Source organism: Salvelinus alpinus, chromosome 12, assembly GCF_045679555.1.
Source record: "Salvelinus alpinus chromosome 12, SLU_Salpinus.1, whole genome shotgun sequence".
In the NCBI taxonomy this organism is placed as follows: domain Eukaryota; kingdom Metazoa; phylum Chordata; class Actinopteri; order Salmoniformes; family Salmonidae; genus Salvelinus; species Salvelinus alpinus.
The window spans coordinates 12877156-13021334 of NC_092097.1; the positions used below are offsets into that span (position 1 = coordinate 12877156).

General features: G+C 41.9%; 1 protein-coding gene across 1 annotated transcript; it reads left to right on the top strand.

Moving 5' to 3' along the window:
* The first annotated feature begins 13709 nt into the window (after window positions 1-13709).
* LOC139535557 (contactin-3-like) lies at window positions 13710-80960 on the top strand. The gene is made up of 23 exons (XM_071335072.1): window positions 13710-14469; window positions 29552-29686; window positions 38714-38849; window positions 44060-44235; window positions 47910-48008; window positions 50121-50324; window positions 50807-50909; window positions 60493-60677; window positions 60998-61134; window positions 61638-61767; window positions 62382-62532; window positions 63042-63169; window positions 64266-64441; window positions 66685-66802; window positions 70758-70916; window positions 71005-71154; window positions 71636-71706; window positions 72087-72321; window positions 72732-72841; window positions 75571-75757; window positions 75915-76027; window positions 76488-76653; window positions 77201-80960. The coding sequence occupies exons 2-23, from the start codon at window positions 29602-29604 to the stop codon at window positions 77305-77307; spliced, it is 3126 nt and encodes a 1041-aa protein (XP_071191173.1). The 5' UTR covers window positions 13710-14469; window positions 29552-29601; the 3' UTR covers window positions 77308-80960.
* Window positions 80961-144179: the final 63219 nt, after the last annotated feature.

Sequence of the window (144179 nt, forward strand, 5' to 3'; positions counted from 1 at the left end):
TAAGCTGCAACATGGGGAAAAAATCTGAATTTAAACATTTTCTTGTGGTGTTATGGAGCATGCAGAATGTCTTTATCACCCGGCAGATGCTTTAGAGTGGTACAGGTGGATGTAAACAGTTCAGTAGGCACTAGCAAGCTTTCAGAATCAACTAGGTGTAAAACTACAGTAGGTTAAGGTTTTTCAGCAATGAAGTGAATCTGATGACTTCATGTTATCTTGTTTTCTACATTTTCTTCGTTTTTTGTTCGACATTATTCTGAAGCTCTGAGCTTTTCACACAAGTCTCCACCTCTCTTTGTGGAGTTTAATTTTGGATGTGTGATGACATCTGACTGCGTTGTACTGTATCACATAATTTCTTCATTAAAGATGCACTCCTGGATCTTAAGCAGCACAAATTGTATTTGTAACATACGCATACGCATATGACGTAGTACACAATTGAATGACTTAGTACACAAAAAAACAGGGATCCGTTTTGGCTCGTGAGCACAACTATCAAAATTACTGACTGAAGTTATACAAACGTTTAGAGGGCTTAAGGGCTGCAATCCATTTTACAAGCTGTTAGCTAGAAATATGATAAATTATTTGATTTGTTGAGGGAATTCAGAGAGGAAGAGGGTGAAACAAGAGGCTTGAATCTGCCCCAAACTATGTCTGTGCGAAAATACAATGAGAAGCAAATGAAGTGGGGATTTTTGTGTTTGGAGGTCAATGAGAAATTGATGAATTCGGTCAACATAAAATTTAATAGCTAATTTGATATGTGAGGCTTATTTGATCAAATAGAAGTTTTGTAATGTTTAGGTTCTTACGAATGTACTGAGAGGTGGCATTCCGGAAACTTTGAGAAAAATTATTTTATATCAGAGTTGTCTCTGTTGTTCACACACATACTGCTCTCTCATTTGGCTAGAATGTTCCCGCCTGATCCCACCTCCCCCTGCCTGCCTTCGGCCTATGTGGGCATTTATTCCCAATGTTAGTGCTGCCAGTCCCATTACTCGTCAGTGTATAGATCATCTTTGGCGAAGTCGATGCAACATGGCATATGTTGTCATTCACTGCATCAGGATCGTTACGATAAAACAAGGAGACATGGCGATCCGAAATTAAACCCATTGCATCTTGTGGAATTGTTAGTGTAATTATTATTAAATGAATGTACCAGTATGAGCAAAAGTTCCAAGTACTAATTTAAAACAATCTGTGTTGTCCTTGCAAGCATCAGTATTTATTGAGATGCCCATGGAGGTTATGGGGGATATCTAGTGGGCCATCTTCCACACCTCTCTAAACAAACATCTAAGCTAATTTCCTGACTTCAGGGGGAGTTTTGTCTGTGCTTTCCATCCATGCAATTTCCTCCTTCTATCTCTGATGGCTACCTGCAGTGAATTTATTTGTTAGACACTGCTGGAGGTGTCTAATGGCTAATATTTCCAAGGCAGTCTAATTTGTTTGTATTTTATCTGTAACTCGTGTCTTTATCCCTCTCTAACCTCATATGCTTTCTGGATTTCTTTCTCTGCATCTTTGGGGGATGTACCTAGAGTAGCTTCTGTAATTACTGAACGTCTAAGGGAATATGGAAAAACTGAGTTCACAAATAGTTCAATGTGGGTATTAAAAGTCACATTTCTTTCAGATTGTGCTGCATCTACATACGCACCTAATACGTACATAAAACACTATTTTCTTGCTGTTGAAAGTTGTCTTTAGACGATATGATTATGCAATTGTGCATTTTATTGGAACATTGACAGTGGACCACAATGAAAGGCTTTACCTTACAATAGCTTTTACCACAGATAAGTAATGAGCAACAACACCTGTGACGTATAATACAAGTCCAAGTGTGAATTTACTACCCCAACACTGTTGACGCCTCTGGCTGAATCCTGTACCTGTTGTTATCAGAGGGCTGAGTCTAAAATTCCTAGAGGCTGTGTTTCCTCTCGAAGTGGCTGTTAAAATTGCATGAATACATTTCCACAGTAATGTTCTATCAATAATGTCTGAATGAAGAGCCGTTAATGATGCTTGAGAAGAACTGAGGAAGAAGTGTCAGGCTACTTCACTGGGTTTTCTAGGCAATGCCATCTGTCATTTTCAAAAGCTTGGCTCTGAAGACAATTAACAGAGTTTAGAAAAGGCAAAATTGTCAATTGTGTCTTTACAATGTTCAAAAATCAGCAACTCAGCACTTGACAATCAGTAAAGGGAGTGAAGGACCTTATATTCATGCTCAGCTCAGATTTGCTAATCTGTTTGGAGAATCGTTATTTACGATACATACTGTGAATCAAATACAAATTAGGAATTATACACACAAAGAATCGAGTGACACAGATACGCTATGGCAAATTAGAATATGGCATTACCATTCATTTCAGAAAGGTCTCCTGAAGCAGCAGATAAACCATATGGATCTTCCACACCTGCTGCCTTTGATGTGAGAAATCCCAACAGGAAATTCCCCCAAATGAGGGATCAAATTCTGTTTGATGATGTCTACCACTGCATCGCAACATAAAACAATGCACTGACATGTTTTTGTGATGGGCCACTGACTAGCACATAACCAAGCTTGAAGTATTCCTCTCCGCACATGCACCTGCTTATGACCTGCAGTTGCAACTATGACACCACATTCAGGTTCAGATCATGTCATCAAGCCATCTGTTTTAATGGGTCACACATTTGAAATTGAGTGCTCACAATCCATGAGGCTGGTTTAAATGTGAACTGGTAACACTGTAAAAACAACATTGTAATAACATGTTAATAACAATTATTACTGAATCATTATTTTATTTTTATTTTTTTAATTTATCTGTTATTTTACCAGGTAAGTTGACTGAGAACACGTTCTCATTTACAGCAATGACATGGGGAATAGTTACAGGGGAGAGAAGGGGGACAGTAGGCTACATATGAATCCTAATCATTCATACTATTGTCTTCAGTGTGTTAGCATCTGGTTGGTATGTCAGTAATTCTGTTAGAATGTTTATAGATTTAATAATATCATATATGAAAGCAGCAACCATGTACGCAGTGGAAATTGCATTGCAGTGCTCACAGACGTATTGTTTACCTGGAAAGCAACATCTTTGCTGGATTACAAGACAGCACCCCAGGACATACAGATACTGTTGAGTGCACATGGTGCAAGGGCCATGGTATTGACCTCCCTGTTTTTATTAACCCACTGCCCCCTTTCACAAACATGCCGCATCTCTTATCTAGCCTGCTCTCTTGCTCTGACATGAGATTAGAGGATAGCCTACCCTCGGGCCTTTTAAAGCTCATTGAAGCTTCCAACTAAATGGAATTGTATGCTCAAACCACAATGCTGCCCTAAGTTCATCAGTACACTCTTAACTGTAGCATACGTGTGAACTTTATACAGTGCTCTTACATTTTCATTTTATTTTTAGGAAAACAGCTAACATCCTGTATTTCTACACATTCTGCCACGGGGCAGAGGATTTATTTTTTGTTTTATAGACGATCTCATGCCATTTACACATTTTTACATGAGGCTGATAGAAAATGTTGCTGTTTTAAAGCCAATTTCCTGCAATTCTAATCATTTTGCAATGGGGCAGAGAGAAAAATGTGCCATTGTATAGCTAATTTCCTGATATTCACATTTTGCCATCAGGCTAAGAGAAAATGTTGCAGTTTTCATATGATGACTCAGGATGAGACCCAGATGCAAACACAGGAGGCAGATGGTTTGAGTCCTTGTTATTTATTAAAATGCAAGGGGCAGGCAATAAGCAGGTCTAGGACAGGCAGTTCATTAACCATGTCAGAGTCTGAAAGGTACAGGGGGGCAGGCAGGCTCAAGGTCAGGGCAGGCTGAATGGTCAGGCAGGCGGGCTCAGCGTCAGGGCAGGCAGAACAGGTCGGAACCGGGAGGGATAGAAAACAGAGACTAGGAAAAACAGGAACACAGAAAAACACGCTAGTAGACAAGATAAGACGAACTGGCAACAGACAGGGAACACAGGTATAAGTACACTGGGGATAATGGAGAAGATGGGGAACACCTGGAGGGGGGTGGAGACATGCACAAAGACAGGTGAAACAGACCAGGGTGTGATATGTAAAGCTAATTTAATGTAATTATAAACATTTTGCCATGGCTTATGACGTGTTCTGTGTACATTTGCTGTGTACTTTTTCAGAGTTTAACCTTTTACTGCAGTTGGCTACATCAGGGCCACACAGTGATTCTTGGTAGTCTTTTACAAATCTACTTTGAAACAAAAGTATACACCTCACACACATGGTTATGGGCTTAAAAAAAGAAGACACCTGTACCATGTCAGATATGTATTACATTTTGAGTTTGCATCCCAATATTACACGCTATTTACAGTACATCACAGAAGACTGAAATATAAAACTGTTTGACATAGGAACACCGGATTTGTGTCGTAAAAATAAAATGTAATAAAGTATTAACATTCCACCCATGAGGCCAAAGGCCTTTTGGTCATTGAGGCCTTTTGGTCATTGACTGCAGGAAAGGGCTACAGCTAGAATTCTTAATTGAAACAATAACAAACCGGACACCCGGCCTCTGTTTTGGTATAAAGCTGAGGGATGGGCCCTGGAGAAATGTAACCCATCTCAAATTCATAGACAGAGCAATGGATGCAAGGACCATCCATGATATATGTTTAAAAAATCAAGTTTTAACCATGTTTTGAGACTATAGAGTTTGTTTACAAACATTGGAGTAAAACAAGCTTTTATTTTGGGTTCTCATAGGGTATGACAGTTGAACCAAGCTCATGGAGCATTTACAAGTTATAGTCTTCAAGAATCAATATATCATTCATTTAGATGTGGCAACTAAGGATTCTAGCTTGAAATAATGAATGTAGGCCTACTGAATATGACAATATTGGTTGTCTGTGAGTACACACTACAAACTGTTCTCTAATAGAGTTTTTGTACCTGGGTACTGTACCATAACGGTTAACTTTCTGTGTTCAGTTTCGGCATGCTTTGGTTTTCCATGTAATATTTGTGATGTGCTCAATCATTTGTCACGCTAGCTCATTAGCATAAAGTATTGGCTTGATGTGTTTTTTGATCAAAATTAGAATTCGTGTTTTCTAGCCAATCCAATTCGTTTGAATGTAGAAATCATAGTGTAAGTACACATTAAAAGCCTCAGATGTTAATCAAGATCCACCTTTCAAAATGAGTCATTCATTAACAGTCAACTAAAAAGCTAGCTAACTAGCTGTTTAGCTTGCTAGCACACCCACTGTAATGAATACTCAGGGGGGAAAAGATGTAGATTCACACGCAGAGCGCGGCAGATGTTAATTAAGCCTTTGCAGAAGGCAGGAATCGTGGTCACAGGCAGGCAATGGTCAACCACAGGTAGGCAGTCAAAAACTAACAATAACTCACAACCATACAAACAGAAAGAACTGAACTAAATAGGGAGCTGATGAGACCAGGTGAGAAATGAACACAGGTGAAATCAATGAACAAAAATGAAAGACAGGGCTACGTTCCAGAACACAAAGAAACAGGGCCACGTTCAAGAACACAAAGAAAAAGGTTGACTAAGAAAAGAAAAGCAGACCCTTACAGTACACTACCCTCCTCCCCCATGAGAGGCTCCTGAAGACCAAACGGCACCGGAGGGTGGAGCGGGGGAGCAGAGGGGGACCTCGGGGGCGAGGTCCGGGAGGCTGGTTCGACAAGGTCATGGACTGACCCGAGGTAGGCGTCCGCCTCTGCTCTCCCGCTCTCCGTTGCCGTTGGGCCGTCAGGAGCCTCCCATGGGGGGGGGGGGGTACTTTAAGGGTCTGTTTTCTGTTTTGTACTTTAAGGAAAGGCGGCCAAAGGAGTTGTTGGCTCTGGGGATGACCAGTGAAATATACCTGCTGGAGCACGTGCTACAGGTGGGTGTTGCTATGGTGACCAGTGAGCGGAGATAAGGCGGAGCTATACCTAGCAAAGACATAGATGACCTGGAGGCAGTGGGTTTGGCGATGAATATGTAGCAAGGACCAGCCAACGAGAGCATACAGGTCGCAGTGGTGGGTAGTATATGGGGCTTTGGTGACAAAACGGGTGGCACTGTGATAGACTACATCCGGTTTGCTGAGTAGACTGTTGGAGGCTATTTTGTAAATGACATCGCCAAAGTCAAGGATTGGTAGGATAGTCAACCTCTTGGCCCCTCTGATATATTCCAGATTACGATGATCTGTTAGGACGAGAAAGGGATGTTGTGCGCCCTCCAACCAGTGGTGCCACTCCTCGAGGGCCAGCTTGATGGTGAGGAGTTCTGTTCCCCACATTGTAATTCCTCTCAGCGGGGGATCATTTCCTGGAGAAGGCACAGGGATGTGATTTGGGAGGTGTTCCCACCCGCTGAGAGAGTATGGCTCCTACTTCGGAGGCATCCACCTCCAGAGTGAAAGGAAGGGTCGGATCAAGTTGGCAAAGGACAAGAGCTGAGATGAAGCGGCGTTTCAAGTTGTTGAACGCAGTCAGGGGGGGTATCAGTCCATTGAAGGGTCCGGGTCTTTTGGCTGGTAAGGGCAGCGGCCATATAACTGAAGTTCCGAATGAACAGGCAATAGAAGTTAGAGAACCCAATGAAACGTTGGAGTTTTTTAACAGCTGATCAGGGATACCTCTGTTGTAACTAACTCCGCTGCGCTCAACTTTGAGAGTTGATACACACGTTATCATCTTCAGGGTTGGTGGTACCCCTGCGGGATGGTTGAGCTAACGTAGGCTAATGTGATTAGCATGAGGTTGTAAGTAACAAGAACATTTCTCAGGACATAGACGTGTCTGATATTGGCAGAAAGCTTCAATTCTTGCTAATCTAACTGCACTGTCCAATTTACAGTAGGTATTACAGTGAAAGAGTACCATGCTATTGTTTGAGGAAAGTGCACAGTTTTGAACATGAAATGTTTGGGCAATCTTGATACAACATTTTTAACAGAAATGCATTGGATCAGTCTAAAACTTTGCACATTCACTGCTGCCATCTAGTGGCCAAAATCTAAATTGCACCTGGGCTGGAATAATACATTATAGCCTTTCTCTTGCATTTCAAAGATGATGGTACAAAAAAATACAAAAAACGTTGTTTTTTTTCTTTGTATTATCTTTTACAAGATCTAATGTGTTCTCCTACATTTCCACAAACTTTAAAGTGTTTCCTTTCAAATGGTACCAAGAATATGCATGTCCTTGCTTCAGGGCCTGAGCTACAGGCAGTTAGATTTGGGTATGTCATTTTAGGCGAAAATTGAAAAAAAGGGTCCGATCCTTAAATTAAACAAAATTTTGAAGCTAAGAATCTCCTCTTTTCAACAATATAAACAGCTGAAAATGTATGCCGGGGTCAATGCGACTGATAATGATGGAGCAAGTCACATGTATTGCTTTTATTATACAATGGGTGGGTCTATTCCTGGATGCTGATTGGTTTAAACTGCGTTCCAGCTGTTCTATCAGAGAAATCACTGTGCATCCACTGTCCCATCAGCCCAGCCAGGCATAAACTTGATCTACATTGTAAAAAGGCCTTTAGAAAATATGTCCCCTTGCTTTTAACCTAGCATTTGGTTTGCAACAGCAGGGACTTGTATAAACCTCGCGGTCTGATCTGTCTTTCTGACCTCTGCGACGTTGTTTTAATTTTGAAACGCGATCTCCAACATCATCTAGAGAGTGAACGTGTCTGGACAATATAGACATATTTTTTGAGCGAGGCGAAATCAAGATCAGCATTTATTTTTATGGACAAATGCAAAACAAAAGTCAATAGAAAACAGGTAAAAGGAAACAAAATGCAGCTAGCATGCTGTCTTTCCATCTTCAGTTTGAAGTGATTTCTGTGTAGTTGGCTAGATAACAAGGGAGAAGAGCCTGCATAGCAACCATTTTCATTTGTCATAGTAACTGCAAGTAGGTTGTTATCAATAAACGTCACAATAAGGTGCAGAACGTTCGATTTGCCTGCTGGGGGCAAGGGACCGCCAGCTCAGCTAAAACCATTGTTAATGATTGCCAAATAAATGTTAATATTATTTGGTTGTAATGTGATCACCTCTCGAAGAGCAATTATTCCATGAAAAACAATTGAGCACATTTAGCTCAATATCATAGTTACACAGCAAGTAACTTCATTCTTTCCATGATCAGTAAACATCATTTCAGATAGGCTGGTTGAGGGGATCCTATCCATTCGGCATGTAGCTAGTCAAAAAAATTGTTTTATTCAGCTTTCTTCATCAGAAAGATTAACATCGGCAAGTAGCCTATATGTTGAGTCAACACTCAGCCTGGTAAAGTTGTCTGTCTGACTAACGTTACTGTCATCAGTACTATAAGCAAATATAAACACTATTTAGAGATAACTAGATAGGCTATCCTACGAGACTAAGCCAATTTACCCAAGCGAAAATCAATGGCGTCTATATATTTTTTAGCAAGCTAGCTTCATACTTTTTTCTGACATGCCGAACATGCAGCCTTGTTGATTTAATTTGACACTTCACGGCCACCAGAGTTAGACATGTGACGACAGTTTGCATTGAATTGTGGGTCATATCAACCCCACAAGTGACCAAAGTTCTTCAAGGGCTGAGGGTGCAACGTTTGTGAATTGTACCTCCACTTAAGATGGCAATCAAACTGCATCTGGTTTCGACAGGGATTCCCAGAGGGAAAGTGGCTAGTGCAAAGGCTGAGGGGGTAGGCAGCCCTATAGTACATTTTAGGTAGGGGAAATGGAGCACAGTCTGTACATGATCATCACATGGGGATTTACTTCAGATGCTGGCTTTACGCCTGAATTAAAGGGTTTTTCCACCTGGGTGCTGAACCTTACCCGAGCTGGTACTGGTGGGTCCATTTTTCTATTACTTTTGGGTGAAGTACGGTTCAATTCAAGTACAGTTGAAGTCGGAAGTTTACATACACCTTAGCCAAATACATTTAAACTCAGTTTTTCACAATTCCTGACATTTAATCCAAGTGAAAATTACCTGTCTTAGGTCAGTTAGGATCACCACATTATTTTAAAAATGTAAAATATCAGAATAATAGTAGAGAGAATGATTTATTTCAGCTTTTAATTCCTTCACCACATTCCAACTGGGTCAGAAGTTTAGTTAAACTCAAATAGTATTTGTTAGCATTGACTTTAAATTGTTTAACTTGGGTCAAATGTTTTGGGTAGACTTCCACAAGCTTCCCACAATAAGTTGGGTGAATTTTGCCCATTCCTCCTGACAGCTGGTGTAACTGAGTCAGTTTGTAGGCCTCCTTGCTCGCACACGCTTTTTCAGTTCTGCCCACACATTTTCTATGGGATTGAGGTCAGGGCTTTGTGATAGCCACTCCAATACCTTGACTTTGACCTTGTTGTCCTTAAGCCATTTTGCCACATCTTTGGAAATATGCTTGGTGTCATTGTCCATTTGGAAGACCCATTTGCGACCAAGCTTTAACTTCCTGACTGATGTCTTGAGATGTTGCTTCAATATATCTACATAATGTTCCTTCCTCATGAAGCAATCTATTTTGTGAAGTGCACCAGTCCCTCCTGCAGCAAAGCACCCCCACAACATGATGCTGCCACTCCCGTGCTTCACGGTTGGGATGTGTTCTTCGGCTTGCAAGCGTCCTCCTTTGTCCTCCAAACATCACTATGGTCATCATGGCCAAAAAGTTATATTTTTCTTTCATCAGACCAGAGGACATTTCTCTAAAAAGTACGATCTTTGTCCCAATGTGCAGTTGCAAACCGTAGTCTGGCTTTTTTATGGTGGTTTTGGAGCAGTGGCTTCTTCCTTGCTGAGCGGCCTTTCAGGTTATGTCGATATAGGACTTGTTTTACTGTGGATACCAGATACCTTTGTACCTGTTTCCTCCAGCATCTTCACAAGGTCCTTTGCTGTTGTTCTGGGATTGATTTGCACTTTTTGCACCAAAGTACGTTCATCTCTAGGAGACAGAACGCATCTCCTTCCTGAGCGGTATGACGGCTGCGTGGTCCCATGGTGTTTATACTTGCGTACTATTGTTTGTACAGATGAACATGGTACCTTCAGGCGTTTGGAAATTGCTTCCGAGGATGAACCAGACTTGTGGAGGTCTACAATTTTTTTCTGACGTCTTGGCTGATTTCTTTTGATTTTCAAATGATGTTAAGCAAAGAGGCACTGAGTTTGAAGGTAGGTCTTGAAATAAATCCACAGGCACACCTCCAATTGATTCAAATTATGTCAATTAGCCTATCAGAAGCTTCTAAAACCATGACATAATTTTCTGGAATTTTCCAAGCTGTTTAAAGGCACAGTCAACTTAGTATATGTACACTTCTGACCCACTGGAATTGTGATACAGTGAATTATAAGTGAAATAATCTGTCTGTAAACAATTGTAGGAAAAATTACTTGTGTCATGCACAAAGTAGAAGTCGTAACCGACTTTCCAAAACTATAGTTCGAAACTCTTTGGGGTAGGTGGGACGCTACCGTCCCACCTGGCCAACATCCAGTGAAATTGCAGAGCGCGAAATTCAAATTACAAAAATCGGAATATTAAACATTCATGAAAATACAAGTGTCATACATCATTTAAAAGCTTAACTTCTTGTTAATCCAGACGCTTTGTCAGATTTCAAAAAAGCTTTACAGCGAAAGCACACCATGCGATTATCTGAGGATAGCGCCCCGCACACAAAAGCATTACATTAACTTCTTTGCGCTACGGATCCCTTTCGCGGGATCATTTTCCTAAACAACCGCTGAATTGCAGGGCGCCAAATATTACAAAAAATATTTATAATCATGCAATCACAAGTGAAATATACCAAAACACAGCTTAGCTTGTTGTTAATCCACCTATCGTGTCAGATTTTGAAAATATGCTTTACAGCGAAAGCAATCCAAGCTTTTGTGAGTGTATCAATCAATGCTAGAACAGCTAGCCCCAAATTAGCATGGTCACGAAAGTCAGAAAAGCAATAAAATTAATTGCTTACCTTTGATAATCTTCGGATGTTTGCACTCACGAGACTCCCAGTTACACAATAAATGTTATATTTGTTCGATAAATATTACTTTTATAACAAAAAAACGCCATTTGGGTTGCGCGTTATGTTCAGAAAACCACAGCCTCGTTCCGTTCGAGGAAAATTCCAAAAAGTATCCGTAATGTTCGTAGAAACATGTCAAATGTTTTTTATAATCAATCTTCAGGTTGTTTTTAACATACATAATCGATAATATTTCAACCGGACCGTAACCTATTCAATAAAAGAGAGAAAGAAAATGGAGAGCTACCCCTCTCGCGCGCAGGAACTAATCAAAGGACACCTGACTAGTTTTGAAAAATCTCGCTCATTTTTCAAAATAAAAGCCTGAAACTATGTCTAAAGCCTGGTCACAGCCTGAGGAAGCCATTGGAAAAGGAATCTGGTTGATACCCCTTTAAATGGAAGAAAGACGGGCAGTGAAACACAGATTATTATTATTTTTTTAAACACTTCCGGGTTAGATTTCCTCAGGTTTTCGCCTGCAAAATCAGTCTTGTTATACTCACAGACAATATTGTGACAGTTTTGGAAACTTTGGAGTGTTTTCTATCCTAATCTGTAAATTATATGCATATTCTACGATCTGGACCTGAGAAATAGTCCGTTTACCTTGGGAACGTTATTTTAAAAAAATCTGACCCCTAGCGTCAAGAAGTTAATTTTCCAACCAAGCAGAGGCGTCACGAAAGTCAGAAATAGTGATAAATAAATCCCTTACCTTTGAAGATCTTCATCTCGTTGCAATCACAAGGGTCCCAGCTACATAACAAATGGTCCTTTTGTTCGATAAAGTCCTTCTTTATATCCCCAAAAAGTCAGTTTAGTTGGCCCGCTTGACTCAGTAATCCACCAGTTTCCCTCGTTCAAAATGCATACAAATGAATCCTGTAAGTTACCAATAAACTTCTTCCAAACAAGTCAAACAATGTTTCTAATCAATCCTCAAGTACCCTAATATGTAAATAAACGATACAATTTAAGACGGAGAATAGCATGTTCATTACCGGAGATAAATAACGAAGAGTACACCCTCACCGGAATGCGCTACAAACACTACAGCCAAAATGGGAGCCACTTACAAAAACTACAAATTCTAGCTCATTTTAAAAAAACAAGCCTGAAACTCTTTCTAAAGACTGTTGACATCTATTGGAAGCCATAGGAACTGCAATCTGGAATTGCAATCCCATTGACAGTCATTCTAATCAGTGGTGAGCTGAAAAAAATTAATTCTGGATGGATTGTCCTCGGGTTTTTGCCTGCCATATCAGTTCTGTTATACTCACAGACAGTACAAGTCCAGTAACTGCAGTCGACTGTGCTATTTTGGACTCAGTAATTTCAGTGTACTGTGGTGTAAAGTAAAAATAAGTACTACTCAATTCGTTTTTTTTTAGGTTTCTGTACTTTACTTTACTATTTATATTTTTTACTACTTTTACTTCACTACATTCCTTAAGAAAATATTGTACTTTTTACTCCATACATTTTCCTTGACACCTAAAAATACTCGTTACATTTTGAATGCTTAGCAGGATAGGAAAATAGTCTAATTCATGCACTTATCAACAGAACATCCCTGGTCATCCCTACTACCTCTGATCTGGCAGACTCACTAAACACAAATGCTTTGTTTGTAAATGATGTCTGAGTGTTGGAGTGTGACCCTGGCTTTCCATAAATAAATAAAAAACAAGAAAATGGTACCATCTGGTTTGCTTAATATAAAGAATTTGAAATTATCTATACTTTTACTTTTGCTACTTAAGTATATAATACTTTTAGACTTTTACACAAGTAGAATTTTACTGGGTGACTTTTACTTTTACTTGAGTCATTTTCTATTAAGGTATCTTTAATATAAATTTGACTCAAGTATGGCAGTTGGGTACTTTTTCCACCACTGCAGTTATACTGCACTCTGACTGCAATCTTTTTTCGTAAGGGAACAAACACTGAAGTGGACCAGTTAGTACTTAACAATTTCACCAGAGTGCAGGTGATAACAGAGAGTACTGGTACAGCACACCATATACAATCGCCCTCTGGGCCACCATAATCACACCATATTTCAACTGGTCGATCAGTACAGTACCGTTTCCGTTTAATTAAACGTTGAACACAGTTCTGTCGTACTGAACGCACCCCAGGCAAATGCAATCGAGCAAAGCGCCGTGACATTGATCAACCAATGGGTGTGTAAGATACCACCCACATACGTTTGCTTGACACCCCCTCATGATAATACTGGAGGAACAAAGATAGATCCAACGGTAGGGAGTGCTGTTTTGTCACAGGTAGCTTGTGCACTTACTAGACAGGACTGTATTTGTTGAATGTAGCCTAGATAAGTACAGTTATGTAAACCGTTGAGAGATCAACACAATTTGTGATACATTTTAGTAGACTATTGCATATAGACCTACTTGTAAATAGATCTAGTCTAATAGCCCTACTGTGGAATACATTTGAATTGGGCCTATTGACTTGAGCACTGGTCTTAATTGCATAATCATATCAGTGACAATGTGATGCTCATTTCATTCCCTATGCAATTACCACGAGGTATTCAAATTACCCTGACAGTCGTGAAAGGAAACTACTGCTGTAACTCCCTCTATCTGGATGGCTGTGACTAATTCCAATTGGGCAACGTATAGCCTATAAATGACCGTGTGCCATATAAAAAAGATACTTCAGATCATCTTTTTGGCTTTGAATACGTGGAAATTAGAGCATCCTGGGTGAGTATTGAGCTCCCGACCAGTGGCGCATTTCATTTGTGCGCGTGTTTTCACGTGTCAACAGTGGGCGCTTCACTGCCTCCGTACAACGAGTCTGGAGCAAGGGGATGCGCAGAATGTAAATCTCAGCTCAGAGGTCTCTCTGTCTCACTCTCCGTCCAGACTGGCAGCATTTCCTGGAGTGTCTTAGTTGTTGAAAGACTAGACCAAGCACCTGTGATTGAGTACAGTTGGCATCCCGACGTCGGAGCTGGAGCCCTGTGACTCCTGAGCTAATTGCGTGGGTGCTTCGGGGATTACAACGAGGAGCATCTCCTCCAAGCCAAGAGGAGAGACGGACTTGCGGGGCTCTTTACGAGAAGTGCGGTGCTGCGATTCCGTGGACCAGCGTTTACCCGCAAACTCTCGTTGGGATCTTGAATAAGAGAGCCACGGCTCTTATGAAAATGTTTATTCTTTAGGAAAAGACATAGAGACAATCACTGATTTAAATACCACTGATTTATGTCATTTGGACAGTGGAATCAATGAAATAGGCTAGCCTACTATTTTCTCTGTTCATCCAATTCCATGAAGAGGAAAAACAGCATTCTGTTTAATAACTCGGTAAGTGTTTATTAGTTTACGTTGATTTGATAAGCTTCCACATAAGGTAAAACGCTATTTTAATGTTTCATAATAGTGGTTACGTTGCATGCGAGTCTGAGTGTCTATTAATTCCACAATATTTCATAGCCTATAGCCTACTAGTATTTTATCGACATGCTGAGAAGTTTTTCTTTATTTTTCAATAATCGAAAAGGCAGTGGGAAATATAACAATTATTTGATAACTGAGCATGTTATGGCAACTACAATGCAATTCACACGGTGCCTATAGTACAGCCTATTAGGCCAGGGTTATAGTTGGATTTTCTTGCTTGTTCCCATTTCCAAATATGGGAAGTGGCGAGGGTGACACATTTAAACAACACCCTGATTCAAGCACTTATTCAACTTTCTATCTTTTGAATTGCAGAGAAAGCTATTTCCTCAACCACAGCAAGACAAGATGTGTGTAGCAGACATGTATCGAGATAATGGTTGTGCATGATCATCTCATGCATACTGCTGATATAGTACTCCACCAGGAGCCCTGAATGGCTTTTCCAGGCTACTGAGATTTATCTTGCTGCTCAGGCTCATTTTCTTCATCTAGGGCACAAGTCCACATGGGGGCTGCTTTGTTCCATGCAGTCAGGGAAGGTATAGCCTTCATAGCTCTGACTGCAGAGAGGCTAATGCTGGTTGCAATAGAGCCCCTTCCTCTACATAAAATTCAGTCAGGAGCACCTTATGGATCTTTTGCTCTCTAGCTTTTTCATTTTAAACTGTAATTAGTCATCCAACATAATTCAATTATGCTTTTAATTATGTTGCTGGCGCTATTGTATTTCTCATTGACTCCTCTGACTGTGTAAAATGATTGTCTGCTTCCCAGGTGGCTGGCCTCTGGGGGACCTTTGTGACCAAAACGGTCTCTCCTTTGTTCTATTTCCTTTAGATAAATACATATATTAATGTCTCAAAACTCTTCTGGTTGCACCATATTTTGAACCCCTTAAAAAAGACAGAACACCAGCTGCAGCAGAATTGCAGATGCTCAGCCAATATATATCTTCAAAGTATGTGCTATTCATTGGGGAATTTGATCCCTCTCTCCTCTATTCATGTTTATTTATAGATTTCTCTAGCATGCTTTGCTCATCTCGTTTTGTGGCTAACAAGCACAGCCAAATGAGAGGTGAAAACATCATAAGCAGCTAGGTGCTGAATTATTCCTGAACACTGCAATATGCCGCTGACATTGCTACAGAGGAAAGGACTGTGGCCCTTTTATTTTAGCTCAATTGGTTTTGAAATCCCTTCTGAAGAACATCAGAGTGGCAATCTTGGTACAAAAAGTGCATTTCTGTTTGAAAAAATCTAGGACGTTCAAATATACTGTAGTGCTGTGAATGGATGCACAGATCCAGAGGTCTAGCTTTAGTCTAGAAAGCATCTGTCCCTCTCTTCATCCCACACCTCCAACCCAGTGATGTATCTGTGGCTATTGGGATGGGGGTCTGGGGATATGTCACCACGATGATAGGGTTGTGGAACGGATCACTGCTCCCTGTCTCACTCTCTGTTAAGTGCACTTACTTTCCTGGCCCCATGGTTTGCAGTAGCTGTGGGGTTCACCGATGCATTGGCCCCTTGGTTAACATCTGAGGGAATCACTGGAGCTTCCTGTTGTCTTTAGAACAGTGAGGCCTTCCAGGAATTCTCCTGTTTTCTCAGTTACTAGATCCTTCCCTCTTTGGGTGAAATGTTTTCGACCCGATAATTATCAATCCTTTCACCCTTTGTGCACAGCTGCTATTCGGGTGTTACACAAACTCTCTCACTCACTGTGTGAAAGCAGTTCATATCTCCTCATGAAAGTATCTTGCTTCATGACATTTAGTTTAATAGATAACAGTTGTGACATTGATTGTGTCTTCAAATGCAAATCATTTTCAGTTTTTAGGTTTGGCCTTACTTTTTTGTTTTCAATTCATCGTGTACAGTATTTGCTATACTATAATGTACTGTATAATGCATAAAACAATTGTGACTCAATGTCACTATGATGTTTCTCTGAGTGACAAAAGTGAGAAACGTAATAACATCTCCCTTGTCTTAGAGCTCAGTCTGTTAGTCACCGTTGCGTGCTGTGTATTTTTGGTCTTAGTCACAGCCAGTTTGTCAGTCCTAATCACATTTATCTTATGCACGCATGTATGTAACAACATGCCAATCAGACACCTCCATGGAGTGACTCAGTGCTCTGTGTTATGTGATGTGCTTCCATGGCAGCCGCACTTGAAACAGCAGACAGAGACATCTCAGGAGAGGTATTCATATGATTATGTAAAACCATTCTTTAATTGGATGAAAATGGTACAAAGCTGTACGGAGAGGAAAGGGGGCAGTATAGTAAGAGATTACAAAAAATATTCCAAGTCAGTACACTTAATTGGTCTTGGACAAATATCATTTAGTTTCTCAGCACAGAGCATTTAGACCTTAATTGTGAAACAATCTCAAAGACTTCTTTCAATGCCCTTGTTCGAAGTCTTTAATACCTAACTTTGATATACTAACATTTATGCGTCCTCGTTGGCCCATGTGAAATTAAGTTTACTCAGCAGCTGGATCGCTGGATAAACTAAATAGTGAGGCACAGATGAGATGGGCTCATTATCTTTCTTGGGTAAATCACAGCTCATGTTGGAAGTTAGAACTTAAATCATTCCGCTTGTTCATACTGGCCTTAGAGATTTTCTAGTGGAGGGCAATAATAGTGATTACAGTAATTATATGTATCCTTTCTTGAATTAGAGATAATCTTCAATGTGAATGAGGTTTTAGATGCTGCTGTCTTGTGATATGGTGAATAGCCTAGCCAGTGTTTCCCCTAGGATTTATTTCAGAAGCATGGGGTCTTCCTGCGGGGGGGGGGGCGGTCGATGGGCTCTTCCTGGGGCAGACTTCTATACCTCTAACAGTGCAGTGGCAGCCATAATTTGGCAGCAACGCACCAAAGCATATAGGGGAAACGCTGGCCTACCTATTATCTGTTTTTCTAACTAACTGAGTAACAGTGTCTCCTTTTGAGATGTACACTACAGTCCTTGCTGGCCCAGCTTTGTTTGCGATAGGTCTTGTTGCATCTGAAAACAGCTCACCCTCCCTCTCATGTTGTGATAGAACCTCTCTCCTTTACTCCCACCCTTATTAGATTCTTTGCTATTATGCGTCCCTTCAGGGGGAAACGGATGCCTTTAACCACCTCTTCTATCAATTATGCACCAAACAACAGCCCCTTTAACCAAGAAGTCATGTCATTTACTCAGGGATACGTTTAGCCAACGACTTTCATTAGGCTTAGCTATTGTGGAGGTGAAACTGTGATGCATCATTACATTTGGCAGAGAAATCTCGTGTTCATAATTTCACTTCACCTCCGCCAGTGCATAGTGATATCCAGCCACCCTTACCTCTACAGTACACGGCCAAATAGAAGACAGACTTTAATGATAATGCATTCCTATTTCCAGTATGAGCTCTTCATTTTTGATCAACTCAGTGGAGCCATCTTGCTTGACATGTTGACTGCCCAACTTGAATTCTCTCACAAGCTGGGGATCCAACATATCATGCAATGTCAAAATAAAGAGCTCATCTTGAAAATACTGGAGGTATGCATTATAAATACAGTCTGTCCTCTATGGGTCTCGGCATTAGACTGGGATGGATAGGATGGGATGACTGGGATGGAGCAGAGCAAACCAGACACACTGGGGAATGTTGCACACATTTCTACCCGGGTATGATCTCAAAGCATGTAATCCAATGTGACACGATTTACAGTGGCAAAATGCCCCCTAAAACTTGAAAGACACCAGGAAATCCACTCTGAGAGACACTGTGTCCCACAATTACAGCAGATGAGGAACCATTACTGGCACCAGGAGCATGGTGCTAAGCCAGCACTGGCCGGAAGATTATGTAATCTATAACCAAATGAGATCACCCCCCCTGAAGAGTGTGTACTGGGCGACAGTAGGTAGCTGCAGGAGGCTGGTGCTTTGGGCTCCTCACAGAATGTGACTCATAACAATGGTTATGGAATAACAGCTATATTCCTCCCCTTCAAACTAAACATACACAATTCTGTAGCTCTTGAAATGACTGCATGTTTTGTTTTGTAAACATTTGTAAGACGATGAAACAATAGTTTTATATGCAATTGTACTACTATATTAAGAATACCAAAGTTAGTAGCCTACTGGGTTAATCCACAAAAAAATGTAAAGTTTTAAGAAACTGGAGAAGGGTTAGGAATCTTAATCCTGAGAGGAATATCAGTTACCAGTGGTAACAGTGATGTAGGTCAAAGCATTAGGAAAGAAAGCTTTTACCATTGAAATAATGATAGATTTGGAATTATATAACGATAGGCACCACTTCCAGATCCAATTTTTTTAAAGGCCCATTACATTACTTGTCAGACAATATTATGTATCAGGCATTGTGAATTCAGTTCACAGACTTTGCAAGCATGACACAGGCTCAATGGAAAAACGTCACTCAATCTACTGGCTGTGGAACCAGGCATTCAAAGCATTGACTATTGAAAACCTTAGAGACATATCAAATCAAATCAAATGTTATTTGTCACATGCGCCGAACACAAGTGTAGACCTTACAGTGAAATGCTTACTTAAAAGCCCTTAACCAACAATGCAGTTTTAAGAAAAATACCAAAAGAAAAATAAGAAATAAAAGTAACAAATAATTAAAGAGCAGCAGTAAAATATCAATATCGAGGCTATATACAGTGGGTACCGGTACAGAGTCAATGGGAGGGGGCACTGGTTAGTCGAGGTAATTGAGGTAATATATACATGTAGGTAGAGTTATTAAAGTGACTATGCATAGATAATAACAGAGAGTAGCAGCAGTGTAAAAAGGGGGGGGGGGGCAATGCAAATAGTCTGGGTAGTCATTTGATTAGATTTTCATACCACACATATCTAAGCAAGTCATTCGTGTTATGTATAATTTCAATGGATCTGGAAGTCAAATGGTTACTGAAATGAAAATGTATTGATCTTGACACTCAATACCCCATAATGTCAAAGTGGAATTATGTTTCAGAATGTTTACAAATGAATTTTAAATAAAAAGCTGAAATGTCTTAAGTCAATAAGTATTCAACCCCTTTGTTTTGGCAAGCCTTAATAAGTTCAGGAGTAAAAATGTACGTAACAAGTCATAATAAGTTGCATGGACTGACTCTGTTTGCAAGGATAGTGTTTAACATGATTTTTGAATGGCTACCTCATCTCTGTACCTAGGGCTGGGCGATATACCGTATTTTACAATATACCAGTATTGATGCACGGACTGGTTTGGGTTTTTACTGTACATTCTATAATGGTATTTGAATGTTTAGTTTGTGTGTAACGTCCATTTTTATAGTTTATTCCACTGCTTGAGTCATCTCTCTCAGCTCTCTCTCTCCATGCCACTTTCCACACAGACCTAGTCACACCCCCTGTCACTCAAGGAGCACATTTGATGTTCCTCAACCACGAGACACTTGCGTTCAGTCTGCATGGTCAATGCAGCACATGCAACAATGTTGATGAAAACGATGCTATTTTCACTTTACTTCTTAATATAAATCCACTAACGTTCTATATTTACACTACTAGTTTGTGTTTCTTCAATCAGCAAATGGCTAGTTTGTCTTTTCTTAGCAAGTTGGGCCAAAATCCTGTTAAAAAAAATGAACATCTAATTTACGGAAAAAAAGCAAGTATTGGAACTAAAAATATCTGAACACTATGAAGTGGGTATAAACACACACGTACTCAATTACATGCTCGCTTACACATACGGACTTATACATAAAGAACACAGCTGATCTCGCGCTCTTCTCTCACTCTCTCTCTTCTCTTCTCTCCCTCTCTCACCTCTCTCTCTATTGTCGAACTGTTTGTGTATAATTTAATATGATTCTTGTTTGTCTCTTTTTTATGGATCTGTCTACATGTTTATAAACTCAGCAAAAAACAAACGTCCTCTCACTGTCAACTGCATTTGTTTTCAGCAAACATGTGTAAATATTTGTATGAACATAACAAGATTCAACAACCTAGACATAAACTGAACACGTTCCACAGACATGTGACTAACAGAAATGGAATAAGGTGTCCCTGAACAAAGGGGGGGGTCAAAATCAAAAGTAACAGTCAGTATCTGGTGTGGCCACCAGCTGCATTAAGTACTGCAGTGCATCTCCTCCTCATGGACTGCACCAGTGCCGGTTCTTATTGTGAGATGTTACCCCACTCTTCCACCAAGGCACCTGCAAGTTCCCGGACATTTCTGGGGGGAATGGCCCTAGCCCTCACCCTCCAATCCAACAGTTCCCAGACGTGCTCAATGGGATTGAGAACCGGGCTCTTCGCTGGCCATGGCAGAACACTGACATTCCTGTCTTGCAGGAAATCATACACAGAACGAGCAGTATGGCTGGATGAGCATGCAGGAAGGGTACCACATGAGGGAGGAGGATGTCTTCCCTGTAACGCACAGCGTTGAGATTGCCTGCAATGACACTAAGCTCTGTCAGATGATGCTGTGACACACCGCCCCAGACCATGACGGACCCTCCACCTCCAAATCGATCCCACTCCAGAGTACAGGCCTCGGTGTAATGCTCATTCCTTCGACGATAAACGCGAATCTGACTTATCAACCCTGGTGAGACAAAACCGAGACTCGTCAGTGAAGATCACTTTTTGCCAGTCCTGTCTGGTCCAGCGATGGTGGGTTTGTGCCCATAGGCAACGTCTGGTGAGGACCTGCCTTACAACAGGCCTACAAGCCCTCAGTCCAGCCTCTCACAGCCTATTACGGACAGTCTGAGCACTGATGGAGGGATTGTGCGTTCCTGGTGTAACTCGAGCAGTTGTTGTTGCTGAATTATATTTTGAAAGAGGAAGCTAAATATTTTAGGCAGATGTTCTCTTTTACGTCTCATCCTCTCCCACTGAATGAAGATTACGGCAAGAAATTATTTCCAATTGGAAAAAAGGAAAATTAACAAAAGTACAGAAAGATCAGTGCGAATGCCAAATTACAGAGGAAGAACTTTGAGGCTATTCAATTCTTTAACTCTGGAAAAATCCCAGGGCTTGATAGCATACCGGTAGAGGTATATCAAGCCTTTTTGATATACTAAAAGCTCCATTGTTAGATTGTTTTAACTACTCCTATAGAAATGGTAGTCTGTCGGGTACTCAGCAGGAAGGTCTGATTGCACTATTATTAAACAAGACCCAGATGGCAAATATAAAGATCCAGTCTATCTAAAAAACTGGAGGCCCCTTACACTTCAATGTTGTGATGCAAAAAAAACTGCAAAATGCATAACACTCAGAATTAAAAGGGTTTTTACCAGGTATTGTTCATCCTGATCAGACAGATTTTTTACATGGACGATTCATTAGAGATAATATACGACAACTATTAGAAATAATTGAACATCATGAAACATCTAAGAAGCCAGGCCTGGTATTTATAGCGGATTTTGAAAAGGGATTTGATAAAGTAAGACTGGATTTTATTTATAAATGGCTTCATTTTTTTCAATTTCGGTGATTCTCTTATAAAATGGGTAAAGATAATGTATAGCAACCTCAGGTGTAAAATAGTAAATAACGGTTACTTCTCAGAAAGTTTCCAATTGTCAAGAGGAGTTAAACAAGGGTGTCTGCTGTCACCGTATCTATTTGTTATGGCCATTGAAATGCAAGCTATTAAAATCAGATCTAATAACAACATGAGAGGATTAGAAATCCAAGGCTAAAAAACAAAGGTGTCCATGTATGCCGATGACTCAAGTTTTATATTAGGTCCGCAAGCTAGATCCCTGCAATGTCTCATTGAAGATCTAGATAACTTTTCTGTACTTTCTCGACTAAAACATAATTATGATAAGTGTACAATATTACATATTGGATCTTTAAAAAAATACAACTTTTACATTACCCTGCGGTTTACCTATAAAATGGGCTGATGGTGAAGTAGACATACTTGGTATTCATATCACTAATATATAAATAAGCTCTCCACAATTTATTTCAATAGAAAACGTGTAAAAAAAGATCCTGCAACCATGGAGAGGTAAATAACTGTCTATTTATGTAAAAATTGCCCTTATTAACCCCTTAGTCATATCTCAGTTTACTCACTTACTTATGGTGCTTACTCACTTACTTATGGGCTCAAAATATTTTGCTTTATCTGGAATGCTAAACCAGACAAAATAAAGCGTGCCTATCTAAACTCAGCAAAATTAGAAAAGTCCCTTTTTCAGGACCCTGTCTTTCAAAGATAATTCGTAAAAATCCAAATAACTTCACAGATCTTCATTTTAATGGTTTAAACACTGTTTCCCATGCTCGTTCAAGGAATCATAAACAATTAATGAACATGCACTTGTGGAATGGTCGTTAAGACACTAACAGCTTACAGACGTTAGGCAATTAAGGTCACAGTTATGAAAACTTAGGGCACTAAAGAGACCTTTCTACTGACTCTGAAAAACACCAAAATGAAGATGCCCAGGGTCCCTGCTCATCTGCCTGAACGTGCCTTAGGCATGCTGCAAGGAGGCATGAGGACTGCAGATGTGGCCAGGGCAATAAATTGCAATGTCGGTACTGTGAGACGCCTAAGACAGCGCTACAGGGAGACAGGACAGACAGCTGATCGTCCTCGCAGTGGCAGACCATGTGTAACAACATCTGCACAGGATCGGTACATCCGAACATCACATATGCGGGACAGGTACAGGATGGCAACAACAATTGCCCGAGTTACACCAGGAACGCACAATCCCTCCATTAGTGCTCAGATTGTCCGCTATAGGCTGGGAGAGGCTGGACTGAGGGCTTGTAGGCCTGTTGTAAGGCAGGTCCTCACCAGACGTTGCCTATGGGCACAAACCCACCATCGCTGGACCAGACAGGACTGGCAAAAAGTGATCTTCACTGACGAGTCGCAGTTTTGTCTCACCGGGGGTGATGGTCAGATTCGCGTTTATCGTCGAAGGAATGAGCATTACACCGAGGCCTGTACTCTGGAGCGGGATCGATTTGGAGGTGGAGGGTACGTAATGGTCTGGGGCGGTGTGTCACAGCATCATCCGACAGAGCTTAGTGTCATTGCAGGCAATCTCAACGCTGTGCGTTACAGGGAAGACATCCTCCTCCCTCATGTGGTACCCTTCCTGCATGCTCATCCAGCCATACTGCTCGTTCTGTGTATGATTTCCTGCAAGACAGGAATGTCAGTGTTCTGCCATGGCCAGCGAAGAGCCCAGTTCTCAATCCCATTGAGCATGTCTGGGACCTGTTGGATTGGAGGGTGAGGGCTAGGGCCATTCCCCCCAGAAATGTCCGGGAACTTGCAGGTGCCTTGGTGGAAGAGTGGGGTAACATCTCACAGCAAGAACCGGCACTGGTGCAGTCCATGAGGAGGAGATGCACTGCAGTACTTAATGCAGCTGGTGGCCACACCAGATACTGACTGTTACTTTTGATTTTGACCCCCCCTTTGTTCAGGGACACCTTATTCCATTTCTGTTAGTCACATGTCTGTGGAACGTGTTCAGTTTATGTCTCAGTTGTTGAATCTTGTTATGTTCATACAAATATTTACACATGTTAAGTTTGCTGAAAACAAATGCAGTTGACAGTGAGAGGACGTTTCTTTTTTTGCTGAGTTCATATAATGAATATGACTTGGGTGGGTTGAGATTATTAAATATAAAAGCACTAAACCTCTCTCTAATAGGTTCATTTATTCAAAAGTTTACTTGAACCCTAAATGGTTCTCAAGTAGATTGCTAAGAAAAGCTCATCCATTGTTTAAAAATTGCCTTTTTGCCTTTGTGTAGATTGCCGTGTTTCATTTTCGATTAATGGAGAATGATACTTTATTCAAAGTATCTTTCATTTTCAAACAAGCATTGCAGAGCTGGCTACAATTTCAAATTCATCCCCCTGAAAAGATAGAACAAATATTATGGATGAACTCAAATATGCTGGTTGATAAAATACCTTTATTTATGGGAAATATGTTTGAAAAGGTTTTTTTGTTCTTAAATTATATTGTAAATTGGAATGGTAGAGTTATGTCCTTCATGGAGTTATCAGAATTGTACAGGAAGGTCTGCTCAATCCAAGAGTACAACCAATTGATTACAGCATTACCCCAAAAATGGAGGAGGCAGGTGGTGGCAGCGGGAGGAGGTAGGAAACTGGTCTGTCTGCCCAATATAAAGGATCAAAACTGGCGGAGGAATTAAGGTAGCATAAATAGGAAAGTATACCAGTTTCATTTGAGAACCAAGATGTTGACAACTGTGCCATACAGATTGCAAAATAGTTGGGAAGAGATTTTTGATGTACCGATTCCATGGTATGAGGTTGTATGAGTTGATGCTGTATATAAAACAACCCAAGATTCAAGACTTCGTGCATTTCAGCTAAAAAAATGTAGAATATAGAGTTCTTGCCACCAACAAAATGTTGAATATTTGTGGCATAAAATCATCGAAGCTCTGCAGATTTTGTTGTGAGGGTACAGAATCAATAGACCATTTAATTTGGTATTGCCCTCAGGTAGCCTGTTTCTGGTCTCAGGTTCAGGAATGGCTGAAAATGCATAGCTTTGATCTAAAATTGACCCTAGAAATAGTACTGTTAGGAGATCTGGAGAGACCGGGTCAGTCAATTACTAATATACTAATACTCTTAGTAAAAGTATTTATCTTCTACTCGCAATCTGTGGATTCTATTCGATTAGATAGATTGAAATTGTACGTTAACATCACAGCATAGTTGAACGATATATGTTGCATAAAAATCTGAAGAGGGTGGCCAGCAGAGATAGGTGGGATGGGCTGAGGGAAGCTGAGGGTTGGGATGTGGAATTTAAGACAAGTGGGAGTGGAGTTTCTGTGCGGGAGATAGAGTGATGGTCAAAGATAGAAGTAAAAAATAAAGTCAAAATTAAACAGTAGAAAGTACGTTTGAATGACATTGAGGGGAAGTGTTTTTAAAGCCAATGCCGGTTTGCTTGAGGCTGATTTCGTGCAGGTGTTTGTACACATGCATATATACACACACTCTCATTCAAATACATGCATACATGGACACACACACATGGAATAGTGCCAGACATGCACTCAAACATATAGTTAGCATTGCTGTTATGATTTTAGTTGTCCTTGATGTCCTTTGTGTTTTTGTTGTTTTTGTTAGTTTTTTTTGCGTTGTTTGCTATTTTTCGTTTGTCTTTAAATGTTTTCTCTTTAGTTCAATTTCTTGGTTGTTTTATAGAGTCACCTAGGAATCACTTATAAACACTTTGGTTCTTACCCTGTCACAATAACTCCTCCCTGGCATTTGCATTCTTTGTCATGTCAAACAACACTGTATTCAATGTGCCCACTATTATATTCTAACTGAATAATTAGAATTATCATTATATTTGCATGATTCCAACAGTTCAGCAAAGTGTTTTTCTCTAAATCGCAAGTCAAATCAGAATTATAACATTTGATAAAAATAAGGCCTAAATTGTTTGCTCATGTCATGTAGCCCTACGTGGCAGTGTGGAAATTATCTCGAATCAGTGCAGGACATGCAGAAATTGATGAAAACACATATTATAATATTTTGTTAAATTTGAATTGAATGGTATTAAACAATCAGAGTGGAGAAAGACCCATTGAAATCACTTAGAATGTATGTGTTGCCCCCCTAGGGTCACACACTACTCATGAAGCAAATGTATTACTTGTATTATTAAAAAACATAAAATACCGTAATATACTGTCACAGCGTCCATTTAAAATAAAAATACAGTGATATGATACTTGGTCCATATCGCCCAGCGCTATATGTACCCCACAAATACAATCTGTAAGGTCCCTTAGTTGAGGCAGGAATCTCAAACACAGATTCAAGCTCAAAGACCAGGGAAGTTTTCCAATGCCTCACAAAAAATGGCAGCTATTGGTACAATATATTTTTTTAAAGCAGACATTGAATATCCCTTTGAGCAGGGTGAAGTTATTAATTACACTTTGGATGGTGTTTCAATACACCCAGTCATTACAACGATACAGGCGTCCTTCCTAACTTAGTTGCCGGAGATGAAGGAAATCGCTCATTGAGTTCACCATGAGGCCAATGGTGACTTTAAAAAAGTTAGAGCTTGATTGGAGAAACCTGAGGATGGATCAACAACATTGGAGTTACTCCGCAATACTAACCTAATTGTGTAACGGCATTCTACGTCGTCCTCCTCCGACGAGGAGAGGAGAGAGGGATCGGAAGACCAATTTGCAGCGAGGTATGATGACATGATTATCTTTATTAACAAGACGAAACTAAACACACGAAGAACACTTGATAATTTTACAAAACAACAAAACGACGTAGACAGACCTGAACGAGAGAACTTACATAAAACATGAAGAACGCACGAACAGGAACAGACTACATATACTAACGACAACGAAACAGTCCCGTGTGGTGCGAACATACACTGACACGGAAGACAACCACCCACGACAAACAATGTGAAACAACCTCCCTATGTATGTCTCTCAATCAGAGGAAAACGAAAACACCTGCCTCTGATTGAGAGCCATACAAGGTCAATTAAACCTGACACTTAACATAGAACAAACAACAGACTGCCCACCCAGCTCACGTCCTGACCCACTAAACACAACAATACAAAAGGAAAACAAGGTCAGGAACGTGACAAATTGGCAGAGGGAAAAGAAGGAAGCCTGTACAGAATATAAATTCTCCAAATCATGCATCCTAAATCTACATGAAAATCTACAGCAAGACCTGAAAATGGTTGTCTAGCAATGATCAACAACCAATTTGACAGAGGTTGAAGAATTTTGAAAAGAATAATGGGCAAATATTGCACCATCCAGGTCTGGGAAGCTCTTAGAGACTTACCCAGAAAGACTCACAGCTGTAATCACTTCCAAAGGTGATTCTACAAATTATTGACTCAGGGGTGTGAATATATATTTATGTATTTCATTTTCAATACATTTGCAAACATTTCTAAAATATTTTTTTCACTTTGTCATTCTGGGATATTGTGTGAATTGAATTCAGGCTGTAACACAACAAAATGTACAATAAGTCAAGGGGTATGAATACTTTCTGAAGGCACTGTAAGCTTTTCTCATTGTATGGGCGTTGTGCTGCACAGTAGGCTATATATTAGTATACTGCTAAATGTATTTAGGTTGTCTGCCAGTTCCTATTAATAGGCTGAGGAAAGTAGCTTTTGAGGTCAATTATTTCCAAACCCCTCTTTCCTCCGATGTAGCAGATGTGTGCTTGTTGCTCAGGTTGACAGGAAATGCACTATGATGGTTTGGTAATGAAAAAACAAGCTCACTTAGCAATTCTTTGTGTCACTATTCCATAACATTGTCCAAGATGTAGTTCCATAGAATAGGTACTGTTGGGAACCTGTGATTCATTGCAGCTGAATCATATTCAATCTTCTTCCATGTTTGATATGTAGTATCTTCCTAAGAGTTTGTCTGGACCAGGTTTTATGGTGAACATTTGACATTGTCACAGATGATGGAATAGGGATCACTGGCTTTCCATCTATACCTGGTATTGAAATGTGTACAACTGAGCAAGAGGACAAGTACATTAGAGTGTCTAGTTTGAGAAACAGACGCTCACAAGTCCTCAACTGGCAGCTTCATTAAATAGTACCCGCAAAACACCAGTCTCAACGTCAACAGTGATGAGGCTATTCCGGGATGCTGGCCTTCTAGGCAGAGTTGCAAAGAAAAAGACATATTTCAGACTGGCCAATAAAAAGAAAAGATTAAGATGAGCAAAAGAACACAGACACTGGACAGAGGAACTCTGCCTAGAAGGCCAGCATCCCGGAGTCGCCTCTTCACTGTTGACGTTGAGACTGGTGTTTTGCGGGTACTATTTAATGAACCTGCCAGTTGAGGACTTGTGAGGCACCTGTTTCTCAAACTAGACAAACTAATGTACTTGTCCTCTTGCTCAGTTGTGCACCGGGGCCTCCCACTCCTCTTTCTATTCTGGTTAGAGCCAGTTTGAGCTGTTCTGTGAAGAGAGTAGTACACAGCGTTGTATGAGATCTTCAGTTTCTTGGCAATTTCTCTCATGGAATAGCCTTCATTTCTCAGAACAAGAATAGACTGACGAGTTTCAGAAGAAAGTTTTTTGTTTCTGGCCTTTTGAGCCTGTAATCGAACCCACAAATGCTGATGCTACAGATAATGAATCTAAAGAAGGACAGTTTTATTGCTTCTTTAATCAGGACAACAGTTTTCAGCTGTGCTAACATAATTGCAAAAGGGTTTTCTAATGATCAATTAGCCTTTTAAAATGATCAACTTGGATTAGCTAACTTAACGTGCCATTGGAGTGATGGTTGCTGTTAATGGGCCTCTGTACGTTTATGTAGATATTCCATTAAAAATCAGCCGGTTCCAGCTACAATAGTCATTTACAATATTGACAATGTCTACAATGTCTTTCTGATCAATTTGATGTTATTTTAATGGACCAAAAATGTGCTTTTCTTTCAAAAACAAGGACATTTCTAAGTGACCCCAAACTTTTAAACAGTTAGTGTTTTTTTATTTTTTATATGCACTCTATATGTCCTTACTTACCCCCAATGTGTCAACAGCTGTATTTTCCATTACATTTAGGCATCATACAGTCATCAAAAGGCACACAGTATAATTAATAAAATAATGAATCAACCGTTGCCTAATGGCTGAAATCATATGCATATGTTGTCTCGTGAGTGGATTTCATTTACATTGCTTTCACAGTTTTTTATTTTATTTTTTACTTCAAGTCTTCTAAAAATTGTGAAAGAACATGAATAGTGCAACTTTTGTAATACTGTAATCATGTATTGATGTTGAATGCTTGTAATATTTGGCTAAAAATGTCTTATTTTACTTATTTGTTTAATTACTTTCCCCTCAGATCAAAGATTCTCGTATTCAGGGGAGAACATTCCATTCACAAGCAATTGGATGAGTCTTATTTGCCCTTGGCAACGGAAGATGATGTTACTATGGAAACACCTTGTGCTGCTATCAATCATTGGTTGCCTTGCAGGTAAGATGTTTTACTACACATTTTATTCAGGAAGAGGTATTTACTATTATAAATCTACAAGCTCCAATATGATTTTTCATTTGAAGGATGATTTATGTTTACATTAACATTGTGCAAGTAACAATGTTACTAGGCCTAATTGCTCTCTTTGTTACAAACGAGAAACTGCTCAGCAAACCAAAATTGGTTCTGTGAAAGTTCCCAGAACATTTGTTAGGTCGGAGCAAAAGTTCTCACAACACAACAACTGTCCAGTTGTGGTGATGATTGTAGAATGTTTGTATAAAAATCAAATCAAATTGCATTTGTCACACGCCGAATACAACAGGTATTCATTCGGTAGACAGGTAGACCTTACCGTGAAATGCTTGCTCACAAGACCTTAACCAACAATGCAGTTCAAGAAATAGAGTTAAGAAAGTATTTGGTAAATAAACTAAAGTAAAAAATAGTAACACAATAAAATAACAAGAACAAGGCTATATACAGGGGGTACTAGTACCAAGTGCTGTCTGTCTCTCCGACATTTGCAACATTGTTTCAATATTCAAATTCAATCTCCTGCTGTCCCATAGTTAGATGTAGAACAAAAAGACTGGCAACCGAACCGAAAGAACAAATGACCAGCCAGCTTGGGTTGCAACCCTAGATTTGTGTCGGGACTATATCTTGTGGAAGTATGAAATAGTATGAATAAATATGTTAGTAACCCATTGTATAAAAGTGATAATATTTTAGGGTGCAAAACATTCACCTGATAATACAAAAACGTTCCCAGAACACATTTCGTATGTTCTTTAACTGCTCCCAGAATGTTTCATTAGGTTGTGGTAACATTGTGGGGAGATAACAACAGATTTGTTTCCAAAACACTAAAACTGTCTGGTTGTGCTGACATTCAGATAATGTTTGTATCAGGGTGCAGAAAACATTCCTTTGATGTTGCAAGAATGTTGACAGTACAGCCTTCCTGAGTTCTTTAAAGGTTCCCAGAACATGTAATTAGGTTGTGGGGAAAGTGTGGGTACATTACAAGAGAGAGGTTTCCAAAACACAAAATATGCTCAGTTGTGATGACACTCATACAATGTTTACGTTAGGTTGTACAGGAAAATGTTGTAAGAATTCAATAAGACCGTTTTTATGATGTTCATAACATGATTGTTTTAGGTTTAGCTTAATATTCCGGGGCCTCCCGAGTGGCACAGCGGTCTAAGGCACTGCTACGCAGTGCTAGCTACGTCACTGCTTATCCTGGTTTGATCCCAGGCTGTGTCGCAGCCAGCTACGACTGGTAGACCCTTGAGGCTGCGCACAATTGGCCCAGCATCTTCCGGGTTAAGGGAGGGTTTGGCCAGCCGGGTTGTCCATGTCCCTTCGCGCTCTAGCGTCTCCTGTGGCAGGCCGTGCGCAATGCACGCTGACACGGTCGCCAGGTGTACGTTGTTTTTTCCTACACATTGGTGCGGTTGGCTTCCGGGTTAAGAGAGCATTGTGTCAAGAAGTACTGCAGCTTGGCGGGGTTGTGTTTCGGAGGACGCATGGCTTTCGACCTTCACCTCTTCCAAGTCCGTACGGGAGATGCAGCTATCGGACGAGACTGTAACTACCAATTGGATATCACGAAATTAGCGAGGGGACGTAATATTCCATTGATATTCACGCAATATACACAGAATATTACAAGAACACTTAGAAAATGTTATGTTTAAGTTTGACCTAATATTACCACAACATTCTCAGTATGCAAATTAAAGCATAAGAAAGCAGATTGGAATACATCCCCATTATGTTTCTCTACAGTTTTAATGGTAATTTGCATTTGAAGACTATATTGTAGAGACACATGGCATTTTAATTTCATTCATAGGACATTTGAACAGCATTTAATCATCCAAACACAACCATATTTTTTACACTTTATATGTTGACAATATATAGCCATGGCAGTATGGTCACACAGGAGTTCCATGCTTCCTTTTCAGCTTCTTAGGCATAACTAACCCAGTGGAATACTGGTAACTGGGTTATTAACCATCATACTCTTTATATGCTGCGTACCCCTAGGCCCACTTATAGACTATGAGTACTGATCTAGGATCACTTTTGCTTTTCAGATCATGAAAACTAAGAAAGGAGGACCATATCAAGAACTTCAAAATAGGAATTATATCGGGTGCGTTTTTAAAAAGTTGAACAGTCCAAACACACAATGTTTTGTTTTTTACAGTTAGTCTAAATTCTGCATGTCTTTCTAGATTTATAAATCTGGAGGAAATAAAGACATCCTCTCTTTTATTAGAGTATACCTGAGCCTTAATTTCACATTTTCTTTTAAAATGAACATGGTTAAAGAGTATTTGGGATTGAACCTGCAACGTTCAGATCTGCAGCCAAATCATTAACCCACTGCACCACCAGGTGATAACTGCAGCCTTTAGGTTTTTTTCTGTCAAATATGGTCAATCAGGACACAGAACACAATTTGAGTTAGTAAAATGTTTTTGTAACATATGTATATATATTTTTACCTTTATTTAACATCAGGTGAATATTTTTTGCACCATAAAAGAAACATTGTGGAATCATGGACAGTTTTTAGTTTTATGGGAGCATATATTTTGTGATGTCCCCACAACGATCTCACCAAACTGCACCCACAAACTAATGAAGCATTCTGGGAACCTTTAAAGAACAGATTAAATGTGTTTTAGGAACGTTCTTGCAACATCAGACAAATGTTTTATATATGTTATGAGAACATTTGCTGTGGGCTAACGAATGTTCCGGGAACTTTCACAGAACCATTTTTGGTTTGCTGGGAAAACATTACTGGTACATTGTGTTTTTACATTACCTGGAAACCTAATGAGAACTTTGGTGTAATGCTCTGTGGTTGTTGTTACAGATGTTCTGCACAACAGTTTAATGAATGCTACGAGAACATTCCAAGGATATTTAATTAAAAAATATATATATTAATTCAAATATTTGGTTATGAAAAACATGAATGTTTTTGGGATGTTGTCATCCTAGTGTTAGATACAACCCTAACTATAACTTAATGAGAGTCTTAGCTAATGTTCTGGGAATGTCCCCAGTTTGCTGGGTGGTATACCTTTTAAGCAACAGTACTGCCATACCTCTCAATAGAGCCCTAGTTTGAAGTGGACAGTATTACACAGTTGTCTCTTTTGTCTCATATGGAAATGTAGGAAATCTAATGCTTACAGTGTTCCCTACATCATTTTGAAGTGCTTTGGATATTCTCTAGATTCTGCTTGACGTTATGAACTGAAAGGAACCATACTGTGCACTGACTACACAATTCTACAGAATCTGTATTGCATTACATTGCATTAGCCTAGATCTAATCTTCTCTTTTGCTGTTGATAAGAAACTGATAGACACCCACACAGTATTTGCAAGCAACCATATTATATTTCATAGTGACAAGGTTAAATTGATTAAAATGCAGTTTTTCATATACGGTAGGCCTACTGTTGCCCTTCAGCCATCCCTTGAGCAGCCTACTGCATTTGCACCTCCAGGGACATCTGCGATTCCATTCCTATTCCTGTGTATGACATGTCAGAGATCATTATCAGGATCCTTGGGATGGAACTGCGCCTGCATTTTAGAACAAACCTCTTGCTACACTGGCTCGTTATGCCCTTGTGGTCACCTGGGATTGGGACAGAAATCTTCTCTCTCTCTCTCTCTCTCTCTCTCTCTCTCTCTCTCTCTCTCTCTCTCTCTCTCTCTCTCTCTCTCTCTCCTCTCTCTCTCTCCCTCTCTCTCTCTCTCTCTCTCTCTCTCTCTCTCTCTCTCTCTCTCTCTCTCTCTCTCTCTCTCTCTCTCTCTCTCTCTCTCTCTCTCTCTCGACAGTTTTGAACAGTCCATGGAGGTTTATTTTATGTGTTAGTGCTATCTTACTGTTGAAGAATTTGTTTCCTCTATTGCTGACATATACTGTAAAATTGGAATGTTTTTACCTTTTATTTTCACTACGAACTTGATTTCAGAAATCATGTCAAATTATTGCCTGACAGATTGTGGTGAGATGTATGCACATCGATGTGCATACAGTATGTACAAAGACATAAAGCCATAGTTTGAATCTAAGTTTAAGGACTTTGAATCATAGTTTGTGGAATCCACAGCCTACAGGGATGGAAGATGGCAGATCGCAGGTTAACATTTACTTGATGACCTTTCTTTATTAAAAAAATCTAAAACCATGTTTGAACAATACCCTAATAAAATATCATGATTTAAGAGGATTGAAATTTGTTTCAAAGTTTGGCAACTTTGTATAATACTATACATAATATTAGCGGAATGTTGCAGCAAAGTTTTAAGAACTACTTCCATTATTGTTAAAGTATGTTTTTAGAACATTATTGGAACATCATGTCATAACATTACAATATAACTTTATAAGAGTCTCACAGAAATGTTTGTTGTTTGTTGCTATACACTATATATACAAAAGTATGTGCACACCCCTTCAAGTTAGTGGATTTAGCTTTTCCAGCCACACCTGTTGCTGACAGGTGCATAAAATCGAGCACACAGCCATGCAATCTCCAAAGACAAACATTGGCAGTAGAATGGCCTTACTGAAGAGCTCAGTCACTTTCAACGTGGCACCGTCATAGGATGCCACCTTTCCAATAAGTAAGTTGGTCAAATTTCTGCCTTGCTAGACCTGCCCTAGTCAACTGTAAGTACTGTTACTGTGAGGTGGAAACATCTAGGAGCAACAACGGCTCAGTCGCGAAGTGGTAGACCACACAAGCTCACAGAACAGGCCCGCCGAGTGCTGTAGCGCGTAAAAATCATCTGTCGGTTGCAACACTCACTACCGAGTTCCAAACTCCCTCTGGAAGCAGCGTCAGCACAGTAACTGTTTGTCGGGAGCTTCATGAAATGGGTTTCCATGGCCGAGCAGCCGCACAAAAGCTTAAGATCACCATGCGCAATGCCAAGCGTCGGCTGGAGGGGTGTAAAGCTCGCCACAGTTGGAAAAGCGTTCTCTGGAGTGATGAAACACCCTTCACCATCTGGCAGTCCAACTGACAAATTTGGGTTTGGCGGATGCCAAGAGAACGCTACCTGCTCGAATGCATAGTGCCACTGTAAAGTTTGGTGGAGGAGGAATAATGGTCTGGGGCTGTTTTGCATGGTTTGTGCTAGGCCCCTTAGTTTCAGTGAAGGGAAATCTTAATGCTACAGCAATGACATTCTAGATGATTCTGTGCTTCCAACTTTGTGGCAACAGTTTGGGGAAGGCTCTTTCTTGTTTCAGCATGACAATGCCCACGTGTACAAAGCGAGGTCCATACAGAAATGGTTTGTTGAGATTGTTGGGGAAGAACTTGACTGGCCTGCACAGAGCCCTGACCTCAACCCCGTTGAACACATTTGGTATGAATTGGAACACCGACAGAGCCAAGCCTAATCGCTCAGCATCAGCACCCGACACCATTAATTCTCTTGTGGCTGAATGGAAGCATGTCACCGCAGCAATGTTCCAAAATCTTGTGGAAAGCCTTTCCAGAAGAGTGGCCAGAAGAGTGGAGGCTGTTATAGTAGCAAAGGGGGGACCAACTCATGCCCATGATTTTGGAACAAGATGTTCGACAAGCAGGTGTTCACATACGTTGGTCATGTAGTGTAGGTATTAGTGCATTGATATCAACATAAGCTGAATTTTATTTATTTGTACTATTTTCTACATTGTAGAATAATAGTGAAGACATAAACTATGAAACAACACATATGGAATCATGTAGTAACCAAATAACTGTTAAACAAATCAAAATATATTTTATATTTGAGATTCTTCAAATAGCCCCCCTTTGCCTTGATGACAGCTTTGCACACTCTTGGCATTCACTCAACCAGCTTCACCTGGAATGCTTTTCCAACAGTCTTGAAGGAGTTCCCACATATGCTGAGCACTTGTTGGCTGATTTTCCTTCACTCTGCGGTCCAACTCATCCTAAACCATCTCAATTTGGTTGAGGTCAGGGGATTGTGGAGGCCAGGTCATGTAATGCAGCACTCCATCACTCTCCTTCTTGGTATATTATTCATTGTCCTGTTGAAAAACAAATGATAGTCCCACTAAGCCCAAATCAGATGGGATGGCGTATCACTGCAGAATGCTGTGGTAGCCATGCTGGTTTAGTGTGTCTTGAATTCCAAATAAATCACAGACAGTGTCACCAGCAAAGCACCCCCATACCATAACACCTCCTCCTCCATGCTTTACGGTGGGAATTACACATGCGGAGATCATCCGTTCACCCACACCGCATCTCACAAAGACACGGAGGTTGGAACCAAAAATCTCCAATTTGGACTCCAGACCCAAAGACACATTTCCATCAGTCTAATGTCCATTGCTCGTGTTTCTTGGCCCAAGCAAGTCTCTTCTTATTATTGGTGTACTTTACTAGTGGTTTCTTTGCAACAATTCGACCATGAAGGTCTGCTTCACACAGTCTCCTCTGAACAGTTGATGTTGAGATGTGTCTGTTACTTGAACTATGTGAAGCACTTATTTTGGGCTGCAATTTCTGAGGCTGGTAACTCTAATGAACTTATCCTCTGCAGCATTCCTGTGGGGGTCCTCATGAGAGCCAGTTTCATCATAGCACTTGATGGTTTTTGCGACTGCGCTTGAAGAAACGTAAAAAGTTATTACATTTTTCCAGATTGACTGACCTTCATGTCTTAAAGTAATGATGGACTGTCGTTTCTCTTTGCATATTTGAGCTGTTCTTGCCATAATATGGACTTGGTATTTTACCAAAAAGGGATATCTTCTGTATACCTCCCCTACCTTGTCACAACACAACTGATTGGCTCAAATGCATTGAGAAGGAAAGAAATTCCACAAATTAACTTTTAACAAGGCACACCTGCTAATTGAAATGCATTCCAGGTGACTACCTCATAAAGCTAGTTGAGAGAATGCTAAGAGTGTGCAAAGCTGTCATCAAGGCAAAGGGTGGCAATTTAAAGAATCTGAAATATAAAATAACACTTTTTTTGGTTACTACATGATTCCATATCTGTTATTTAATAGTTGTGTTATCTTCACTATTATTCTACAATGTAGAAAATAGTAAAAATATAGAAGAACTTGAATGAATAGGTGTTCTAAAACGTTTGACCGGTAGTGCATATGAGAGTTATGCGGAAATGTTCCCTGCATGTTGTTTTGAATGTTTTGGATGATGTCTCCATGAACATTAAAAGAACGCTCCTGTAATGTTTTTTCAGAATCAATTTAATTGAATCCAGTTGTAATTGCTGAAGTATGTTGAGGGAATATTTTTGGAACATCGTTATGTCATAATGTCACACTGGAACTTTGTTAGACCATTGTAGGAATATTCCCTGCTTGTTTTTATGAGTGTTTTGAATAACATTTCCATCAACATTAGCAGAACGTTCCTGTAATGTTTCCTCGTAGCCACTTCAATTGACCCGTCGCTAAGTCCCACCCATAATTTTGGGCAACCAATCGCAGTGCTCCAATGGATAGCAACTGTCGTCGATTCCGACACCTCTGACAAGCTCATGTTTAAATCTCATGAAGGCTATGGCAAAAACTTAAGAGTTTTCTTTAAAGAAATACATGGTTAAATGGCTGAATAATTGAACAATGCACCAGGAGTAATTATTACTGTGATTCCTGAGATGCACAGCCTGTTGATTGAGTATTTTGATTCCGAAATTATACTTTTGTTACATTGTTTCCAGCTCAGCTGGTTAGCTATCTCTCAGTCTCTGACCACCAAATGTTGCTCACGCTAGCTAGCTAGCCACTTATTATAGCTTGTTTTCTCAAAATGTATGTTAGCTAGCTAATTTAGGAATGTTATTAATACAACTCCCATCTGCTGTCGACATCAGGATACGGTTGTTGTGCAATAGTTCCAAAAGTGGTTATAGTTTTGACTGCATGCTAACAATGAATTCAGAGACATTCAATGGCTAGCTACACTACAAACATAATTTGACCAGGTTCCCATGAAGCAATTGTAATGACAGTCCACCACAACATACCCAAGAGTTTCCTGATTTAGCAAAGGTTGATTGATCTGTGTTCAATTTAATTTTCTATTAGAAACAGCTTCATTGGTCTCAAAAAAACAAAACACAGTTTGAGGTTATTGTGAGGGGATTTCGCCAATGGTTGAATGGGGAATTGGTCTTCCTGGAAAAATGTTGTCCACGTTTGCAACAGTAACCAAGGGGGGCTGGGCATAGCAAAGGGTCAATTGCTCCCAGATTTTGTTGCGGCAGTATGTTCTAAGAACATTACCAGAACATTGTGTTATTACATTAACCTTAAGAGAATGTTCAGTGGTAGTTTTTACAGATGTTGTGAACAATATTTTTGTGAATGTTAGCAGAACATTCCAATGATATTTTCATTTCCAAAATGTTTGGAAAATGTTTTTTTGGGTGATCAAAATTGTTAGCTCAAACCCTAACAAGAACTTAATAGGCATATGTTAGCTAATGTCCTGTGAGTGTTCCTGGTTTGCTGGATTCACACAGGTGCAATCATGTGACTAACGTTTCAACGTCACCATGATTTTTGCAGTGCTCAGATTTGTACCAACATTGAATAGTTAGGCCAACATTGAAGTTTTTCATGGATAAGCTATTATAATTATTTGGGTTAGTAGCACACTATTTAATCAAATAATGTTTTCCTTATGTCTATTCCAAATCAAATATTTGAATGGCCCTGTCTCAATCGTACTGTGTATTACCATGTTGCAATTATAGACATGATTTAAAAAAAATCTAAACTGTCACCAGTTTTTGTCACCTCTGTTGGCGATTGCTGACGTGTCAGGATTCACAAGTTTTCACTGTCTACCTGTTTGTTCAGACTAATTTGTTAATTCCGTGTTAGATGACTGAAATGTCACACATTGACGGATGTCAATTGTTAAATGCCTGAGTATTACAGCCTGTGTTGCTTTTGTTCTCCAGCTCATGCACAAGATGTCCTGTTCCAAGGGCCAAGATGGAGGACAGAGCCCAGTGACCTCATTCTCCCCATCAACTTCCCTGACCAGGAAGCTACCATTAGATGTGAGGCAGAGGGGAACCCCTCCCCACAGTACAGGTAAAGGATTCCACCGATCTACACTATAATTCCACAATTCAGTGTGGAACTGCCATTAGCTACCATTTAACATGGATGTTTAACCAAATATTCAGTCTCTCTCTCAAGGCAATCAAACAGGATACTGAGAGCGTTGATTGGTATTGATTTGGTGGAGAGCGATACACATTGGGCTTACCATAGTAGCAGTAGAGATACTGTAACATCCAAGAAACAAGATTCACCTTTTACTGCAGTTGGCTAAATCAAGGTTACATATAGTGTTTGTTGGTAGTCTTAAACAAATCTACTTTGAAACAAAAGTACACACCTCACAGGGTATGGGCCTAAAAAAAGAAGACACCTGTACCATGTCAGATATGGAGTTGAAATGTATTCCATTTTGAGTTTGCATCCCAATATTACACTTTATATACATTACAGAATACTGAAATATAACAAACCATTTGACATAGAAACACCAGATTTTCTGCGTAAAAAAATAATATGTTTATTAATTATTCAATTATGACATACTAATAACATTCCACCCATGAGGATACTGGGTCATTTGACTGCAGGAAAGGGGTACGCAGACATTTAACCAGACAGAGAAACTGATTCATTTGGTATGCTCATTCCAAAAAACCTAAAAGCTGTAAACTAATGCAGGCTTTGAGCTATGATTTAGATTTAGATGGGAAGTCAGACAACCATTAGCTTATAAATACTTCAGAGATGTGAGTCTAGTTATCTTTATTACAGATTTGATTTAGGTTGCTCTAGGATTGAAGCTAATGTTTTATAATGTGCTGCACTGCTTAGGAAATCATTAGGAATGTAGGGAGATTTCAGTTACTAATTCTACTCTAGATTCTCTGATATCCCCCCGGTTATTCCCCAGTGGTAAGTCTGCCTGAAAATGGCAGCCCGCGTTAGTTTTGTGGTAGATTGTGTTTCGTAGCTTGGTCAGCATCATGTAAATGCACAGCAGGCAGTCGAGAGAGGTAATAACCTTGTGAGTGACATTCCGTTAAATGCTTACATTTTCTCTAATGCATATTTGCTGAAAACATGGGTCTTAGAGCAGCAGCAGGGGGTATCATTATACTTGTTGTGCAAGCTGAGCAATCCAAGGATGAGCTGAACCATTACAACTTGCACTAACTCGAAAAAAGAAGTCGAGTGGACGTGTTCTCACCATCAAACTGAACAATTAGGATTGTTCTTTTTTTTAAACTTAAGTGCACAGGGAAAGCATAGATCGTGGGTTATGATTATGTGTGATAAAATGTGGTCTAGTCATCTGTGCCATAAATTGGAATAACCCTCGAATGCTGTAAGTAGACGCCTCTTTAGATTTTTAAGTGCTGCGCAAAAGTTTCCTACATTAGTAAAGTAACAGTGATATGTTTTCTCTGGGTTAATATTAGATGTATTGGAACGGATAACACATTAGTCATCATAAACAATTCCAAATATTATGATTGTTTTCATGCAGGCTACTAACACTCCAGTTAAGTGTGTCTAATGAGCTATTTCACACGATTAATGTTATTTGTAAAGTCCAATCCAAGACAAATTAAAGACAATCCAAGCTTTCGTTGTGAAATGGATAGAACCAAGTCGATCAAATTGAAAAGTAGGACTTCAAGCACCCATTTTACGTAAGATAAGTGTATTAAAACCAAATGAATACAGAGCACAGATCTGAGTAGAATTGAAGTGAATCACTTTATTGAAACAAACTCCCATGGCAGGGGATTGACGTTTATGGGAATACTTTTAAAGACACTGCATCGTTTAGTCCTTGGACTCACTGCAAGTAAAGGGATCATTTGTGGCTTTATTTGGGTTGCACCAGAGTGTATGTTTGACAATGACTGTTCTTGACTTGTGTCCCCTCTGGCAAGGAGAGGACTTTTGTCTTGATGATTAAAAGTGAAACAGAAATGTTTAGCAATACATTTCCCAAACGCAAAAAAACTCAGGACCTCAAATGCCCCCAATGAGTTGCCCGAGCTGTCCCTCAGAGCTGCAAAGGGACAAGCTTTGATCTCCCATAGGAAGGCATCAACTAACATCAGTCAGTTTCTAGTGAAATTATACTGGAATCACAAGACTTTAGCATTTTTTCAAGAGCTTCACATTTTCCAATTCATGCCAAAGTAACCATCTCATATCACTGAAACAATGCTCTTTAGTACTGACTCTTTTCTTTATCTTTCATAACCAGTCCCACACAACTCCACGCTTGACTAAAGACACCACAGCGCATGTTAAAGATATTAGTACTTGATCTGTTACAGTAGGGGTAGTTTTTCTCAATATGGTTGTCACATTTGATTTTGTTCCTTGTCAGTGACCCATAATGAACACTACATTGGGCAGTGTGTTCTGAACTTATTGTAAGGTACTGTAGAACCAAGGGCATAGTGGCCAATGGACATCAATCATTTATTTGTGATGTTCCCTGCCCTCTAATGTGAAATCTGGGAGATGTTGTCATGTCTCTTAATTTATGTAATAGCGCTCCGAGGACACGTTAGGCAATTTGAGTTTCTCATTTAGTCTGGAAGCTATCACAGCATGGAGCCTGAGGAGAGAACTTTGCATCTCCTGCCCTGACAAAGTCTCAGACTACTGAAATATTAATTATTCCATTTCAAATACAACCATGTTCATTGATGATATTCAGTAATATCTGATGAGCTGTTAGTCTTATTCTCTGCCAACCTTCCGGGTTGAGACCAAGGGCCCTCTTTCTCCTGGTCAGCAATGTTTTTTTTAAGGGCCAATATTAGCTGTGTGTGTGTTTGTCCTCAGGGGAAAACAGGTGAGGTGCGTGGCTGGAGACAGCGCTGAGCGCGGCACCATTCCCTGCCTGTATTTGATGAAGAGGCCTCATGCAACATTGATGTGAACCTCAAGGTCGGCCAGAGTTCATCCAGACCATGCCATGAGCAGCCCATGGCCTGGAGGCTAGGGCAGCCAGAGCAAATAAGGGAGCCATTAGTCTTTGTTGTTGTTTAGGAACCCTACTGTCTGGTGTGTTAAATTCGCTCCATTCACTCTATAAGGCTCCACTAATGCCATGGCCCCAGAGAAATTGTGCTTTTTCGAAGTGCTGTTTTTCCATTTTTGTGAAGCACTTCAGTTGGAGTCCTCATCTGTGGATGAGTTAAGACCTGAGGGGGCAATGAAAAGGAGATGAGACCACTACTGTTTAGAATGCAGAAAGATTTCTATGGTGTTGGAGTGCTCATTCAGTTCCTCATTAGTCCTGTGCTGGCAACAGGTTTGAGGGCACAGACTCCTATACAGGTCAGAGCATGCAGTTTGCAACAATCATATACTCTCACAATACAATATAATTGGCGCCAGCTGTCTTATTTCATGTTTCTGACACCATATTTGAGGTTTTGCTCACAACCTCACAGCTGGTAAGAACCATTTTACTGACTGTTAGAGAGATGGATACACATCACTGCATATGACGATGATGGTGATGATGATGGTGATGACTCAAATACAATATGACTAGGCTCCCATGGATAATTATAGTTTGCATAGTTGATAGTAAAGGATCGTTATGTCCGCATGGGTTTTAATTGGTGGCGTGATCATTTATTATGAGGACAATGTGGAATATCAGTTATATTGGTTCAGGTTTAATAACTCCACATCTGCTTATGGGTGAATTTACACCAGCAGCAGGACTGTGGTTTGTCCTCGTTGTTTACTCCTACTCTCATGGAATGGGTGCTATGTATGACTGGTAGTTTGATGCTCTATCACCTAGCCTTCATCCCCAGGGGGGGTTTCATACCAGGCCTTTTCTGGTGGCTACTTAGTGTTGGCAGGTGAGGGGTGTCTCTGACAGCTTGTCCCACTGTTCAAATGGAGCCGAGGCTTGCTGTTCGAGGTGTTGCTGCTGCTAGATGGGATGGCTGGCTGTGTCGTGCGTAGACACACTCACACCCAGCAGAGGCAGAGCCCAGCCATCTGCTCCAGGGGTGTCTGATCTGCTCAGCCTGCCTACCGTCCTCTCCCATTAAGTTCAGATATGCTGGGGTGGCTGCAAATACAACCAGCCACCCAACCCCCTCTCTCCCGCTCTCCTTTATTATTTTACACGTCAGATCCTTCGGCTAGGCTGTATACGCAGTGTCACCTCTGCTAGAAAAGAAATCCTGGGGGAAACACTGGTATACATACGATAACATGATGGATCATATCAGCCATTTGGAACATGCATAAACAAGATGCTCTTTTAAAGGCAATTGAGATTGAATATGGCATCAAACTGCCTTGTTTGAAATGTTTGTATTTGTGCGCCCAGGAAACATAGGTTTCATCACATAACTTCAAACATTTAAACAATTATTTTGGTATCTGGAATGGTGACAAAATAAGTTTGATTAAGTGAAAGCCGCACCGAGATAGATGAATAATGCAGGCAACAACATGAAAGACAGCTATATCTTTTGTAGTCTGTCAGACGGGAGTCTGGGGAAAGTCATGGCTGGTTTTAAGGCTGTGTGAAGCACCACTTTCTCTGCTCGTTAGTTTGCTGAAAATAAAAAAATATTGATCCCCCCCCCCCCCCCCATCATTGAATTGTCATTTCACTGTCCCAAATTGCATTGCTCAAGCTAGCTGGCTCAAAGTCTTATCCTAATCATGCCTAATTTCTTGCATTCTTAAGTGGAAAATAATCTATACTTATCATGCCTCTCAGCTTTGTTAACTTTGGAAAAACAAAAATAATTTCCCCATTTTGTAAATTGTTTATTGCAACAAATCATTAGAGTAGTAAATAGTCCAAAACATTTGTATGTTGTGCATTCTTTGACCTCATGCTATCTGGGGATTTAACTTAGCTTCTGATGGATGTTTCTAAAGAAGTTAGAAACAGGAATTATTATACTCAACCCATAACTTCACATGCAACGTATTTTAGATCAGTAATATGAGATAGATGTGATTTCTTTTTACACAATACAATTATGTACAACATAAACAAATAGACTACACAGTGTTTCAAAGGCAACTAACTAACCCAATACACAATGAAAAGTTTCACGCTCAAATTTCCAACAATTACAGCGTGATTATATCCAATATCTTCATTTGATTCAATTGTCTTTATCAAATGGATCCATGTGATAAATGTTTGTGAGTGTGCATCTCCAGAGGCCCGGGTGCTGATTGTGTTTACGTCTTTCCAGATGGACGCTAAACGGAACACTCATTGATCTGGGGAGTGACTACCGGCGTCACATGTCTGGGGGCAACCTGATCGTTAACAGTCTGGACAGGGACCAAGATACGGGGATATACCAGTGCTCTGCCTACAACACATGGGGGACCATCCTCAGCCGCAGAGCCACTCTGAAATTTGCATGTAAGTGATCGGGCTATCCCTAGCACGTTATAGGGGAGGGGTGTGTGTATGTGTGTGTTTGTGTGCATGCATGCATGTGTAACCCTCTCACCAGACTCAAATTTGACTCTCATGATATTACCTTACATAGAATATCTCAACAGCATGGGATGTTAGGTGAGAAGGGCATCTCCAATAAGAATCCCCATTGTGAACTATCTAGGGTGATGACAATTAGGGTATTAACTGCAGATGAAATTATTATAGGTTTCTGTTATTGTATCAGGATAGGCTATCCCATGCATTAAATTAAATTGAAACAGTAAATGACTCCACCAAGGCAACATACATAAGGTTCAAAATGTGTATTATTACATTTTCAAAGCACCACATCAAAATAAATAAAAATAATAAACCCCAATGAGTCGTGCACAACCCATGTCCAAATTATTTCAAGCTTGTTTAACCTGTTGGTGCGCGTTGGAGCTAAAAAAAAAAAAGACGACACAGATAAAGGCCCGAAGCAACCCACCGTGGTTACTCACTACTCGTAGATATTCCCTCAGTGAAGTATGGCAGTTCCTTGCAGGTTTCCTCACAAGATCCACAGCAAGCACAGCTATCAATGCAGACAGTACTCTTTAGCAGTAACCGATATCCCATGGGAACATGAACTCATTAAGCTTTCCCAAGCAATTCTCTCTCGGTTTCACATGATGCTAGGCTAACCTCAAGGCTGTCAAATACCTCCACGATGAGACGGTAGCTTCAGTCTTTACTAAGTTCTCTCTTATAAAATTAGTATTTCCCTTCAAACTCGGTAGTTATGGGTTTTGTTCTATTTTTATCGTATTCTTTTATAATTCTTCTTCACCAACGGTCATAATGTAATGTCCATCCTTTTCTCAACGTCTCTCTCCCTCTCTTTTTTCTCAGGCCTTCCGTTAACCAGGTCCGTTTTCCCATTGGCCACAGCTTATCAAGCGACCTTATTGGTCAAAACTTAAACTTAAAAGTAAACCAACCTATTCACTTATACATTAAATAAATATTTCTTCAAAAGAAATGCATTAACAGCATTACAATTCAGGAGCAATTCAATCACCTTTTAAATATAATACCAATTAATTATAACAAATAAACTCAATACTTGGTTTTAACAAGAGTATTACACTTGCAAGTGTGTGTGTGTGTGTGTGTGTGTGTGTGTGTGTGTGTGTGTGTGTGTGTGCGCACTTGTGTTGTGTGTCTGTGGCCTCTGTGTCTTTAGCATTCCGATTTCTTGCTCGGTATGCTTCAAATAGATTTTTTTAAAGGGAAATGGTAATCGAATGAAATGTCAGATGCAACAACCACAGTGGGTGAGGCAGCTTCTGACTGCCTCTGAACTCCATTGATTCTCATTAGTCTCTGTGTTTCCAGCTTTGACAGCGTCTGTGCAACCTCGGTACTGACTGATACTTTGCCAATCTATGCAAGCCTCTGTGATCTGGACTTGAAAGGAAACCTACACAAATAAAGCTTAAACTTTGCAAACCAGACACAATCATTTTTTACTGTAGAATTGTTTGCCGTTGCAGATAGATCAGACTTGGTTGAACAGCCTGTCTGGTATTCTAGAGAGGGAGATCTGAATATCACAGGAGGTTGGTGGCACCTTAATTGGGGAGGACGGGCTCGTAGTAATGGCTGGAGCGGAATAGGTAGAATGGTATCAAATGCATCAAACACACGGTTTGATGCCATTCCATAGGCTCCGTTCCAGCCATTATTATGAGCCGTCCTCCCCCCAACAGCCTCCACTGGTGAATATGAAGCTTTGGTGTGGGTCTCTACCATATAGAGAGCAGACCAATAGATAGTGTAGAGAGACACCTCTCACCTCTCACTGATCATTGATCACGTCCCAGGGATAGAGTGCATTTCCTTCCTCTTAAGAGATGGACTGCCATTACCCTTATGGGCTGGATAATGAATCTCACTTGTGGGGCCTGGGTGAGGAGGGAACTGCTTGACATTTATTGTCTATTTGAATGTTCAGAGGAGGTCTTGGAGATAGATGGGGATTGCTGCATACACGGCTAGATTTTCCTCGTAATAAAGACTCTTCCATAGACAGGGATGGCTTACCTCACCCATTTCCTGTCTACACAATTCAACTGTCATTTCAATTATATATTTTTTGCAATGTGTTATGGCCATCAACTTCATCCTACTTTACATTGAATTTCTGAACAACTGTAACGCAACTGTTATACAAATGTACAAACACTGGTATAATACACACCAGGGAGAGAGAATGAAATACATTTAAAATGACATTCCCTCTGTACTTGTGAGTTGCTATTCCTTTGTGGTAAAAATAGAATGAAGAGCTTGCATGGTGTTAGATAGGATACCTTTATATGTTTTTCCTGGCTTCCCTCCTGACACATTCTTATTGCCTCTCAGAGTTGGAGTCTGTGTAGGGGAGACATATTACACAGAAAGCCATCGTTCTGCTATAGACAAGGCAGAGCCAGCTTATAGAGTGCTGCATTTTAGCAGTCCCTACTGTCTCTCCCTTACATGGAACATTTCTGTGTGAGGGAGAGAGGAGTAGAGGAGGGCCTCCGCTCCCTACCGGAACTGATTCTTTACCTCTTAGCCCCCCCCCCCCCCCCCCCCCACTGTTACAAAAGGAATATTATCATAATGATCAGCTGCTGTTTGGTTATGCTTTCCAACCAGACTGCACCACCTTGCCCTCGTCTAGATAGCCTAGCCTAACTCCTCCAGCGCTTTAGATTCAGCACCATGTCTGCGAGTTGAAGTTCTCTATGGCTCTATTAGAAGATGGCGACTCACTGTGTGGCCTGGACAGAATCCTGCTATGACTTGGCTGTGTTGGATTTCACCACGGTCATCAGAGACTGGCTCATTAATCTTCCATTCACTCTCCCACTCCCCTCTGTAATCCTCCTCTTTTCTCAATTCCTTTTATCGGTCACATTGACTTTATTTTGTTTGTGTTCGGGGTCTGACTGTAGGGCTGCCCGCCCGAGGGTGCAGAGTCAGTAGGGACAGGGGTACAGTAGTTCACCCATCACTCACTAAACTAGAGTAACATTTCATCAGCCCAGGTACAAACAAGCTCAGTCAGGCAGCTTTTCCTCTTTCATTTGCAGGGATGAATTGCTCCCAGAGTATCGACAGGGAAGCTAGTGCTTTTAAGGGCGAGATTACACTGCATTTAATAATGATGTTGGTTATTGGTCTTGGCACTGATTCCTGTTATTCGTCATGTGCTTAGTGTTTGTGCCCGCCCTCCAACTTCCTCCCCTCTTTTTATCCCTTTGCAATTTAATCTCCTGCTGCTATCATAACGATGGTGTGTTGTGAGGTATCCATCACATACCATAAGTCCATCAGTAATATTTAATGTTACAGTTGCCTTTCTAAGTATTGGATAGCATTGGGGGTATTCTAAAGCAATCCATTACTGTACCTGTAAATCGTTTTCCTACAGTACATGGATTTTAGGGCTTTAAAGAAACCAAGATAACTGATACAAACTGGGAAACACATTAGCTGATACGGATTGAGTTATCCGCTGCGTTTAGACATAGAGTAATGCTAAGGTTTGTGCTTTATATTTATCCATTCTGTCTTCTGTAATAACACTAAAGCTTACCCTTGATTTTTGTGTTGATAAGACCTAGATAACTTCAAGACCCAAACGACACGGAGTGCTGTCAGTGTCCGAGAGGGCCAAGGAGTGGTTTTGTTATGTGGACCACCCATGCATTCTGGAGGTAGGTTTTTACTCCATATTAGAGATATTTATGAATACCTGAGAAGATGCCTCTCCTCTGTATCCAATTAAAATCTTTGATGCAGTATATGAGTGAATATACAGGCGCTATTTGGTGTGCTCACATTCCTAACCTAATCAGTTTTTTCATAAAACATTATTTGTTAGAGCCTCAAAGCATGGATTCTTGCTAGCAGCCTCAAATACACTTATTTCACACAGATGTTTGCAGAATAAAGATATGCTTAGCTGGCCTTCTTTTTCATTCTGAACTTTCTTACAATTAGTGCCAAATCTGGTGGCAAATGAAAAGATATTCCTCAAATTGGAGTCTTAACCTGATCATTAGGCAATACGGTCTGAGTAAAGTGCTTTTAATAAAACCGGTATTAGATAATCAATAGTAACTTATCCTAACTTAAATGGAATGCAGAATTCAAAGGGACTTTGTAAACTAATTTACTCTATACCCTAGAGGGAAAACAAACAGAATCACTTTCTGCAATATCTTATTTATCTTCCATACTATTTTCAACTTGTACAGAGGAAGTGACTCGGCACATGTGAGACGGCTATTTGAAGTGTGTGTGATCGCACACTACTCAATTCCAGTTAGCTTAGTATTGAATAACGGACTTTGCATACATACAGGCTGACCCTGTTGCAGTACCACTCACTTTTAACATGACATTGTAGAGTCGCTGGTTCTTCTCTAGTGTATTGGCCAAAGTGTGCCTACAGTCCTGTACAGCTGGAGGAGGTGATAATGGCCTGGGGTAGCCAGTGTGAAACACAATGCGACAGCCTCTCACTCAGAAATGAGCTTATGCCAGGCGTGTTGTTGTCACCATAACAGTATTGTGTTTTGTTTCCCTATTTGAACAAGTGAATAAGACCAAGTAAGTGTGGCACTGCGCTCATTGCACTGTGAAGCATGAATGCCACACACAAACTTGGAACTCGTTGGACCCATCGCTATCCACTGACTGTAAGACATCTCTGCAGGTTTTTACTCTGCCTCAGCGGCTTCAACTGCTGGAATAGAGGTTCTCTCAAATGACACATTATATCTCATGTTACATCGACATGGCCACAAAATAAATATTGTTGCTAGCTAAAGTGACTGCATTAGGGCTCTGCGCCATCATGAATATGTGTTTATTCTCCAGGGCTCAATTAAGTTTATTTTTGTGTCATAGCTATTGCATGTTTGTAACGTTGTGCTTGTTACATAAATAGCCATTGTGTTCAATAAGAAAAGAGGTTGTTGCACTATATTTTCACTTTCCTCTTGATTTGTATTTTCTTGACAAACGCTATCACTGTTCATTACGGCCACATAGCTCAGAGTCAGGGATCCCCGGTCTTGCTTTGCTTCGTCAGAATGAATTGGTTTCGGCTTCAGTGAACCGACTGCAAAGACGTGATCCCAGGAGCCAAGGTTTGCGAGGCGTTCTCCTCCCAGGGGGACAGGAGATGAGCGACAGTACGCTGCATACACACCTTTGTAGTTCCGTACGCGCTCTCGCCTCCACGCCACGGTAGATAGGCTTTCGCTACAGTACCTCGCTCCTATGAATCTGTGCACTGCTCTTTTCAAGATGACCCAGTATTGCTGTGTGGCAGCGCTCTGTGTACTTTAGCTAGGCCTGTTGACTGAGGAGAAGTGTGGCATGCATGAGTCAAGCCTGGAAAAAAGCCCTGTCCCCAGTTACTCAGGGTAGAGGACAGGGCATGTGTCATGAGAGTGCCAGTGAGGCGCTGTAATCCGTTTTGTTTCGCTCTCTTTCCTTTGGACACTCTTTTTTTTGTGCACCAATAGCTGTTCTACTATATTTGCCCTGGTATCTTCTTGGAAGGAAACTGAAATAAGGAAAAGGAAATTGTGTGGAATGCAAACATGATCTGCTTACAATGTGTTTTTGTTTTCTAATACAGTATTTCATCAATGGGCAATACTGACACTGTGAGCTATTTAGCATAAATGCTAAATTATATTTTCAAAAGGGAATTTTACAATATAGACTCCTACGCCTACAAACACATTACTGTGTTGTAATATATTAATACTACTGTACTGTATTTACCACTGTCATATTCCTCTCCCTCCTAGAGCTGACATTTGCATGGATCTTCAATGAGTACCCATACTTTGTTCAGCAAGACAGTCGTCGATTCATCTCCCAGGAGACAGGAAGTCTGTACATTGCTAAAGTGGAACCTTCTGATGTGGGAAACTATACCTGTGTGGTCAACAACAGCATCACTAAGGGGAAAGTCCTCAGCTCTCCTACACCACTGGTCCTGAGGAATGATGGTAAGATCCCATCCTTTAAACAGACACACTAATCAGACAGCACAACAACAAAAAACTGCCCAGATTAAGCCCCAATTTGTAAAACATTGGCAGTCTATGCAGTCTACAATAGACCATTCTATCCAGATATTCTGTAATGCTGATTATAAGTGGTCAAAGAGAAAGAGTAATCTTACCCCCTCAAAAGGTAAAGTCAAAGGGTGAAGCTGTTGCCCTCCTAGCAGCTTGAATATAAGATTCAGTCTGAAAAGGAGATTAATCCCTGCCTTCACCCAGATGTGTTCTTCTTTGAACCTTTTACAAACCTTTTCCATTTCTCTCCATCTTACCAACCTCTCAGTGATCACTTCTGTTCCACACACAAATACCTTTGTGTTTCTGGGCCCATGTTATTGTTGTACCATGTTTTCCAGGGCGTAAAGCGAGTGTGCCATTAATCATTGATGCCAAAATTTGGTTTGTGTATTGTCTCCCTTTCATAGGAGCAATGGGTGAATACGAACCCAAAATAGAAGTTCATTTCCCTGACACTGTTCCAGCTGCGAAGGGATCCACAGTGAAACTGGAATGTTTCGCTCTGGGAAAGTAAGTTGGAGTGAATGTGCAAGTTTGTGCATATGTCAGACATATCATTGTAATCAAATCAAAGTTTATTTGTCACTTGCGCCGAATACATACAATATAGACCTGACAGTGAAATGCTTACTTACAGGCTCTAACCAATAGTGCAAAAAAGGTATTAGGTGAACAATAGTTAAGTAAAGAAATAAAAACAACAGTAAAAATACAGGGTATATACAGTAGCGAGGCTATAAAAGTAGCGAGGCTACATACAGACACCGGTTAGTCAGGCTGATTGAGGTAGCATGTACATGTAGATATGGTTAAAGTGACTATGCATATATGATGAACAGAGAGTAGCAGTAGCGTAAAAGAGGGGTTGGCGGGTGGTGGGTGGGACACAATGCAGATAGCCCGGTTAGCCAATGTGCGGGAGCACTGGTTGGTTGGCCCAATTGAGGTAACGTGAACTCACTTTTGTACATCGCCTTGGTCCGTACAATTGACCTTATTTTTGCGCCCAAAAAACGTAATAGTTCCATATAAACTGTAATATCAATACCAATGTAAAGCACAATTTCTCCCCTTTCCAACAAAATTAATGACGAGACCTTCATGATGCCCATCTCTGCATAATTCCACAAGGCAATGAGCTCCGTCGGGTCTTTTTTAAATGGCGGGTGGGGAACGAAGGCTACGAAGTGATCTTGAAAAGGGGAAATATGTTGGGTGAAGAAAACAGGGTTTTTTCACCCGATTTGTCCAACTAATCATCAACTTTAAAATGTAAATAAAACGTAAAGAGTTTATGTAATGTCTCATCACATACCTGTTTGAAGGTTTGTGTCGAATTTGAAGAGGGCTTTAGGGCTGCGCTAACGTTAGCCTCACAAGTGAACTGCAGCTGTTCCGGGTTTTGAGTGTCATGATGGCTCACAGTAAAAAATGCAATTGGCACCCTAGTCATGAAATATTAGTTTAATATTAGCAATAATTATATTAATTTAGACAAAAATCATGAAGTTTTCTTACAAGTGTGTATGGTTAAGCATGATTTTAATCTGCGAGAGAAGGGCTGCCCCTGGTGGAAAGAGGCTGTACGGCACAAAATGAGTTGCAAATGAGCGCCCCACGTTACGTAGTGACACGTCACGATGTAACGTACAGCGCCAGAGGGGTCCGTTTTTTCATCTTTTCTCCAATACTGAGTCCATTACCATGTCAATCAACGCTGAATCGAAACGTAGTTCACACCCCGGATTTTGATGCCAACAGTCACGACAGTCCCATTAGTTTTCATTGCAGCCTCGTTTGAATGTCGCGGTTACGCACATTTGTACGGAATGGGGTGAGTTTACGTTAGTATGTACATGAATGTATAGTTAAAGTCACTATGCATATATGATAAACAGAGAGTAGCAGCAGCGTAAAAAGAGGGGTTGGGGGGGGCACACAAGGCAAATAGTCCGGGTAGCCATTTGATTACCTGTTCAGGAGTCTTATGGCTTGGGGGTAACAACTGTTGAGAAGCCTTTTTGTCCTAGACTTGGCACTCCGGTACCGCTTGCCATGCGGTAGTAGAGAGAATTATGAGGTTGCTCCTTTTAGGATGCTGGAATATTAGTGATATCACCTATAGTCTTGAAGTCAAGTATCACACACCACAACCTCATCCTGCAACCAACTCGCATTACACAGTGACGTCAACAGAGCGCGACTCACGCTGAAAGCGGAACAGTAGAGAACTTGGTTTGTTGTTTTTGAAAGTTTGAAAGTCTGTGTTTACCTGTTTAGTTTGGATCCCGCGATGCAGTTAGCCTCAGTTGCTGGGACTGCCACTATCTGTCCCGGGATACTGCTAAACCCTAAAGTTTGAAGAGCTGCTGATTGGTGAAGCAGCTAGACTAGCTATCAAACTAGCCACGTTTCCTTGAAAGTTTGAACACAGCCTGAGACGCGGTTAGCCCTTGTGGCTTGGTGCGTATAGTCCCGGGCTTGTGGCTGTTTAAATCCCTGCTGTTTTTTGCTGTTTCCATCGGCCCTGTGAGCTGTGCAGGCTGGAATTGCGTGGAGTACCCGTGTTAGCCTACGTTTCGACCGTCTGAAAAACCTGTTACGAGTCCAGGTGACCTACCCAGGCCAATAATGGTCAAGTTCCTAAGGCTCAATGACAAGATTGCTGTTCAGGAGAGAGCCAAGAACTCGAGAGAAACCAACATCTTCCTCAACGAGGACTTCTCTGAAGCTGTGCGCCAGAGGAAAGAACTTATCCCAGCTATGAAAGCCGCCAGAGAGCGTGGGGGCATTGCTTACATTAGCTACCATAAGCTCATTGTCCACCCTCACTCCCAAAAGCCTGGGAGGAGTTAGAGAGCCAAGCTTCTGGGTCAGTAGCTTCAGCCCGACATCACATATGCACAGGCACACATACACCAACTGACACTCACAAGCGCCTGATTGATTGACTGTTAGCTAAACAAGGTTTTATATATACTGAAAATATAAACTCAACATGTAAAGTGTTGGTTTCATGAGCTGAAATTAAAGATCCCAGAAATGTTCCATATGCACAAAAAGCGTATTTCTCTCAAATGATGTGCACACGTTAGTTTACATCCCTGTTAGTGAGCATTTATTCTTTGCCAAGGTAATCCATCCACCTGACAGGTGTGGCGTATCAAGAAGATGATTAAACAGCATGCTCATTACACAGGTGCACCTTGTGCTGAGGACAATTAAAGACCTCTCTAAAATGTGCAGTTTTGTTACGTCACAATAACACAGACGTTTTGAGGGAGCGTGCTATTGGCATGCTGACTGCAGGAATGTCCACATGAGCTTTTGCCAGAGAATTGAATGTTCATTTCTCTACCATTAGCCGCCTCCAACGTTGTTTTAGAGAATTTGGCAGCATGTCCAACCGGCCTCACAACCGCAGACCATGTGTATGGCGCCGTGTGGGCGAGAGGTTTGCTGATGGCAATTTGAATGCACAGAGATACCATGACGAGATCCTGAGGCCCACTGTCGTGCCATTAATCCGCCACCATCACCTCAAGTTTCAGCATGATAATGCACGGTCCCATGTCGCAAGGATCTGTACACAATTCCTGGAAACTGAAAATGTCCCTGTTCTTCCATGGCCTGTATACTCACCAGACATGTCACCAATTGAGCATTTTTGGGATGCTCTGAATCAACATGTACAACATCATGTTCCATTTCCCGCCAATATCCAGCAACTTAGCACAGCCATTGAAGAGGAGTGGGACAACATTCCACAGGCCACAATCAACAGCCTGATCAGCTCTATGCGAAGGAGATATGTCGCGCTTCATGAGAAATAGAATATCCTCATTTAAACCAGGGTACTTAGTAGCCTGTAGTTTGTAAATCCAAAAATGTTCCCTTTGGTTTAGCTGTTTAAGATGGTCTCCTTTTCTAATTGAGTTCGGGAACATGTTCAATACCCATAGCTTGTAAGGAGGCAGGGTTGCCATGGTGTAAGGACTTGTAGTGCCTTGCCATGGGGTAGTCTTCATTGCCTACCCATATGGCGTACTTGTGTTCCGCTAAGCGGTCTGGAAGGTGTCTCGTTGTCCATCCAATGTAGAACACAATGTAGAACACCTTGCACATTCCAATCTGTAGGTGACATGAGTGGTTTTGCAGTTAATGAAATGCTTGACTTGATACTCCCAAGATGTGTCAACAAAATATTTTTTTCTGTGCAATATTTCTGCAATGGTTGCACTGGTTGCATTTAAAAGAGCCCATAGGTTTGTGGTCTAGCCAAGTTTTTTGAGAGTCAACAGGAGATGGATGTGGACTCATTTGTCATTTAGTAGCGTATCACTTTGGATGATTCCACAATTATTTTAAATTATTTGTTCTCTGCTTCAGTGCTGTATTTTGTAACAAAGTACACTCTCTCTGATGCATCAGGAGGCACTCCCCTTACAACAAGTTATTTATGTCAAGTCGTACGTCCCTTATAACTGCATCTTTCAGGACCTGAGTGCTGTAGCCACGATTCAAGAAGCGATTATCGAATTCAGCAGATTTAACACTGTAATCTTTTTCCTGATGGCAAATTCTGCGGACTCTTTGGAATTGGAATGTTCTCTTTTAGCCTTTTGGGGTGAAAGCTGTCTGCCCTCAGAATGGTTTTCCCATCTGAAGGTTTCCTAGGTTTCCTGTGTGCAAACAACCTTTGTCATTTTTGCTGGTCCAAAAAAATGTGTGTTATCCTTGCTGTAACCCATAGTTTGTTTGATGTTAGGGTTAATGCTGTTAAGGTATTGGTGGAAGGAAATAAGTTCATCTTCTGAGCCAGACCAGAACAGGCAAGCATCATCAATATAGCGTCCCCACCGTATAATCCGGTCAACAAAAAGGGTTTTTAGAAGGATCCAAAATGAAGTCATTTTCCCATTTACCTAAGTACAAACTAGCGTAGGAAGGGCTGTAGCAAGCTCCCATGGCACATCCTTTGAGTTGTTTAAAAATACAGTCCTGAAAGACAAAGATGTTATTATTAAGAGTCCATTCAGTCAGTGAGACAATGAATTCTGTGGGAGGCATCTCAGTCTCAGGCCGGGTACTCAAGAAATGGTGCATAGCTGCCAACCCTTGTTCATGTTCAATGGTGGTGTATAGAGACTCCACATCCATGGGGACTAAAAAGGAAGCTGTACCTATATTGTTCAGTTCCTTAATTTTGTTCAACACATCTGTGGAATCTTGAAGATAGGCTGGGAGTGAATGCAGAAAATGCTAAATAAAGTAATCAATGTACTTGGAGATGGGTTCTGTCAGACTTTCATTACCACTAATGACTGGTCTGCCTGGTGGGGTTTCAAGATTCTTGTGGATTTTTGGTAGAAGATAAAAAAGAAGCCATACTCGGACTGCCATGGAAAATAAATTTGAACTCAGTGTCTGAAATGTAGCCATTCTCCTAAGCTTCTGTGAGGATCCCTTTCAATTCAGTTTTTAGGTCCTCTGTAGGGTTGAAGGTAAGAGATTGGTAGAATTCATCATTGTCTAATTGACGGTAGGCTTCTGTCACATGTTTGTCTTTACTCCACACTACTATAGCGCCACCTTGGTCTGCTTTTTTAACCACAATCCATACATTTTTGGACAATGATTCAACAGTATCCCTCTCTGTCTTAGAAAGATTATGTTGCGTTTGGTTAGAGTCAATTTTACCCTTAAACAGATTCTCCACATCAAAATTCACCTTCTTGGCAAGTGTATTTAGTGTGTCATTCTGGACAATGGGACAAAAGGTGGACTTGGGCTTAAAAGGTGTTTTTGAGGGCACAGAAACTGCCTGACCTGAAACACTGGTGTCTGTAGTTGTTTTGCTTGTACCAGGCTTTCAGATGTAGAAACAAAATATGTCAATCTTTGTATTGAATTCATTCGTGGAGTATATGGGAGCAAAGGACAGTCCTTTAGACAAGACCCTTACACAATCATCGGAAAGGGGTTCTCCAGAAGTGTTGATCACAGCCTTGTTCTGGTCCTGCTCCGTGTAGTTGGATAGTCTTGATTTCTTCCTCCCCCTCCGTGTTGACCTCTTCCGCGTCCTCTCCCTCTCTTGTTGGGGAACCTGTGTGGCTACTCTTCCTGGAGGAGCCGGCCTCTGAGTGTCTGGGGTGACCCTCATCGCCACTGCTCATAAAGTTGGAATAAACCGATCTTCTGGGTTGGTTTTCTCCAGGAAAAGACCTTGCCATCTCTGTAGTCTACTGCATCTCTTCTAAATGTCCTTAGCTTGTCTTGCTTCAATGTCAGACTGAATGTGTCTATTTCCTCCTTCAAAATCTCATCACATTGTGCTTTGTTAGAATTGTCACTGTGTTCTGTCATTTTCCTTTTTACTTCTTCAACTTCTGTTTGGACTACATCCCCTTTATAGCTTCCTCTATTAGAAGTAGCATTAGGTCAAAGGAACACATGTTGAGAATAGCCTCCCATTTATCTCTAAATTCAGTCTTACCTTGTGCTCCATTAGCTGGAAACGTCATAATACGGAGGCCTCTGGGGATTAGGCCTTTTCTCCAATAGTCAGACAAGCTCATAGAATTGAGGTCAAGTTTGGTGTCTTTCTCCATAAGGTGTTGCAAGTCTCTGTAAGCCTTGTTCAAGTCCGTTCCAGTATTCTCTGCGGCTGTCATCTCATCTAGCAACGAGGCAGTGGTAATAATATTTTGACCCTCTTCATGGGAATAGGAAGATCTTGTAGCCTCTTGGGTGAAATCCATTGTATGAGTTGTAAAATGTCCCCAAAACACAGAAAAAATTACTGTGGAGCTGCTTCCTCTAAGCACTACCCAAGTGCTGTGATTAACTTGTAGAAAAAGGAGGAAGGGAAGCGCTGCTAAGGTAATAGTAGATTTTGGTAAGCAGTAGGTGCTCTGGTAGAAGGGGTAAATTGGTCATCAAAAGGAAAGGAGGACCAAGGCACACTTCATATAATTAATTCAAATGATTTTATTTGTATGGAATGTTCAATGGAAACAAAGTTTTAAAACTCTGAAGCGTTCCACAGGGATGCTGGCCCATGTTGACTCCAACGCTTCCCACAGTTGTGTCAAGTTGGCTGCATATCCTTTAGGTGGTGGACTATTCTTGATACACACAGGAAACTGTTGAGCGTGAAAAACCCAGCAGCGTTGCATTTCTTGACACACTCAAACTGGTGTGCCTGGCTCAACCTGTTCAAAGGCATTATTTTGTCTTGCCCGTTCACCCTCTGAATGGCACACATACTTAATCCATGTCTCAATTGTCTCAAGGCTTAAAATCCTTCTTTACCCTGTCTCCTCCTCTTCATCTACACTGATTTGAAGTGGATTTAACAAGTGACATCAATAAGGGATCATAGCTTTCACCTGGATTCACCTGGTCAGTCTTGTCATGGAAAGAGTTCCTAATGTTTTGTACACTCAGTGTAAGTTCAGAGCCATATTCCTGTAAAGCTTAGAGAGGATCTCTTGTCAAATGTTGTTGAAGTGTTATGGTTGCAAGTTCACCTGCCTCATCTAAAGCCTCTTCTTTTGGGGTGCTTCTGTAGGCCACAATGCTATAAGCCACCAAGTGTTAACAGTCAGTACTTGGATAATATGTGTGCAATGCTTGATAATGTGTGTGATGTTAACAGAGAGGTCTATTTTCTGGTTGACCTGAATATTGACTGGTTAGCAACTAGCTGTCCTCTCAAGAGGGAGCTTCTAACTGTGACTAATGCCTGCAATATGACCCAGGTTCTCACTCAAACAACTAGAGTGCATACCAATAGTGTTGGATCTGTGACATCCACTTGTATTGATCATATCTTCACTCATGCTGCAGAGCTTTGCTCGAAAGCAATATCAGTTCCCATAACATTGTGGCAATAACAAGGAAAGCCGTTGGGCCTAAAGTAATTTATAAGAGATTATACAAAATGTTTTCTCATGACTCTTTTGTTGAAGATGTAAAAGATGTCTGTTGGTCGGATGTGTATGAGGAAGTGGATGCAGATGCAACACTGGAAGTATGTGTAACATGATTCATGCACCTGTTAATAAAGTAACTGTGAGAGCTGTTAGAACCCTCTGGATTGATGATTAATAGAAAAAATATTATGGTTCAAAGAAATTATGCAAAATAGGTAGCAAACAAGTCAGGCTGCTCAGCTGATTAGTTGACATACTTTAAATTGAGACATTTTGTGACTAAACTATATTACCAAACCAAGATAAATGACATAAAACACAATGGGTAAAGACTTTGGAGTACGTTAAGTTATATCATGGGCAGAAAAACCAATTAATCTCCATCGTTCATTGAAGTTGATGGGTCATTTATTTATTTTTTTAAACTTTTGATATTGCCAATCATTTCAATTACTATTTCACTAGTAAAGTGGAAAAACGTAAGTGAAATGAAAACATTGAACAGTGAACCATCATATTTTTGTATAAAATATCTAATAATGAAAGAGAAGGAGTGCTGTTTTGAATTTGGTCAACTTAGTGTGGTAGAGCTGGGAAAACTATTGGTGTCCATCAATAATGACAAGCCACCAGATATAGACAACCTTGATTGGAAACTATTGAGAATGGTAGCGGACTGTATTGCCATCCCTATTTGCTATATCTTTAACCAAAACCTAAAGGAGTGTGTGTCCATAGGCGTGGGAGGAAGCTAAAGTAATCCACTGCCTAAAAATAGTAAAGCACCCTTTGCCAGCTCTAACAGACACCCAATCAGTTTGCTGCCTACTCTTTGTAAACTATTGGAAATCATTGGTGTGACCAAATACAATGCTATTTTTCTGAGAACAAGTTAGCTACTGACTTTCAGCATGCGTATACAGTAGAGAAGGGCATGCACTTGTACTGCACTGACTCCAATGACAGAGGATTCTTTAAAATACGTGGATAATAACATAGATTTCCGTGCAGGATGTGATTTTATTATACATTTTTATTGAAGAAACTGACTTGCTATGGCTTTACATCACCTGCCATGGAGAGTCATGTATCCAATAGAACCCAGAGAGTGTTCTTCAATGGAAGCTTCTCTAACATCAGATATGTACAGTGCGGTGTCCCTCAAGGCAGTTGCCTTAGGCTGTTACTCTTCTATATTTTTACAAATGATTTGCCACTGGTCTTACACAAAGCTAGAATGACTATGTATGCGGATGATTCCACACTACATGTCAGCACCCGAAGCCAGTGAGCTCACTAAAATTCTAAACTCAGCAGAAAAGAGCTTTCCCTTAACTGCACATACAGAACTAACATCAACAACATGTATGCCTGTCTTTCCTGGTTGAGGGTTGACGAGAGATTAACTGCTTCTCATAGTTTTTATGAGAAGTATTACTGTAATGAAAATTCCAGATTTTCTGCATAATCAAATAACATTCAGCTCAGACACCCACAAGACGTGCCACCAGGGATCCAAAACAAATTCACGGCAACACACAGTGTTATACAGAGCCATGATCGCATGGAACTCCCTTCTATCTCCAATTATTCAAGAAAACAGAAAAATGACCTTAAAATGGAACGGCGGGGACTGTCAGGTGACACACAAACACACGCACACACAGACACGATCTAACACACACATTTCTGTGGTATTTGGTCTTTTTGAATTGTTTGCATATCATTGTATTTAAAATGTGTATGACTGCTCTTGTCTGTCAGTTTATCAGTACTTTGTTACTTGTCATGTTTGTGGGATATTTTGTACCCCAGGAAGAATAGCTGCTGCCTCTGCAAAAGCTAATGGGGATAAACAAACAAATATCACAGATTCCCAAGGGGCTACAGAAAGCAATATCACATCGTAAGGATGTGAAAATCAAATGTCCTTTCATACATCTCCCAGGAAGGCAAAGCCGTAGAAATTTGAGACAGTGAAAATGGATGAGAGACAGATTTGTATGGTTACAGTAATTCTAAAGGTTTTGGCAGCCTCATCCTTAGAGAAAAATTGAAATCCATTACACAGTAGAAGCTTCTGTACAGTTAATCACATTTTTCCCACCTCAGACAGTCGTCGTCAATAGGGCTTTTTTTCGTTCCTAATATTGCAGCCCAGTCCCAGAAATAAGTTGGAGGAGAACCAGTGGCGTCCCATTTCCCAGCAAGGTGAAGATGAAGAACTCCAACGCAGTCCTTGAAATTCAAAATTTCCAGCAGGAAGACACAGGGACGTACGAGTGTGTGGCAGAAAATAGCAGAGGCAAAAACGCTGCACGAGGTCGTATCTCCTTCCATGGTAAGTGATCCATTTCAAGTCCAGCGAGACTTATGAGTCAACGTGCTGTTGTAATAGTTATCCCCATTTTTTAATGGAGGCTTGGAGTCGGAATACTTGCTGTGGCCTTGGTCGTCTGATAGAAAACCTGTCTGTTTTGGAATGCTCAGTGAGATTAGCATAGTAATTGTGTGAAATGATGGAATATTCATTCAATACTATATTATTTCAGTGGTCCATGATAACAATTAATTTTCAGTCTTGACTCAGTTGTCCTTTTTATCGTCATTATGTCTTTTGAATCCATGTCCCTGACATTTGCATATTCCCTCTTTTCATAGCGAAGCCCCATTGGCTCCAGACAATGATCGACGGGGCCCTGTCCATTGAGGAGAATCTGTTCTGGGAGTGTAAGGCTAACGGGAAGCCCAAGCCCTCCTACAGCTGGCTGAAGAATGGAGACAACCTAATGGCAGAGGTATGTATGGAGCCCTGGCAACCACCAGCTCTGAGCATGCAGAGCGTTCATCCCCCCGTTCACAACACTGTGATGGATCTGATCTGAGGGACCTGTCCCACAGACACATCACATCAACATCTCCACCATAGTGTGCCGTGGTTCAGGCTCTCTGAACAGCTGATGGGGTTAAAATTCAGTCTGAGTAAGACATCAGCAAAAAAAAATCAGACCTGTCTTAGTGGCTTTTCCAACTGGATGGCCATGGAAAATAAATTGCTTATTAGTGTTCTACTGGTATTGTCAACATTGCTTTTTTTTTTTTTTTTCATTGAAGCTGCAGGTCAGCATTTTTTAGCCCCAATCTGAGCATACATACTGCAACAGAGGGCTATAAAAAAATAAGTATTCTCTCTTGCTTTCTTCGTCTCTTCATAGTGTACAAGTAATTGCATTTGCGCCTGTGGACATATTAGACTGCTCCAGCAATACGTATACAGATCTGTCTGCTTTCTCATCCACAGGGCCGGATACAAATTGAAAACGGGGCTCTCTCCATAGCAGCATTAAACCTGTCAGACACCGGGATGTATCAGTGTGTGGCTGAAAACAAACATGGCATTATTTATTCCAGCGCTGAGCTAATGGTGTTAGGTAAGATTGCTTTCCTCTCCGCTTTTTATCTGTGTCTATCTTGCTGTGTGTTTGATCATATTCTTAAAGGTACAAGTAGCATCCTGCGATTACCCTTTTCAAAAATCACTCTGCTGCCTCATTTAATGTCACTTCGGCTCCAGAAAAGAAAATATGAATCTGATGGAGTGTTTCATTTTAGTTTCAATCATTTCATTATATTGATTTTGATGCTACAGATACGTTGCATAGTGGAGTCAGAGGGCTTTCTCATGTAGATGATATATCGATTTATTTGGAGAGCTTTGATGAGTTCTATCTGACCTACTGGATGAGAAATCCAATTCTGTCTTGATATTTAATGACACTGGGGGTCTCAGATGATGGCTGACAAAACATGATGATGACAGATGAAGCCAAAAGTTTAGAGAATCCCATACTGTGTAGTGAGGGCTGGGGGGGGGGGGCTTCATCGCTGAAGCCCTGGAGCAGTTCCTATGGAGATCATGGCTTTTATGCCAGAGGGTAGGGGAAGGAGGGAGGGAATGAGAGTCAATCTCAGCTCAGCACATTTGATCTGGGAGTTGGTTCAAGTTGTCTTCTTCACGTTTTTTCACCCCCTGCATCTTCTCTAGCATCACCTCCCAGTTTCTCCAAGAATCCACTGAAGGCCCTGCTAAAAGCTCGCTCAGGCAGTGATGTGGCTTTGGAGTGCAAGCCCCAAGCCTCGCCCCGGGCAATTAGCCTGTGGAAGAAAGGCAATGAGATCGTGCAGAGAAACGAGAGGTAGTGTGGAACTCAGCATGAATTCTCACCCATTCACAAAGTGCAGTTATGTGTGATTAGTATATTTTCAGATGCGTGTATGAATAGGAGTACAGGCTAATGAGAAGAGAACAAAGCCCTGTAAAAATGTATATATACAGTAGATAATAAATGTAGTATGCAGCGTCTATGCATATTGAATGCTTAGTATATGCGAAGACTTACATTTCAGTCATTTAGTCTTATTATGTTCAAATGCAAAAATGCACATACAGATAACAATCTCTTGGATGCCAAGCCTGGGTGGAAGGATTGGCATTGGGACACCAATCTTCATAGGAAATTGAAAAATGCAAAGTCCATTTTCTAAAATGGCAGTTGGACTTTTCCTCTGTTGGAATAGAAGGAAACATGTAAATGGTGTTGAAATGAAGGCGATGATGCATCCTAGCACTTGGACTGGATTTAGACACGGCACTTCTGTTCTCTACCCAAGCAAAAGCTCTGAATCTCTGTTACTCATCCCCCAGGATTACTCTGCTTCCCAACGGGACACTGAAGATTGCCAATGTAACCAGGAGGGATGCGGGAAGCTACACGTGCATCGCTAAGAATCAGTTTGGAACGGCAAGCACCACTGGAAGGCTGTTTATCACAGGTGAGCTATCATAACATCTTCTCCCAATAATCCCTGAGGCATCGCCCCCAAAACTAGGGAACGGCGACGGATTTTTCACCTTGCAGCCTCGGGTATTCAAACCAGCGACTTTTCGGTTACTGGCCTAACGCTCTAACCACTAGGCTACCTGCAGCCCACACTTCAATAAGCTTCAATGAAGCTACAAAACTGTTAGTGTTTAACCTTAACGTGACAACAGTACAACACAACAGATGAACAGGAATGACATTTACTTTTGCAGGTGGGCAAAAAGAACCATCTGAAACCCATGCCCCTACTAAGCCACACCTTCTGTTTTCTGATCTGACCCATATCTCAATTACCCAGCATTATTAACCCAGCATCAACAACCCAACCTCGCACTTTTTAAAGAAAACAACCCAGTGGCCCACTGCCTGCAACCCAGTAGTTGGGTCATCCAAGCAACCCAGTATTTTTTAGAGTGTACTGTCTGATATTTGTATGTACTTCCTTGTGCTGATAATTGTACTAATAAATCCAGCCTAACATCTAATGGAAGTGATCCTTACTATTCTGTCTGTACAACTTAACACAGTCAAAGTTGTTATTTTCTAATTAAAGCAATTGCAATGGTTCTTAAATAGGCAATAAGTTATTGTACTGCAATTAAGTCAAGGTCATTACTTATGGATGCGGAGACTTAACGTTTTGATGTGTTGTAAACGTCTGTCTCCACCTCCCTTGTTTTTCTCATTCGCTTATTTAAAGTTTTACGCCAACAGCTGATCCCTTTAATCTAACGGAATGTCATTATCCTGACCTTTCCCTTACAAGGCTGCCATACTCCACTGCATCCTATTCTCTACAGCCAGCATTGGGAATGCATTCTGCTTGCACAATCCTACTTCAAACATTTCCCCCCAAATTGACAATGCAAATACGAAGTGTCAATCAGAAATGTTTTGAAAGTTAAGTGCTAGAACCAAGATACATGTAGCTATGAGGATCCTTGTCGTAATGATAGTATGATATAGTTACACTAGAGTTGTTTGAGTGTAATGGTTCCCACCCAGAGAGTATTAAGATGCATACTAAGCTGTCATTGTCTGGACAGAGCCCACCAGAATCACCCAGCGGCCTGCTAACATGGAGATCATTGTTGGCGAAAGTATCGTGCTGCCCTGCCAGATAGCCAGCGATCCAGCCTTGGATGTGTCTTTCTCCTGGGCTTTCAACGGGCAGCTCATAGACTTCCACGGGGATGCCGACCATTTCGACAGAGTAGGAGGGGTGAGTCATCAGGAGCAGTGGACAACTGCTGTGAGGCTATTCTAGGATTGATTGTTTCACAAAGTGTGGCAGACTGCAAAATAATACGCCTCATTTTGGAAACTCTGTATAATCTCTGTATAATAGGTACCTGCTGAAAGCCCTACCCTCACACTGTAGGCTACTTTATGAAATGTGTATTTAAGACGAGTACTGTTGGGATCAAATCATAGCAGCAGTTTTAACATTGAAGTGATGCTTCAGTAGGCTGTATTTAACTTCCATTGCTTCAAGTTATGTTTACTCTTCCATTTATCTTTTAACTCCCTGTCTATCAGACAGCCCATAAGAATTGTGATCTTATTTGTAAGACAACATAAAGGTGAAAAGCCACAGTATTTCATAGCGATCCTACTAATCTTTAAGCTGTTTCAATGGTGGAAGAAGCCTGATGAATTAAAAGTGTTTTTACCTTTCATCCCTTAAACTTCTAATTTCTCCACCTCAAAGGGAGATCCTTTTTTTTATCATCTCTCTTTGCGTTAATTTAATTTGCATACCTATTTATGAATCTTGTGCCCTGAAATCATTTGTAGTGAGTTGGCTGGTATTAACCAAGGGCAAGCCTTCGCACCAGTACAATGTTCATCTGAATTCCTCATGCCTTCAATTAACGATAAGAGACTGACTACTTTTTGGCGAAAATATGTGTTCCTTTTGATAGATGAGCACTGTCATTTGTTCTGCGCTCGTCTCTGCCAAATTGTTTTAGAGAATCATTTATCACTGTTTTATGGATTCATTATTCACCCAAGGTTCATTGTACGGCTATAGCTGAAAAAAATAAAAAATAATGGATCAAAGTTGGAGTTGATATCAGAGTTGAACCCCTCCCACGTCGTGGTCATGCTAAGTTCACGCCTGCGTGGATAGACAAATGGCAATTACAAATGACATTGACATGTGGACACACAAATAATGAGATACAGTTTTCACATATTCCGTATCCCCATGCCCAGGGAGATTACCAGCTCCTCTCAACAGCGTCTGATGAATTAATTAACATAATTAAACCAGATCTGCCTCATAGCTTCCTGCCTGCCAAGGCATGGAATTTAACCCCTCGCTTTCCAGTCAGGCAGCTGCTGGCTGGCATGTCAGAGGCAGACATGGCATGAGCATGTTTAGCCTTTCAGAGGAGAGGAGTGCCATGCCGTCCCTCAGCCACACATAAGTGCCACTCTGCTCCGCTTTGTCTTTGCCTCCGAGAGGTGAGGATCCTCTGGGTGTTCATGCCCAATTGCAACCGAGCTTAGCTGAGCCATGGTCACTACCCAGTGAGTTGATGAAATTTGGCGTGGCTTGAGTGTGTCTAACCTGGCTAGCCCTCAGGTGAATCCTCTCCAGACAAGCACACTCTATTTTAAAAGGAGTCCTGAAGGATGACATGCTGTGTATGTGTGACAGACCACTCTACTAAGTGAACATTGGCTCTGAATTTTTAGAATGTGAGTCCCACTCCCCAGATAGAGTGATGGGCACCATTGCTATGTACCTAATAGTTAACTACAGATAAAGATGATCCCATTTCACTCACTTTAAAATATGAAGACATTTAAATTTGATAGCTCTTCCACATTAACTTCTGTAACTCCACTTAAGGCTCCATGGCAGAAGATGAACTGAAGCTATTTCATCACATCTCACTCCTCTTTAGGTTTTCCAATAGTTTATCAGCTTTAGTTTCCCCATGGCGTCAAAGAGCATACTGTTTTATTTAGAACAATATTAGCTCTTAGTCTGTAAGTTGTACTAATTTCTCATCCATCCCTGCTTATGTAATTCTTGAATAATTAGGATCATCTTGCCAATTAGCCGTTGTGTGTTTGTTTTGGTGGTCCTGTGCGAGGCTGAGTAGGGGGAGCATGCAGTGCCTGAAGCGTAGCCAACAGGACTGTTTGTTTAGAACACAGCTCACGTTCTTGCTGGTTTCCGTGTGTCACAAGACTCTGTGACCTGAGGGGACCACATGCAGCGCCGTACACAGAGCTTTCTCAATTTTAAAGCTACAGTCACACTTGGAAAGAAAAAGATCACAGCACATGATATTGCTCTGATGTGATACATGTATTTATTAATCAGCCTACAGGAGCATCACACATGCAGTTGCGCAAAAATAATTATGAAACAGTTCAGAGTGTATTTCCTTTGGATTTCATGATTTTACATCAGATTTTCTCGTGTGTTATTGTTTTCCCTTGTAGAGCATCTCGGGAGATCTGATGATTCGTAACATCCAGTTGAATCACGGGGGAAAGTATGTCTGTGTTATCAACACTGACGTGGAGAGCTTGTCTGCCTCAGCCATCTTGGTTGTGAAAGGTAAAAGAACCAACTGTTAAGGTTGTAAGCTGTTCAGTTCACTCTGGCTATGAGACTCACATTTGTACAGGGACTTATTTCTCAGAAGTGATTTACATTTTAGCTTCTTCAGAAAAGTTTGAGTGTCGAAATACAATATAGTTCCTGCCGTGAATGTTTGATCATAGAACTTCCGATGTAAAATCTTGTAAGCACTTTGACAGAATTAAAATTGATTCATGCAATAAATTGGTGCTGAAATTGCAATCTAGATGACATCCTTCATTTTATTAGTCTGGGTATCAGTCTGTTTAGCTTACATTCCAGTCATTGTTCTCCATGTCATGTGCTAAAAACTTGGCACATGCCATGGAGTACAAGGAGTGGAATGTGATCTAAACAGACTGGCAACCAGACTATCATTTTATAGGCCTATATGAATAATATTGGTTAATTAATCTTGCTGCCAAGCTACCTATGGGGCGGCAGGTAGCCTAGCGGTTAAGAGCTTTAGGCCAGTAACCGAAAGGTCGCTAGTGCGAATCCCCGAGCCGACTAGGTGAAAACTCTGCCAATGTGTCCTTGAGCAAGGCACTTAATCCTAATTGCTCCTGTAAATTACTCTGGATAAGAGCATCTGCTGAAAGACTAAAATGTCAAATTTAACCATAAATATATTTATAGTTTGGTGAGAACTCTGCAGACAAATATAATAACACCCTGTAATAGCTGTCCCGGTGTTTTGGAAAGCCATTGTTTGTTACAGAGAATTGCTTTAATTGGCTCATTTACACATTGACAAAAAAAACATAGAAGCGTCTGAATAATGAAACAGTGGAGCAAACAACAACATCTTTGGAGCATATATGTGACCCACCACTTGGATTTAGCACAACATTTGTATGTTTTTTTTTACATTGGATAAAAGACACTCAGCGCTAGAACATTTTATATCATAAACTGCAGTTAAGGAACAATGTGAAAGGAATTCTGCTTTGAAAGTGGATAAACTTGTAACCACACTTTTGAGAAAATGGCGCTTGAATTTTTTTATACACCTAATGGAGAGCTCTTCTTTGTGTACACCCATTCAACATCGTTCACACCCTCTTAAATCCTACTCCCACCCATCTCTTTAAGGATTCACATGTGAGGGCATGTGCTAAACAGAGTGAGTAGTGGAGTAAACAACCAAAGTTTTCAATACTAAAAGTAGTAAAAGTAGTAGCCTACAATAAGTAAGAACACCAGGTAAAAATACACTTTATATAGTCCTTGGCCTATATCCTAATCTGACTTTGGTGCAGGTCATGTTGTTCTTCACTTTATCATCTCTGGTAAACACACACTATATAAAATAAAATCTAAGTTTATTTGTCACATGCACAGGATACAGAAGGTGTAAACGGTAGAGTGAAATGGTTACTTGCATAGTAGCAATATCAAAAGCAGAAAGTGTCCAGATAAAAATATTGTATAAATATTTTATAATTATTAGATGATGCTTACCCAGACACACTTGTATAAATTAATTGTCATGTGAAGGAAATGCTATAACCACCCCCCAGCCACATCTAGCTAAGTGGATGGGTCACTATTGTCTAGACATGTACACATGTTCATGAAATACACCTGGCTGACTTGATGGGTCATGTAATCATCTGGTGAAGTGTAGTCTTTCATTTAGACATGTAGCTAGATAGCTAGCCAGCTAAACAATGAACCAGCATAATCCCAACTCATACTACTACCAATACAAACATTGTCATAGCTGTAGTATGAATCTGCAAGTAGCTAAAGCTATCCAACCAGGTTCAATGTTAGCTAGCTAACATTAGGCAGTAACTAGCAATGCAAATGGATTTCTGATTCAAATAATATTACTACACAGATCATACACGTAACATTAGCTAGCTACCAAGCCAGCATGCTAACGTTGGCTAGCTAGCTAACAGTAGGCTTTAACTTGCAATGAAAACGACTTTCTGACAAAATTAGAAACATATAATATCTGAAAATGTAGCTAAACTCTTACCAGTATACATGGATGAACGCTTCACGGCAGACTGGAACTTTAACTCCGTTTTGTTTGGCCAGCGTTGTCAAGTCACTCCGGTTCACACTGACCATGGCGTGTGCAGAAAGTAGTCCATCACAACTTTTTCCAACTGATCTGTTGATAGCGCCTGGTAAATTCAGGGCATCAATGTTGTTGAGAAATGTAGCAAAACTTTTGTAATTCTCGATGGCTAACATAATATCTTTAAAAAACATTGTGATAGAAAGGACTATCAACATATAGTGAGCAGCTCACGTTATAGACAGAGGCATGCTACATGGCAGACCAATCCAAACTCATCTCCCGGCATGTCCAGCCCATCCATTATCTCAGCCAATCATGGCTAGCGGGACAGTTCCTGACTTTTTCCTTGGCTAAACCAACTAGGCTCGTAATTTAACAATTGTATTCATATTTACAGATGGAATACAAGTTTGTTATTGAGGCACATTAAAGTTCACATGCAACAGAAGGCATTTCTGCCAAAAAACACACTTTGATAAAAATATACACTTCCATTCAAAAGTTTGGGGTCACAGAGAAATGTCCTTGTTCTTGAAATATATATATTTTTTTGTCCATTAAAATAACATCAAATTGATCATAAATACAGTGTAGACATTGTTAATGCTGTAAATAGACTGACGAGTTTCAGAAGAAAGTTATTTGTTTCTGGCCATTTTGAGCCTGTAATCGAATCCACAAATGCTGATGCTGTCACGGCCGATGCTGGAAGAAGCGGACCAAGGTGCAGCGTGGTGAGCGTACATTACTTATATTTTGGAATGACCCCAACAAAACAATAAACCATACAATACCGACCGTGAAGCTTAAGGGCTCTAGTGCCACAAACAAAGACAACTACCCACAACGGAAAAAGGGCTACCTAAGTATGGTTCCCAATCAGAGACAACGATAGACAGCTGTCCCTGATTGAGAACCATACCCGGCCAAAACATAGAAACACAAAATCATAGAAAACAAAACATAGAATGCCCACCCCAAATCACACCCTGACCAAACCAAATAGAGACATAAAAAGGCTCTCTAAGGTCAGGGTGTGACAGATGCTCCAGATACTCAACTAGTCTAAAGAAGGCCCGTTGTATTGCTTCTTTAAACAGGACAACAGTTTTCAGCTGTGCTAACATAATTGCAAAAGGGTTTTCATATGATCAATTAACCTTTCAAAATGATAAACTTGGATTAGCTAACACAACGTGCCGTTGGAACACAGGAGTGATGGTTGCTGATAGTGGGCCTCTGTACGCCTATGTAGATATTCCATTAGAAATCAGCCGTTTCCAATTCAATAGATAGTCATTTACAACATTAACAATGTCTACACTGTATTTCTGATCAATTTGATGTTATTTTAATGGACAATTAAAAAAAAATTAAAAACAAGGACATTTCTAAGTGACCCCAAACTTTTGAACGGTAGTGTATGTTCAAATGCCTCTCATGTGAAGTAGTGACGTGCGACAAATGTGTAGCTTCCTGAAGCGGGTCACATATTTGCTGTACTTCTCAATCTTGCTGCATCTCTATCTCACTCACTGTATCTCTGTCTCACTCACTGTATCTCTGTCTCACTCACTGTCTCTCTCTCAATCTCTAACTCTTTCTCTCGCTCTTTCTCTCTTCACAAATTTACCCCTCCCATGTCCCTGTTCGGTGTTAGTGATCCTGTGTTCATAATCACTTCTCAGCCTCACATATCACACGTCTGAATTAAAGGCCCCTGTGAAGCTGGACCAAGGACACAGCCCTTAATTAGATGGAGTGTGATGGCCTTGATATGTAACAGGGTCAGCAGTAAAGGCAAGAGCATAATGAGTTGTGAATGGGAGGGGTGGTGGTGGTGTTGTGAGCCTGGTGTGGAGGCTCACTTTGCTAATTGTCTGATTGAGTCAGGTCCCCCCGGGCCCCCGGACACTGTAGCGGTGGAGGAGATCACAGATAGCACGGCCCAGCTCTCCTGGAAACCTGGTAGGGACAACGGCAGCCCTATCACCGGCTACATCATCCAGGCCAGGACACCCTTCACTGTGGGCTGGCAAGCTGTGGACACAGGTAGCTAATACACCTAGCATACAGTACAGAACATAGCACACCGTAGCCATGCTTATGTAATGTTGAACGCTCTCCTTTCCACTTCCAGTTCCTGAGGAGATCAATGGCAACACTTTGACAGCCACTGTAGTGGGTCTGAATGCCTGGGTGGAGTATGAGTTCCGGGTGGTGGCCCGCAACAGTGTGGGCATGGGAGAGCCTAGTCCAGCCTCAGCCAAGACCAGGACAGAGGATGCCAGTGAGTGTCACTCCTCTACTCTCTCTAAAATACATATGTAGACACACGCACACAAAGTGATACACAGAACCCTGACATCTGACTTTAAATGCTGGTTGAACCAGTTGCTAATGTGACAGATTAAATGTGATGGACCATTTACTTTGGGTAAATACACATCAGGATGCACATGAGTGATCCGCAAATCTTTTGTGCAGAGCCATGCACAAAACAGTTGTCAAGTAAAATGTCATTTTCTGACTATTAAACTTAACAGCTAAATCAAAAACGAAGTTGTTTATTCATTGTGAGATTGCTATTCGAGTAGGAGGATATACTCCAAAACATGTTGGGTCGCTCGTATCAAGGGAGAAGTTGTGGTGTGTAAAATAAGAAATATTGTGGATGCATTTTAAAACTGTCGTGGGGCTAGACTTATAGACTTGCAGTTCAGCTATGTTAACTGCCTTCTAATTGCTTTCCTTTGGGCTTTGCCTTACAGTGCCTGATACAGCTCCCACTGATGTTGGAGGTGGAGGCGGCACAAAATCTGAATTAGTGATAACTTGGGAGGTAAGTCATCTGTCAGGTTTTACTGCTCTCTCCATAGCCTGGTAATGGTTTTGCTTAATTGTGCAGAATTGAATGGAGCAATTTTATGACCTGCACTAGAGCCAGCCCCTCCCTTCTGGGGTCTGGCCTCGGAGGCCCCCAACGTGATTCAACTCAGGGAAAGAGATTGTTTCTTTGAAGCCCACTTCATCCACAATGATGTACCAATGCAGGGAGAAAAGGATCTGTGGGTTGTGGTGTAGGGGGGAAAACGCTGCATCTAATCATTGCAGCTCGTGTTGAAGCCCTCTTTGGCGGGTGCTTGAGGACAAAGGCAGGGGTGTCAGTGTCTTTGTCTGTATGCGTTTTAATATCACTATAGTTTTGTGTTTCGCTCCCAGCCCGTGCCTGAGGAACTGCAGAATGGAGAGGGCTTCGGTTACATCATCGCCTTCCGGCCGCTGGGTGCTGTCACTTGGACGCGAGCGGTCATCTCCACGCCTGGGGTCGCCCGATACATCTTCCGCAACGACACCATCCCGGCCTTCTCACCGTTCGATGTGAAGGTTGGGGCGTACAACAACCGCGGGGAGGGGCCTTTCAGTTCCATAGCCACAGTGTTTTCAGCAGAGGAAGGTAAAGGCAATGGCAGCCAGTGGAACCACGCTCAAACAGCTCCTAATCTTTTTTTATTCTGGAGGCACGACCTTGAATAGTAATGATGAAATAAGTTGGTTCAGACACTTTTCCCCCTCTCAAGCTGGGAGTTTCAACTTGATATTAGTTATTGTTATTGCAGAGGTAGATTACAGGAAATCCTAGCTGACACTTACTACACTGGGCTGTCAGTGAGGTATTGTGTTAATTGAATTTGCCGTGAAGATAGTCTTCCCTTATGTCAGTCACAGATCCCATTAAAAACCAAGCCCAAGCAATATAGCTCTCTCCAGTGAAACTACAGGTCTATTCTCTGCCTGCTTCTGCTTCCTATTAGTGTGTTTGATGGTGTTGAGTGAGTAGTGCTCACCAGCTCTCTATTTCTGCAGTCCCCAGTGAGGCTCCTAAGAGGGTTTGGGGCAGGAGTGTGTCTGCAGCTCAAATTGAAGTGATCTGGGAAGCCCTCCCTGCCACCCCTGAAAGAGTGCTGGGTTATGAGGTAGGATTCTCTCAATTTGCTCAATAAATAACCATACTTGCCTTCTAAATAGTAAAACGGTTTATAGTATGTGAAATTTCAAGTATTCTTTAAATGCCAGGTTATACTCATTTCGGCTTTTCATCGAGTAGAATTTGCTGAACACTTTTGAGGAAGAGAATCACCTTTCCAGACCCACGTGTGTTTGACAACAACTGATAATCAGCTGATAATGAGATAAGATGACGCGCTATACCAAATGATAAAATGGCGTAAATCAATGCAATTGCGCATTAGATGAAGTATTCTCAGGATGGGCGAGCCTAGTAGGTTGATATTTGTTGCCTACTGCATCTGTTTTGACTAAACAGTATGTTCTAAATAGTATGTGGTATGAATAGTACACATTATGTAGTTTTAGTAAGTTGTAGGCAAGACAGATTTCGGACACGGCCAGACACATTCTGATGCCATTTCTAATGTTTATATGTAAGTCAGTAGCTTTATTTAAACTATTTTAAGACGATTCTTGAAATATTCCCTGGAGTGCTGTGTTCTGGAACATTTCACTGAATAAGATATCATGAGAGCTTCTGTAACGTTGACAACATCTTGTAAATAGTATTATGTTCACTCCTGTACCTGTACCTATAGGTAACTACAAAAATAATGGAAACACTTGAGTAAATTAGGGATACAACGAATATTGACAGCAGGTGGTCCACACAGGTGTGGTGCATAAGTTAATTTAGAAATTAACATCACATCATGCATAAGGTCAAAAATGCTGGGCAGGCCATGGCTATGCCTCATGACAATGCCCCCATCCACAGGCCACGGGTAGTCACTGAATGGTTTTATGAGCATGAAAACGATGTAAACCATAGGACATGGCCATCTCAGTCACCAGATGTCAACCAAATTGAACACTTCTGGATTCTGGAGCGGCGCCTGAGACAGCGTTCTCCACCATCAACAAAACACCAAATTATGGAATTTCTGGTGTCGCACTGCTCCAATAAAGTTCCATACACTTGTAGAATCTATGCCAAGGTGCATTGAAGTTGTTCTGGCTCGTGGTGGTCCAACATACTATTATGCCACTTTATGTTGGTGTTTCCTTTATTTTGGCAATTACCTGTACATATATATCACATTGGTTAACGGTCAAAAAAGGGTGCTTATATTTGTCTTGTTTCACAAATGTACATGTGTGTAGCCTGTACAGTGTTTGGTGAAATGGAAACGTTATTTTTCATGTATATCCCACTCCCCCTGAGACACCCTCAGAGAGTGGGTGTTGCTTAAGGGTTTATCATAGTCCAAAACACACAGCAGTGTTCTAGAATATTGGACCGTTGGCTTTCATACTTTTCGACTACTCAAGCAATTTTTCCAACAAGTGTCAACACATTCAAATCAATAGAGGATGCATACCAAAGCCGCGTTGGTTGGGAATTGTGGGGAGGTGCCCGTTCAGCTGTGCGTCTCGCTCGGATAGTGCTCTCAGAGCCGCCTAGCTATGTCACATTGGGACACCAGACTATCGCGTCTCAGCTTCCTGCGGACTATGATTTACGCTTTAGACACTGCTGCTCTGAAGACCACCCACCAGAGGCTTCTGAAACCTGATGAGGATAGCTATCATCCATCCATTTAAGAACACATTTTCCCCCAGTGCTCTTTCAATCCCTCTCACCCCTGCCCCTCGGCACAAAACCCATGGTTGCCATGGCAGTGGCTATATTGTGTAGATACAGTAGTGTTATCATATCACCAAAAAGGATTTGAGAGAGAGGGGCTTTTACCGAGGAAAGCTGTTGTTATGCATCTTAAACCTTAGGCATTGGGTACAGAGGAGGTCATAGGATTCTGAAAGATATCATAGACAGATGCATTAGTGTTGTTTGTTTTAGTAGCCAAACAGACAGGATAGGTCTAAACTGATTTGCACATTAATAGGCCCATCATCTACAGTATGGAGCTAGTTTTTAACTCCAGAACAGTATATTGTTTTGGGGTGAAAAATAGTATCTAATAGATTCATTTAGTTTCATAGCAATACCAGGAATATAGGAGTGCGGGTAGACATCACTTTTTCTCTCTAATTATGTATTGACTTAACTCTGTCACTTAATACCAGAGACTAGAATATTGTATATGACCCTAAACTAGCATTGGATTATTTCATTTGCTTAATCAAAAATCTCTTCACCTGCGTCGTTAATTGAAAGTGAATACCCTCAAGGGAAGTAATTAAGCACTGTGTGCCTCGTGTTAAAGAGAATACAGTATTCATCCATGATGTTGCTGGATGTGTTCATTTCTAAGTTCAGAAACTCTATTTTAATCATTGAAAGTACAAATTCGTGAGGGGAATATATTTTCTTTTACTAAAAAGAGGAGATCTAAAACATGTTATTGACATAATATCCCTATACTTTGTCACACAAGCACTTAGTCATATTCTACTTTTAGGGTTACTATTGGTGCCTTTGTAGAATGACCATAGGGTAGAGAGGATGGTGTATCAGCAATTGAGGACCTAGATATTGAAAAATGTATTATTCAGTGGGAAGCCAGTCCCCTACTGCACACTAAATGGCATTACAGATTAGATGAGGAGTGAGTTCTAATAATGTGATGAAATGAATCACTTGTGTGAGTTAATAAAAGTCCCCTTGGCTAGGGTTGAATTTTTCCTGTCTGATGTCTCAACCTCTTGTTGTTTTCTTTCCATTGGTAAACAGGTGGTGTATTGGGAAGATGACACCAAGCCTGACACAGTAGGCAAAGTGAGAATCTCTGCTAACTACTCAGCAGTCAACGTGACTGGACTGAAAGCCAAAACACAGTATTACTTGGCTTTGTGTACCTTTAACACTGCTGGGACAGGGCCACAGTCTACACCCATAAACGCCACCACCAAGAAGCCACGTGAGTGAATCTCGTCAGTGGTTTTGTGTCTATTGTACATTCAACTTCAAAATGTAAGCAGAACAGAAACTATTTATCTTTTTTCAAGCGTACACATATTACTGTATATGAGCATCTCTCTTTTCTTCTCTCTTTCTTCATCACTACCCTCTCTCAGCACCTGGCCAGCCTCCTCTGAACGTAGAGTGGACCATGATTGGCTCTCTGCTCACACTGCGCTGGGATCCTGTCATAGCCATGGAGACGGAGGCAGAGGTCATCGGATATCTTGTACGTCTCATGTCACTGTAACTCTATTATTTTGTCAAATACAACACAACCATCTCAAACACAATCTTTCAATTAGTGCTGCTTCGTGTGGGTTGTTTGATTTGAAAAAAGGAAGAAGCAGAGAGTAGGAGGTTGGTGGGGGGTGTAATGAAGGAAGTGCATTCAATACCATCGCCTCTGGTCAACTCAGCCATATTGATAATTAGTGGCTCGTATTGGTAGGGTTGTCCACAGGGACAGAACATCCATAGTTTCAATCAGCCAGCCGCACTGTAGTGTCACAAAGCATCAGGATTCATCTTATCATCCAATCAGCAAAATCTAGTTACTCTCCTAGTTTGAATTCCCCCACTCCCACTCCTCATTTTAGTCAATCTTTAATTTTGAGGTTGTGTGTTTTGCAAAGTTACTGTGTGTTGCTACATTTTTGTATTTTGGGGTTTTGCATTGCTGTTTCTAGGTGCTGTTGAGAAGACACCGGGATAATGAGGTAAACAGCATCATAACAAACAAAACCAGGATGGAGCTGACGCTGTCTTCTAACGACAACTACCTGATCCAGATCAAGGCCCTGAGTGAGGGCGGTGAAGGTGTGGGCAGCGAACCCATCCACATCCACAAATTAAGTACGCTTGCCATCTCCTCTCTCTCCTCTTCCTGTGTCCATTGATCAAGTTTTGGGGATGATTCAATGAGCCAAACAGAACATTTATTTTGGCCTCGTTGCACCCCTCTGTGACCATGTGTAATATACTTTTTTTGGGGTGCAAGAAAAGCAACCTTTTTAAAAATGCATGTACGGTGCAATCCATCTCTGCCATTGGGTTATTATTCCTTGTTGACTGCACAGCTCGGTTGCGTCTACAATAGTAGAATGACCCCCCCCCTGTGCAAAATTGAAACAGGGTTCAGTTTTCTCTAAAGAGATCTGCTCTAATGTGATATAAGCCTTATCATGTCTGTATACTTTAATGGCCTATCCTGTTGAAAGTCATTAATAATGGAGATATGGAAGCACTATATAATTCACAGTTACTCTTTGATTTATGACAACTTGTCAGCCAATTTTGCAGATAGAGACAGAAAATGCCCCGCTTTTTGCTTTTTTTTTAAAAAAAGTTGAATTTTAAGTTCTTGAAGAGCTTCTCTCTAACTGGTGGTTTGTGGTTTCAGGGATGGACGCACAGGGCTCGGGAGCGTCTCGGCTTAGTCTGCTGTCGCCGTCTCATCTCTCTGCAGTCCTCGTCAGTGCTCTCATCCTCCTCAGCTCCTCCTGGTGATGTCTGGTCACAGCCCTCCTACCGACCCTCCTCTCTCTCCCTCTCCTCTAGGAGGCTGCTCCTGCATTCACCCTCAGTCGGAAGGGGCAACGGGTGAAAACCCTCTGTGGCAGTGCTGGACAGAACAGGAATTTTAAAAGGGCCATGCATTGAGGATTTCAATAACGGGCCGATAGAAAACGTGAATTTGTGTGCATTATATTTTACAGTATTTCCTCTCATGTCATAAGTGCCGTCTTGCTGTAAAAACATTTTGGAGGTGTTATTTTGTTTTTGCCAATGGAATATACTTCAATTTGAGAGTAGTGATGTCTACATTCTATATGTTTGATACTGATCCTTGAAGAATACTAATGCCTTAAATCCATGTAGATACCAAAGTAGTTGACGGAAAAAAAGGTTTCATTGTCTTTATTTCATTCATTTATTGGTCTTTCAGAGGTAATCTGAGGTTTTAAAAAATGATTTTACCAGGTGGAGGTACAGTATGTTCACATACATTTGCAATTGTAGGGTTAGCTTCTCAATGGAGAGATGTGTTCTGGTTTATATGGGTCAGATGGCCTTTGATATAGTAGCTAACTGTAGATGGCATTTTGGATTATTATTATAAGAAGTTGAAGAAGTAGAACTTCAAAAGGTAAAAAAATATACTAACTAAGTTATGCAGCTGACAACATGCCCGGACTTATTGTAAATTGGCCACTATAGCAGATAAAACCAGTTTTACTTGGTGAACCGAATCATAAAATATTCTATCAAGTGATTTTTGTAACTGCAGCTAGAACCTTACCTTGTATGTTTTGAGCTTTGTTAACTCATCAGGACCAGGGCTGGATACCAGATCGATTACTTATGCGTCTAGCCCACTCATCTCTGCATAGTGAAATAGTATTAAGCATCTTACAGAGCTGTTGGCTATTGAGCTTTAGACCCCCTCTCTACAACAAGCTGATGGGACTTGGCATTTTGGTCTGTATCTCAAGCTCCTCTAAATAATTGATGCAAATCACAATGAATTCTGTGAAATGTTAAGGTTTCAGAAGGAATAGAATCATGTGGTGTTGCCACTTGTAATATTCTGCATTCAAATGACCTCTAAATGCTAAATAAGTCTATCATTTATGACCTTACCCATTATCCAGAATTCAGATCGCCGGTCTGCAAAATATATATAAATGTTTGAGTACAGGACATATGAGTGCCTTCACTGCACATGCATATCTTTCATATCACAAATTGAGGGACATACCCATTCTTTCTGGATCAGTTTTTTGGAAATGAATTATCAGACGGATAGAAACTAAGTAACTGAGTGGGGTGAATGTGAAACCCCATTAATGGAAATGGGTTGATGATTCCAATTTTAATTATATACTGGAACACCTGATATATAACAATGGGTTGAAAACTTTATAGAAGTCGAGATGGATCCGACTGTATGTAGTGTGGAAGTTTGGTCTACGTTCATGGTCTGGTGAGATCCTGTGAATAATACATCTATGATTGGATCTGCAGCACAATTTAGCAGCTATTAATGCCTCTAAATAAATGATGTAACGTTAAAGGAGCTCTGACTGGAAAGAGAGGAAAAAGGTTGGCTGCTGTCATAATGTCCCTCTCTGCGCACAATGAAGTACATCCTGAGCTGCTAGACTAGACACAGTAACTGCTACAGTACTCTATCAAAGTACTTCGATTAGCCTGATGTTGAGTGAGAAACTGGTTCCTGTTCATGTTGTTGTCTGATGGGTCCTCCATCATAAGTCATCATTCTGGGGCCACTGGTGTAAGTTTGGACTTGTAGTAAACACTCGACTACTGCTATAAAGAACCGTGCCTTCACTGAACTTGGGACTGATTAGGGCTGGCTGAGCTATGATTACATTGTTGTGAGACTGTCCCCGTCGTCTGCGTTTGCACTCATTTCCCAAAGTCGAATGAAAGCACAAGGAACTGATCCAAGGTGACTGTGTGACTGTGTCCCTGCTCAGCCACCAGAACAGGTGTGCAGTCCCTAGAGGCCCGTAAAGCCCAAACAGCGGACACAATCAGCCTATCTGCTCCTTCAGTGGTTTCATAAAGGCCTGTGCTCTTTGATTAGACTGCTGCAGCCCAGTCAATAGGATATTGATTTTCCTGCCCCGTTATTGCAGCTGTCACAATTCAGATGCTTGATTGACTGATGCCGGGGCTTCCTGTTGCGCATGTTTTTGTTGGGTAAAGTTGGAGATGTTGGAGATGTCCTTCGCCACTCAAAGTTAAAATCATAAGAACACAATGTAATATACAGTACATGTTTTATTTTATTTTTAAGAGCTACTATGAACTGGTGTTTTAGGTAACATCCCCCTACTAAGAACTTTTAACGGATTCAAACGGCTCCACGTTTATAAGTGATCTTACTGACTTTCATATGAAAATGCACAGCATTTTGTTCCTCGTTAAAGCTGAAATCCGCATAAGGGAAAACAGCACCCCTGTTCGCCCCCGGCACATTTGTTATTGTTTTGTTTTTGAAACGGAGGAGAGGAGCATCCAGCATCGTGGTAAAAAATATCGAAACACATACTCTGCTGTTCTATTGTGCGTGCAATGAGGTGCAATGAGAAAACGGTGTTCGTTGTTTGAAGTAACTTTGTTGTCGTTATATCGCAAATGGACATGGCAGTTTCATCATTATGGATTCCAGGTTTAATGGTCATGTGTTGGTTATTAAGAAAGGGAGCTAGTCATTTTCCTTTGTCTTTTTGACTCTTCAGCCCTTTTAAAAAAAAAAAACGTTCGTCCTACGCTGAAGATATGCATTGATATAGCAGTGATAGCCTTTTCTGTTTCTCCAAATGATGAACAATAGGCTTTTTAGGTGTCAAACTGTCTGTGGACTAAGCCTGTGTAATAATACTACTCAAAAAAAAGTACAGTGCAATGTCAGTTCATTTCAAGGATAAAACCTTGTAACACAGTGTATAATCCAAATAGTGTAACTCGTAGACCTTATCCTCATTCCTGTACCCATCACCTGATCATTATTTCTGTATGCTGGTTAGTAGAATAGTGTATACTTACCAGTACACATCCCTCACACAGTGCTAGAGTATGTGGATTTACAAATTAGTCCTTTATCAAACTTGGCCAGACTATCCTATAATCTGCGTAGCTATAGTTCTAAGTACTTGTTCCTTGTTACGCCCTGCTGACTGTAAAATAGAGGGAAAATGCTGTACCTTTTTTGGCCTTGTACTTTGTTAATTATTACTAAATGCAATCTAAGACCGTTAAGTTAGCCATCAGGTCAACTGAGTTTGATTTTAAATGATTCAACTTGATATGATAAACACTGGTTTTGGTTACTCAAATATTCGCTTTAGTTCTGACAAATGTACTTGGTCTAATGTAAATAGCTTGCATATATATTTTTAAAGCTGGCCTACAAAGACAACGTACTGATATTTTATACAACTTGTGGCCCTTGATTTTAATACTGATATTTAATCCATGATCTCCATGAGATAACTGACCTATAGAACTGCGTTTTCATATTGAAAACTAACTGTTTTGTCTTGTATACTAAAATTGTGCATGTGAAACATTGTTTTGTGAGTTTGTGTTGAATTTTCTAAAATTGTAACTTAATAAACTGTTAAAATGTTTACTGCAGCAAGTTGTTTGCGTTCAAGATCCCCTTTCTTTAAAGCATATGTGACTTACAGCGTGGTCTTTTCAACTTCCACATTAGACAGTTAATGGTTTTCCAGCACCATTTGACCTTTTAATATTCATCATAAGGGACGTTTAGTATGAAAACAGCAGGGATTTATTATTTGGCACCCATTTGAGGTTTGATCGTCTTCAGCAGCCCCACTCAGTGCTGTTAACATAGCCATTGTAAATCAATTTGATATCTTGGCACAATTTCAGAGTGGTGATAGAATTACTGATATGTAAGTGCTGGATTATGCAGTGTTTTTTTACATGCATGGGTAACGCATATGAATGCCTAATTGGGTCGAAGGCAGTTCCCTCATGTAATCTAATTCAGGGATCGCAAAGTTCAATAAATCTTGGGGAAGCTGTGCTCCAGGGATTCACACATCAATGATAAGCAAGGCTTTTTAGTCAGTGGGATCCAAATAGGATTACTTTTGCCATAGCAAATTATAGAACAAAGTAGTGCTTCTGCGTGTAATCACTGTTCACCATCAGAGAGTGAGTACAGTGTTCAATAGCTTTCATTTCTGCCCATATTAACTACTGTAGCTCAACACACACACACACACACACGCCCAATATATTGCTTAATCACTTAATTACTTTGAATTTAAATGTGAACTAATGCAATTCACCAGACACTGTATGCATCTTCGTTTTTAGATTATCCTAATGTAACGGATGTGAAATGGCTAGCTAGTTAGCGGTGGTGCGCGCTAATAGCCTTTCAATCGGTGACGTCACTTGCTCTGAGACCACTGTTACATTGATGCTGTTGACCCGGATCACTGGTAGCTGCGGAAAAGGAGGAGGTCGAAAGGGGGGTGAGTGTAACGGATGTGAAATGGCTAGCTAGTTAGCGGTGGTGCGCGCTAATAGCCTTTCAATCGGTGACGTCACTTGCTCTGAGACCTTGAAGTAGTGGTTCCCCTTGCTCTGCAAGGGCCGCGTCCTTTGTGGAGCGATGGGTAACGATGCTTCGTGGGTGACTGTTGTTGATGTGTGCAGAGGGTCCCTGGTTCGCGCCCGGGGCGAGGGGACGGACGTAAAGTTAAACTGTTACACTAACCTAATGGACATAGCGTGGAGATACAAGCAAGTGGAATGTGATCTGTGCAAACTAACTATATACAGTATATGTCATTACGTTTTAATCTCTTCACCTAATTACATATTTCTTTGTTAGTCTCCATCTAAAACACAACAGAAAAACACTCAGCAAGTAGATGCTGAACATCATTTCAGTCGCATATAAGCATTTCTTCGAACAATGTTGCCGATTTTCAGAACTCTGTGGCCTTTTGCAAAACAGTAAATGTTTTTTCAAAATGTGCCCTTAAAACATGAATACATTCATCAAAACTAAATGATGCTGTCAAAATTGTAAATACGTTCATCAAAAGAACACTGCAAAAAGATTAATACAAACATACAGTCTAAGTTGACAAAACAGAAAGTTAGTCTTTATTTTTTTTTTATCCAGTAGATCAATATGTTTTCTTTGCAGTCACTAAATTATGACGGAATACAACTATCAAAGGTGCAGAATTATGCGAAGTTACTCTGCTTTTATGCCAATGTCACCAGACAATTTTATACACATCAAATCAAATATAATTCCTGATCAAAAAGAGAATGAAAATAAACGTATTGTGTGCAGGATGCGTTCATCAGTATCCTGAATATATTCCATATATTCAACAGAAAGGCTGGTCTGCTAAGATATCAGTAGACTCTCCATCGGCAAGCAGAAACACAATCCCCAATAGAAATAAGGAAAGGTGAATACGTAAAGTGGAGGAACACAACTTAAATGAATATACTTTATAGGCTTCAGTCCACGCCACAGCAATGCTCTGTAATAGAAAGTCAACATTTGGGAGATTATGATTTAGGAGTAACCAAAGTTACTTAGAAGTAATTCAACTTCATTCTCTGCATCTAAGCAATGTAAAAAAAAATAACATTAAAAAACATTGTCTTGATCTTTCCCTATGTTCTACCTGATAAAGCCATTTGCAATTTTGTGCAGTGGTATTTACTGATTGCCGAAAACATTGAACATATTTGCAATATTTTCTCTCCTGATTAGAACAACGTGTTGATATTCTGTGAACAAAACACTTTACATTGAGTGAATTTTGTATTCATTGATGACAATTGCATTTAATTAACGCTTCTTAAAAGTTGGTCTAAGATATGCAATCAAGGTACAAAGGTTAGAAAATGATCTGACATTCTGCAAACGTATTTAGGCATTTGATCATTGCTGTTCTGACATACTGTCGGTACATTTAACCACAGTTCCAAAAAATGCTTGCACTTGATTGTGAAAATTAGAATTTGTTGCATTGTTTTCCCTGTGACATTTTGAGGGCTTTGGGAGATTCCAGACAATTGTGAACTGGGCTTGGGATCAGGTCATTAATATTGGCAGCCTGTGCTTCCTCTCAATATTGTGTAATTAGAGGTAGGCACTGTGCATTTTCCTAATTAAGTAGAAATGCCAAGCTCGTCAGACAGTGGCCAACGGAGCATCTGAATGCCAACAACTGCTTCTATTTGTAAACACTGTCAGTAAAGTTAAGTGAGCCTCTCATTTCTTCACACAGACATGTTCACGGCTTTAACTTTAGCTTTGCTTATTGCATAAGCAATTTATTTAGAATTATTCTGTTTTATCTTAATTTAATGTCAACACAGGACTGTTCCCTGGGGTAGGAAAATGCATAATAAAGGTATGCATAATGTTGTACCTTCAGAAGTACACATAGAATCTCTCATGATACCAGGGGCGAAAATCTGATATCAACCTTGGAGGGGACAATTACATTAAATTTTCTCAAGAGCAATTCCTGAGGGGGACACCAAAAGTAGTGCTGTAACACATAGCATACGTTGTTATATGTTAAATGTATATTGAGGAACCATAATTCCTACAACTGGATAATTGATAGGTACAGTAGTTAACTGAAGGGTTTTCCCAACTTGTTCAAATGTTTAAATCATTATAATTCTACTACTAATAATAGTTATAGCAGTGCTCCTTACCAGTCCAGTATGTATGCAGGTATTCGTACTTACAACCAGCAATATCAAGAAAGGTCAGTAGGTGACAATGGTACTGTACACTGTATGGGTGTAGTTTTCATAAATACAATGAACATGGTGTGATCACATCTAAACGAATCTCCATTGAGAACCATCACAAAGTTGGTCTCCGTATTGAATTGACCTTTTAATTTGACTTTTTCTGATACATTTATATAGTCATTAAATATGTGCACCTGGCCTGAGTCTAATACAATATCTTTGCAAGAACAAAAAGCTTAAAATAAGTACAGTTCTAAAAGCAAAATAACTACTTCAATGAAAAACCCAAATAAATCAAACAAAATATCCTTCAGTCAGTGTCTCAACTCTTCAAACAGCAGCTATGGACAAGTATGTCGCACAAAGTATGCAATTTTAAATAAAATAACATAAAATAAATAATTTGTAAGTGTACTGAAAACTACTAAACAAAAGAACAAATATCAATTACACCAGGGGTTCTCAAACAGGGGTCCATGGACTAATTGCAAGGGGTCCGTGAAATAAAAAAGTGTAATGAATGTAGTCAGTACCACAAGGTTTCCAGTAAGTTTACATATAATATAGAGGGGGTGGAGGTCCCTGAGGACCGCTCAAAACCTTGCCTGCCTTGCCTCAAAATATGCAGGGGTTCCAGTACCCCAAAAAGGTTGAGAACCACTGCTATACACACTACTGAACAAAAGAACCGAGCATATGTTTGCGGGTTTCCTCAACAACACATCAGTTGCCACTTTCGCAATGCCCTCGCCTGTTGTCTCCGACACCCTGTATAGCCCAATAAACTCCTTGTGAGGGACATGGTCATGGTCAACATAACGCAGACAGACATTCTCCTGTTCAGCACCAGAGACATCTTGAGTACCATCAACAATTAATGAAAATTGTACAATCGGAAGAGACCTAATCTCAGCTGCAATGCCTCGAATGACTATTGGCCATGATGTTCAGAATTTCATTCTGTGCTTTGGGGCCTGTGTACATTGTGGTACGCTCTGTTAACCACTTCAGTAAAATGGGATCATCCTCTTCTGCCCTAAGTTTCAAAATCTGGTATAAATTCCCACTGTCATCCGTGTGGCCTCTAAAGGCTTGTCCCTGTCTTACTACATGCCGCACCGAACTAACAATTTTCATCAAGCAATGCCTTGCGTCATCCTGCTGTTTACCCCACGCGCTGGATAACTGGACACTGATTGGATTTAGCTGGTTTGCTGTTACAATTAAAAAGTGGCGGTGGGTTTGGCAGTTTTGATGTGCTGTGAATTTTTCAATGGCTTTTCTCTAGTTCCTAAATCCTGCACTAATGAAGGCAGCATCTGCTCTTTGGCCAAAAGATGGCTGTCTTGAAAACCCTTGGCTACAGTGAAAACACAACACTCCTTTTATTGATGGATTATAATGTAGCCAGGGGAAATCGCGAAACCATCTCTCTTGAAACGTCAACACTCTGTTGGCAAGAGTTTGCGGTTCTATAAATTGTAGGTGTGGCTGATATGGTTTTGTGCCATCACTGTGGTAACTGGACAATGCTGTGCCACTGTCCCCTATACTGGTGCTGCTGGCAACAAGGGTGACACTTGGTCCTGCCGTGGCTGTGACACTGTCCTCTGAAGTCTCTCTCCCTGGCTCTTTCCCTTTCACCACCCTAACTGACTCACAGTCTGTCTCCTAGAAAATAAATAAGGTGTTTGCCGTACTCCTAACTACCGGTACCCAAAACTACACAATTAATCACAACAGCAATACCATTGCCGTAAACAAATCTTAGTTTAGTCACCAGTTTAAGTTGAGAGTGGGGGTATCCATGGCATTTTCCAATTATGTCCCTATTTTACAAGTCAAAAAAATTGAGAACCTTTCATAATGTTGCCAAACAAAGACTCAACAAACTTACCTGAGACTCCCTGTCTCTGCCAATCTGTCCCTGCATATCTGTCCCCAGCTCTGCTGTCTGTGTGCCATCTGTTGCCTGCTCTGCCTAATGACATCATTGTGAAACATTTCCATTAGCATTTCACTTCTTTCTTATGAACATTTTATCAACTAGTCTTTGAGATTAGGCTACTAGAGTTCTTACTATGCGTTTTGGTGTACTGACAAATAATCTGATGTCCGTCTTCTTACTTTTTTCTGCCATTTTTCTACCTGGCTGGCTGGCCTAGCTGCACACACACACATTTACACAACACATGCTGCAACCTTTTGTAATTTTAATAGTTTGTTTCATATTGGCTGGCTTCCAACAATAGCTGAATTTGTAAAGCAAGCGAGCACCAATTCCGTTTCTGTGTGTTTGCTATAATCTTTGCTACCTGGTTAAATAAAGGTGAAATAAAAAAAACATAAAAAGTTCACTAGCGACAATTTATCTTTTGCAACGAGACCATTATATATATTTAAGACAATGGTAGAAGAGAGTGTAGTTCTGTTCTGTTCAGTTTGGACTTCAGTTTATCGCTAACCTTATCACAGGGACGTCGAAGCACTACAGCTGCATGCTGATCTTGGAATAAATTGAAGATAGCAAAGATTCCATCTTTGACGACGCCTCATAAATGGAATAGGTACTAGCTAGCTTGATAGTTAATGTTTGCTTTAGTTTGCGCGCTAGCTCTGCAAATTCAGCTAGTGTGTGAACCCTGCCAACATAAAAATAAATAAATAACATTGCTATGGACCTGCTATGGATTGACTGGATTAACCTCACGTCAGTTACGTACATATCCCTTTCGGACAGTAGATACGAACCCTCTATTACTTTGCCAGCTAAAGAACTGGCAGTGGATCAAACCATTGTGAGGCAAAGGGCGGGGGGGGTCGCAATCTTTTGAAACTTAAAAACGCGCTATTAAGTGTCTATAATCAGCACAGGTGCTTTCATTGCGTATTATTAATATTATTGAAATTACATAGTTATGTTTACAGTGATATATTGGGGGGGACAAATCATATTTTTCCCAAGATGGGGGGGTCGTGTCCCCCCCCGTCCCCCCTGGGATTTCCGCCTATGCATGATACTGATTGGTACTTTTTTAGGGCACATGTGTGGATAGCGCTTGATTGTTTGGTTTATTTATTTATTTTCTGATTGATTGATTGGTCTATTGACCAATAGCGATGGAGCTGTGAACGGGCTCGAACTTCAAAGGTTGTTTTGATTTTGGTGCCAACAGACATCATTGTGCAATGGATGAACTGTCAACTAACGAACTAAGAATTGGAGAGCTGTCTGAGAAAGTGACTATAAAGTAGTTTTGGTTTGCTAAATTGAGTAGTTTGACAAATTCTTTCCTGATTTTGTAGTTATACAGGCAACTTTAGTTATACAGGCACATCTAGCTGACTAACTGAACTTAGCTAACTAGCTAGCATTTTTAGCAGCATGTATCTAACATTTTCTCATGGATCACATGTCTGCTTACATTATCTAAGACTAATATGCTGGGAAAGTCCTTTTAAAAGATATATGCAAAATTGTATTCATATTCATAGATACCTTTATGAAGGTTTTCGATTACGAAAAAGACAACACAATCAGAAACCTTTATGAAAGGCATCAGGTAAAGTCAATTAATCCACAAATATGAATAGAATTTCACATACATCTCAAATTACCGTTTTTTCTATTTAATTATATAATATTGAAGCCCATTCAAAGCCATACGGGACATGATCCAGGAAATAGGCGGGGACTTTCCCAGCATATTGCCATGTACTGTAGATAGGTTGTTAAAACACTAGCTAGGCGGTACTATACTAGTTATAACTTAAACTAGTTAAATTACAAATCTGGTTTATCCGTAATTTCCAGACAAGCTAAACATCTGCTTTGCCCGCTTTGAGGATAACACAGTTCCACCGACGCGGCCCACTACCAAGGACTGCAGGCTCCCCCTCTCCTTCTCCTTGGCCGACGTGAGTAAGACATTTAAACGTGTTAACCCTCGTAAGGCTGCCGCCGCAACAGGTCCACAGATGATGCAATCGCCATCACACTGCACACTGCTTTATCCCATCGGGACAAGAGGAATAGCTATGTAAGAATGCTGTTCACTGACTACAGCTCAGCATTCAACATCATAGTACCCTCCAAGTTCATCATTAAGCTTAAGGCCCTGGGTCTCAACCCCGCCCGGGGCAATTGGATCCTGGACTTTCTGATGGGCCGCCCCCCAGGTGGAGAAGGTATGAAACAACATCTCCACTTCGCTGATCCTCAACACTGGGGCTCCACAAGGGTGCGTGCTCAGCCCCCTCCTGTACTCCCTGTTCACCCATGACTGTGTGGCCATGCACGCCTCCAACTCAATCATCAGGATTGCAGACAACAAAACAGTAGCGGGCTTGATTACCAACAACGATGAGACAGCCTACAGGGAGGAGGTGAGGGCACTCGGAGTGTGGTGTCAGGAAAACAACCTCTCACTCAATGTCAACAAAACAAAGGAGATGATCGTAGACTTCAGGAAACAGCAGAGGGAGCACCCCCCCTATCCACAACGGACGGGACAGTAGTGGAGAGGGCGGAACGTTTTAAGTTCCTCGACATACACATCACGGATAAACTGAAATGGTCCACCCACACAGACAGCGTGGTGAAGAAGGGGCTGGGGAAATTTGGCTTGTCACCTAAAACCCTCACAAACTTTTACAGATGCACAATCGAGAGCATCCTGTCGGGCTGTATCAGCTGCACCACCCTCAACCGCAAGGCTCTCCAGAGGGTAGTGCGGTCTGCACAACGCATCACCTGGGCAAACTACATGCCCTCCGGGACATCTACAGCACCCGATGTCACAGGAAGGCCGAAAAGGTCATCAAGGACAACAACCACCCAAGCCACTGCCTGTTCACCCCACTATCATCCAGAAGGCGAGGTCAGTACAGGTGCATCAAAGCTAGGACCAAGAGCCTGAAAAACAGCTATCTCGAGGCAATCAGACTGTTAAACAGCCATCTCTAACATAGAGAGGCCGCTGCCAACATACAGACCCAAATCACTGGCCACTTTAATAAGTGGATTTAACAAAGGTATCACTAGTCACTTTAAATAATGCCACTTTAATAATGTTTACATATCCTACATTACTCATCTCATATGTACAGTGGGGAGAACAAGTATTTGATACACTGACAATTTTGCAGGTTTTCCTACTTACAAAGCATGTAGAGGTCTGTAATTTTTATCATAGGTACACTTCAACTGTGAGAGAAGGAATCTAAAACAAAAATCCAGAAAATCACATTGTATGATTTTTAAGTAATTAATTTGCATTTTATTGCATGACATAAGTATTTGATACATCAGAAAAGCAGAACTGAATATTTGGTACAGAAACCTTAGTTTGCAATTACAGAGATCATACGTTTCCTGTAGTTCTTGACCAGGTTTGCACACACTGCAGCAGGGATTTTGGCCCACTCCTCCATACAGACCTTCTCCAGATCCTTCAGGTTTCGGGGCTGTCGCTGGGCAATACGGACTTTCGGCTCCCTCCAAAGATTTTCTATTGGGTTCAGGTCTGGAGACTGGCTAGGCCACTCCAGGACCTTGAGATGCTTCTTACGGAGCCACTCCTTAGTTGCCCTGGCTGTGTGTTTCGGTTCGTTGTCATGCTGGAAGACCCAGCCACGACCCATCTTCAATGCTCTTACTGAGGGAAGGAGGTTGTTGGTCAAGATCTCGCGATACATGGCCCCGTCCATCCTCCCCTCAATACGGTGCAGTCGTCCTGTCCCCTTTGCAGAAAAGCATCCCCAAAGAATGATGTTTCCACCTCCATGCTTCACGGTTGGGATGGTGTTCTTGGGGTTGTACTCATCCTTCTATTCCTCCAAACACGGCGAGTGGAGTTTAGAGCAAAAAGCTCTATTTTTGTCTCATCAGACCACATGACCTTCTCCCATTCCTCCTCTGGATCATCCAGATGGTCATTGGCAAACTTCAGACGGGCCTGGACATGCGCTGGCTTGAGCAGGGGGACCTTGCGTGCGCTGCAGGATTTTAATCCATGACGGCGTAGTGTGTTACTAATGGTTTTCTTTGAGACTGTGGTCCCAGCTCTCTTCAGGTCATTGACCAGGTCCTGCTGTGTAGTTCTGGGCTGATCCCTCACATCCCTGATCCCTCACATCCCTCATGATCATTGATGCCCCACGAGGTGAGATCTTGCATGGAGCCCCAGACCGAGGGTGATTGACCGTCATCTTGAACTTCTTCCATTTTCTAATAATTGTGCCAACAGTTGTTGCCTTCTCACCAAGCTGCTTGGCTATTGTCCTGTAGCCCATCCCAGCCTTGTACAGGTCTACAATTTATCCCTGATGTCCTTACACAGCTCTCTGGTCTTGGCCATTGTGGAGAGGTTGGAGTCTGTTTGATTGAGTGTGTGGACAGGTGTCTTTTATACAGGTAACGAGTTCAAACAGGTGCAGTTAATACAGGTAATGAGTGGAGAACAGAACTAACAGGTCTGTGAGAGCCGGAATTCTTACTGGTTGGTAGGTGATCAAATACTTATGTCATGCAATAAAATGCAAATTAATTACTTAAAAATCATACAATGTGATTTTCTGGATTTTTGTTTTAGATTCCTTCTCTCACAGTTGAAGTGTACCTATGATAAAAATGACAGACCTCTACATGCTTTGTAAGTAGGAAAACCTGCAAAATCGGCAGTGTATCAAATACTTGTTCTCCCCACTGTATATACTGTATTTCATACCATTTATTGCATCTTGCCTTTGCCAGATGATCCTCGCTCATCCATATATTTATATGTACATATTCTTATTCCATCCCTTAACATTTGTGTGTATTAGGTAGTTGTGAATTTGTTAGATTTAGATATTACCGCACTGTCGGAACTAGAAGCACAAGCATTTCGCTACACTCGCATTAACATATGCTAACCATGTATATGTGACAAATACAATTTGATTGGATTTGATTTGAGTTCACTGCATTTCCCTCTAGTGTGAATAGCCAATTTTCCTGACACAAAAGGCTGAATATGAATCCTTGGTTTTGACCCTGGGAGGATGGACACTCCATCAGGCTTGACTAATTAGGAGGGCACCTTTTCAACACATGACAAGGGAGGGGAGACAGGAGGGAGGTTTTGCAATTAATCACTCAGGTTTATTAATAGGGAATGTGCTCCGTATCGCCAGACAACAATATGAGACGTGAACTATCAGAGGCTAGCTCCATCAATCACTGGCTAAGCTGTAGACATCAATTGGGCCCGACTTTTGGAAACCACCTTTATTTGTGGCAACTGAAGAATGGAATAAACATGGAACCCAGTTATGGATCTCAAATAGGTATGCATCAGTTATTTTTATTTTACTAGGCAAGTCAGTTAAGAACAAATTCTTATTTACAGTGACTTCCTACCCCGGCCAAACCCGGACGACACTGGGCCAATTGTGCGCCGCCCTATCGGACTCCCAATCACTGCCTGTTGTGATACAGCTTGGATTCGAAACAGAGACTGTAGTGACACCTCTTGCACTGAGATGTGGTGCCTTAGACTGCAGCGCCACTTGGGAGCCCACTAGGTCAAAATCAAATCAAACGTTATTAGTCACATGCGCCGAATGCAACCTTACAGTGTAATGCTTTTACTTAAGAGCCCCTCAACCAACGATGCAGTAAAAGAAAAGAGGAAAAATACAAATAAGAATAAGAAATAAAAGTAACAAGTAATTAAAGAGCAGCAGTGAAATAACAACAGTGAGACGATATACAGGGGGGGTACCAGTACAGAGTCAATGTATGCCTAAGACAGATAAAGCACAGATAAAGTACAATAAAGCATGTACGTAAGACATACATAATTAAAGACAATGAGGTTGATTTGAATGACATACATTTTATAAGTAAAGGTATCAATCTTCACGCTGCACTGACAGGTAATGGTAATACAATTATGTTAATTAAGAGGGGGGGAGGTCTACAGTACGTGGTCAGCTCATTAAGGCTCAGAGTCATATTAAGAACAATAACAGGAACTATTATAACAAGTAAAACAGTTCCACAAGCAGTAGTTTGATTCCGATGTATAGAATGAGTACGTGTCCCTAGTTGAATTTCAGCATCCTCTTTCAGTGAACACTTTTTATGTGCATAAGCTTGTGATTTCTCTTGATGTGTGTAGGCAGTTTAACATACTGAGAACAATGTGACTTCCTACCAGGATAATTATGTCTGAGATTGCCTTCCACAAGACTTCCGATTCCCGCTTACAGCATCCAGGCACTAATAAATCAATATAATGCAGTATGAATTTCATTTACACCATAACTAGGATACATCGATGAGGTTGACAAATCCTGGAAAATGATTTTACTATTTTGTTTTACAATAAAAAATAACAAATGTGTTCTACTATTCTAGTATGTCACCCATCTCCAAGTAGATTACAACTAAACAGGCGTCAAATTTGACATTCAAATGATTATTTAATGACCTAACTGTGACAGTGTCCTTATGTGGCTATATGCCAGTCCTTAATTCATGTTCTGAAAATATGATGTTCCAGGTGTGATACTCAATGGATAAAGCCAATGGGGCAGTTAAACAGCATGCAACATGTTTTTGTCCTTAACAATGACAAGCAAAGACCTAACTCAATAAAACAGTCCAAGGACATGTCTAAGCTGATTAAGTGTGGAAGGTACTGAATATCTCATTGCTCTGCAGACCTGATGGAACCAAATTATTCTAGCAGACTGCTCATTTTATGTAGTTCTTTGCAATAACTGTGGCTCAGTGATCTTAGTAAGCACAGGCTTTTTCTCTGTTTGTCCTTGTGATTAGGTTGAGTGGCATTTTGACAGGAACACTCACAGATGCCTATACAGTGGGTATCAATACGCTTTCACCCCTCTTGATTTTCTTTCTTCAAATTTTGTTGTGTTTCAAAGTTGGATTGAAATGGATTTTATTGTAATTTTTTTTCTCATTGATCTACACAAAATACTCCATAATGTCAAAGTTTTCAAAGTAATACAAACGTAATAACTAAAATATAGTCTGCAAAAGTGTTCACCACCTTGGGTAGGCAATCCTAAACTAGATCAGGAGCAAAATTTGGCTTAACAAATCAAATCACATGGACTGTAAATAACTTACATGTGAAATAATAGGGATTGACATGATATTTGAATGACTACCCTTCTTCTGTCCCCCATACATACAACATCTATAAAGTCCCTCAGTCAAGTATTGAATATCAAGCACAGTATGGCTCAACAACATTGTAGTTACTCCACAGTAATGATTTAGATGACAGAGTGAAAATAAGAATGCAAATATACAGAATACTAATACTACAAAACGTGCATCCTGTATGCAACAAGGCACTGAAGTTATACTGCAAACCAACACGGAAAAGGAATACACTTTTTGGCCTGAATGTAAAGCCTTATGTTTGCGGCAAATCCAACACAAGACGTCACTGCATAACTGCCTCCTTATCTTCAAGCATGGTGGTGGCTGCATGCATCATGGTATTGGTATGCTTGTCATCAGCAAAGACTGGGGAGTTTTTCACTATAAAAATAAATGAGATGGAGCTAACCACAGGCAAAATCCTAGAGGAAAACCTGCTTCAGTCTGCTTTATACCAGACACTGGGAGATTAATTCAACTTTCAGAAGGACCATAACCAAAAGTACAAGGCCAAATCTATACCAGAGTTACTTACCAAGAAGACAGTGAATGTTCCGGAGTGGCCGAGTTACAGTTTTGACTTAAATCATCTTGAAAATCTATGGCAAGACTTGGAAATTGCTGTGTAACCTTGACCCACAACACTTTCACAGAGCTTGAAGAATTTTTAAATGAATACTGGGGAAATATTGCACAATTCAGGTGTGCAAAGCTGTTACAGACTAACTCAAGAAGACTCACAACTGTAATCGCTGGCAAAGGTATTTCTAACATGTATTGACTCAGGGGGGTGAATACTTATCTAGTTAAGGTATATGAGTTTTTCTTTACTTTTTAAGAAATTTTCACAAAAAAAATCAATTTTCACATTACAGAGTATTTTGTGTATAAAAACCCCCCACAAATAAATACATTTTAACCCCATTTTGTTAAACAATCAAATATGAAGAAATACAATGGGGTGAATACTTATGATACCCACTGTATACTGTTGGCTGTAGCATTCACCTCTAAGGTAGGGTTGTGGGTCTTCTAGTCGACTCAAGATGAATGTGTTTGATTGCTCAGGTGCCCCGGGCCCCATATGGGTGATGAGGTAAACCCAGCTCTTGAGGGGCATGTCAAAACTGATAAATACGAGCACTCTCAACAAACAATGATTGTATGAAGTTGGTATTCCAACTGAATCCGTCATCATGAATGATGTGTTTTATAGAACAGTAAAAAAAGAATCCCATGTTGAGCACATGACTGTTCAAATGCCTTTGGGCCATGTAGAACATAATAATCACTTAACATCTAAACCTAATAGTATTATTATTGTGTTATAATGTGAGCTACAGTATTATAGGACAAAACAGAACATTGCATTTGAGGTGAGGTACAACAAAGAACTTCTCTGACCCTCTATGACAAGACAAATAAAGAACAGTTTTATGAAGAACAGTTGGCTTTATACTAGCATTAGCATTGTAATACATTTTTACTGCTTCTCTTCAACAAAATCATTGTTGTCAGACATATAGGTGTTGCATGTCATGGTAACTTGAATAAAGAGTGAAATGTAATGTGTAACACAGAAGCTTTTGACAGTGAATATTGAGCCCTTGGCACTGAGTCGTAGGCTACGGGTCAAATTATGGGAAATTTTTACATATCTATGACCTTAAGGGAACGTATCCAAATCTTGGATCGATAAAAATGAAAGCATTGTGCCAGAGAGGGAATATGTACATCGATAAGTCACAAATTGGATCAGCCTCATATATTCAAGAGCCCTCAGCAGTTTGCTAACCCTTTTTTGCTGTTTGTTTGTGCCAGTAAATTATTAAAAATGCACCTGTCCCTCTCGATGCTAAGAGCAATATCCCTCTCTTCGTCAAGCCAAAGGTGAGATGGGTCTATTTGCTTTACAAATAATGATTTGCATAAAAAGATTCTTCATCAGTTAGTGGGTTAGGACTTTAGGACTTTAGGACTTCTTGAATCATCGATATTACAAAAGTCTTCTGCCAGTGAACAATGGTTTTAGGATAAACAATATGATTAGTGCAGCAATACGAAAACATCATGCTGGGGGTTATTGATTCAGCACTGTAGGCCAGGAATATATAATATGGCTGTTCTGCCGGGAATTTAGAAGAAGTTTATTTAGTAGACGGTGGTATCACCTTCTTCACAGACGTTGGTATTTGTCTGGCTGCTTTGAAGTGTGATTGTGGAAGTGTTGTGTCTGGGAGCATTCAATAATAATAACAGCATTGAACACAATTCATGATAATATGGTGTTACAAAAGATATTGCCATGGGGGAGGCATCTAAGGCCAACCTATTCAACGGATGCACTCTTTCAATATTCCACCTTGAAAACTTTTGTTCACTGATAGTTGCAGCTTGATTTGATTATACTCCAAAACATTACTTTATAGAGTATCTTTGTAAGCTCATGTCAAACAACCAACCGGCTTTGTTTTGAACATCAGCTGATGACCTTATCTGTGTAGCAGATTGGGATCTGTGAAACACGCTCCTCAGCCTGAAGTGTCTCCACTTCCGCATAGCTAGCTTTCTGGTTGTGCGACTGGGTGAGATGCTTCAGGGGGGCGTCTGGTGTGTTTGCGAGGCAGAGGTCCTGGGTTTGAGCACAAGTATGGGCGGAATCAAGAGGAAGCGGTACTCGCTAAGCAAGCAGTGTGATATCCTTTACATGCGTAACAACAGTTGAGTTGATCCAGTAAAATCTCCACCAATAGACATCATCTACAACAGGGCTCTTCAACCCTGTTCCTGGAGAGCTACCGTCCTGTAGGTTTTCACTCCAACCCTAATCTAGCACACCTGATTCTAGTAATTAGCTGGTTGATAAGCTGAACCAGGTTGGTTACAACTGGGGTTGGAGCGAAAACCTACAGGAGGATAGTTCTCCAGGAACAGGGTTGGAGACCCCAGATGTACAAACATGTGTCATTCCAACACCACAACCCAATATCTTGCGTTCAATTTGAAAGCAAGCAGGTTTGGCTTAGCTACTTACATTTTCAATTGCTTAGCACAAGCATTTAAATCTTTTGTTAAAAAGCCACCTTTTTCTTTCGGTCCCAGTGGAGTTAGTATCAGCTCCTCTATGTAGGACTTCAGGGTGTTAGCAACAGCAGCTGTTCTCTTCCCTTTAATAATGAGTGGGGTAATAAAAAAAATCTGCCATTCCTAACAACCTATTTTAGGCTTTTGCAACTGGGGAGAGGTTTTTCAGCAAATGACATTTCAGCAAATCTTTTTTAATTTAAAAGTTTGCAGTCATTCTCATACATCCCTATGGCATTACTGACACATAATTAAGAATTAGAGGAACTTGGTGCTGTCCAAGACATTGATAGAAGGGGTGTTACAGGAAATGTGCTAATTTCATGAATTTGCCCATAACAGTTTCCTGTTAAAAATGCTCAAGTGGCGTGCTCCAAAATCAAATAATCAACCTCCCACCTTCAACTGTTCTTTGGACCTAGGTGCTAAACATGATTAAATGCTGCAGATGCATTTAAAGTGTCTAATGGATGTAAACAGGCAAGACAATTATAGTGTTTGTTGTGAATTGAAGGGAATACTAGGCCACCACATTTAAATGAATAGCATAAAACCTGTGGCCTAGGGGATGACATATGTTAATATATTCTTTGGCTACACTCTAATCTGCTATTCTGCACATAACCCTCAAGCAAATTAAACTTGCACTTGAATTATACATGTGTATTAGGAGGAAAATAAAGCAATGAATTGTGAGGTTATTAACATTCATGTCCCGCTGCCACATGGAGTCATCAACCACAGCATTTCAAGTAGAATAATGTCGGCGTCCACACGAACCCATTTCATTCAGAGTTCTATAAAGGTCACGTATGTCCAACACAAAATGTTGTCCAGTGACATTACCATAATCTGACAGAGGGCCATTCCATGTGTTTCGGTAGTTGTTGTGTAGTTAGCGACCTTTTTCCGCTAATAGTGTTACAGCGTAAAATACATTTTTTTTTATCAGAGATTATATTTATTTTGTCTGGTGGTGGTATCACACGCCTTTGTAATGATGAGCTGTGCTTACAGCACAGTGTGATGTCCCATTCATACGGAGGAGCTGGAGCTCAGTGGTATAAATGAGTTGTGGCTCTGGGCACCATGACTCCCTGGGCTGGATGTTGCCTTTCATTGTGGCTTCATTAAGCCATTAAAAGCAAACGTGGATAGTGAATGCTGATCACTATGATGTAGACTACCATTCAAGCGTTTGGGGTCACTTAGAAATGTCCTTGTTTTTGAAAGAAAAGCAAAAAAAAAAGTCCATTAAAATAACATCAAATTGATCAGAAATACAGTGTAGACATTTTTTATGTTGTAAATGACTATTCAATCTAAAAAATATAGATTCTTCATCGACTATAGTCCCACAACATTTCTATGTATTATATTTAAATCATTTTAAAATAGTGTTTAAATTTATATATTGAAAGGTTTCTAGTTTGCTCAGTTAATTTATTCCATTTCTATATTGCTCTAAATCGAAATGTTATTTTGCCTATTTCTCTTTTCTGTCTGGATAACGCATAGATGATGGACAATCTATTCCTAGTATTTACGGAATGTCTGTCTCTTAACAACTGAATACCGTTGTGAATAGAACTTGGCCGTTTTAAATGATGTATATTATGAAATAAAATAAGCATGTTTTTTTCAATTATCTTGTCGATTGATGACCAACCAAGAACACTGCGCATGTCTGCAACAGAAGAACCACATCTCCACCTTAAAACAATCCTTGCTGCTTTGTTCTGTGCATTCTGTAGCCTCCTAACTTCACTTGATGATGCATTTCCACTACAGAACAGTAGTTCACCTGACTCTCAATTAATGCTTGTGTTATTTGCTGAATAATTTTTCCTGGTAAATATTTAGCTATCCTTCTGATAATGCAAGCTGTTTTAATCATTTTTTTACATAGATGAGTTATTTGAGACAACCATGATAAGCAGTTGTCTAGCTGCACTCCCAATAGTTTGGTTTCTGCCACTTCTTCAATTTGTACTCCTCCCATACTTAATTGTATCCCATGCTGTTTTGGCTTTTTCCTAGTTGAACAGACCAACATAACTTTGGTTTTCTTGGTGTTTAAAACAAGTTTGTTCTGGCCTGATATTCTCCAAATCTCCTTGTAAAGCTTGCTGTACCTGTTGAACCGATTGTCTTGCTGCATAAATTGTAGTATCATCTGCAAATATAGTAGCTTGAGTTCCAACTAAGGCATAGGGAAGATCCTTGGTATATATTAAATAAAGAAGTGGCCCAAGGCAGCTGCCCTGCGGTATTCCACAGTTTAACACATGAGGGGAAGAAAATTAACCATTGATATAGGTGGACTGTTTCCTGTCAGTTAGTTATGACTGTACCCAATTCAATGCTACCTCCTTAAAACCATAATGCATTAATTTTGTCAAAATTATTTCATGATCCACTAAATCAAATGCTGCACTGAAATCTAAAAATGAGTGATGATTGCTGATAGTGGGCCTCTGTACGCCTAGGTAGATAATTCATAGAAAATCTGCCGTTTCCAGCTACAATAGTCATTTACAACATTATACTGTATTTCTGATCAATTTTATGTTATTTTAATGGACAAAAAATGTGCTTTTCTTTCAAAAACAAGGACATTTCTAAGTGACCCCAAACTTTTGAACGGTAGTGTAGCTACTGCCGTGGGCTTGGAATTTTGAATAAAATATACTCACAGGACTTCAGGCAGTATGGAGGGCTTGGGGCTTTGATGGTTTTTCAAGCTGGTGCTGTAGATAATTGTTCTGAGATTCAGCGACAGTACATCACATGACCCTGTGCCACTGTAGACCATAGAGCAGATGCTGCAGTGTGTTATGCTCCGTATTGTTTTAATGACCTAAAGACTTCTAAAGATAGTTTGCATGAGAGTGAGCAGATAAAAGGGACATTATTTGTCACTGCCATTTATTACAGTGAGACTATGCATTGGACTCATGCATTTGAACTGAAATGCCTTCATTTCTGGAACGCTCAATGTATATATGTGGGAGAATGTATGCATGTACAATGGACATATGTGGGAGAATGTATGCATGTACAATGGATATATGTGGGAGAATGTATGCATGTACAATGGATATACTGTATGTGGGAGAATACATACATGTACAATGGATATATGTGGGAGAATGTATGCGTGTACAATAGATATATGTGGGAGAATGTATGCATGTATGCATACTGAATACACAACAACAAAAACATCTGAGCATACATTTTTGAATTATCACTTGAACACTGCCAATACAGTTAATCATTGCTAATCAAGTTAGTTATTTGGGTCTCTAGGCTTGTATGTAGAATCCCTGATCCAGTGTATGTGCTTTGTGGCAGGGCCTGGACTTAGTGAGCCCTGTCTCTACACGAGAATGTAAAATAGGGCTCAATGTTCCTGGACAGTGGTGAGCTGGTGGCTTCATCTGCAGCGACAGGCCAGGCCCTGGACTGTGTGTGATGATGAGAGACAGCTAGGGGTTGGCGCTGGGTACTGGCTCTTCAGCTGACAATGTGAATTACGGAGACCTGAAGGAGCCTCGTGTACATCAGTCCGTCCCCCGTCCCCCCCATCCCCCTTGCCCCTGATCTATCCCAGAGTTGTTGTGCAGTACGTAGGCTACAGTACCTCTGTGTAGCTTGGCTGGTTGACACACACGTGTAAAAAACAAACAAAAAAAAAACACACAATGCATGATGGGAGTAATGAACCCAAGTTCTCTTTGGAGTTGTTTCTAGTCTATGCATGTTTTATACCCCTCTCATATTTCTATAAGTGCTAATACATTTGAGCAATGATTCTGGGAGGACATAAATCAATCGGCATACTGTATCGGCGTCTTGAAAACACACTTTTCTTTGAAAAATATTGTTGTCAAGCTTAAGTAGCCTACAGTATAGGCTACAGTGCCAAATAAATATATATATTCCGAAAACACTCCCTGTGGGATAGACAAGTCCCCAGGAATCAATGTGTATATTTGTTCTCTGTGCCTTGTAATGAACCCTGGGACTGATGTCTTGGTCTAAGAGATAGGAAAATTAGCCATTCAAAGAAATCCAAATCCGGTTGCATGTTCTTCTCTAATCCTGCCTTTGGATGATAAGTACACAGCAGAGCTTAGAAACACATACCACCCAAGCTGAACCGCCGAGCACAGTCTTGGGAGTGAAAAAACAATGGTATCAGGCTGTGCATTCTCTCACCTCCTGCCCTGCCAAGTTCACATGCCCACACAGACACCAAACTACTGCCAACGGAGCCCCACACAATATACCAGACTCATAGGACTAAAGGTAGAAATATAAAAGAAGCACCAGTCCTTGACAGACCCAGCTTAAATCCGGATGGATAGATAGTGTAGGCTCTCGCTTTCGGTTGCTGTTTGCTTTATGTATTTCAGTGTGCCCTGGATGGATGTTATTGTGTAGCATTGAAGTTCAAAGCATTTAATATGCTTCCATTACAGTAAACATTAAGTGGTTCCAAACAGGTCATGGTCGTCATTTCTTGGATTCAGTTCCACAACATGTGTTCAAGCAAGCCTATTTGTTCAAATGGAAATGGGCCAGCCAGGCATATGCCCACTATATGGTGCTCATGTCGGAACATCAATTGAAAGAGTAGTTATCTGTGTGATGAGCTCTGCTGAGTTGCTTTGCTGCCGGATTTTGTAAATGCTGTGGGTTGACTGCAAATAAATGAGTGTAAGTGTGTGTGCATTACACAAGGGACGGAGCTGTAAAGTGAGGGAGAGGAGGGAGAGCGAGAGAATGTGAATATGTGTGGTATAGAGAATCCTATCTATCTTACTGCATGTAATCAGGATTGCTCTAAGAGCCCCGTGGAGGTAGAGGGGTGAGAGAAGCATGCCTATAGCTGATATGCTATAATCTCATTAGTTAGAAACACAAGTCTTTACTATTGGCATGTTGTCTGAGGCAAACACTCCCACACAGCTTGTTCATATCCGTCTCCAATCCAATATAGTGTGATCTACATTTACTGGGAAAGTGGCACTGAGTTTTTTTCTGCACACTAATAAAGGTTAGAGTTGGCTTTATGTTCTGAGATTTTTCTACATTACAAGGAGTTGTGGGACAATTTTACAAGAATAGAAATACCACATTGCCTTTTAGTTGTGCCTCAGTGTAACTACCATTGAATTCGAACATTTTGGTGTTATCCCATTTCTAAACTTTAAACAATGCCACTCTAAATAATGCCACTTTAATAATGTCTACATATCTTACATTGCTCATATCACATGTGTATACTGTACTGAGACCCAATCACTGGACATTTTAATAAATGGATCACTAGTCACTTTAAACAATGCCACTTTAAATAATGCCACTTTAATAATGTTTACATATCTTACATTACTCATATCACATGTATATACTGTATTTTACACCATCTATTGCACCTTGCCTATGCCGCTCGGCCATCGCTCATCCATATACTTACATGTACATATTCTCATTCACCCCTTTAGATTTGTGTGTATTACGTGGTTGTTGGGGAATTGTTAGATTACTTGTTAGATTTGTGTGTATTAGTTAGTTGTTGGAAATCGTTAGATTATTTGTTAGATATTGCTGCACTGTTGGAACTAGAAGCAGAAGCATTTCGCTACACTCGCCTTAACATCTGCTAACCATGTGTATGTGACCAATACAATTTGATTTGATTTGAATTGAATTCAGGGAATATAGTTATGTATATGTGTCACGCCCTGACCTTAGAGAGCCTTTTTATTTCTCTATTTGGTTAGGTCAGGGTGTGATTTGGTTGGGCATTCTAGTTTGTCTATTTCTTTGTTGGCCGGGTATAGTTCCCAATCAGAGGCAGCTGTCTATCGTTGTTTCTGATTGGGGATCATACTTAGGCAGCCCTTTTTCCCACCTTCAGTTGTGGGATCTTGTTTGTGTGTAGTTGCTTTCTGCACTGCATATAGCTTTACGTTCGTTTTGTATTTTGTTGTTTTTCGGTGTCATTTTAATAAAGGAAAAATTTACGCCTACCACGCTGCACCTTGGTCTCATTCTAACGACGGACGTAACAAAATGGTTCTATGAATATGGTTCTATGAATATACCCAGATGGAACCTGTTACTGACAGTGAGTAGTGTCTGCATGTGGTATGTGGCAGTTCAATTGTATCCCTTTTGTGTGTATATATTGGTTGTATTCACCCTGTATATTAACTATTAATACTATGTGATTTAGTGCTAATTGAAGGCTATATTCAAAGCCCATTGTATTCACCCTGTATATTAACTATTAATACTGTGTGATTTAGAGTGCTACAGTAATTGAAGGCTATATTCAAATCCCATTGTATTCACCCTGTATATTAACTATTAATACTGTGTGATTTAGAGTGCTAATTGAATGCTATATTCAAAGCCCATTGTTGTTGCGGTGCAGACTGCTATTTGTGTAGCACTTAGTAACTCAGTTCGTAAATGTACCTTTATTGAGCCCGTGTAACTGTTTTATACTAACAGTGTCTTGTTTCTGTAGGTACCTTATTTTAACCATCATCCATTACCTGTTACACTGTCTGAAGCCTTCAAAGATAAAACATATATTCAATAAAAGGCTATACCCTCTCCCTTGTGTTTTAACAGACACTCCATTGTGGCAACTCCCAGCCACCCACCTACAGACTTTACACTATTTTTCAATCATGGCATTTACAGATGTTATGATTATGATTTGCTGCTGTGGAAACAATGTGTTGTTTTTTCCAAGCAGACATACAGTATCTGTCCTGCACATGTCTTATGTCCAGGATAGATACTGAGCCATAGGCTTATCCAGGCCATTGTGTGGTTCTGTCCTCTGGAAGCTGTCCTGCTTGGCTGCCAGTAAGGATAAGATCTTCAGCCTCCTGACTGTCTATCCGTTTTCATTTTACATCGTCATGACTTGACCTCTGATGGATTGAATGAACTCCCCCCTATGATGGATATCCATCGCAAAAGTAAATTGATAAAATATATACCAGATTGATCCTGTTTTCTAAACTCCATATTTATTATTTTTAATAAAACTAGACTAGGCTACTTCAAGTAAGTTAGTCACATTATTCCTCTAACCAGCGTTCTGTTTCGACACAGCAGCAGCATCAAATCTTATTACCCCACACCACTTTGACTTTCCCCCATAAATATCTTTCATTTTTCAATCTCTGTCAGTATGTCTGTCAAGTCTGAAGTCTACTGCCCTGCCAGAGAGGGCCATGGGTTTCAGGAGGAGTGGTCCTGAATAGCACAGCCATTCCTTCTGTATATGAAACAGTCCCTAGCCACCACATATGAATCACTGACACAGAATTCACTGGCTCTAGAACTAAACCTGATCTTTGTACCTTGGCTTTAGTTTGAGGCCTGTGGAGTGGAAACATGGAGCTGCAATGAATTATTAACGTCAAGCGCAGAGATGGTCAGAAATAGATGCTACTCCAACACAAACGCACACACCTGACCTCTCTCTACTGTGTATAGTCATTGTGTAAAGAAGGAGAAAATATGAAATGCCATAATACATTTAAAGAATTGTTACATACTAGACAGGATTTATTTAGTCTTACATATTAACCCCAAAGTCTCCCATTTTTAAAAGCAGACCACAAAAGCAGAAGGCAAACACAGTCGTGGCCAAAAGTTTTGAGAATGACAAATATAAATTTTCACAAAGTGTCACGTTCCTGACCTGTTTTCTGTTGTTTTTGTATGTGTTAGTCGGTCAGGGCGTGAGTGTGGGTGGGCATTCTATGTTATGTGTTTCTATGTTGGTTAATGGGTGACCTGATATGGTTCTCAATTAGAGGCAGGTGGTTTGTGTCTGTGTATGTCGCACCACACGGGACTGTTTCGGTTGTCGTTCGTGTTTGTAGTCTGTACCTGTTCGTGCGTTCTTCGTGTTTATGTAAGTTCACATGTTTTAGGTCAGTCTACGTCGTTTTGTTATTTTGTAATCTTTTCAAGTGTTTTCGTGTTTCATTCGTTCTGTTAATAAATCATTATGGATTACAATGCTGCGTATTGGTCCGACCCTTCTCGCTTCTCCTCTTCAGACGAAGAGGAGGAGAGCACCCGTTACAGAACCACCCACCAAACCCGGACCAAGCAGCGGGACTACGAACAGTGGTCCACTACACGGGAATTCTGGACATGGGAGGAAGTAATGGAGGGAAAAGGACACTGGGCTCACATTGGGGAATATCGCCGCGCTCGTGAGGAGATGGAGGCAGCGAGAGCCCAAGATTGAAGGTACGCGGCTAGCACGGAAGCCCGTGAAGAAACCCCCAAAATTTCTTGGGGGGGGGCTAAGAGGTAGTGGGCCGAGGGCAGGTAGGAGACCTGCGCCCACTTCCCAGGCTAACCGTGGAGAGCGGGAGTACGGGCAGACACCGTGTTACGCAGTAGAGCGCACGGTGTCTCCTGTACGTGTTCATAGCCCGGTGCGGGTTATTCCACCTCCCTGCACTGGTAGGGCTAGATTGGGCATTGAGCCAGGTGCCATGAAGCCGGCTCAACGGGTCTGGTCTCCAGTGCGTCTCCTCGGGCCGGCATACATGGCACCAGTCTTACGCATGGTGTCCCCGGTTCGCCTACATAGCCCGGTGCGGGTTATTCCACCTCCCCGCACTGGGCGGGCGACGGGGAGCATTCAACCAGGTAAGGTTGGGCAGGCTCGGTGCTCAAGGGAGCCAGTACGCCTGCACGGTCCGGTATATCCGGCGCCACCTTCCCGCCCCAGCCCAGTACCACCAGTGCCTACTCCACGCACCAGGCTTCCAGTGCGTTTCCAGAGCCCTGTTCCTCCTCCACGCACTCTCCCTATGGTGCGTGTCTCCAGCCCGGTGCCTCCTGTTCCGACACCAAGCGCACCAAGCCACAGGTGCGTCTCCAGAGCCCTGTACACATTGTTCCTTCTCCCCGTACTCGTCCTGATGTGCGTGCCCTCAGCCCGGTACCACCAGTGCCGGTACCACGCACCAGGCCCATAGTACGCTTTGAGAGTTCAGTGTGCCCTGTCCCTGCTCCACGCACTAGCCTGAAGGTGCGTGTCCTTAGCCCGGTGCCTCCAGTTCCGGCACCACGCACCAGGCCTATAGTGCGCCTCATCCGGCCCGAGCTGCCCGTCTGCCAAGCGCCATCTGAGCCATCCGTCTACACAGCGCCATCTGAGCCATCCGTCTACCCAGCGCCATCTGAGCCATCCGTCTGCCCAGTGCCATCTGAGCCATCCGTCTGCCCAGCGCCATCTGAGCCATCCGTCTACCCAGCGCCATCTGAGCCATCCGTCTGCCCCGAGTCATTAGAGCAATCCGTCTGCCCCGAGCCATTAGAGCCGCCCGTCTGTCCCGAGCCGTCAGAGCCGTTCGTCAGTCAGGAGCCGCTAGAGCCATTCGTCAGTCAGGATCAACCAGACAGGATCTGCCAGAGCCGCCAACCAGACAGGATCTGCCAGAGCCGCCAACCAGACAGGATCTGCCAGAGCCGCCAACCAGACAGGATCTGCCAGAGCCGCCAACCAGACAGGATCTGCCAGAGCCGCCAGTCAGCCAGGATCTGCCAGAGCCGCCAGTCAGCCAGGATCTGCCAGAGCCGCCAGTGAGCCATGAGCAGCCAGAGCCGCCAGTGAGCCATGAGCAGCCAGAGCCGCCAGTGAGCCATGAGCAGACAGAGCCGTCAGCGAGCCATGAGCAGCCAGAGCCGTCAGCGAGCCATGAGCAGCCAGAGCTGTCAGCGAGCCATGAGCAGCCAGAGCCGTCAGCGAGCCATGAGCAGCCAGAGCTGTCAGCGAGCCATGAGCAGTCAGAGCCAGCCAGCCAGGAGCTGCCAGCCAGCCAGGATCCGCCAGAGCCAGCCAGCCAGGATCCGCCAGAGCCAGCCAGCCAGGATCCGCCAGAGCCAGCCAGCCAGGATCCGCCAGAGCCAGCCAGCCAGGATCCGCCCCTCAGTCCGGAGCTGCAGTCCTTCATCCCGGTGCTGCCCCTTATCCCGGTGCTGCCCCTTATCCCGGTGCTGGCCATTATCTCGGTGTTGCCCCTTAAATTAGGTGGGTGGAATAGGATGGTGGTCATTCGGAGGGGGATACGTAAGCTGGGATTGACTATGGTGGGGTGGGGACCTCGCCCAGAGCCTGAACCACCACCGTGGTCAGATGCCCACCCAGACCCTCCCCTAGAGTGTTGGTGGTGCGTCCGGAGTACGCACCTTGAGGGGGGGGTTATGTCACGTTCCTGACCTGTTTTCTGTTGTTTTTGTATGTGTTAGTCGGTCAGGGCGTGAGTGTGGGTGGGCATTCTATGTTATGTGTTTCTATGTTGGTTAATGGGTGACCTGATATGGTTCTCAATTAGAGGCAGGTGGTTTTCATCTCCTCTGATTGAGAACCATATTAAGGTAGGTGGTTTCACATTGTTTGTTGTGGGTGGTTGTCTCCTGTGTCTGTGTATGTCGCACCACACGGGACTGTTTCGGTTGTCGTTCGTGTTTGTAGTCTGTACCTGTTCGTGCGTTCTTCGTGTTTATGTAAGTTCACATGTTTTAGGTCAGTCTACGTCGTTTTGTTATTTTGTAATCTTTTCAAGTGTTTTCGTGTTTCATTCGTTCTGTTAATAAATCATTATGGATTACAATGCTGCGTATTGGTCCGACCCTTCTCGCTTCTCCTCTTCAGACGAAGAGGAGGAGAGCACCCGTTACACTGCTGCCTAAGTTTGTATGATGGCAATTTGCATATACTCCAGAATGTTATGAAGAGTGATCAGATGAATTGCAATTAATTGCAAAGTTCCTCTTTGCCATGCAAATTAACTGAATCCCCCAAAAACATTTCCACTGCATTTCAGCCCTGCCACAAAAGGACCAGCTGACATCATGTCAGTGATTCTCTCGTTAACACAAGGTGTGAGTGTTGACGAGGACAAGGCTGGAGATCACTCTGTCATGCTGATTGAGTTAGAATAACAGACTGGAAGCTTCAAAAGGAGGGTGGTGCTTGGAATCATTGTTCTTCCTCTGTCAACCATGGTTTCCTGCAAGGAAACACGTGCCGTCATCATTGCTTTGCACAAAAAGGGCTTCATAGGCTAAGGATATTGCTGCCAGTAAGATTGCACCTAAATCAACCATTTATCGGATCATCAAGAACTTTAAGGAGAGCGGGTCAATTGTTGTGATGAAGGGATTGGTGCACCACCAGTACAGAGCTTGCTCAGGAATGGCAGCAGGCAGGTGTGAGTGCATCTGCACGCACAGTGAGGCGAAGACTTTTGGAGGATGGTCTGGTGTTAAGAAGGGCAGCAAAGAAGCCACTTCTCTCCAGGAAAAACATCAGAGACAGACTGATATTCTGCAAAAGGTACAGGGATTGGACTGCTGGGGACTGGGGTAAAGTCATTTTCTCTGATGAATCCCCTTTCCTATTGTTTGGGGCATCCGTAAAAAAGCTTGTCCGGAGAAAACAAGGTGAGCGATACCATCAGTCCTGTGTCATGCCAACAGTAAAGCATCCTGAGACCATTCATGTGTGGGGTTGCTTCTCAACCAAGGGAGTGGGCTCACTCACAATGTTGCCTAAGAATAAAGAATGGTACCAACACATCCTCCGAGAGCAACTTCTCCCAACCATCCAGGAACAGTTTGGTGACGAACAATGCCTTTTCCAGAATGATGGAGCATCTTGCCATAAGGCAAAAGTGATAACTAAGTGGCTCAGGGAACAAAACATCAATATTTTGGGTCCATGGCCAGGAACCTCCCAGACCTTAATCCCATTGAGAATTTATGGTCAATCCTCAAGAGCCGGGTGGACAAACAAAAACCCACAAATTCTGACAAACTCCAAGCATTGATTATTCAAGAATGGGCTGCCATCAGTCAGGATGTGGCCCAGAAGTTAAATGACAGCATGCCAGGGCGGATTGCAGAGGTCTTGAAAAAGAAAGGTCAATACTGCAAATATTGACTCTTTGCATCAACTTCATGTAATTGTCAATAAAAGCCTTTGACACTTATGAAATGCTTGAAATTATACTTCAGTATTCCATAGTAACATCTGACAAAAATATCTAAAGACACTGATACAGAAGACTTTGTGAAAACTTTTGGCCACGACTGTACATCTGTTTTGATACACGACAATGTGATGAACACTATCTACTGTATATCACCCATGCTAGTTTGAATGAGCTGGCCTAGTTAGCCTACAATTACATAATAAATGTTGTAGCCTACTTGGTCATACTATTGGAAAGTTGTTTAGTAAGTGACTAAGCATTTCCTTGGAAATGCTTAGTGAGACAATAATGTGGAGAAACTAACAAAATCCTCTACGGTCTCCAGGGGCAAAAAGAGATGCTAAGCATTTCCACTTGGGTAGTCAAGGAATGCTTGAAGCATGAAAACAATTTGTTCATTTTTCGTGTACTATGTTTCAACAGACTCTATACAATAGCTATTGACCCTAGGAGTGGAAACATTCCCCATGGCAGTGTCTACTAAGAGTGTGAGTGGTGTTGGTAAGTGCTGTTTCACCCAGAGGGTATTTTCTTTCCCCAGGTAATACCAACCATCACTGAGACAATACAATGCTACAAGGGGAGCAGTGACTTGGTGTTGCAGAGCGTCTAAATCTACCAGGTACTGTATCATACGATGACCCACATCCACAGTCTTCTGAAAACGTTTTTCTTTTATTCTGTCGGAGACACTTAAATGCACAAAGGTATGGAATGTAAACATTTTGTTCTAATGAGGACTGAAAACTGTCTGATTCACTCAGCAACTTCCCAGTTCAGTGTGCTGCTGTGCACTGACACAATGAGGCTACACTGCTGTCACTCCCAACAGAGATCTTTAATGAATACACATAAAACACTATGGGAGGTGCTCTGAAAGTTCAAGCGGTTTGTTGTCCTTCTCCTCTAAGAGATGTAGGTCTAAACGTGGACCAAATCTAGGAAGTTTGGTGAACACTCTCCTTTGGAGCAGTACAGTGCAGTCAGCAAGTGACCTGCAGATTAGATACATATGGACAATATATAGTTGTGCATAATGCTGTCTGGGTACTTCCTGTAAGGGACGTTACAAGACTGACTTGAGTCTTCTGAGGGTGGAGATTTGAAAGCCTACTCATTTTCATTATTTTCCACATTCAAAGGCGAAATATGGCATTGTGAAATTTAGTTCGATGACATGCTGTATTGAGGGTTTTGATTGAAAGTCAGACAGGTCACTGACAAGTTATTCTCGGGAAATAGGCCAGAGAGGAAGAGTGGGCTTTTTTTGTCTCCTGGCAAAATGTCACTTTTCACCAGAGATGAGTCTATATGCCCAAAGTCAAATGTCACTGCACTCTTTGTAAGCAATGTGATGTGTGTCTGTCTGTCTGAAAGGGACTTCAAAGGTTTCCAATCTATTTCATATTTCATGCTTAAATGCTGGTGTCAATAATACAGCGTCAGCCTACCAGACAGATTAAACGAAAGTACAAATGGGGCAAAGAGAAAAATGTCCTGAAACATAGCATTTTTCAGTGTGGTCCATTGCCCATGCATTTTCTTATTTTCTTTAGCCAAGCCGTATTTCATCTTACCTCACTTGTACCAGACGGAGCTTAGAATGTGAGATTGATCAAGGGTACGTCGTCTCCATGCAGGGATTGTTCACAGGTTGTTATAGTAAGGGAGTAAGTCAGGCATTAAGGCAGTCTGTTTGTTTTGCTGTGGCCAACACTACTGCTGTCACATGGGGTCCCTGAGCCTCCCTGTGGTCTGACCAGAGACAGGGCCTGTCTATCGAAAGGGCTCGGTCAGCACAATTCCCCCTCTCCCAAGCTCTCCCCAACCCCCCAGTCTCTAATATCACTCCACTTGACATGTTAGAAGGGCAGCTTGTGGTAGACCACAGAGCACAGAATCATTGTTTGCTGATAAAAGGCTCACCACGGTGGGTATGGACAGAGAGTCAACCTCCTGAGTGCTAGCTACAGTATGACTGAAGAGCAGGAGGAATATTGTGAGGCGGTCAATTTCATTTTATTAGAAGCAGATATAAAAGCATTGTGTTGACTGCAAAGAGAAAGTCATTTTTTAGATGCTAATTCTAGGGTTTAGTATTTTGCCAGAACTACCAGTCTTTTTCAAATAAGATAGAAGAGTATTTCCTTCAAGGAAGGTTACTCTCAAGAGACAGACTTTTTTAGTAAGAACAGCTTACAAAGGATTACTCTGAACATTCTAGTATTTTCCCATTTTATGTAAGTGAATGTTTGAGTGAACTACAGCTCCATAATTCTGTGGCACAACCTACATTTAGTCCTTTCACTCCATCGTATTTGACCCTATTCTCAATATTTTAAAAGAATAACACAATAATGACCTCAAATTTAAACCCGACTATTACCAGCAAGCATCACATGTACATAGCGATACTACATACAGTATATCTTAATATCAGACCATGCCCACGCAATGCCTAAAACAATAGGCTCTGTCAGCTTTCAGGGGAAGGCTTCGAATTAAACAAATTCTCCATCAGCAGGAAATGTGCACTTTGATCAAAACAGCATGGGATGCATCCAACGCTTCCCCCCAGTTTGGGTCCCTGAAGGCAAAACAGACTGAAGTGGAGGTTGTCAAATTATGTTGCAAATTATGCATTAAATTGCATGTGGCTGGTGAGATACAGAGGTGGCCAGCAACTTTTCCAGGTGGAAAGTTACACATCTCCCTAACAACCCACTGTCTGGAATTTGGCCAGGCAAGCTGGCACCGTTTTAAAGGAGCTAGGTTTATTTTAGCTCAGTTCACTAAAAGGGTTACTGCAGATAGCGACAACACAGTGTTAACGGCGCAATGGACTGGATTGACTCTGTCCATGGTCCTGATATCCTAGAAGCACTGGTGCTGAATGGACAGCAGAGAATCACTTTAAACCACACCCTTTCCCATGTCCAATACCTATTGTTCCACAATTTATTTTTGTTTTTTTTATAAAAAGATATGTAATACTCCATAAGAAACATAGCTTTTAAAAAAAAAAAATCTATAATGGGAGGGGTGTGATTGGTTATTTACCTATAGTGTAAATTTATATGTATAAAATGGGTCATATCATTTAAAGTACCAGAGAGCCGATGCTGGAAATGTGACGTGTTTGAAGAGTATTTTGTTACAAACAATAAATCTGAAAATAAGCTAAAGCAAAAAGTGTACTTTTGAGATATTAATATGAATATTTTTTTATGTTTAATACATGAATGTGAATTTTTTTATTTCAGAATCTAGGCATAATGCATATTAGAGAGAACACTATGAGGAGTATAATGCACCTGTAATGGCTGTCAAAGCCGTTCTCCTCCTCAGACGAGGAGGAGCATGGATCGGACCAAGATGCGGATTGATAATTGTACATGTTTAATGTAAATAACAAGAAAACAACAAACGTGACATACCTCAAAACAGTCCTGTGTGGTCCAAACACTGACACAGGAAACAAACACCCACAAAAGCCTACTGCCTATGGCTACCTTAAATATGGCTCCCAATCAGAGACAAATGAATGACAGCTGTCTCTGATTGAGACCCAATCTAGGCAGCCATAGACATAACTAGACAACCTAACAAACACTATCCCATACACATACAACACCCATAGACTAACCAAACACACACAACATACAATGCCCACCCCAACTCACGCCCTGACCAACTAAACATAATCAAAATAACATAAAAATAGGTCAGGAACGTGACATAACCCCCCCCTCAAGGTGGGTACTCCGAACGCACCACCAAAAGTCTAGGGGAGGGTCTGGGTGGGCATCTGTCCACGGTGGTGGCTCCGGCTCTGGACGCTGTCCCCACACCACCATAGTCACTCCCCGCTTCCGTATCCCCCCCCCCAATGACCACCCTCCAACTAAACCCACCTAAGGGGCAGCATCGGGATAAGGGGCAGCACCGGGATAAGGGGCAGCACCGGGATGAGGGACGGCAGCTCCGGGCTGAGGGACGGCAGCTCCGGGCTGAGGGACGGCAGCTCCGGGCTGAGGGACGGCAGCTCCGGGCTGAGGGACGGCGGATCCTGGCTGGCTGGCGGATCCTGGCTGGCTGGCGGATCCTGGCTGGCTGACGGCTCTGGCTGGTCATGGCTGGCTGACGGCTCTGGCTGGTCATGGCTGGCTGACGGCTCTGGCTGGTCATGGCTGGCTGACGGCTCTGGCTGGTCATGGCTGGCTGACGGCTCTGGCTGGTCAGATCTGGCGGAAGGCTCTGGCTGATCCGGTCTGGCGGAAGGCTCTGGCTGATCCGGTCTGGCGGAAGGCTCTGGCTGATCCGGTCTGGCGGAAGGCTCTGGCTGATCCGGTCTGGCGGAAGGCTCTGGCTGATCCGGTCTGGCGGAAGGCTCTGGCTGATCCGGTCTGGCGGAAGGCTCTGGCTGATCCGGTCTGGCGGAAGGCTCTGGCTGATCCGGTCTGGCGGAAGGCTCTGGCTGATCCGGTCTGGCGGAAGGCTCTGGCTGATCCGGTCTGGCGGACGGCTCTGGCGGCTCCGGTCTGGCGGACGGCTCTGGCGGCTCCGGTCTGGCGGACGGCTCTAGCGGCTCCTGTCTGGCGGACGGCTCTAGCGGCTCCTGTCTGGCGGACGGCTCTAGCAGGCTCATGGCAGACGGGCGGCTTTGCAGGCTCATGGCAGACGGGCGGCTTTGCAGGCTCATGGCAGACGGCCAGTTCAGACGGCGTTGGGCAGACGGGCAGTTCAGGCGCCGCTGGGCAGACGGGCAGTTCAGGCGCCGCTGGGCAGACGGGCAGTTCAGGCGCCGCTGGGCAGACGGGCAGTTCAGGCGCCGCTGGGCAGACGGCAGACTCTGGCCGGCTGAGACGCACTGTAGGCCTGGTGCGTGGTACCGGAACTGGAGGTACCGGGCTAAGGACACGCACCTTCAGGCTAGTGCGGGGAACAACAACAGGGCACACTGGACTCTCGTGGCGCACTCTAGGCCTGGTGCGTGGTACCGGAACTGGAGGTACCGGGCTGAGGGCACGCACCTTAGGGCGAGTGCGGGGAGAAGGAACAGTGCGTACCGGGCTCTGGAGACGCACAGGAGGCTTGGTGCGTGGTGCCGGAACTGGAGGCACTGGGCTGGAGACACGCACCATAGGGAGAGTGCGTGGAGGAGGAACAGGGCTCTGGAGATGCACTGGAAGCCTGGTGCGTGGTGTAGGCACTGATGGTACTGAGCTGGGGTGGGAAGGTGGCGCCGGATATACCGGACCGTGAAGGAGGACACGTGCTCTTGAGCACCGAGCCTCCCCAACCTTACCAGGTTGAATGGTCCCCGTAGCCCTGCCAGTGCGGCGAGGTGGAATAGCCCGCACTGGGCTATGCAGGCGAACCGGGGACACCACCTGTAAGGCTGGTGCCATGTACGCCGGCCCGAGGAGACGTACTGGAGGCCAGATACGTTGGGCCGGCTTCATGGCATCCGGCTCGATGCCCAACCTAGCCCTCCCAGTGCGGCAAGGTGGAATAGCCCGCACTGGGCTAAGCACGCGTACTGGGGACACCGTGCGCTTTACCGCATAACACGGTGTCTGACCAGTACGACGCCCTCTCACTCCACGGCAAGCCCGGGGAGTTGGCTCAGGTATCCTACCCGGCTTCGCCACACTCCCCTTTAGCCTCCCCCCCAAGAAATTTTTGGGTGAGCCTCTCGGGCTTCCAGCCTCTCATACGTGCTGCCTCCTCATACCAGCGCTCCTGGGCTGTGGCTGCCTTCTTCTCCTCCCGAGAGCGGCGATTCTCTCCCACCTTAGCCCAGGGTCCTTCTCCATTGAAAATTTGCTCCCAACTCCATTCCTCCTCTCTCCATTGCTTTAGTTCTTGCCCTCCTTCCTCAATCCGCTTGGTCCTGTTGTGGTGGGTGTTTCTGTAATGGCTGTCAAAGTCGTTCTCCTCCTCAGACGAGGAGGAGCATGGATCGGACCAAGATGCGGATTGATAATTGTACATGTTTAATGTAAATAACAAGAAAACACTACAAACTACAAAACAACAAACGTGACATACCTCAAAACAGTCCTGTGTGGTCCAAACACTGACACAGGAAACAAACACCCACAAAAGCCTACTGCCTATGGCTACCTTAAATATGGCTCCCAATCAGAGACAAATGAATGACAGCTGTCTCTGATTGAGACCCAATCTAGGCAGCCATAGACATAACTAGACAACCTAACAAACACTATCCCATACACATACAACACCCATAGACTAACCAAACACACACAACATACAATGCCCACCCCAACTCACGCCCTGACCAACTAAACATAATCAAAATAACATAAAAATAGGTCAGGAACGTGACAGCACCAAAATGTTTTATGTCTTTATCATATACGGTTCACAGATCATAGGGTCTTTACAAGAGGCATTTACAGTGCCTTAAAAAAAGTAGTCATGACCCTTGACTTATCCTACATTTTATTGTGTTACAGCCTGAAAGCTTCAATTTAATCAATTTTGTATTCTTCTCACCCATCTACACATAATACCCCATAATGACAAAGTGAAAACATGTTTTTATACATCTTTGTAAATGTATTGAAAATGAAATACATTAAATATCTAATTTACATAAGTATTCACATCGCTGAGTCAATACTTTGCAGAATCACCTTTGGAAGCGATTACAGTTGTGAATCTTTCTGCGCAATATTTGCCCATTATTCTTTACAACATTCTTCAAGCTCTATTGGTTGTTGTTCATTGCTATGCAACCATTTTCAGGTCTTGCCATAGATTTTCAAGTAGATTTATGTCAAAACTGTAACTCGGCCACTCAGGAACATTCACTGTCTTCTTGGTAAACAAATCCAGTGTCGATTTGGCCTTGTGTTTTAGGTTTTTTGTCCTGCTGAAAGCTGAATTCATCTCTCAGTGTCTGGTGGAAAGCTGATTGAACCAGGTTTTCCTCTAGGATTTTGTCTGTGCTTCGCTCCAATCAGTTTATTTTTTATCCTGAAAAACTCCCCAATCCTTAACAATTACAAGCATACCCATTACATGATGCATCCACCACTATGCTTGAAAATATGGAGAGTGGTACTCACTAATGTGTTGTATTGGATTTTCCCCAAACAACATTCAGCACAAAAAGTTAATTGCTTTGCCACATTTTTTGCAGTATTACTTTATTGTCTTGTTGCAAACAGGATGAACTGCCCGTCTGCCCTGAACTGCCCGTCTGCCCAGCGGCGCCTGAACTGCCCGTCTGCCCAGCGGCGCCTGAACTGCCCGTCTGCCTAGCGGCGCCTGAACTGCCCGTCTGCCCAGCGGCGCCTGAACTGCCCGTCTGCCCAACGCCGTCTGAACTGTCCGTCTGCCAAGCGCCGCATAAACTGCCCGTCTGTACTGAGCCTGCAAAGCCGCCCGTCTGCCATGAGCCTTCAGAGCCGTCCGCCAGACAGGAGCCGCTAGAGCCTACCGCCAGACAAGAGCCGCTAGAGCCTTCCGTCAGACAGGAGCAGCCAGAGCCTTCCGCCAGACAGATTCAGCCAGAGCCGTCCGCCAGCCAGGATCAGCCAGAGCCGTCAGCCAGCCATGACCAGCCAGAGCCGTCAGCCAGCCATGACCAGCCAGAGCCGTCAGCCAGCCATGACCAGCCAGAGCCGTCAGCCAGCCATGACCAGCCAGAGCCGTCAGCCAGCCATGACCAGCCAGAGCCGTCAGCCAGCCATGACCAGCCAGAGCCGTCAGCCAGCCATGACCAGCCAGAGCCGTCAGCCAACCATGACCAGCCAGAGCCGTCAGCCAGCCATGACCAGCCAGAGCCGTCAGCCAGCCATGACCAGCCAGAGCCGTCAGCCAGCCATGACCAGCCAGAGCCGTCAGCCAGCCATGACCAGCCAGAGCCGTCAGCCAGCCATGACCAGCCAGAGCCGTCAGCCAGCCCGCCCGGAGCTGCCGTCCCTCAGTCCGGAGCTGCCGTCCCTCAGTCCGGAGCTGCCGTCCCTCAGTCCGGAGCTGCCGTCCCTCAGTCCGGAGCTGCCGTCCCTCAGTCCGGAGCTGCCCCTTATCCCGGTGCTGCCCCTTGTCCCGGTGCTGCCCCTTGTCCCGGTGCTGCCCCTCAGTCCGGAGCTGCCGTCCTTCAGTCCGGAGCTGCAGTCCTTCAGTCTGGAGCTGCCCCTTATCCCGGTTCTGCCCCTTATCTCGGTGTTGCCCCTTAATTTAGGTGGGTTGAATAGGAGGGTGGTCATTCGGAGGGGGATACGGAAGCTGGGATTGACTATGGTGGGGTGGGGACCTTGCCCAGAGCCTGAGCCACCACCGTGGTCAGATGCCCACCCAGACCCTCCCCTAGACTTTTGGTGGTGCGTCCGGAGTACGCACCTTGAGGGGGGGGTTATGTCACGTTCCTGACCTGTTTTCTGTTGTTTTTGTATGTGTTAGTCGGTCAGGGCGTGAGTGTGGGTGGGCATTCTATGTTATGTGTTTCTATGTTGGTTTATGGGTGACCTGATATGGTTCTCAATTAGAGGCAGGTGGTTTTCATCTCCTCTGATTGAGAACCATATTAAGGTAGGTGGTTTCACATTGTTTGTTGTGGGTGGTTGTCTCCTGTGTCTGTGTCTATGTTGCGCCACACGGGACTGTTTCGGTTTGTTTGTCCGTTCATTCGTTTTGTGTAGTCATTTTTCCTGTTCGTGCGTTCTTCGTTACATGTAAGTTATTACGTCCAGGTCTGTCTACATCGGTTTTGTTATTTTGTTTATATTCAAGTATAGTTCGTTTTTTGTCTTGTTAAATAAATATCATGTCATTTCACAACGCTGCGTTTTGGTCAAATCCCTGGAAAATCGTTACAACATGCTTCCTTCTTTTCACTCTTATTTAGGTTAGTATTGTGGAGCAAATACAATGTTGTTGATCCAACCTCAGTTTTCTGAGCCACTAAACTCTGTAACTGTTAAAGTCACCATGGGCCTTCTGGTTGAAAATCTGAATGGTTTCCTTCCTCTACAGCAACTGAGTTAGCAGAGACACCTGTATCTTTGTAGTAACTAGGTGTATTGATACACCATCCAAAGCGTAATTAATAACTTTACCATGCTCAAAGGGGTATTCAATGTCTGTTTCTTTTTTCCCCTCCCATCTACCAATAGGTGCCCTTCTTTGCGAGGCATTGGAAAACCTCCATGCTCTTTGTGGTTGAATCTGCGTTTGAAATTCAGTGCTCGACTGAGGGACCTTACAGATAATTGTGTGCGTGGCGTACAGAGTCATTCAAAAATCATGTTAAACACTGTTATTTCACGCAGAGTGAATCCATGCAACTTATTATGTGATTTATTAAGCACATCTTTACTCCTGAACTTATTTAGGCTTGGCATAACAAAGGGGTTGAATACTTATTGACTCGAGACAAAGCAAAAAAGACAAGACATCGAAAGACATAATTCCACTTTGACATTATGGGGCATTGTGTGTAGGCCAGTGACATAAAACAAACTAAATGTAAACCATTTTAAATTCAGGCTGTATCACAACAAAATGTGGAAAAAGTTAAAGGGTGCCTTCGGAATGCACTGTAGGTCTAAAAAGGTTCTGGAATGGCCACCTCATCCAGATTTGATAAAGAACTGTTTGTGAAACAAATGTCAAACGCGTGTCAAACATCCTTCCTCCTAATGAAGTTACTATGTAAGAATTGCCAGAACAATCTGAGATACTGAAAATATTTTCTGGCTACACTGGCGTGGAATCGCCCTGTACTCATACAGCACAAAAGCTAGATTAGGCACATTTAATTCTGTGTGGGCTTATACGCTCATTAACATGACAGTAACAAATCGGCATGCTCCCCCCCACCCAATTCCCCCAAGTCTGAAAATGTCCTCAGTTTGAGCAGTGCCAATGGAGTGAGCCAGGACTGCCTTGTTGAATCACCACGCTCTCCTTTCTAAATCAATAGCAGGATTTATAATGGCATGTGAAGCATGCTTTTACTCTCACCTCCTGATTGGAGGGCGCTTTAATTGCTGAAATCTATTCCACTGATTAGATGTAACTCACATTGGGCTGCAGTGTGTAATTCACTGCTAATTAAAGCATTGAGTTAAGAGACTAGCTTGGTTAATTAATTAGAGCCTGGCTCCTCCACACATGCAGACACAATCAATGACATGTTCATCTACATTTATAACGGAGGATATTTGTTTAGAACAACTCATTGAAAATGTGCCAACGTTACAGAGAAAAAGTATTATTATAAAGACAAGACACAGTAGCTATGTTTCCATTAACTTGTGCAGTGATTTTTTTGTTGATGTTTACAACGTTCGCATAGAAAATAGATGCAACAATTTCCTGCTAGGGTGCATTTCCAAAGAGAGGAAGTGATAAAGAGAGAGGCCCAACTTCGCCCAACAATCAAGGAGTTTTTGTATGGTCAATAAGAGTGTTAAATTTGGTCGCCATAGAAATGCATGGCTTATTTTCTACGTGAGGTATATTTTATCGAATAGAACTTTCGTAATACTTAGGTTGTTACGAGTGTAGTGATACAAGTAGGACACACGAAACATTGAGAAAAAAACACTTTATATCGGAGTTGTCTCAAGATGGCTATGCATATTCATGTAATAGCATCTCTCCATTGAATACAGGAGGTTGACGTCAACATCCCTCATCAAATATTCAAAAAAGTATTAAAATAATTAGATGTATCCACCAATCTAATGAAAGGATAGGCAGGAAGTAGACAGCCTGCTGTGCCACTTTGTGGACAATGACTCCCATTGTTAGGGCAGAGAGACAAGTATCTTGTCAGTATATCAATAATCTTTGGACAATTTAACTATTGTCTGTTGTTCAAAACAGCTGTACATAATGACGTCACACCAAACGTTTTTCTCAAAAACCTACAGTGTTGAGTAAAAATGTAGTAGTTGAAGTGTTTCCGTGACCTATTTAGGCAAAGTACGCATTAATAAATTGGCGTCAGCCGGTTTCCTTTACACATGTCGCAAGGATTTTTTGGGGCTATGTATTGCACCTTGAGAGTTTGATGATATTAGCTACTGAAATCTGTTTGCTGATAAGTTATCATTCAAGTTGCCGAGCCGTTTGCTCTTCATGGTTAATTAAAGTTAGGAGTTTGGAGACAAATCTCTCTAATTAAGCACCGCAGACATGACCCCTCTCTCTGTTCCTAGCCATCTATCTCTATGAACACGTCAACAAGCCTACACCAAATCGCTACCTTTATATTTATGACTTTGAAAAGGCTCCCACAGCACAATGAACAAACATTAGGAGACAGTGTACTTTTTGGAAGAGCAAAGCAGACAACGATAATAGATTTCACCCACTGCCTTTGAAACCTGATTGCTTTTAGTTTTAAATAATTCATCATGGTATAAGCATCAGGTCACTATCAGGTCTCTATCTTTACCACCAGAGAAATCACTGCTACTGTACTACTGAACAGTATAGGAACTAAGGTCCTCTGGACACCAACAGATTAAAGTGCAACGATAATAAAGAAAAATGCAAAGTTGAATTATCTGATTATTTGTTATCGTCCTTGTTCAGTTGCAATGAACTCAAAAATGCCTGACCATTTTCTGCATGCCAGAAGAACTGCTACTGCTTATTATTTGGAAATACATGATATAGCAACATCAGTCTTGTGCTTGACATGATGTGCAACAACATAATATGTGACTCATTTTAGGAAACTAGGCATATGTCGCACGTCACTACTTCACAGGAGAGGCATTTGAACGTAAACCTTTTTTAAATCAAAATGTGTTTTTTTGGCAGAAATGCCTTCTGGAACATGTGAACTTTCATGTGACTTAATAACAAACTTGTATGCCATCTGTAAATACGAGCCTAGTTGGTTTAGCCACAGAAAAAGAGGCAACCTTCCCGCTAGCCATGATTGGCTGAGATAATGAGTGGGCTGGACATGACGAGAGATGAGTTTGGATTGGTCAGCCATGTTGCCCGCTTCTGTCTGTATGAGTTGGTCAGTATGTGTAGGTAATCCTGTCTAACGCTGTTTTTTTATATATATATCATGTAGTATAACTGCATAAGTGTTGCTCTCCACTTTCTGCAGGACCGAGTTTTGAAATCAGTGGAATTAAATTACATATGATAGCTAAGGAGATGGAGAAAACACCTGTCCCCAGATTACATCTTCAAACTAAGGGCAACCATGGCATCCGTGACAGAGAGTAAGAAGCGTCCGTCCGGGTAAGATAGTCGAGCTAGCTACATTTTCATATATTACACGTTTCTAATTTTGTCAGAAAGTTGTTTTCCTTTCAAGTTAAAGTGTACTGTTAGCTAGCCAGCTAATGTTAGCTGGCTGGCTCGTTAGCTAGCGTGACGTGTATGATCTGTGTAGTAATATTATTCATATCTCAGAGCCATATGCTTTGCTAGTTATAGCCTAATGTTAACTAGCTAACATTTAACCTGGTTGATTAGCTACCTGCAGATTAATGCAGGGTAGTACTGTAACATCACGAGTTGGGATTATGGTTCATTGTTTAGATAGCTAGCTAGCTAGCTACATGTCTTAACAAAAGACTCCACTATGCAAGAAACCATTTCAACAGAACATTAATGATGTCATTGCGAAAACTGTTGATAGACGTAGCTGGTAAATTCACTCTGACGATTAACTGACGAATTTACAAACGTTGGCAGAAAAGCATAAATTGTTGCCTACAGCACAGTTGCCATCACAAACGTTCTGGATAACGTAAAAACAGCCTAACCAGCTCTGCTAGGCCGAGTAAAATGGTCAGTGAGCTGATCTCTCATTTGTGTGTGGAAGTAGCTAGCAAGCTAGCCAGCGTTAGCCAGTTAGCTTGGGTGTTTGACTGTTGTTGTTAGTACAGAACACTGTGATCAACCCTTAAAGAGATGGGTGGGGCTAAAGCTTAAGAGGGGGTGAACGATGCTAAATGGGTGTAGACAAAGAAGGGCTCTCCAGTAGTAGTACCAAAATATTCAAAAGGCCATTTTCTCAAAAGTGAGGTTAGAAGTTTATCAACTTTCAAAGCAGAATTACTTTCCCATTGTTCCTCAACTGTAGTGTATGATATACCATTTTCTAGCTCTGAGTCTCTACTTTTATCCAATGTAAAAAACACAATTGCAAATTTTGCTACAAAAGACCGATTTGAGCCGGTCGATCACGTATGTATGTGCATTCATTGCTGGCTCATAACCACATTGATGCATACTGTAGCCAAATAATAATTCCACCAGAGTATTAGTATTGGGTGGTCATGACCTGTTAGGTATATTTGACATTATATTGGAATGGATCCCATAGGTAGAAAGAATGGCTTCGATTACACAATTATTACAGCTTTATTTGATTACTGTCAGACATGCTTGAGTGCACATTCCCAAACATTGTATCTCCATTAAGACTGCTAAAACGCATGTGAAACACAGAGGCATACAGTATTTGTAATGCAGAGAAAGTCATAAGCCCAAATGTTCATGCATTATGTTGCTAGCTGCAGTATGCGTTACAGATAACTGGTGTTTCGTAAATATTAGTCCTGGTACACATTTTCAGGCTGAGTGACTCCATTCATATTAAGTGGCAACAAACAGAAGGGATGCACGGCCCTGCTCGAGGGAGGAGAGTAGAGGGAGGCTTTTGACTGACAATTCTCTGAAAGATTGTAATATCCCTTCACCAAATGATTGTCTAATGAAATACAAAGACAGATTGGCTAGGGGGTTATTTTGAGTTCAGTCTGAGAAATATGACTGAATAGGAATACCCTATTGTTCGACTTGAAACATCAGAGCTACAGATTGCTCTTCTTTGTTTTCCTCAGTAATGATATCCCAATTATTCATAACGTGTGTGCATCTGAGGAATCACCATTTTGATGTTTTGGTGGTTTGGTGAGTGATGAACTAAAGCAAACAAAGGCTTGACTGTTCAATCCCCCTAGGAGTGGATGATGACAAGTCTTCACAAAGGAGATATCCATGTGTTTATCCATCTCTCTTTCCTCCATCCCCCTGTAGCCATGCCATCCTCAGTTCATCAGCCTTTTTCTCTTTGTGTGAAATTAGTGAGCAGATGTCCAATTGATAGATAAATAACTAAATGAAGAAGACAGAATGAAGACCTGAGCTTTGGTACCGCCGTCGCACGTGCCTGCTCAGCTATTTTAAGGGCCTGCTTTCACATGGTGAGTGGACAGGAACAGGGGGGAGGGACGTGTGAAGTGTTGCTGGTACGGAATGCAGAAAGGATAAAGAGAGAGTTGGATCCGGTTATCACAATCCTGACCAAGAATCCTTGCGTGCCGCGCTCCCACATAATCCCGGCTCCTCCGGTGTGGCACCTCGGCGGCCTTGCCACCTAATTTACAGCCTGAGAGACAGCAGGTGCTCAGGAAAAAGTAAACAGAGGAGCAGGGGGGGGGGGACCAGCAGACCTGCTATTATGAGGCTCCCTGCTGTAGTCAGAATGGTGATGTACTGTATCTGTCTTGGCATGCAGAGGCTGTTTAGCCTGCCCAATCCTGCTCTGGCCAAGTGCTCAGCTGGGGCCCAGGTCATGACTTTAGAGCAGGCTGCACAAATGCTGCTGCTGCGCCCCCAAGACACCAACCAGCAGGGAAATGAACAGGCAACACAGTATGTTATCCTTCTGTGTGTGTGTGTGTGTGTGTGTGTGTGTGTGTGTGTGTGTGTGTGTGTGTGTGTGTGTGTGTGTGTGTGTGTGTGTGTGTGTGTGTGTGTGTGTGTGTGTGTGTGTGTGTGTGTGTGTGTGTGTGTGTGTGTGTGTGTGTGTGTGAGAGAGAGAGAGAGAAAGTTGTCTCACTGCCATCACAATCCTTTGTCTTGATCTCTGTTGTTGCACTTTGCATTGTTAAAAAGAAAGATTTATCCTCTTGTTGTCGTTGCAATAGATACGACAACTGTATATGACCTGGACACCATTTAGGGCAGTGCTTCAATTATTTTTATGTGAATGCAGTGATGTTCCCCCTGCTATATAAACAGTGTTCCAGTAGCAGTGTTAGTAGCAGTATTAGAATCCTGTCAGATATCATTGTGTTGGCCTCCAGTCTCTCTGCTGTCTGACCTTTTCCACACTAGGAACTTCCTCCCTCTGTTAAATATACATATTTCACTTCGACACATGCTGCTATTTTTTCGACATATTTAGCTGGCATTTCCATGTGAATCAACATGATTGTAGCTTGAAATGTGCATTTGATATTTTTTTTCAGAGGCCTAGGAAGTTCTTGCTGGCATTTGCCGTCAATATCCGAGTCTATGGGTCTGAACTTGAAGAGGGCTGAATTCATGTCCATGTGATAACAACTATGTGCTTTTTTTTTACCTATCCATGGTACTCCTTTTGAGGTGTAATTGTCTTTGTAAGTGTGTGTGTGTCAGTGGAGGCTGCTGAGGGGAGGAAAACTCATAATAATGTATGGAACGGAGAAAATGGAACGGCCTCAAACACATTTGAAACTATACCACTTATTCCGCTCCAGCCATTACCACAAGCCCGTCCTCCCCAATTAAGGTGCCATCAACCTCCTGTGGTGTGTGTGTGTGTGGTGTGTGTGTGTGTGTGTGTGTGTGTGTGGGGGGGGGGGGTGATTGTGTACACGTGTGACTGTGTGTTGGTTGTTTGAGTCAGACACTCACATTTTGTTCGCGTCCAAAGTTCAGGCTTTGACAGAACATGTCCACTCATATCTCATCTACGAGACGGCAACAAGCGTTTCCACACTAGCAACTCTTGTTGTCCACTCGACGGTGGCCTCATTGTCATTTCCAGCGGCTATGGACAGGCAACATTCTGTATCCACAGGGACATTCTGCAGGCCATCAAAATGACAGTGGATGAAATGACCATAGGAGTTGTGCGACAAAGACATGAAAGGAAGGGTCAAATGAATGGATGGAAATGTGCTGTTGTAGGTCAGAGAAAGATGACACAGAATACAATGATTCATTTGACCATCTGATTTGGTGAACGAAAATATGTTGCTGAGATATGCGTGTGATGAAAATTGTAAGGCTGCAAATGTGTGTTGATTTCAAGCATTATTCTTTTGCAATCACTGAGAACTTGTATTCCAGAACAAAGATATCTTCCAGCTAGAGAGCACTCTGGTGGGTTTTGCTCTCAAGGTTTCTCAAACCTGCAATCACACTCACACATTTACATTCAGTGTGCATCTTAAACTATATTAAATGGCACAGCCTCCATGCAAAGTGCACCCCTCTCAAAATGTCTTGTCAAGGCTGATTTTCATGCAAGCTTGGGAAATATTGCTTTGACCTCAGCCCACTCAACATATATAAAGTTCAACCAGAACATCCATTTATCAAACAAGCCAAGCGGTCTCTTACGCTTCCTGAGCCCTGGATTTCACCAATTATCATCTCTTAAGTGGCATTGCAACCTCTGCATCTGTGTGCCTTGGATTTAATGCAGAGGACGGCTGTTCAGTATATAAAAAAATTGTGTTGAATGTTTTTCACACTTTTAAAGGATTACGAATTAATGACAACTGTGTCATGCTGAGAGTTAAGACTTAACGAAAGACTCTGTCATATTTGCTAGTCAAAGATTCAATCAATTTATCGCACGTACTGCAGAGAACTCCAGAAGCCTTATCTTATTGTAACGTAAGATAATACACCAAATGTTTTTTTAAATACACAAAATGTAAAAACAATAATATATATATTGTATAATATTGTACATGATCATTTATTTGTCAGTCAAACAATGTTTTAAGGTTATGGTCAGGGCTAAGGTTAGGGTTAGGGGCAAAGGTTAGGGTTAGGATTAAGGTTAAGGTTGGGGTTATAAGTGGCAAGTGCATGACTGAAAAAGCTACTCCAGTGAGAAGCATAGATTTGATTGAAAATGTAAATAACATTGTATTCAATGCAATACCATACAGTCCATGTCCAAAGTGCAAGACAGAAAAGTATTACTGACTATAACAACAAAGCCAGCTATCTTGACCTGCCATGGCTTAACACCATAGCACCTTGCATCCCACTGCTGGCTTGCCTCTGAAGCTAAGCATGGTTGGTCTCTGGATGGGAAACCCAATGCTACTGGAAGTGGTGTTGGAAAGCCAGTAGGAGGCACTCTTCCCTCTGGTAAAAAAAAGTATCCCAGGGCAGTGATTGGGGACATTGCCCTGTGTAGGGTGCCGTCTTTCAGATGGGATGTTCAACAAGTGTCCTGACTCTCTGTGGTCACTAAAGATCTCATGGCTCTTATCATAAGAGTAGGGTTGTTAACCCCGGTGTCCTGGCTAATTTCCCAATCTGGCCCATACCATCATAGCCACCTAATCATCCCCAGCTTCCTATTAGCTCATTGATCCCCCCCTCCTCTCCACAAGCATTTCGCTACATCTGCTAAATATGTGTATGTGACCAATATGATTTGATTTTGTAACTATTCCCCAGGTCGTTGCTGTAAATGAGAATGTGTTCTCAGTCAATTTACCTGGTAAAACAAGGGTTAAATAAAAAACACATGCAAATAGGATGTTCATCAGATGTTTTCCTCTGCACTGTGACCAGGGCTAAAACTGCTGTTGTTTACCAGGATGACCTTCCACCAGGCATTGTATCTAGTCCTAGTGCACCACTCCCTCAGTACTCTGCTGGGACTTACTGTAGCATAGCTAGTGCATGCTCACCCAGGCAGACGCTTAGCCTGGAGCATGACTCCTGTTCTCCATATATTGCAGCCTCAATGGTGACACGGCTTAGGTCAGTCCCAATGCAGCATCCTCCCATCCACCCCCACATTCCGCTCAGTCAGTACGCACCTCAACCTCTGAAGAGTCATGAGACAGGCATGCAGAGTCCAGCAGACAACAGCAGAGTCCACTCAGCCATCATTTTCTCCAACACACAACAGCCAGAGTTTTAGTCTTTATTCCTACTGAGCTGCATATAGTGCAGTGACAGTTATACAAGAAAAGAGAGAAATATATGATGTGAACATAGACAGTGAGACTGGAGAAAGGCAGATGAAATGTAGAGCCACACATAGAGATACAGAATATAGATGGGTGCTGGTTTTGGAGATGCAGTGTGAGACTCAACTTCTGAGAGATGTCTGTAGCGTGTTGCCAGTGGCTCGACAGTAGCAGATATATATAAATTGATTGGACCATAAATCCCCATGGTGCCTGTGATGTGCTATGCTGTTTATAGTGGGGAAGAGATGCAAAGTGAAGTGCAAAAAAACAGCAAGGTCTCTCTCTGCACTCGGAGACTTAATTACTAGAGTAACATAGTTCCTCAAGAATTAGCCATTTTTCCTTATAGGGCTGTCTCAAAGGACATGGCTATATGGAAGGGCAACTGTCTCTGTTTGTTTGGGGGTTACTTTTAAAATAACTTAAAGATATGTGTTATGTATGTTAGTCTTTCTCCTGAAATGCCTCTTTTGTTTGTCGTTGTCTACAACTGCTAATTGCAACAACAAAAATCTTTAATCTCAATGATCAATAGTCTGTTTTGGTAAGGAGTTCTCGATTGAAATCAAATTTGAGCACCAACTACATAATGAAGCATATTCACTATTCAACTCATAAAACTCATTCAATATTTAAGTGACAATGCCCAAGAAGCCGGTGTTTGGAGGATATATTGGCACGGGTGTTGTTGAGCCCGAGACGAAGTCGAGGGCATTATCACTTTATACAACGGGTTACCAACATATTCAAATATCGATTGACATATTTTCAATAAAAACGTTATTTGGATGAATTTATTCATACTATTTCATCCTTCCACAAGATATAGTCCCGAAACAAATCTAGGGTTGCTACCCAAGCTGGCTGGTCGTTTGTTCTATTGGTTTGGCTGCCATAGACATGACCCAATCGTTCAGTCTTTTTGTTCTGTATCTATGGATGCGACCCAGTCGTTCTTATCCTTTGCTTGCTAGCTAGCCAACTACGGCTAACTTAAGCTGTTTTCTAGGGACATTTATTTGGATACATCCATAACAATTAGCTAATGAGGCACGATTTTGCCTGGCATAGAAAATGTGCTCTCTCGTTAGGACACTGTTGTTCTGAGGAGCTAGCCAACAACACAGCTAACACAATAACTTCAAACTGAAGCTGGAAAGACTGCAAACTAGATGCAGTTTGTTTCGTTTTTCAAATGACATTTCTTTGTATGAATCCATAAAAATGATGCCAGCTGATTCATGATTTCGACTGGCTGAGAAACGTTGCCTGCCTCTCTGTCTCGTCCCTACTCCCGACCCCTACACATTCATTACTATGGGACAGTTGGAGATCACAACTCAATATTGATACTATATTGAAAAGGTCAGAGAGACAGATAGCAAGGTTTATGCACATTTCCACTGTTGAAAACTAAATGTTAGTCTAAAAGTGAGATAATGTCAACATGCTTTTTATAGTGGAGATCAAGTTTATAACTTCTCTACCTGGGCTGATGAGAAAATGGATTGCGCAGTCAGATGGAACAGAGTAAATAAGCATTTTAACATCACAGATTTAGCCGGTGATAACTTGTGGAATAGACACCGGCTGGAATGTGGTTTTTACCAATCAGCATTCAGGATTAGACCCACCCATTATATAAAATATTAATAGCATGTGAAATTAGCCTTTAAGATGTACGTCTTTGGACAAAGTCAGTCTCTTGAGAAATATAAAATATGCACACCAATTAATTATCGATATTAATCAGAGGTTGAATTGTTATCTTGTAGGTGGTGGCACTGCCAAAATGGATTGTCTTCCTATGATAATTTTTAACAGAAAACTATTAAACTCACACTGTATGCTGTCTCCCACCCTAAGGTGGTGGAACTCGCAATTTAACCTATGATTTAATATTAGGTTATAATTAACGATGATACATGAGGTGCCATTGAAATCTGCTGACAGAGAACACTTACCCCACTAATGAATGGGCAGACTCCTTTATACATTTCAACAGCTGGCTTTGTTTTGGTTGTGTAATGAATTATACCTGTGGTGTGGAATATTTGGAACCCGTTTATAGTTTTGTTATGCTTCATTGTTTCTCCTGGCTCCACACAAGGAGAGTTCCAAATGTCCCCCTTATGCACCATGAAAGTGTTTCCAATTAGATTTGAAATGCCACAGAAACTGGGTCTCCACAGGCATTATATGAATAGGACTCTCCCAGGGCACTAGATGTTATATCTCATTACTAACAGTTCTATTCACCTGGGAGTAAAGTCAGAATAGCTGAGCACTTAAGCAATTGGCTTCTCTCTCGTTCCCTTTCTTGGATTGATTGGATTTATTCTCCCCAAGCACCTCTTTAATGTCAAACACATAATGTATTGACCTCTGTTTTCATGGAAAATGTTCAACTAAACTGTGAACATATTGTACTTAGCAGCGTGTGCACTAAACAGTGACGTAGATTGAGAGTCCGATTTGTTCGATGAAAAGTCTACTTTGTATTATAGTGTCTATTTGAAGAGTGATTCGAAAATAGCACCGGATGTTCGATTGGTGTTAACAAGCCGTTAAGAACGAAGGACACTCAACCCCTCCAGCATAGTCATACATACAGTATTAGCCATTTTGGAGTGGGGGTTTGGTGGAATGTACCCCATTGCCAGAGCTCCCAGTAAGCAGTAGGGCTCCAGTCCTCCACTCCTCATGAAGCCAGTTGAAGCAGCACTCCATGGGTTTAAAGTTAAAGACGTTTTCTTTTAGTAGAAGTAGTTCAGTTTACTGCTAATGAGCCCCATGCAGCCATGTAAGGAAAATAGAGCCTGACCTTCACTACCTCTGGAGAGACCGTCACACAGCACTACTGTACATGGCTAACGGCACATCGCATATTGAGAAGTAGTGAAATATTACCTTTCACTACTACACGCCGTTATGTTTGTCGTTTACTGTAGCAACGTGTGCTATCTGAGAGACAAACTGTAACTGCCGCCCGGGTACATGTCCTGATAAAATGCATAAATGTTGAAAGTTATCACTGCCTTACTCTCTATACAAAACCTCCTCTGTTGTGTTGTTTTGTCCAATGTTAGAGCTTCATTAGGAGCTGCATTTGCTTCTGTTGCCATGTGGTCAGGAAACTGTCATAAAGAAATGGTTTGACCAAGGATATTTCACTATACAATATTTGGAAGAATATTAGTTTTGCTACTATTGAAATACCTTCCCACACTATTCTTAAACTTCCACTTTTCATTTTACATGCATTATGGATGTGTGTGTTTCTGTGAGTTGAATGCTCTGTTTATGCAGTGGTCATGTTTTGAATTCATTATCAAAGGTCCTTTTATTTTCTCCCGAAATTCCAAGGTTAATGCTCTGGTATGTGCGCTACAATCTAAGCACCTCACAAAATATTGGCTTGTGTCGAAGCTTGGGTCAATTCCACCGGGCTTTGCGGCGAAAAAGTCTAAAACTATCACTGTTCTGGCATCTCTCTCTATCTCTCTCTCTCTCTCTCTCTCTCTCTCTCTCTCTCTCTCTCTCTCTCTCTCTCTCTCTCTCTCTCTCTCTCTCTCTCTCTCTCTCTCTCTCTCTCTCTCTCTCTCTCTCTGTCAATAATTATTGCTGCAGGGACAACACACAGACATCCTCACAGGAGCTGTGGGAAAGGATACCACTTCAAGCTCATTAAATATGTATTTTCCGTTAATTAGTATATATCAATTTGCAGGTACAAAATCCCATTTGTTCTGATTTGACAGTGCACCTGCACTTAATTATCCTATGGAGAGGTCCTGACCAGGTCCATGCAAATCAACTGCCTCTATTCTTCAGAGAGGCCCTCCATTAGGCTGTCTTTTACAGCAGCATGGCACCCAAGGGCTCTGCAGCATGGTCCTCCTTCACTGCTCCTCTCCTCGGCACGTCTCCACCGTCCATCTGAGGAGACAGGCTCTTCACCTCCATGCCCCCTCCACTCCCTTCCTCCTTCTTTCTCTCCTTCACCCCAGGCAGGCAGCTCTTCAGCCCACACAGGAGCAGTACAACTTTTCAGACGAGACCAACTACCTCTTGCTTTACGGGGATGCCAAACTCTATCTGTGAAAATGCCAAAAAGGCCCTGCTTAGGACAATGGATAATACACTAAGACAATGTTAATGTTGTTGCAGGCCTACAGTAATGCAACACATTAAACACTAAAGCACACTTTGATTATACAGCAACCTTCAGTGTATAACGTGGTGCAGTCTTCAGTGTATAACGTGGTGCAGTCTTCAGTGTATAACGTGGTGCAGTCTTCAGTGTATAACGTGGTGCAGTCTTCAGTGTATAACGTGGTGCAGTCTTCAGTGTATAATGTGGTGCAGTCTTCAGTGTATAACGTGGTGCAGTCTTCAGTGTATAACGTGGTGCAGTCTTCAGTGTATAACGTGGTGCAGTCTTCAGTGTATAACGTGGTGCAGTCTTCAGTGTATAACGTGGTGCAGTCTTCAGTGTATAACGTGGTGCAGTCTTCAGTGTATAACGTGGTGCAGTCTTCAGTGTATAACGTGGTGCAGTCTTCAGTGTATAACGTGGTGCAGTCTTCAGTGTATAACGTGGTGCAGTCTTCAGTGTATAACGTGGTGCAGTCTTCAGTGTATAACGTGGTGCAGTCTTCAGTGTATAACGTGGTGCAGTCTTCAGTGTATAACGTGGTGCAGTCTTCAGTGTATAACGTGGTGCAGTCTTCAGTGTATAACGTGGTGCAGTCTTCAGTGTATAACGTGGTGCAGTCTTCAGTGTATAACGTGGTGCAGTCTTCAGTGTATAACGTGGTGCAGTCTTCAGTGTATTACGTGGTGCAGTCTTCAGTGTTAACGTGGTGCAGTCTTCAGTGTATAACGTGGTGCAGTCTTCAGTGTTAACGTGGTGCAGTCTTCAGTGTATAACGTGGTGCAGTCTTCAGTGTATAACGTGGTGCAGTCTTCAGTGTATAACGTGGTGCAGTCTTCAGTGTATAACGTGGTGCAGTCTTCAGTGTATAACGTGGTGCAGTCTTCAGTGTTAACGTGGTGCAGTCTTCAGTGTATAACGTGGTGCAGTCTTCAGTGTATAACGTGGTGCAGTCTTCAGTGTTAACATGGTGCAGTCTTCAGTGTATAACGTGGTGCAGTCTTCAGTGTATAACGTGGTGCAGTCTTCAGTGTATAACGTGGTGCAGTCTTCAGTGTATAACGTGGTGCAGTCTTCAGTGTATAACGTGGTGCAGTCTTCAGTGTATAACGTGGTGCAGTCTTCAGTGTATAACGTGGTGCAGTCTTCAGTGTATAACGTGGTGCAGTCTTCAGTGTTAACGTGGTGCAGTCTTCAGTGTATAACGTGGTGCAGTCTTCAGTGTTAACGTGGTGCAGTCTTCAGTGTATAACGTGGTGCAGTCTTCAGTGTATAACGTGGTGCAGTCTTCAGTGTATAACGTGGTGCAGTCTTCAGTGTATAACGTGGTGCAGTCTTCAGTGTATAACGTGGTGCAGTCTTCAGTGTATAACGTGGTGCATCTTCAGTGTATAACGTGGTGCAGTCTTCAGTGTATAACGTGGTGCAGTCTTCAGTGTATAACGTGGTGCAGTCTTCAGTGTATAACGTGGTGCAGTCTTCAGTGTATAACGTGGTGCAGTCTTCAGTGTATAACGTGGTGCAGTCTTCAGTGTATAACGTGGTGCAGTCTTCAGTGTATAACGTGGTGCAGTCTTCAGTGTTAACGTGGTGCAGTCTTCAGTGTATAACGTGGTGCAGTCTTCAGTGTATAACGTGGTGCAGTCTTCAGTGTATAACGTGGTGCAGTCTTCAGTGTATAACGTGGTGCAGTCTTCAGTGTATAACGTGGTGCAGTCTTCAGTGTTAATCCAACTGGAGGTGCCAGGGATGATTATTTAACGTTGCCTCTGTTTCATTTTCTTAAACATTGTAAAATGCCAGAGAACGGTAATTGAGAGTTATGTAAACAACACATTTAAAAGCTTTATTTTACGAATGCAAAGCCCTCAGTTTATGTAGAGGTGAGTTAATCAACATCCTTTTAGGAGGACTGAAGCGAACCGAATGCTAATAAATGTGTTGGTACTGTATGCTTAATGAGTTATACATAAATATTGTGTTGTTTACAGTATAATAGTATTGTATATTGATGGTATAGAGCAAGATCTGGCTCCCTCTTTTAGGCTAATGAAGTTATATGCCCTAGCACAACCACCACGTTGCCTGCTAATATTCTTTGCTAAGATAATTAGAACAAGGCTCCACTTATGGGAGAAAATCTATATGTCAGCACTGCTGAGATGGACAAATCAAGGCTTGGTAATGCACAGAGGTAATTATTTGACTCATAGATAGGGTTGCAGGGATGCAAGGCCAGCTCACAAAAGGGTGATGAAAATGATCAGATGAATAATGTAAGTATAGGACATTAAGCAGGGTGTTTCACACACATCAAATAGGACAAAAAATATGCATTAACATGCAGTTAGTCCTGAATATGGATGTGTTTAGTTTTAATCAACCCTCCACTGAGTGTTTGGCAAATAGTGGGGAGTGGCGTAAGTTGAGACATGTTTTATATTCAGCATCACTCCATCAAGGGAAATACCGTATTCGTTCTAACAAATATATGTACATATACTTCAGGATGTTGTGTATCCTTGGAAATAATCAGAATTCATGTAAACATTACTGTTTTGAAAACCTAAAGTGGTCTCTTGGCACAATTTACCCCGGGTATGGCGTAAGTTAAGCCACCTACAAATGTATGTACTGAATGAAATATTAGCAGTAACTTTTTTTAAACAATGTCTATCCTTACTTACCAAACACAATCCAACATAATCACAATTTATTTTTTGTCTTTTAATCATTTTGCGACTTTTAACACAGGCTTAACACCTAACAAATACGTTGTACTTTTTAACATAGGCCTTGCCCTGTTGTTACCTCAAATCCCAGTGATAATGCCTAGCATTACGCCTTGGAAGAGAACACTTCAATTTGCTCAACTTGCCCTTGCCTCAACTTACCCGAAGGCAAACATTTTGACTACTGTATATTATCCCACACAGCTACAAGGATACACTTTCATGCTAGGTTTAGGACCTCACATCGAAACTTATAGAGACCCCAACTGATCTATGGAATAATACAAAAAGTATCTACTTTGGTGTAGATACAAGCATCATGAAACCTCTAACACAATAAATTAATTTGACTTGGTGAAAATATTTTTTGGGGGGGGACCTAACTTGCTAACAACATTTTCAATGTGGTTTCTTCCGTTCAGGAAGATCTCTTCCTAAATACAGCATTTTATCATAAAAAGAAGACAAAAATCTCACTACATATGTTGAGAAGAACTGATTGAGGCTTCGAGATTTAGCAGACGGGGTGATTTTAATGACGTACAGTATTCATTAAAAAGTAGCTCACAGCATCTCTGGAGGTGGTTCCTGTCAGATTAGTCGTGCTGAGATAATGCTGGTGCTGTATGTGAACAGCCCATATGGTGTGTCTGTTTGACAGAACTGTGACCTAAAACAGATGTGCTGCTTTTCTCTCCCATGGTGTTATTATACTGCTCAGTCACACCTGTGTTTTCCCTTAAGCCACACAATAACAACAACAAACAAGACTGTTGGATGTGCCCTTCTAAATGCTGGAGCATCTTCAACGCTTCAATTGTTGACATCTCGATAATGGTATCAAAAGAGCGTGGACTGAACGCCTGGCTCACTGTTTTATTGAGAGAATTGGGTGGTATGTGGCTATGTTAAAATACCAACAGTAACCCACAGTAAAATTGTTTTTCTTAATGTCACATATTTGCATATTGATACAGTATATTGGATGGCACTCTGCAGTACCATGGATTCCAAGAGAGAGGACATGACTGTTTGGACTGGTTGTCTGGATGTCCAGATGGTTTGCCTTCAAACTGAAATCTCACTTTGTCACTGAGACAAATGACGGAGTGGCTGTGCAGCTAGACTCCATGTCACTGGTGATTTAGAGGGTTATCTAGCCCAGTCAGTCCTGCGTTATACAGCTTATAGCATCCACCTGATAAGATGGCAGTTACTCACACGGGATGGGAAAGCAATTTAATAAGAACATACCAGAATGCCAATGATCAGTTTTCAAATATGGACTTTGCACTCATGGCAAATGTCAATGTGCCTGCTGGCAGCCTGAGAGGCATGGGTTTCAGCAGGGGAATGATTCTTCATACAGACAGAAATAAACAATCCATAAATGGGTTACTCCCATTTCCAACCTGGGTATGGCATCCCTTTGCTGCATTCAGGTTGAAGGTATCAGTAGCAACAATAAGAAAATGACTTCCTGTGGAAGTGATGTCACACACCAGGAGTCCATGAACAAATAAAGAAAGATGGTCTATTTCTTATGTGAAAAATGTAACCGATGAGTGTCTATAATGCATGTCAAATTGTTATGGATGTAAGTGTCTATTATACAGCAGCAGCTGGCTACTGTCCCCATAAAGTCTAATCCGTCTCAGTTTGAAGTAAATGTCAATTCCTCCTTTATACAGTATATGCACAGGCATAAACCTGGTAGGGTGGAGTGACCAGTAATCACGCCATGGGGGGCATAAGGGAAGAAGAATCTCCTCAGACCCACACTGTGTGCTGCTGCGCTAGTCTATCTGCAATAAGAACAAGCTCCATAGAGTTTAATGGATGTCCCCTGGTGAAATGCCATCTGGAGAGAAGCAGGGGACTATGGATTAATCACCTGAGGAGTCGTCCCTACCTTCCATTCGCTGTAACCTTCTGAACAGGTGGGAGGTAAACCGGCCTCTCTGTGGCCCTTTGTCCCACTGATAAAGCCCTGAACCATCCTCTTTCTCTCTCTGTATTAAAAGTGTGTCTGCTGCTGCTGAAGCTAAGACCTATGCCTGTATGATTTCTGAGAGCAGACACAGAAAGCAGGACAGTTAATGGATGACCCAGGGCCCACAGGTAGATTAATAGTCCAACTAGAGATGTGGAGGGGGAGGAGAAGAAGATGCCACTTTATTGGGTTTGGTGTTGCAACAGTGCCAGCGGCTAGAGATTTATGATGGGTTGTTAGAAGCACATAGATAAATGATAGTTGGCCCCTGTATGTGGGAGATAGTTGTTCAGCTCAAATGTGTCAGGGAAAACAAGAGAAACAGAGGTGTTCTCCTGTCGCGGAGGAGATTCATCTTCTAACCTGTGGGGTTGTTCTTTTATAGTAGCTATCCAGATGCGGGTTCTCTTACTGCCCTTGCTATCCTCCAACAATCCATCTAAATAGGACTTTACTACAAGTTAACAAGTGTCATCACCAGTTGTGTAAAATACTGAAGTAAAAATACTTTAAAGTACAACTTAAGTAGTTTTTTTGGGGTATCTTTTTGACAACTTTTACTTCTACTTCACTACATTCCTAAAAAGAAATGATGTACTTTTTACTTTTACTCCATTCATTTTCCCTGACGCCCAAAAGTACTCGTTACATTTCGAATGCTTAGCAGGACAGGAAAACCGTCCTATTTCAATAGTTATTTATAAAAAAAAAAAATTACCCCCTTTTCTCCCCAATTTCGTGGTATCCAATTGTTAGTAATTACTATCTTGTCTCATCGCTACAAGTCCCGTACGGGCTCGGGAGAGACGAAGGTCGAAAGCCATGCGTCCTCCGAAACACAACCCAACCAAGCTGCACTGCTTCTTAACACAGCGCGCCTCCAACCCGGAAGCCAGCCGCACCAATGTGTCAGAGGAAACACCGTGCACCTGGCTACCTTGGTTAGTGCTCACTACGCCCGGCCCGCCACAGGAGTCGCTGGTGCGCGATGAGACAAGGATATCCCTACCGGCCAAACCCTCCCTAACCCGGACGACGCAGGACCTCCCGGTCGCGGCCGGCTGCGACAGAGCCTGGGCGCGAACCCAGAGTCTCTGGTGGCGCAGCTAGCGCTGCGATGCAGTGCCCTAGACCACTGCGCCACCCGGGAGGCCCTCAATTTCAATAGTTCTTAACGCTGCAACTCCCGTACGGACGCGAAGGTCAAGAGCCATGCGTCCTCCGAAACACGACCCTGCCAAGCCGCACTACTCGCTTCACCAATGTGTCAGAGGAAACATCGTCCAACTGTCGACCGTGTCAGTGTGCATGCGCCCGGCACGCCACAGGAGTCGCTAGAGCCTTCCCCTAAACCGGATGACGCTGGGCCAATTGTGCACCGTCTCATGGGTCTCCCGGACACAGCCCGGGATCGAACCCGGATCTGTAGTGACGCCTCTAGCACTGTGATGCAGTGTCTTAGACCACTGTGCCACTCGGGAAGCCCCAATTTACGTACTTATCAAGAGAACATCCTTGATCATCCCTACGGCCTCTGATCTGGCTGACTCACTAACCACAAATGCTTCGTTTGTAAATGATATCTGAGTGATGGAGTGTGCCCTTGGCTATCCATTAATGAAGAAATATATATTAGAATAATCGTGCAATCTGGTTTTCTTAATATAAGGAATTATTATTTATACTTTTTATACTTTTAATTTTGAAACTTACGTTTATTTTAGCATTTACATTTACTTTTGATACTTAAAAAGAAGACAAGTGCCTTTGGAAAGTATTCAGACCCGTTGACTTTTTCCACATTTTGTTACATTACAGCCTTATTCTAAAATGTATTACATTGTTTTTTCCCCAATCAATCTACACACAATACCCCATAATGACAAAGCAAAAACAGGTTTTTAGAAATTGTAGCAAATTTATAAAAAATTAAAAACTGAAATATCACATTTACATAAGTATTCATACCCTTTACTCAGTACTTTGTTGAGGCACCTTTGGCAGCGATTACGGCCTCGAGTCTTCTTGGGTATGATGCTACATGCGTGTATTTGGGGAGTTTCTCCTATTCTTCTCTGCAGATCCTCTCAAGCTCTGTCAGTTTGGATGGGGAGCCTTGCTGCACAGCTATTTTCAGGTCTCTCCAGAGATTATTGATCGGGTTCAACTCTGGACTCTGGCTGGGCCACTCAAGGACATTCAGAGACTTGTCCCGAAGCCACTCCTGCATTGTTTTGGCTGTGTGCTTAGGGTCATTGTCCTGTTTGAAGGTGAACCTTCGCCCCAATCTGAGGTCTTGAGCACTCTGGAGCAGGTTATCATCAAGGATCTCTCTGTACTTTGCTCCGTTCATCTTTGCCTTGATCCTGACTAGTCTCCCAGTCCGTGCCGCTGAATAATATCAGCATGATGCTGCCATCACGATGCTTCACCGTAGGGATGGTGCCAGGTTTCCTCCAGACGTGACGCTTGGGATTCAGGTCAAAGAGTTCAATCTTGGTTTTATCAGACCAGAGAAATCTTGATTCTCATGGTCTGAGAGTCTTTAGGTGCCTTTTGGCAAACTCCAAGCAGGCTGTTATGTGACTTTTATTGAGGAGTGGCTTCCGTCTAGTCACTAAACCATAAAGGCCTGATTGGTGTAGTGTTGCAGAGATGGTTGTCCCTCAAGGGACTCACATCTCCACAGAGGAACTCTAGAGCTCTGTCAGAGTGACCATCGGGTTCTTGGTCACCTCCCTGACCAAGGCCCTTCTCCCCCGATTGCTCATTTTGGCCAGTTCTAGAAAGAGTCTTGGTGATTACAAACATCTTCCATTTAAGAATGATGGAAGCCACTGTGTTCTTGGGGACCTTCAATGCTGCAGAAATGTTTCGGTACCATTCCCAAGATCTGTGCCTCGACACAATCCTGTCTCTGAGCTCCTTTAACCTCATGGCTTGGTTTTTGCTCTGACCTGCTCTGTCAACTGTAGGTGTGTGCCTTTCCAAATCATGTCCAATCAATTGAATTTACCACAGGTGGACTCTAATCAAGTTGTAGCAACATCTAAAGGGTGATCAATGGAAACAGAATGCACCTGAGCTCAATTTCGAGTCTCATAGCAAAGGGTCTGAAAACAGTTTTCGCTTTGTAATTATGGGGTATTATGTGTAGATTGATGAGAACATGTTTTTATTTAATTTTAGAATAAGTCTGCAACGTAACAAAATGTGGAAAAAGTAAAGGGGCCTGAATACTTTCCGAAGCCACTGTATATTTAAAACCAAATACTTTTAGACTTTTAGTCAAGTCGAATTTTACTGGGTGACTCACTTTTTCTTGAGTCATTTTGTATTAAGGTATCTTTACTTTGACTCAAGTATGCCTATTGGATACTTTCCCCACCACTGCTCATCACAAGTACTGTATCATACATGCCTTGAAATGTTGTTTTTATGAATGACTGGCACAACCCCCCCCCCTCCCTTCTCCCCCAAATCCCCCCTTGGAATCTTCAATAACTATCATTCATTACAATTACAATTACACTACAATTACCAATAGTCTGTATGTAATGTAAGGTACACACACTGTGTTAAACCCAACATTTATGATATATAAAGTTGTATAAAGATATATATCTGGTGTTTGGACCTGCAGCTCATCTTAGCAATTGCATAGTGCCTCAGTTGCGCTTTGATGACGGCTTCATATGGCTATACGATTATTAAGACCTGCAAACAGAAATGGCTCCCACTAGCTCTCTCCATGTGGAATGTAACAAGGTCATCTGGATGGTAAACTAATGAGTAGAGTACAGTAAGCTATCTGATATTACAGGATACTAGATGCATGCATCTGAACCATGTGCAAGGCTTATCTACTAATTGAGCACATTTGCATAAGCTCATGTTTCTATATGGCTGACAAAATGTAGCCTAGCTCCATTATTTAGTTAGGTAGACATAATATCATATATCATTGCCTCTCTATTGCCCTATTCTGGTTAAAACATCCCCATAGATTCCTCAGTGGAAGGAATGTCTGGTCTAAATGTTCTAATTAAACTTTGATTAGGTTCCACTAATCAAACTTTGTCCGATTCCTCAATGATCGGCAAAGTCAATTACATCGTATCTATGAATTTTATTTTCTCATTACAATTTTTTTCCCTTCCAGTTTTAAATGAAAGCATTGAGTGCGTTGAGCCTGGCTTCATCAAGTGGAAACCACCAAAGCCCTCTGACTCTGCAGCAGGCAATCTCACTGAGCCCCTGAGCCTATCGCTGTGAGCCAGGCTTCATCAGGCTTATACGCACTGTGTCATATCTGCATTACAGCTGATGGAACTAGCAGCGACTCCATGGAAATAACCTCTGTGTGACTAATGAACGAGGTGAGGCGGAAGCTACAACCATTCCGTCCTACTGGTGGTGAGAGGGGAGAGTAAGAAAAAGACTCCTTAACGTTGTTTGAAAGCACGCTAATATCTTAAATGATGACTGGATGTAGCCTTTATGAATGATTTAATGGTTGGTGAAAACTAGCGTCTGCGGAGGAATATGGGCTGTCAGCTGTCTGGAGATGAAAGCCTGGGATAGGATTGACTTGCAGGGCTTGACGAGATGCCACCGTATATAGGAGCTCTGGGACAGTGAGTGGAAGGATGGGGGAATCAGGACCAGCTGTCGCAGTCACCACTGCCACCGTCATGACATTTTATGATGATAAGGGGTCCTTGGGCAGTAGAGGTTGTGTGACCTGTATTCTGAGGCATCCAGCCAGTGACTTGAGTGCTCAACATTCCATCGGTCACTTCTACCCAGAATCTTTTATAGCTTCCCTTAAAAGACTTAAACATGTATTTTTGAAGGGCAGACCACAGTGCTGTATTTTCCCCTTTTAAAGTATGTCAAGAGTCTGAGAAACAACAATAAGGGCGATGCCATATGTAAGAGATATGGTGGTGCTCCTAATAAAGAAATAGATTGTATCGAAAGTTGATACTGTAGCCGTCCTGCTGAACAACAGAGCAGTTGCGTTCCTGCTCAGTCCAAAAATTAAACCTCTAACTGCGGGGGAAGTGTGCTGTGCCTGTGCCCTACATTTCTACCCTTGAATCTCATTGGACTGCAAATGCAGAGGCAGTCACATTACATTATTGAGATTTGTGTACAATACACACAGTCATACACATAGAAACAGGAACACACTCGCTCTCACACACACAGCCTTACTCTCTCTCTCTCTCGCTCTCTCTCTCTCTTTCTCTCTCACACTTTCTCATTCCGTTGAGTCGGGTGTGCTCATCTCCCAGACAGTCCCTGAGACTGCACAGATGATTGAGAGGGGAGAGAGTGGTAATGTTCCAGCAACATGGCTAAACCCAGGAGAGGCTCTGTCAAAATCCCATCTAGGGAGGGAGGGAGATAGGAAGAGAAAGAGATTCATTTATTAGTCACATGCACAGGGTCGTAGATGTATACTCACCAGCCAGATTATTAGGTACACCTATCTAGTAACAGGTCGGACCCCCCTTTTCCACCAGAACAGCACAAATTATTCGGGACAATCTACAAGGTGTTGGAAATGTTCCACAGAGATGTTGGCGCTGATGTGGTGGCATCATGCAGTTGCTGCAGATTTGGCAGAGGTACATTCATGCTGTGAACAGCCCGTTCCATCTCATCCCAAATATGCTCTATTGGGTTGAGGTCTGGGGACTGAGCAGGCCACTCAAGTTAACTGAAGTCACTTTCGTGTTCCAGGCGATGTTTTCCACTCCTCTATTGTCCAGTGTTGGTGATCACATGCCCACTGGAGCAGCTTCTTCTTGTTTTTAGCTGAAAGGTGTGGACAAGGATCGACGAGTTGTGCGTTCCGAGATGCCGTTCTGCACACCACTGTTGTACTGCGTTGTTATTTGTCTGTTTGTGGCCCGCCTGTTAGCTTACACGATTCCTGCCATTCTCCTTCTACCTTTCTCATCAATGAGATGTTTTCTCCCACAGGACTGCCGCTGACTGGATGTTTTTTGTTTGTAGCACCAATCTCTGTAAACCCTAGACTGTCATGCGTGAAAAGCCCAGGAGGGCGGACGTTTCTGAGATACTGGATCCGGCGCGCCTGGCACCGACGATCATACCACGCTCAAAGTCTCTTAGGTCACTCGTTTTGCCCATTATGACGTTCAATCGAACAGTAACTGAACGCATCGATGTCTATCTGCCTGCTTTATATAACAAGCCATGGACACGTGACTCACTGTCTGGGGTGCAGGTAGCTGCCTAGTGGTGGCTATTGAGCAACCTGATGGTCTGGGGGTAGAAGCTATTGGCCAGTCTGTCTGTTTTTGCTATGTTGCTCCTATACTGCCAGGGTCTGAGTGATGGAAGCGGGGGGAAAAGGTTGTGGCTCAGGTGGGCCCCAGTGGCTGAGTTCCCTGATGATCTTCTTGGCCTTCATGCGGCACCTGGTGTTGTAAGTGTCCTGGAGGGCAGTCAGTGTGCACCCAATGGTGCGTTTGGCAGAGCGTACCACCTTCTTTAGAGCCTTGCAGGCTGAGATGCAGCCCGACAGTATGCTCTCGATGGTGCTCCTGTAGAACACTGTGAGGGCCCTCGGGGACAGGCAGAATTTCTTCACCCTCCTGAGATTGAAGAGTCTCTGTCATGCCTTCTTGACCTATTCAGCTCCTCAGAGATGTGTAAGCTGAGGAACTTTACATTTTTGACCATCTCCACAGCGGCCCTGTTGATGAGGATGGGGCCGTGCCCAGCCGGGTTCCTCCACAATCAGCTCTTTTGTTTTCCTTCACCACCTGGGGATGGCCCATCAGGAAGTCCAAGACCCAGTTGCATAGGGAGGATTTCAATCCGAGGGCCATGAGATTTGTGGTGAGTTTAGAGGGCACTGTGGTATTGAAAGCCGAGCTATAGTCGATGAACAGCTTCCTCACATATGCATTCCTTTTATCCAGGTGGATGAGGGAAGTGTGCTGGTGATTGCGTCGTCCGTCGATCTGTCGGGAGGTAGGCGAATTGGAGAGGAATGAGTGTGTTGGGGGGGGAGAGAGAGAGAGAGAGAGAGAGAGAGAGAGAGAGAGAGAGAGAGAGAGAGAGAGAGAGAGAGAGAGAGAGAGAGAGAGAGAGAGAGAGAGAGAGAGAGAGAATATATCTGTGTGCTTCCTGTGCTCGCTCATGTCTCAGCTGTTCAAAGAGAATTGATAAACTAACATCCTCAGGCCTCAGCAAACAGCGTGGTGGCTATGTGGTCCAGGCCTGAGTGCCTCTTCCTCACTGTGCACTGTGCTCTCTTTCTCTCTTTCTCTCTCTCTCCCTCTCTCCTCTCTCTCTCTCTCTCTCTCTCTCTCTCTCTCTCTCTCTCTCTCTCTCTCTCTCTCTCTCTCTCTCTCTCTCTCTCTCTCTCTCTTTCCCTCTCTCTTTCCCTCTCTCTGTCTCTCTCTGTCTCTCTGTCTCTCTCTCCGTTTATCTCCCTCTCGCTCCCTCTCTATCTCTCTCTCTCATCTGTATGCACAGGCTCAGAAGAGAGGAATTCTGTTTGTTTTTCTTTTTCATCAGTGTCCTATCCAAATAGTCTCAAGGGGATGTTGGGGGGTGAAGTAGTGAGTGATTTCAAAGATGGCGGCACACTAAAGGAAAACTAGATCATCTCAGTATCAATGATGTGCTGTTTATTAGCCCTGGAATGTTAGTGGATGTTTATGTTTACTTATTTATGTTCCCAGGGATAAGCATGGATTGATGAAGGGAATGAAGCATCTTCCAAACAACTTTTACAGTTTGTTGTATAGTTTGCATTTCACATATGGCACTCTAGCTAGTGCTTTAGTAATGTAGTCAGTGTTCCTTGAGAACAAACTTTCATGTTGGATTCAATCCATGTTTTCTCCACCATCACTAACAATGGATTTTGGATGGTCTTTGCCTCTAAAGCTTGTAGTGACAAGTTGAACAAAAGACTGTCACATTACTAACCCCTGAGTGGTAATGTAAAAAATACAAGGCTTGGGGCGAGAGGAATATCATGTAAGGACCTGAGAGGGGATTTTCTGCTCCTATCTATCTGAACAGATCAGCTGCTCACAGTCTGTATCTTTCTTCAGTAAATTGGCCCTCAGACATCCTCCTGGCCCCATTGTCAATCTTTTTTTTTATCTCCTCACCCAGCTAGCACATAACGTTCTGAGAACAATATGTTTCTTAGAGCTTGGTGAGAGCATGGTTGTTGTATGGCTATTTTGCATACAACCTTCCCACAACTTTCTGGGAACGGTTCAGGATAGATGTTTGGCTTTGGAACATTTGCACCACATTTAAGGAACTTGACAAAAAAACGTTATTTCATTACTTTAACAGAATCTTTCCTAAAAGTTTAAACTTGGTTGCATTTCATTTCATTTTTGGTTATGTTCTAGGAACTGACTCCAGCTGGTTTGACATTGGGATTGTTTTCTAATAGTTCAGAGAACGTTAAGAAACAACGTTCTTCTGTGGGAATTTTAGTACTTCAGCATAACGTTTCCTGCAGGTTTCCTCAAGGTTCTATTTCAAGTAATGTTCTCAAATTGTTCCAAGAACATTAAGAAACAATGTTCTTCTGTCGGAATTGCAGTACTTTGGCATGACATTTCCTACAGGTTTCCTCATGGTTCTATTTAAAGTCATTTTCTCAAATTGTTCAGCAAAAGTTAAGAAAACTCTGCATAAAAATTACAAGAGAACTTTAGTAACATTTATAGAACATTCTAAGAATGTTATTTAAAAATATACATTTTGTTCTCAGAATGTTAAGAAAACTTTCCATAAAAACCACAAAAAAAATACAGTAACGTTCA

Coding starts and splice junctions, on each gene's coding strand:
- LOC139535557 (XM_071335072.1), top strand. CDS start 29,602: ATGAGTCTTATTTGCCCTTGGCAACGGAAGATGATGTTACTATGGAAA. Junction 50,910..60,492: donor GAATGTTTCGCTCTGGGAAA/GTAAGTTGGAGT, acceptor CTAATATTGCAG/CCCAGTCCCAGAAATAAGTT. Junction 64,442..66,684: donor ATTTCGACAGAGTAGGAGGG/GTGAGTCATCAG, acceptor TTTCCCTTGTAG/AGCATCTCGGGAGATCTGAT.